Here is a 126,216-nt window from a genome sequence, read left to right on the forward strand (position 1 = left end):
AGCGAAGGAACCAAAACATCAAGGGATACACAGAGGGACTGCGACAACTACTAACTCACCTGTATGGCCAGTAAGGAAGCCCAATGGACCATATCAGTTAACAACAGACTAAGACCAATGCCAAGATTGCATTCCATTGTGGTGAGCACTGCAACAATCCTGAATCTCTTGTTTTTTCAGTCCTGGATATCGCCAGTAGATTTTAGGGGCTCCTCTTAGCACCCGAGTCCCAAGACTGATTTGCCTTCATCCTGGGTGGGCAACAGTATATGTGGGCCAGACTCCCCCAGGGATTCCACAATAGCCCAGCCATTTTTCATAAGGTCATGACGCAGACTTTGGAAAAGCTCAGTCTAACGCCTTACCGTTCGACCATCCTACAATATGTAGATAGTCTGCTCATTGCTTCAGAAGATGAATCAGGTCATTTAGGGGTGATAGTCAGTGTTCTAGAGATACTGCGAGATGAAGGGTTTAATATTAGTCCACACAAGGCTCAGGCAGGAAAGCAAACCATACAGTACCTAGGCTACACCCATTCCCAGGGGAGGAAGGACTTGTCAGATGACGGATATTCAGCAATCAGCTTCATCTACCACCCAGTAAATGTAAGGGGAGTGGGGAAGGTAATGGGTCTATTTAATTAATGCCATAGTAATTAGGTTTGGTAACCAGGGTTCTCAGCAATAGTGGCCCCAATACAGGCCTCGATTAAAGAGGGAAGTCCCCTCCGGAGGAAGTAAGGTGGCAGCCAGATGAGGAAAAGGCTTTTATAGGTATTAAGAAAGCCCTGGTCTGTGCGCCCATGCTAGGATTACCAGATACGACTCGCCCCTTTCACTTATACTGCAGCAATGAAGGAGGGTACTACAGCACAGTATAGTGCAGGGCCATGGGGAAACAAGGCTGGTGGCATATTATTCAACCAAACAGACGCTCAGTGCAGTAGGAATTCCCCACTGCCTAGCACCACTTGGGCAGGGCGAGTAAGTGAACCAGTTGTAATGATGAGACAACTCGTTCTACACAAACCCCATACTATTGTACTATTGTGCAGCTCCAGAACACAGGGAGGCTGAGAGCAGTCATCGACAGCAGAAAGGCAGCTTGGGAGTTCTCTGAAAGCCAAGTCAGTGATGATAGTTAGGCATATTGGAATGAATCCCGTGAGCATCAATCTAACAGGGAGCCACACGAGTGTCAAGTGGAAATAGAGGAGGAAGAAGATATCATTGCAAAAGAAACATCGCTGGAAGGGGAAGCTAGAAGATTTTTATAGATGGGTTTTGGATGCCATGGACGGTAGGCTGTGGTGAAAGAAACAGGAAGAATTAGCTTCAGGGGCACCGTGAGGGGGTCGCTCAGCTCAGCTAGCGGAACTAGTGGCCCTGGGAGAAGCACTGCACTATAGCGAGGGTAGACAAGCAAATGTATATAATGACAGTCGGTATGCCTCTGGGGTGGTGTATGATTATCTGATAGCATGGGCATGACAAGGATTTGTAACCTCAACAGAGGCAGTTATTCAGCTCGGGTACCTCATCCAACAGCTGCAGGAAGCAGTGAGTCTGCCAGCAGAGGTGACAGTACTTAAAGTAAAAGCTCACCAGAAAGGGGACATTACAGATCAGAAAGGAAATGAGTGGGCAGGCATCACTGAAGCAGGCAGCAGAGGAACAAGAGGCAACTGAAATTGCAAGTGTGCAGGAAGAAATGTCACAAGTCAGTTCAGTAAAATTACATGAAGAGGTGGAGGCAGAAGAGGAGGAGGAATGGAGGAGAAAGGCAGCAATGGAGGGACTAGATGGGACACACACACACACACACACACACACACACACACACACACACACACACACACACACACACACACACACACACACACACACACACACACACACACACACACACACCCTCCCTCCCTCCCTCCCTCCATCACTTTCCTTGTGAAGTGTACTCCCTAGTTGTGGACTACAGGAGGAATGGACACAGGCTAACCCCATTGACATCAATGTATCTGGGGTTGAGAGGGTGAACAGCTTTAAGTTCCTCGGCATACACATCACCAAAGATCTCATGTGGTCTGTACGTACCGGCTGTGTGATGAAAAAAGCACAACAATGCCTCCTTCACCTCAGACAGTTGAGTAAATTTGACATGGGTCCCCAAATCCTAAGGACTTCCTACAGGGGCACAATTGACAGCATCCTGACTGGCTGCATCACTGCCTGGTATGAGAATTTTCCTCAATCGCAGGACTCTGCAGAGAGTGGTGCAGACAACCCAGCACATCTATAGATGTGATCTTCCCACTATTCAGGGCATTTATAGAGACAGGTGTATAAAAGGGTCTGAAGGATCATTGGGGACCCAAGTCACCCCAACTACCAACTGTTCCAGGTGCTTCCATCAGGGAAACTGTACCACAGCATAAAAGCCAGGAGCAGCAGGCTCCGGGACAGCTTCTTCCACCAGGCCGTCAGACTGATTAATTCATACTGATACAATTGTATTTCTATGTTATATTGACTGGCCTGTTGTACATACTATTTATTACAAATTACTATAAATTGCACATTGCACATTTAGACGGAGTCGTAACGTAAAGACTTTTACTCCTCATGTATGTGAAGGATGTAAGTAATAAAGTCAATTCAATTCAATATGGACCACCCTCTATGTGAAAAAGTTGTCCACTGGGTTTCTATCTGTCTATCTTTCTGTCTGTCCTCTTTTCCTAAACCGGTACCCTCTAGTTCATGATTATATAACCTTAGGATGAATGACTGTGCATTTACCCTATCTATGTCCCTCATGATTTTATAAACCGCTGTAAGATCATCCCTCATTCCCCTACACTCCAGTGAATCAAGTCCCTGTTCAAATACTGAACATACTTTTGAAACAAATTGTCATTGGAGATAAAATCTGATTGAAGGAGCTGTTTCTCTGACAACTTTCTGTGTATCTCATAGAGTCACACAGCATGGAAATAGGCCTTATAGCCTACTATGTCATCTACCCATCTACACTGTATTTTCCATACTTACTCCGTTGTCTCCAATGCCACAGTGGTTCAAGTCTTCGTCTAAATAGTTCTTCAAACTTGCGAGAGCCTCTGCCTCCTTCAGGCAATAGTTTCAGATCTATGAGCAACACACACTAATTGCTGGAGGAACTCAGCAGGTCAGGCAGCATCTACGGAGAGGAATAAACAGTTGAAGTTTCAGGCCAAGACCTTTCAATACATGTACTAAAATGGTTCTTGTAATAAAGATACATAAACAATCATCATTTTTTTCTTTTATCTGAAAAATGTTGAATATATTTCCATTAAATTATTTGGGTACATTGACCCAAAATGGTTTTCAGTGATCATTTAAGATGAATGCACCTGGATAAGTTGATTATTCTTTTTCACCAGAAAGGCCTAGCTTGCCTTTATTTTTTCTGGATTCAAGTTCAAAGTACATTTATTATACATTATATACAACCTTAAGATTCATCTCCTAGCAGGCAGCCATGAAACAAAGAAACCCAGAACAGCCTATTATAAAAACATTCTTGAACACGCAATGTGCAGAGAGGAAAAATTAATCATGCAAACAATAAATGCAAGCAAATAGCATTCAGAACTGAACGCACCCCCAGTCCCTTAGTTCAGCGCAGAGCTGAGTAAACTCTGCAGAGCAGTGAGCCGAACTGACTTGGCCCTCGCCTCGGGTCCTGATACCCTGACCCTTTACATCTGGTTAAGCATTGAGTTCAGTTGCTTCAGTACACTCTGGGGCCTAGACCCCGCTGCCTCAATTTCGCCTGTACCCAACCTTTCTGATCTTGCCTCGCACTTAAATAGTTGTTCAAACATTGGTTCAGTCGCTTTGATATGCTCTGCAGCCTGGATCCTGTCACTTCAAATTGGCCTGTACCCAATCTTTCCAATTCGATCCAGCGCTTAAACCAATGGAACTTCGGGTTTTCCTTGCTCTCAGTGATGGCCCACTGCCTTTCCTTGCCTCAGTTCTGCCTCATCGAATTGTCTCCAAGTCCAACGGGAAGTTACAAACTATTGTTTGTGACGATCATTTACCAGAAAGAATAATTAAGTATTTTGTTGTTTTCCTTGTTGCATTAGCCACAAGCACCATCATGAACCAAAATCAATAACCTGTAAATAAATATATTCGTAGGAGGTGATCTTAGGTTATGATAGTGATGACTTTTCCTTTCTTTTTGGTCCTTCAGTTTCTAGGCTCTGCACTTTTCCACAACATTACTGTTTCAAAATCCACTAGCTTCTAGGACATGCAGTGACTATAATTGTTTCTAGATCATGTTGCAATTTGTTTACTGGCTACAGAGTTGAATATTCATTCTGCAGCTACCCACATATCCATTTCTATATTGACATCTGAGGACGTACTGCCTGTGGCTTGTGAATGTTATCCCAACAGTTCCTGTCTAATTGGGCCGCTGATGTGTGAGAGAGGCCCTGATCCTTAGCTTTACTCTGCTGAAGGGGTCTTGGATCTGCTATGCTCCTAACAAAGAGTCTCCTTCCTCCTGGCTGCAAATCTTCATTAACTAACATCCTAGTTCACTTAGTGTCTCAGAATATACTAGTGCTGTCCTCCCAAGGTAACTTCTTCACCTTTGCATCTGGTTTCCAAGTTTTTGTTTCACTTTACATCAGCTTCCTGAATTAATCTGTTTTTCCACTGGTACCTGAGTGAAAGAAGGCATGCCAGTTTAATCCACAGCCAATTTAAGTTGATCTTTCATACATTTCCAAGATGTCACCAATGATTTTACTGACGTCAACCATGGCTTTCTGGGGAACAGGTAGTTAAGAATGACATTAGCTTCTCAATAATACTTGTATCTACTGGGCACAACGTGATTCAATGTTCGCATGCACCTCTTGGACAATTGGTTTAATGACTTTCCTTAAGGATTTCTTCATTCTAAGTGCATGTAGACTTCACTGGCTTGAAACATTAGCCACTCAATGCATCTGCCTATCTATTGTCTGTCAATTTAATCAGTACTTTTTAGATGTACATTCCTCCCAGCGACATCTAGTGCAATGGTGAGTATCCAGCATCAACATGAATCTGCAGACCAAAGAATAAAAGCTCTCAACTTCCGCTGACACCTATAGACCACAGTTCCTCTAAGAAATACGTATTTTTGGTAAAGGTCAGATGGTGTTTCTACACTACTTTGCTGATGCGTTCACTTGTTGTTCCTACCTACTTTAATTCTGTGCATGAGCAGACAAACATACACATTAGGAACGGTAGACAATTTAGCCCCTTCAAACCTGCCCCACCATCTCATTTGAATAGCTTTCATCTGGAAATGCAGAAATTTAGCAATCCACTTTAGCTATTACAGCAGACAATCACTTTACGTGTTAAAAGCCGAGCAGATGGTCTTTCAAAACATCATTATATATTGTGTAGATCGGGTTGCACAGAAAATGTCAGGCAGCGTGGACTCTAAAGTTAAAAGATAGAAACATAAAAGATAGAAAACCTACTGCACGATACAGGCCCTTCAGCCCACAAAGCTGTGCCGAACATGTCCTTACCTGAGAAGTTACCTAGGGTTACCCATAGCCCTCGATTTTTCTGAGCTCCATGTACCTGTCCAGGAGTCTCTTAAAAGACCCTATCATATCCGCCTCCACCACCGTTGTCAGCAGCCTATTCCACACACTCACCACTCTCTGCATAAAAAACTTACCCCTGACATCTCCTCTGTACCTGCTTCCAAGCACCTTAGAACTGTGCCCTCTTGTGCTAGTCATTCCAGCCCTGGGAAAAAGCCTCTGACTATCCACATGATCAATGCCTCTCATCATCTTATACACCTCTGTCAGGCCGCCTCTCATCCTCCATCGCTCCAAGGAAAATAGGCCGTGTTCACTCAGCCTATTCTCATAAGGCATGCTCCCCAATCCAGGCAACATCCTTGTAAATCTCCTCTGCACCCTTTTTATGGTTTCCAAGTCCTTCCTGTAATGAGGCAACCAAAACTGAGCACAGTACTCCAAGTGGGGTCTGACCAGGGTCCTATATAGCTGCAACATTACCTCTTGACTCCTAAATTCAATTCCACAATTGATGAAGGCCAATACACCATATGCCTTCTTAACCACAGAGTCAACCTGCGTAGCAGCTTTGAGTGTCCTATGGACTCAGACCCCAAGGTCCCTCTGATCCTCTACATTGCCAAGAGTCTTACCATTAATATTATATTCTGCCATCACATTTGACCTAACAGAGTGAGCCACCTCAGACTTATCTGAGTTGAATTCCACTTCTCAGCCCATTTTTTCATCCTATCAATATCCCACTGTAACCTTTGACAGCTCTCCACGTTATCCATAACACCTCCAACCTTTGTGTCATCAGCAAACTTACTAACACATCCCTCCACTTCCTCATCCAGGTCATTTATAAAAAACACAAAGAGTAACGGCCCCAGAACAGATCCCTGAGGTACACCACTGGTGACCGACTTCCATCCACAATATGACCCGTCTAAACTACTCTTTGCCTTCTGTGGGCAAGCCAGTTCTGGATTCACAAAGCAATGTCCCCTTGGATCCCATGCCTCCTTACTTTCTCAGTAAGCCATGCATGGGGCACCTGGTAAGAAACATGGTGTTCAACATCAGAATATTCTTCTCATGATCAGTGAAGACCTGGACATTAAGGACCAGAAACCCTTTCTGAGTGAGAAGTTCTGGGTTATTTAATGGAACACTAGAGTTGGCTGCCTACCCTCATGGGAAGCCAGGTCAGTGTGAAAATACCAGCTTCTCCCCATTGAAACCGAAATAAACGAACTTGTTCTGTGAGTACAGATCTGAGGTAACTTTCCCACTGCTCAGGTGAGCAGCCAAGTGAGAAATTGGGCAGAAGCCAGCACGGATTTCCTGGGGTGACACAGTGGTCAATAAGTGGAGCGTTGTTGTTTATTTATTAACTTAATTGCGATGCAGGGCGGAATAGGCCCAACTGGCCCCTTGAGCCCTGCTACCCAGCAACCATTTATTTGATCCCAGCCTCATCGCAGGACAATTCACAATGTGAGCATCACTTCCACAGTTAAGGCATGGAAATCGAAACAAAATATCACCCACAGTGTCACATTTCTTGTTCATTACATTCGGAAACCTGCGCCTGCATACACAGTGCCCATCTGAATTCCAGGTATGATTTAGTGATCCCTATGCACAAAGCCCTGCTGTCCCTCCAGGTACCTATCCAAGTGCTTCTCAAATGATACTTTTGTACCTGCCTCAACCACTTCCTAATTCATATATTCACCATCATCTGTGTGAAAAAGTCCCTTTTAAATCTTTCCCCTCTCACCCTAAATACCCACTAGTTCTATACTCCCCAGACACAGAGGAAAGGACAGTTGTCATCCATCATGTCTGTACCTCTCATAACTTCGAATGTTTCTATGAGGTCGCCCCCCCCCCCCCCACCACATTTTCCTACATTCCAGAACTGCCAAAATGATCAGGAAAAATCTCTGGATGACGGCAAATTTCACATGAACAGATCATAATGTCCCAGCTCCTATCCTCAATGCCCTGATGCCCTGACTATGTGCTAAAATGTTTTCTGTTCATCACCCTTCTTACCACAGTTTTTAAAGAACTATGTGCATGTATTCTTAGATCACTGTTCCATTACACCCCCTAGTTCTCTACCATCCATTGTGTAAGTCCTGTGGTGGTTTGACTTTCCAAAATGTATCACCTCACACTTACGTATCTGTATTGAAGTGCACTTGCCACCTCTTGGCTCACTCCTAACTGATCAAAATCCCCCTGTAATCTACAATAATCTTCTTCACTATCAACACCATCTCCAGATTTTACTTATCAAGGCTTGTGCACACACACATCCAAACAACAAGGGTCCCGACACCAGTCCTGCAGCACCCACCCACTCACCTACAGCACCCACCCACTCACCTACAGCACCCACCTAGTCACCTGCAGCACCCACCCAATCACCTGCAGCACCACCCACTCACCAGCAGCACCCACTCACTCTGCTGCAGCATCCACCCAGTCACCTACAGCACCCACCCACTCAGCTGCAGCATCCATCCACTCACCTACAGCACCCACCCAGACACCTACAGCACCCACCCACTCACCAGCAGCATCCACCCAGTCACCAGCAGCACCCAGCCAGTCACCTGCAGCATCCACCCAGTCACCTGCAGCACCCACCCACTCACCTACAGCACCCCCCAGTCACCAGCAGCACCCACCCAGTCACCTACAGCATCCACCTAGTCACCTGCAGCACCCAGCCAGTCACCTACAGCACCCACCTAGTCACCTGCAGCACCCAGCCAGTCACCTACAGCATCCACCTAGTCACCTGCAGCAACCACCTAGTCACCAGCAGTACCCACCCATTCACCTGCAGCACCCACCCAGTCACTTACAGCATCCACCCAGTCATCTGCAGCAGCCACCCACTCAGCTGCAGCATCCATCCACTCACCTACAGCATCCACCCAGTCACCAGCAGCACCCACCCAGTCACCTGCAGCACCCATCCAGTCACCTACAGCACCCACCCACTCACCAGCAGCACCCACCCACTCACCTGCAGCACCCACCCAGTCACCTACAGCATCCACCCAGTCGCCTGCAGCACCCACCCACTCACCAGCAGCACCCACCCACTCAGCTGCAGCATCCACCCAGTCACATGCAGCACCCACCCACTCACCAGCAGCACCCACCCAGTCACCTGCAGCATCCACCCACTCACCTGCAGCACCCACCCAGTCACCTACAGCACCCACACACTCAGCTGCAGCACCCACACACTCACCTACAGCACCAACCCAGTCACCAGCTGCACCCACCCAGTCACCTACAGCACCCACACAGTCACCAGCAGCTCCCACCCAGTCACCTGCAGCACCCATCCAGTCACCAACAGCACCCACCCACTCACCAACAGCACCCACCCACTCACCTGCAGCAGCACCCACCCAGTCACCTGCAGCACCCACCCACTCAGCTGCAGCACCCACCCAGTCACCTACAGCACCTTCCCACTCACCAGCAGCACACACCCACTCACCTACAGCACCCACACACTCACCAGCAGCACCCACTCACTCACCTACAGCACCCACCCAGTCACCTACAGCATTCACCTAGTCACCAGCAGCACCCACCCACTCACCTGCAGCATCCACCCAGTCACCAACAGCGCCCACTCACTCACCTACAGCACCCACCCAGTCACCTACAGCATTCACCTAGTCACCAGCAGCACCCACCCACTCACCTGCAGCATCCACCCAGTCACCAACAGCGCCCACCCACTCACCAACAGCACCCACCCACTCACCTGCAGCAGCACCCACCCAGTCACCTGCAGCACCCACCCACTCAGCTGCAGCACCCACCCACTCAGCTGCAGCACCCACCCACTCACCTGCAGCATCCACCCAGTCACCTACAGCATCCACCCAGTCGCCTGCAGCACCCACCCAGTCACCAGCAGCACCCACCCACTCAGCTGCAGCATCCACCCAGTCACCTACAGCATCCACCCAGTCGCCTGCAGCACCCACCCACTCACCAGCAGCACCCACCCACTCAGCTGCAGCATCCACCCAGTCACATGCAGCACCCACCCACTCAGCTGCAGCACCACCCACTCACCTGCAGCACCCACCCACTCACCTACAGCACCCACCCAGTCACCAGCAGCACCCACCCACTCACCAGCAGCACCCACCCACTCAGCTGCAGCATCCACCCAGTCACATGCAGCACCCACCCACTCAGCTGCAGCACCACCCACTCACCTGCAGCACCCACCCACTCACCTACAGCACCCACCCACTCACCAGCAGCATCCACCCAGTCACCAGCAGCACCCACCCAGTCACCAGCAGCACACACCCAGTCACCTACAGCATCCACCCAGTCATCTGCAGCAGCCACCCACTCAGCTGCAGCACCACCCACTCACCTGCAGCACCCACCCACTCACCTACAGCACCCACCCAGTCACCAGCAGCACCCACCCACTCAGCTGCAGCACCCACCCACTCACCTACAGCACCCACCCAGTCACCAGCAGCATGCCACCCAAAGTGGACCATAGGAGGAAGGGTCCCAGGGGAGTTATAGGCAGGTGAGAACAGGTAAAAGGCCAGAGTGAGGAATAGAAGGCGAGGGGAGGGTGAGGGTTTCTTTTTGTTGGAAGGAGAAATTGATATTCATGCTATCACATTGGATCCTACCCAAATGGAGTATGAGGTGTTGCTCCTCCACCCTGAGGGAGGCCTCATCTTGACACAAGAGGAGACCATGGACTGACATGTTGGAAGAGGAATGGGAGCCACAATCAAAATGTTTGGACACCGGAAAGACCCATTGTGGCAAATGGAACTAAGGTGCTTGACGAAGCGATTTACCACATGTCTCACCAGTGTAGAGGAAACAGCATCAGGAGCACTGAACATAGCAGACGACCCCAGCAGATTATAGTTTACTCTCTTACATAGCCCTCCTTTCCCCACAACTGACTGTACAAATGTTAGTCAGAAAATGAAGTGCTTGATCTAATGTGGACATTACATATCACAACACAGGCATTTATGGACACTAGCCAAGGTTATCTAATCTGTAATGATAATTGTGTTCTTCCTCTTACAGATGTCTCCTGACATACTGAGAGATTTCTGTTTCTATTTTACATTTCCAGCAACCACAGTTTTCAGCTTTTATTTCCTATCCTCTAATTCCTGCCATTTATCGTTTGAGAAAGTAGCTCTCATTTGAGAAAGGACCCAAATTCTACCAGATCAGAATTGTTGTTGTTTTATTTGCCAAAACCACAAAATGGAAGAGTTGACATTCATGCCCCACTTGTCTCAAATACATAGCTTGATCGTTCTGATTCGATATAACCCATTTATCAGAATGAAAAGACACAGATATAATCTGCAGGAAAATTAAGTGAGAACCATTCTCTGGATAAAAAAAACAGTAAATCTAAAGTTTGATATCCATCAAAGCACTAGATGTTTAGATAAAACTGAGTTCAAAGATAATAAATGCTACCATCCATGAAACCAGAAAACGTTATCTGAAATAAATGTGACTTTCCATTCAATTTTTTTTGTGTTTAGAATGGCATACTGTACACTCAATGGGCACTTATATTAAGTCCACCCTATACACCCGCTCAGTAATGCAAGTGTTTATAATCTGATAATGATGCGACACCACTAGGTCAAGAGATGTGGTTGTTGTTCAGACCAAACATCAGAAAGTGGAACAAAAGTGATCTATGTGACTTTGACCATGGAATGATTATTAATGCCAGAGGGGGTGATTTGAGTATCTCAGAAACTGTTTCTACAGTTGAGCCTCCATAAACAGTGGCAGCAATGTTGGTCATAGAATAAATCAAAAAATTAAAGGCATTTGTTTCAAGTATGTTAAAAGGGGCACTTTAATCTCCATAAAGGCTTACTACCATGATAGTGGTATATACAATTTTTTTTACATCAGTGTATTAAGAAACCAACAAGTAAACGGGCTATTTTAGATCCAGTACTGTGTAGGGAGAAGGATTGATAACAGTAGTTAAGGGACCTTGAGGAAAGCAAGATCATAAGATGGAATTTAACATCAAGGTTAAAATGATTTTGTTATTCTGAAACCAGAATCTTAAATCTAAATAAATTTTAGAGGCACTTGCAAGCTGTGGCAGACATTACCTGTTTTGACAGTAAATGGACACCAACTTACGTTTAAAGAATTAACATAGTTTACAGCAAATCTATGGGTATATCCGCATGAGGCACAAACATCCAACAGGAGAAATGGTCCAGCCTTGACTAACATGAGAAAGAGCAAGCTGTTGGCCTCCGCTCTCACTGTGACAAGAGCAATACCCCTCTCCCCCTTACCAGTGAGAGAGATGCTGTCTGAGATGTCGGTGTTGCAATGGACAGCAGCTTTTGATGGACTCTAGATCATGGTCTCTGGGGGCTGATGCTTTTGAGGGAGCAAGGAGGAGGGCGGAACATTGTTGCTTTTTGTGCGTGGGAGGGGATAGAGGGGCTTGGGGTTATAACATTCCTTGTTTGGGGATTTTTTTTCTCTCTGTTTCATGGGTGTCTGTGAAGAGTAAAGATTTCCGGTTGTATACTTCTCTGATACCAAACTGAACCATTGAAATTAAAGACAGCAGAAGATAAAGGAAAGGGATTACAGTGTTGCCAAGAGAGCAGCAAGTCTGAGGATTCCTAAAGTTTCAAATTTCACGAAAGGAGAAACAACGAATTGGGAGTATTTTAGCAAGAAACTTAAAAACGTACTGTAAAAATCTTCTAGACATGTTGAACTAAAGAAATAGCAAAATTAACATTTTATGGACAGAATATCAGAAATAAGACCTTAAGATATAGGAGCAGAAGTAGGCCAAGCCTGCTCCACCATTTAATCATGGGCTGATCCAATTCTTTCAGTCATCCCCACTGCCCTGCTCTCTCCCCATACCCCTTGATACCCTGGCTAATCAAGAACCTATCTCTGTCTTAGTACGCCTAACGACTTGGCCTCCACAGCCGCTTGTGGCAACAAATTCCACAGATTTACCATCCTCTGTCTAAAGTAACTTCTCCACATCTCTGTTCTAAATGGACATCCTTCAATCCTGAATTAGTGCCCTCTTGTCCTGGACTCCCCTACCATGGGAAATAAGTTTGTTGTATCTAATCCGTTCAGGCCTTTTAACATTCTGAATGTTTCTATGAGATCCCCTCTCATTCTCCTGAACTCCAGGGAATACAGCCCAAGAGCTGCCAAACGTTCCTCATACGGTAACCCTTTCATTCCTGGAATCATTCTTATGAATCTTCTCTGAACCCTCTCCAATGTCAGTACATTCTTTCCAAAATAAGGAGCCCAAAACTGCACACAATACCTCTGTGTGGTCTCACGAGTGCCCTATACAGCCTCAACGTCACATCCCTGCTCTTATATTCTATACATCTAGAAATGAATGCCAACATTGCATTCGCCTTCTTCATCCCCGATTCAACCTGGAAGTTAACCATTAGGGTATCCTGCACAAGGACTCCCAAGACCCTTTGCATCTCTGCATTTTGAATTCTCTCCCTATCTAAATAATAGCCTGCCCCTTTATTTCTTCCATGACCATACACTTTCCAACATCGTATTTAATTTGCCATTTCTTTGCCCATTCCCCTGAACTATCTAAGTCTCTGTTTCCTCAACACTACCTGCTCCTCCACCTATCTTTGTATTATCGGCAAATTTAGCCACAAATCCATTAATCCCATAGTCTAAATCATTAACATACACCGTAAAAAAGCAGTGGTCCCAATACTGTGGAACTCCACTGGTAACTGGCAGCCAGCCAGAATGGGATTACTTTATTCCCGCTCTCTGTTTTCTGCTGACCAGCCAATGCTCCACCCATGCTAGTAACTTCCCTGTAATTCCATGGGATCTCATCTTGATAAGCAGCCTCATGTGCAGCACCTTGTCAAAGGCCTTCTGAAAATCCAGGTACACCACATCTACTGCATCTCCTTTGTTTACCCTGCTTGCAATTTCCTCCAAAAATTGCAGTAAGTTAGTCAAGCAGGATTTTCCTTTCAGGAAACCCTGCTGGCTTTGGGCTATCTTGTCATGTGCCTCCAGATATTCCAGAATCTCATCCCTAACAATTGATTCCAACAACTTCCCAACCATTGATGTCAGGCTAACAGGTCTATAGTTTCCTTTCTGCTGCTTCCCATCCTTCTTAAATAGCAGAGTAACATTTTCAATTTTCCAGTCATCCGGTACAATGCCAGAATCTATCAATTCTTGAAAGATCATTGTTAATGCCTCCTCATTCACTCCAGCTATTTTCTTCAGAACCCAAGGGTGCATTCCATCAGGTCCAGATTTATCCATCCTCAGACCAATAAGCTTCCTGAGCACTTTCTCAGTCGTAATTTTCACTGCACATATCTCACTTCTGATACTCTTGAATGTTCAGTATACTGCAGATGCAAAATACACATTCAGTTCCTCTGCCATCTCTGTGTCTTTCATTGCAATTATGTCCTGCGTCATTTTCTATTGGTCCTATATCTACCCTTGACTCTCTTTTACCCTTTATATACTTAAAAAAGCTCTTAGCATCTTCATTGATATTAGTCACCAGCTTCCTCTCATAATTCATCTTTTTCTACCTAATGACTTTCACCTTCTATAAGTTTTTAAAAGCTCCCCGATCTTCGATCTTCCCTCTAGCTCTGGCTTCTTTGTACATCCTCTCTTTTGCTTTACTTCGGCATTTATCAGTCATGGTAGTGTTCTCCTTCCATTCAAAAATTTCTTCCTACTTTGAATACATCTGTCTTGCACTTCCCTCATTTTTCACAGAATATCCAGCCATTGCTGCTTTACTAATGTCCCTTTCCAGTCGACTTTGGCCAGTTCCCCTCTCATGCCATTGTAAATTCCTTTGCTCCACTGAAATACAAACACATTCTCCTTCTCAAATTTCAATGTAAACTTGGTCATATTGTGATCACTGTTCCCTAAGGGCATTTTAACTTTAAGCTTTCTTATCATCTCTGGATCATTGCACAACACCCAACCCAGCACAGCCGATCCCCTAGTGGGCTCACCCACAAGCTGTTCCAAGTCCTCCCTTAGACATTCTACGAATTCTCTCTCTTAAGGACAAGTACTGACAAGTGGTTTTCCCAATCTACTTTCATGTTAAAATCTCCATCGATTATATTGGGAATTAAGTGGTAGAGAAACCAAATACTTTGTCCATCTTCAAGGAAAAGACAGATAAACAACAAAAAAATCTTACAAAGTTCCACAGATTCCCAAACAGCAAATGCAATAAATGCAAATATACTATTTAAAAGAGGAAGAAAGGAAAAAAAAGAGAATTACAGACCAGTTAATCTGACATCAGTAGTAGGAAAATAATTAAGGAAGTTGTGACAGGGCACTTAGAGAACAATAAAAGTTTCGGACTGAGTTAACCCAATTAAGTTTTAGAAGATAAGGCTAAATTACATCTTTTTATCTATTTCCTCCTAAAATATATCCAGCGATCTGTCCTCTAGCCCTCTCAGGGCAAATGAATTTGAGAGATTCATGCCTGAAGTTCTGTGCTTCATGTAATTCTTTATTTGCATTCCTCTGTGTAACATCATTGGACAGCTGAAATCCACAGCCTCTGGGATCTTTTGCATAATTAATAATGGTGGTCCCGAGTTATCTGCCTATCCACTTCTCCTTACCTGTCCAGGACAGGAAGAATGGGGTGTATTGTCTCAATCCTTTTAAAAGCAATGTGAGCCCAGTTATTTTTCTGAGAATAAATGCGCAAACACATGTTTGGAGTATTTTAAGACTTGCTTCAGCAACAATCCTGCTGCAATTAATAAGCAATCCTGATACATAAATAGCATCTTAACTTGCAGAAACTTGAAAGTGACAGGACAGATATTTAAATTATATTGAGTTATTCAAATACTGGGAATTATTCTATTAGCAATCAGAATACGTGTAAAAGCCAAATGCAGCAGAAAAATATACTGGGGCTTTTACAAGTATAAAGCATTATTCTTCCCAAAGGCTATTTGTATCTTAGATTTGTGAATTTCCACAGCCCTTCTGCCTACCACCATCACAACCCCACAAGCAAATAATTCCCAAACATAAGAGGCTCTACAGATGCTGAAAATCCAGAGAACACACAGAAAATGCCAGAGGACCTCAGCACCTCAGCATGTCAGTCAGTATCTATAGAATGGAATAAACAGCCTACTTTTTGGGTCAAGAATTCACCAGGACAAAGGGTCCACTGAAAGAGTTTATTCCTGTCCATAGATGCCGTCTGGCCTGCTACACTCTTCCAGCAGTTTGTGTGTGATGCAATGATTTAGTAAGGAAAGGTACGGCACTAGTTACTGATTCACAAAAGTCACCAGCAGAAATGAACGGAAAATTTCTGGAATCTAGGCAACTGCATCCAGTAAGTATATCAGACTACAGCAACTCTTAAGGATTTTGACACATGTTTGATGCAGGCTATTTTTAAACCATCTGAAGTTGCTTGTCTGTGGATAAATTCATAAACCATGGGAAGGTCATAAACCACTGCTGATGACCTTTGTGGAACTGGTTGATTGTATGATCACCTAAACCCAAAGCTATTAAATGATGGCTCTGCTTTAAAATCAAGGAATAATATTTTGAAATGTTTCTGCTCAGATTTGTAATGTGGCTTTAAATTAAAAAGAACTTTTTAACATCCAAATAATTGATGACATTTTAAATGCACACACTTATTTGACCATTACACTCAAGTCAACTTAATACATGGACCAATCATTTATACAGTATCTGCTCCTTTATCCCGAATTCAAATTCCTTTTCAGTAATGTAAGTGCCCATTTTTGACGTGTAGATGTCAGCTGATTTAATGGTAAATTCTATTTTTATTATAGGGATTCAACAATTTGAGCTGAATTTTTGAAGACAGACAGCTTCTGCAATCTCAATTTTCCAATCCTATTTTGGGAAAGTTCCAAGATGGTGGGACTGTTTTCAGATAATATCAACTCTTTATTCCTCCCCATTTTGCTGCTTGACCCGCTGAGTTCCTCCAGCATTTTGTGCGTGTTACTCCAGATTTCCAGCAACAGCAGTACATCTCATGTTTTCAGATACATTAGTTTACTGGAAGGAAATAAATGGATTGCATCTATTTGTTAAAAAAAATTCCTTTGCATTTTTCTTAGTGTTTAGAATATGCACTTTTTCTGTTTGCCTGAGCATTAAAATAGTAACATTGAAAAGATATATTCCATCTTCTCAATTTAAAGGTTCTCCCAAGCCTTTTATTCAAGATACTCCGTTCAGGAACATTTCTACCTTAAGGCTTGTCATTTGAATGCAGCAGTGACCAAATGTCCAGAAATGTAACTCAACTAATTACAAAATTGCACCCACATTGACAAAATAAAACATATGACACCAATTATTTTTTTCTGTATACGTTACTGGGTCAACAAAACATCCAAAAAGTTTTAAAAAGCAAAGGACAGAGCATCCGGTCATAAAATACTAGTTAAAATTAATTCTGCGCACCAAGGCAAAGATGGAAGGAAAAAAAAGGTTATTGCAGAGAACAAACAGAAGAGTAACCACTTGCTCACAAAAGACCTGATTCATTTAAATATATTTAAACGCACATTTAAGAGCAAGGTCCATATGGTTCGGGTCAATGATTTTTTTAAACCACGGTGCTCTTTAAAATACTGTTCTAAATAAATGCTTCCTGCTCATGTCTTTCAGTCTTTACAGCTCATCAGGCCTGTGGGAAGGACGCAATTCCTGCTGTGTTTGCTCATCGCCTGATGATATGTTTCCTCCCTCCTCTTGCTCACTTTCCTCTTCTACTTGCTTTTTCTTCTTTCCCTTTTTCCCTTTCTTTTTGTCCTCTTCCTTCCCATTCGTACCTTTCTTCTTTTTCTTCTTCTTCTTCTTATCCATGTCAATGGCCGCAGGGTCACCCTTCCGGCCTGTCCATTCTTCCTTCAAACAGTCTGAAAGAAAGGAAGTTTGTCATTTGTACATTCACCAAGTGTGCCACAACTTTAATTAACTAATCGTCTTTAACACATACGGCAATTCGTCCTGAACTGCACGCTCTTGAGGAAGTGGACAGAATGGGTTGCTCATTTATGGCGGTGATGCATTTTCAGCAAGACAGCACGAGTCTTCTGATTCAAGATGCAAGATAGCTTATTGTCAGCCTTCAGCACGTGAGCGTAAAGGAGAATAAAATGATTGTTACTCCGGATCCAATGCAGCCAAAAAAAAACACAATTAGCATAAAAACATAATTAAAAAAAGAGCAGTAAATGTAACAGTAATCCTAAAAAACACAATGTACAAGTAAAGGACTGAGTGTGACCAAATAGCTTACATACACTGACTGTACAGAGTACAGGGTGTCTGATGTGTATGTAGTAGTTTTGGGGGGTGGTGGGGTAGGTTAATATATTGAGGTGTTGACTAGTCTGAGGACTTGGGGGGAAGTAACTGCTTTTGTGTCCAATGGTCCCGGCATGGATACTGGTGGGAGTTCGACAAACAGTCCATAATCAGGGTGGGTGGGATCCTTCATGATATTACTGGCCCTTTCTTGGGAACCTTTCTGCCTACGTGCCCTTGGTGGTGGCGCGCTAACGCAGATGTGTTCAGCAGTGGTAGCTTCCCATTGAGAGCACACATCTGTGTGAAGTGCTTCCAGCTGCAGCTCCTTGAAGACCGTGTTAGGGATCTGGACGACCTTCGGCTTGTATGGGAGAGTGAGAAGGTAAATCGATCAGAATTACAGGGAAGTAGTCACCCCGAAGTTGCAGGAGGCGAGTAGCTGGGTGACTGTCAGGAGGAAATGTGAATAGGCAGTTAGCACAGAGCACCCCAATGGCCATTCTCCTCCAAAATAAGTATACCACTTTGGATACTGTTGTGGGAATGCCACAGAGGCTAGGTTACCGGTACTGAGTATAGGTCCATGGTGCAGAAGGGAAAGGGGGAGAAGAGGGCAGTGGTAATGATAGGGGACTCAATAATCAGGGGAACAGAGAGGAGATGCTGTGGACATGAACGGGACACCTGGATGGTATGTTGCCTCTCAGGTGCCAGGGTCAGGGACATCTCAGATTGCATCCACAACAGTTTGGAGAGGGAGGGAGAGCAGCCAGATGTCTTGGTATATGTGTTGGTACCAATGACATGGAAAAGCAAAGAGGTCATGAAAAGAGAATTTAAAGAGCTCGGTAGAAAGCTAAGAAGCAGGGCCTTCCAGGTAGTAATTTCTGGATTGCTGCCTGTGTCACGCACCAGTGAGGGCAGAAACAGGATGACTTGACAAATTAATGCATGGCTGAGAAGCTGGTGCAAGAGGCAGGGCCTCAGGTTGTTGGATAATTGGGATTTCTTCTGGCGGAGGTATGACCTGTTCAAAAGAGACGGGTTGCACTTGAACCCGTGAGTGGGTTTGTCTGCCGGGGAGGGTTTAAACCACTTTGTCAGCGGGGTGGGAACTGGAGTGACAGGATGGATGGTAAAAAAGCAAAGATAGGGAGCAGTCAGACTGTCCGGAAGAGCCAGCAGACGACAGGACATAATTGCAGCCAGCAGGGTGAGTATCAATGCATCAGGGATGCAGAATCAAAAAGGGTAGCATTCAAAGTGTTATACAGATTTTCCCCGCTTTACTATTCTTCGTTTTATGCTACTTCGCTTTTACAAAAAACCTACATTAGTAACCTGTTTTCGCATTACAAAGAGGATTTTTGCTTTTACGAAAAATTTTCCCATATAAATTAATGGTTCTTCACTTTACACCATTTCGGCTTAATAAAGATTTCATAGGAACGCTCTACCTTTGTAAGGGGGGGGGGGGGCACCTGTATCTCAATGAACGGAGCATAAGAAATAAGGTGGATGATTCTGTTGCACTGTTACAGATTGTCAGGTATGATGTTGTGGCCATCACCGAATCGTGGCAGAAGGATGGTTATAGTTGGGAGCTGAATATCCAAGGTTACATGTTGTATTGGAGGGGTACGAAGATAGGCAGAGGGGGTGTTGTGGTTCTGCTGGTAAAGAATGGCATCAAATCAGTAGAAAGTTGTGACATAGGATCAGAAGATGTTACGCCCTTGTCGGTCGAGTTAAGAAACTGCAAGGATAAAAGGACCCTGATGGTAGTTATATACAGGCCTCCCAACAGTGGATGGGAGATGGACCACAGATTACAACAGGAAACAGAAAAGGTGTATCATAAGCGCCTTTGTGATAGTCATGGAAGATTTTAACATGCAGGTCAATTGGGAAAATCAGGTTGGAAATGGATCCCAAGAGAGTGAGTTTGTTAAACGCCTACGAGATGGCTTTTTAGAGCAGTTTGTCATTGAGCCGACTAGGGGATCAGCCATACTGGATTGGGTGTTATGTAATGAACCAGAGGTGATTAGGGAGCTTAAGGTAAAAGAACCCTTAGGAGGAAGTGATCTCAATACGAGTTGAGTTCAAATTGAAATTGGATAGGAAGAAAGTAAAGTCTGACATAGCAGTATTTCAGTGGAGTAAAGGAAATCACAGTGGTACGAGAGAGGAGTTGGCCAAAGTAAATTGGAAGGAGATGCTGGGAGGGATGACAGCAGAGCAGCAATGCTGTGAGTTTCTGGGAAAAATTAGGAAATTACAGGATAGGTGTATTCCAAAAACAAAGAAATACTCAAATGGCAATATAGTACAACTGTGGCTGACAAGGGAAATTAAAGCTAATGTAAAGGCAAAAGACAGAGGATTGGGAAGTTTTTAAAACCCAACTGAGAGCAACTAAAAGAATGATTAGGAGGGAAAGGATGAAAAATGAAAGCAACCTAGCAAACAATATCAAAGTGGACAGTAAAAACTTTTTCATGAACACAAAAAATAAAAGAGAGATGAGAGTGGATATAGGAGAACAAGAAAATGAGACTGGAGGAATAATAATGGGGGACAAGGAGATGGCAGATGGACTAAATGAGTATTTTGCATTAATCTTCACTGTGGAAGACACTAGCAGTGTGCCAGATGTTGAAGGGTGCAAGTGAAGAGGAGTGAGTGCAGTTACTTTTACAGGGCAGAAGGTGATCAAAAAGCTTAAAGACCCAAGGGTACATAAGACAACCGGACCAGAGCAACTGCACCCATTGTTCTGAAAGAGATTGTGGTGCATTAGTAATGATCTTCCAAAAATCATTGTACTCTGGCATGGTGCCAGTGCACTGGAAAATTGCAAATGTTACTTCACTCTTTAAGAAAGGAGGAAGGCAGCAGAAAGGAAATTATAGACCAGTTAGCCTGACGTCAGTGATCGGGAAGATGTTGGATTCAATTGTTAAGGATGAGGTTATAGAGTACTTGGTGACACAGGACAAGATAGGATAAAGTCAGCATGGTTTCCTTAAGGGAAAATCCTGCCTTGACGAACCAGATGGAATTATTTGAGGAGATTGCAAGTAGGATAGATAAAGGGGATGCAGTGGATGTTGTATATTTGGACTTCCAGAAGGCCTCTGACAAGGTGCCACACATGAGGCTGCTTATCAAGTTAAGAGCCCATGGTTTTACAGGAAAGTTGCTGACATGGTTAGAGCATTATCTAATTGGTAGAAGGCAGCAAGTAGGAATAAAAAGATCCTTTTCTGGTTGGCTGCCAGTGACTAGTGGTGTTCCGCAAGGATCAGTGTTGGGATCACTTCTTTTTATGCTGTATATCAATGATTTAGGTGATGGAAAAGGTGGTTTTCTTCCAAGGTTGCAGACGATACAAAGATTGGTGGTGGGGCAGGTAGCGTTGAGGAAACAGGAAGGCTGCAGAAGGACTTAGACAGATTAGGAGAATGGGCAAGACAGTGGCAAATGAAATACATGGTCTTGCACTCTGGTAGTGGAAATAAACGTGCAAACTATTTCCTAAATGGGGAGAAAATCCAAAATGCTGAGATGCAAAAGTCCTTGTGCAGAAGACCCTAAAGTTTAACCTGCAGGTAGAGCAGTGGTGAGGAAGGCAAATGCAATGTTAGCATTCATTTCAAGAGGTCTAGAATACAAGAGCAGGGATGTGATGCTGAGGCTTTGTAAGGCACTGGTGAGGCCTCACCTTGAATATTATGAACAGTTTTAGGCTCATCTACAAAAAGGTGTGCTGGCATTGGAGAGGGTTCAGAGGAGGTTCACAAGGATGAAACAGTTATTATATGAGGAACGTTTGATAGCTCTGGATCTGTACTTGCTGGAATCTAGAAGGACGTGGGGGGGATTTCATTGAAACCTTTCAAATGTTGAAAGACCTGGACAGAGTAGATGTGGAAAGGATGTTTCCCATGGTGGGAGAGTCCAGGACAAGAAGGCACAGTCTCAGGATGGAGGGGTGCCCATTTAAAAAAGAGATGCAGAGAAATCTCTTTAGCCAGAGGATGGTGAATTTGTGGGATTTATTGCCACAGGCAGCTGTGGAGGCCAGCTTGAAAGGTTCTTGATCGGCCTCGGCATCAAAGTTTATGGGGAGAAGGCCAGGGAGTGGGGCTGAGGAGGGAAAAAAGGATCAGCCATGACTGAATGGCAGAGCAGACTCGATGGGTCAAATGGCCTAATTCTGCTCCTCTGGTTAATAAATTTTTGCATACATTTTTATATGAAATATCATTACAAGGTCATTTTAAATGGTGTGCTTAAATAGAGTCTCGATATTTGAAAAATCCCAAAGTATTGGTGAAGTTACTGGACCAGGAGCCAGAGTTCTGGCTCATTGATACAGAGGAATGATTTTGAATCCCAATGTGGTAGCTGATGAATTTACATTCAATAATTAAATTAAAAGGGTTTTCTTTGCACAAGTGTCCTTCAGATAGTAATTGTCAGATTAACAGTTCGGCCTGTACTAGGTGAGCTGAAGGACCAGCTCCTGTGCTACAGCACACTTTAACTCTGTAACTGCTTTGGGTATTCCAAACTGATTGTAAGTCAGAAATGAACAAGAACGGAGAGTGAAGGAAGATAACAGAAACAGTTGTGAGCAGAGGCACGTGGAAATACCGTTCCCACCTGGCAGAAAGTAACTGCGATCTCGCAGCACCAACAAATCGATCCTGTTGGACACTCAAATGCTGACCACATATACAAGCTGTTCATAACCGGAGAAGGATCGGTACTTACAATGCACTAACAGGACAGAGGACCGAGCTTGAACCGTACTTTTCAAAAATGAACTGAATAAATACTGAGAAAAGTTTCAGCTAAATGTCAATCTCCTGCAATACATTTTATTATTTGTTATTGGTGGTAATATTACTTGATGTATTGTTTGTGAGTTATACATACTAATGTTGTGCACCTTGGTCCGAAGGAACACTGTTTTGTTTGGCCGTGCACTGTATATGGTTTAATTGACAATATTCTAGAACTTGAACTTGAAAAGGGGGACTGGAACTGACTGGATTAGTCATAGAATGTTACATCACAGAAACAGGCCCCTCGGCCCATCCAGACCCTGCCGTCTTGATCTTCTGCCTAGTCCTATCTACCTGCACCATAGATAGCCCTCATACCCCGCTCATCCATGTACCTATCCAAACTCTTATATATTGCAACTGAACCTGCATCTACCACTGCCACTGGAAACTCACTCCACACTCGTACCATCCTCTGAGTTCCTCCTCAGATTCACCTTTCACCCTAAACCCATGACCTCTAAATCTAGTCTCATCCAATGAGGGGAGAGAAAGGCCTGCATGCAATCACACTACCTGTACACCTCATAGTTCTCTATACTTCTATAAGATCTCCCTTCATTTTCCTGTGCTCCAGGGAATAAAATACGAACCTACTCAACCTATCTCTGCAAAGAGTCCTGGCAACATCCTTCCAAATTTCCTCTGCACGCTTTCATCCTTATTAATATTGGATTGTTATTTGAATGAGCCAATGGAGACTCAACATAGCATATAGCATACTTTAGTGTTGACTCTTCCGTAATTCTAGTATACCGTTGCATTTACTGTCATCAAAGAGGAGCAGATTTCAAAGCAAAATTTAATCATCAAGCTTTCCATTTCAATATCTACACCCCATATCTATGAAGCATTTTATAGAGATAAAACATTCTGAAGTAACTCAGTGTGTGTGTGTGTGTGTGTGTGTGTGGGCGACAGATACTTTTTTTTTCGTACAGGTCCTTTCCAGCCCAATAATGATTGCTCTCAAGATCAACGTTGAGTTTATCGTCAGATGCAGGAGTACATGCCAGCAGAGGTGCAACAATAACTTATTTGCAAGTGTACCACAGTTGTGAGTAGTGATGTGTTGCAAGGAACAGTGCTTGGCCTGTTGTTGTTTATCATCTATATCAACAATCTGGATGATAATCTGGTGAACTGGGTCAGCTAATCTGCAGATGAGACCAAGACTGGGGGCGTAGTGATAAGTGAGGAAAGCCATCACAGGAACTTGCATCAGCTGCAAAAACCAGCTGAAAAATGCCCGATGGAATTAAATGCAGGCAAGTGTGAGGTTTTGCACTTTGGTAGGACCTACCAGGGTGGGTGTTACGCAGTGAGCAGTAAGGCACTGAGGAGTGTGGTAGAACAAAGGGATCTGGGAATATATGTGTCATACAAAAGGATATTGGCACATTGGCCTTCATAAATCAATGTACTGAGCACAGAGCAGGGTTGCTATGCTGAAGTTGTAGAAGACATAAGGGAGGTCTAATTTGGAGTACTGTGTGTTGTTTTGGTCACCTACCTACAGGAAAGGTGAAACCAAGGTTGAAAGAATACAGAGAAAACTTACAAGGACATTGTCAGATCTGGAGGACCTGAGTTCTAAGGAAAGATCGAACAGGTTAGGACTGTATTCTTTAGAATGTTGAAGCTTGAGAGCAGATTTGATAGAGTTATACAAAATTATGAGGGGTATAGATAGGTAAATGCAAGCAGGCTTTTTCCACTGAGGTTGGATGGGACTACAACCAAAGGTTGTGGCTTAAGGATGAAAGGTGAAAAGCTTAAGGGGAACATGAGGGGAAACTTTGTCACTCAGAGGGTTGTGAGTGCATGGAATTAGCTGCCAGCATAAGTGGTCTATGCCAGCTAGATTTCAACCTGTAAGAGAAGTTTGGATAGGTACGTAGATGGTAGGGGTATGGATGGCTATGGTGCAGTTGTGGGTCGTTGGGAGTAGGCAATTTAAATGGTTTTGGCATGGACTAGATGGGCTGAAGGGCCTGTTTTTGTGTTGAACTTCTCTATGGCTCTGTGATACAGGTACATAGCATCAGGCATAACAGACACAAGAAAAACATAAATTATACAAGGAAGAACTCAACTAAAACAAACAAAAAGTTGATCGATACCAAAGCTCATAGCAACCTAAGTAAGTGCACATCAGCCAGACTTTTGAGTTTTTAAAGTTTTGTACCTGTTTCGTGGGGCTTTAACACGTGTCGTTCACAGAGGAATATTGTGAGGTCTTCCTCCTGGTGATTTTTATACCAGTCCTCAATAGCATCCTCATACATTTCTACCATCACATCACACTGTAATTTAAAGAGAGCACACACATACTGGTTAATCTAGCACCAACACAGTCATAATGCTTAAAGAAAATAATATAATGTTATAAGAGTCTGATAACTTGTAGCGTTGGAAGGGGTGATCTTACAGATCACCATGAGGGGCATAGATAGTCACAGGGTAAGGAGTCCAAAACAAAAGGTCATAGATTCAAGGTGAGAGGGGAAAGATTTAAAGGGGACCTGAAGGCCAGTTTTCCCCACACAGAATATACTGGGTCTAAGGAACGAGCTGCCAGAAGCTGTATCAGATTTGGGTTTATTATCACTGACAGTCATGAAATATGCTGTTTCGGGCAATACAGAAAAAACACTGTAAATTACAGTAAGAATATAAATAAATAGTGCAAGAAGAAAGCAAAACAGTGAGGTAGTGTACAGCACCGATCAGACATCACATGCAGAGGAGAAGCTGTTTCTAAAATGTAGATATGCTGAAGGGTCTTGGCCCGAAACATCGACTATATTCTTCTCCATTGATGCTGCCTGGCCTGCTGAGTTCCTCCAGCATTTTGTGTGTATTGCTCTAAAATGGTGAGTGTGTGTCTTGAGGAAAGTACAATTTTGATGCTTAGACAACAGTCAGGCAGGTTACAAAAAATATAATCCCCAAGTGGCATCCTTGCTCTATATTCTAGTCCTCTTGAAATGAATGCTAACACTGCATTTTCCCTTCCTAACCACGTTTTCATGTGTGTAACTATGACTCTTTAAGTTGGTACTCTGCTTAACACTACCCCACTGATGCGTAATAGCATTCTTGGTTCCACTCCCAGATGCATGCCCCCTCCAGGGTGCAGGCTGCAGGGCTGGGAACCTGGAGTGAGTACCCCCATAGCTTTCTTGGAGGGGCTGGCTATGAGTGGGGGTACTGGGCAGGTTGGCTGTTCAGCACTGAGTTGGGAGGCTCACAAGCTGCAGTGGGCCGGCAATAGTCTCATCACTTCTGTGGTACAATCCCACATTACTCATTACATGTGACTGGCACCAGAAACATCCCAGTGGGGCGAAAAACATCGCAGGGGGCAGCACGGTAGCATAGCAGTTAGCGCAATGCTTTACAGCACCAGACAGCGACCGCCGATCAGGGTTCAATTCCCGCCGTCGGTAAGGAGTTTGTACATTCTCCCTGTGACCGCGTGGGTTTTCCTCTGGGTGCTCGGGTTTCCTCCCACAGTCCAAAGATGCACGATTAGGGTAAGAGATAGTAAGCTGGTGCTGGAAGCATGGTGACTTTAGCGGGACACAATCCTCTGACTGTGTTGACTGTATGCTTACTGAGTTATCAATTCTTTATCAAGATACAGCGTGGAATAGGCCCTTCTAGGCATTAGAGCCACATTACAGCAACCCCGATTTAATCCTAGCCTAAGTACTGGACAATTTACCATAACCAATGAACCTACCAATCGGTACATCCTTGGACTGTGGGAGGAAACCAGAGCACCCGGAGAAAACCCACAGGGAGATCTTAAAGATCTTAAAGGTAGCATCGGGAATTGAACCCCGGATGCCTGTACTGTAAACCATTGCGCTAACCACTACACTACCGTGCCACCCTTTCAGTAAACATAAATAAAGCTAATCTTTAAGATATTTTTATCTTAAGCTTGTCAAAGCTCAGAGCAGCTTCGCTCAAGGAACTCTCCTTACAAAGTTTTACTGAATCCAAGTACACCATTACTAGATCTCCGATTTCTAACCAGTCCATGAACTCACGAACACTACTGCACTATTCCTCTTTTACACTGTTTTCTTATTGCAACTTACAGTAATTTTTATGTTGTGCATGTACTGCTGCCACAATTTAGGTCACAGCATAGGTCAGTGATAATGAACCTGATTGTGATAGTGTAAGGCAATAAAACCACAAAAGCAACATAATCAAAGAAAAAACACTGTTTTATGGTGCAGTATTATAAAATAAAACGTCATAAATCACAATAAAGGAGAATGAACGGCTGCAGCTTTCGATACTCGAACAATTTCACAAAGCTTTTAATCAAACGATCGTTGCATCCCCACATAATTAGCTCTAACTCCGATGTTTAATATAAGTCACCCCGGTGATGGCCCCCATTCACACAGGCTAATCAGGCCTGTCCGTACTTGCTTTGCAGTCTGTCCTGAATCTCCACCCATAGTGATACAGAAAAAATTATTCTTGTCACAAATGATGCAAAACACCTTCTTGGTATTTGCCCTTATAAAACCACAAGCCCACACACAATCAATCACACACAAAATGCTGGAAGAACTCAGCAGGCCAGGTAGCATCTATGGAAAAGTAAAGAGTCAACGTTTTGGGCTGAGATCCTTCATCAGGACACCCTCCCACAATCCGTCAGTAAGAGATCTAAAGTCGTTCTGCAGGAAGGGTCCTAATGAAGCACCTCAGCCTGAAATGTCAACTGTTTATTTCACTCTATAAATGCTGCTGGATCCGAGTTCCTCCAATAGTTTGTCTGACTTGCAGCAGAAGTCAGGCTCTTCAGGCCAAAGCTGGACCAGTTATCAGGAACCCATCTCCACTAATCAAATTTTATTCCTCCACAATCCGGTCCTATTGCTCACCTACATATTAGGGATAACTCACAGTGGCCAGCTAACCTAGCAACCTACACAACCTTGGAGTGTGGTGAGAAACTAGAGCATCCGGAAGAAATGGGTGGCATAGTAGCATAGTGGTTAGCACAACACTTTACCGTACAGGCAACCCGGGTTCAATTGCCATCGCTGTGCTGTAAGGAGCTTTTACATTCTCTCCGTGACCGCGTGGGTTTCCCCCGGGTGTTCCGGTTTCCTCCCACAGTCCAAAAATTTATCATTTGGTAGGATTAATTGGTCATTGTAAAAAAAATTCCCATGATTAGGCTAGGATTAAATTGGGGCATTGCTGGGCGGTGAGACTCGAAGGGTCTATTCCACACTGTAGCTCAATAAATAAATAAAGTAAATCTCCAAGGTCACAGGGAGGACTTGCAAACTCCACACAGACAGCACCCGAGGTCAAAACTGAACTCTTCTCCAGCTTTAACACTGTGCATCAATTTTCACTGAAGGATTCTGGTACATTGTGAACACGTGCTGGTATTAACATATTTATTCACATTTTATTCCACACTTGGACTTCTAACTTCATTTTATATTCTTCTTTATTCTGCATAATTGCTGATGATTGTCAAAAAATGTTTTGCATGTCATGCCAACACACCACAGCAATTTCCCAATGCATGTAAATAACGCTGATGGGGACACGCTTTGAGTTTATCGACACTGGGTTATTCTATTCTATAGACATCTGTAGAGAATCAGACTGCAAAATCTGCATGCAGAAAACAGATGATGTAAATTGTGTCCTTGTTTATGAATGAAAGGAATTTTTCTTCAACACTTTTTTTTTTAAAAAAGTTTCTGTAAACCAGACACCTACAGATCTCACAGCATGTTGGAGAGAATAGTTCAAAGTTCAAAGTAGAATTTACTATCAGAGTACATACATGTCACCACATACAACACTGAGATTCTTTTTCTGCGGGAATACTTAACAAATCTGTAGAACAGTAACTGTAAACATCAGGAACTGTAAACTATAAACAAATGGTGGACATGCAGATATAAATAAATAGGAATACATAACGCATAAAATAACAATATAACAGAGTTCTTAAGTGAGTATAGTTATCCCCTTTTGTTCAAGAGCCTGATGGTTGAGGAGTAGTAACTGTTCTTGAATCCGGTGATGCGAGTCCTGTGGCTCCTGCACCTTCAGCAGTGAGAAAAGAGAATGGCCGAGGTGTTGAGGATCTTTGATGATGGATGCTGTTTGTCTACAGCAACATTACATGGGAATGTGCTCAATGGTTGGGAGGGTTTACTTGTGATGTACCGGGCTGAATCCGCTACTTTTTGTGGGGTTTTCTGCTCAAAGGCATCGGTGTTCCCATACGAGGCTGTAATACAGCCGGTCAGCACACCCTCCAGTGCTGCCACTCCCAGGTAACAAGCCAGTTTTTTCCAGCTTCGTACTATTGCCAAAATCAAGCAGTTTCTCTCTTTCAAAGAGCTCAAGGAAGTCATCCATGCCTTACATCCTCCCGCTTGGACTATTCCAACTCCCTGTATACTGGGATTAGTCAGCTGTCCCTGTCCCGCCTGCAACTGGTCCAGAATGCCGCAGCCAGGCTCCTGACAGGTGCCCAGAAGGGGGACCATTTTACTTCTATTCTGGCCTCTCTCCACTGGCTACCAGTACGGTTCAGAATTGATTTTAAGGTTCTCCTGTTTGTTTATAAAGCCCTAAATGGGCTGGCCCCCTCCTATATCGCAGACCTTCTAACCCCTTATTCTACTTCCAGGTCCCTCAGGTCAGCTGACTTGGGGCTCCTGGCTGTCCCGCGATCTAAATTTAAGTTCAGGGGTGACCGCGCCTTTGCTGTTGCAGCCCCTAGACTGTGGAACAGCATTCCCCTCCCTATCAGATCTGCCACCTCCATTGACTCTTTTAAATCCAGTTTCAAAACTTACCTTTATTCACTAGCATTTGAATCCTCCTGATGTGGCTCATTTTTGGCTTGTGCCTAGTCTCATGTGTTGTTTATTTTGTGTCTATAAGCTGTTTGCCTTGTTGGTTATGTCTGTGTTCCTTGTATTTATGATTTTACTATCTGCTCTGATCTGTACAGCACTTTGGTCAACGTGGGTTGTTTTTAAATGTGCTTTATAAATAAATTTGACTTGACTTTCCCCCACACTTCTATAGAAGTTTGCCAAGGTTTTTGGTAAAATACGTAGTTAACTGGAAGTTAAACATAGACTTATCTGAAGTTACAATCTACATGGGGATAATGGAAGCTGTTGTTTCTCACGTTTTGGCTACACAGCTCTCCTTGTCGCAAGATTTTTCTCTTAGAATAAATTCAAGCAGACTTTTTTCCACTGAGGTTGGGTGAGAATAGAACTAGAGGTTAAGGGTGAAAGGTGAAAAGCGTAAGGAGAACACGAGGGGGAACTTTTCACTCACAGCGTGGTGAGAGGATGGGGTGAGCTGCTAGCGCAAGTGGTGAATGCAGGTTTGACTGCAACATTTAAGAGAAGCTTGGATAAATACCAGGATGGGAGGGGAATGATCCAGATGCAATTCAATGGGACTAGGCAGAGTAATAGTTTGGCACGGACTAGATGGGCCAAAGGGCCTATTTCTGTGCTGTAGTGCTCGATGACGCTTGGATCTGGGCAGCCTGTTGACATTTGGGGTAGGTGCTGCCACTCCCAGGTAACAGTTCACATTCACCACACCAGCCAGGATTCGGCCCTGAGCCCCACTTCTCGATGCTGAGCAACTATAACACTTGCCCTAACCAGCCTGACAAGCTCTGCCACACAGAGCCATGATTCAGGCCTGATGATATAAATAAAGGCTTTTATAAAAATAAAACTCACACAAAGGCAAACAAAATCCAAATACATACATGGGGGTTGTGGGGGGAGAGGGTTACTAAATTTAATGAACTTCCATTTGACACAGTCTCATGTAAAAACAGAATGGACTGACAAGTGCTTCTCACGATTTTTATTAAACAATATTTGTCAAGAATAGAGCCAGAAAAGGAGACGTTGCCCAAAGAAGTCAGTTTTGAAGAGGAAATGGTGGTAAAGAGGTAGAGGGACATAGCCACTTATGGAAGGGAATCCATAGTCAATGAAGATACGGCTGTTGATAAAGCAATCAAAGGAAAAGGGGGAGAGAATTGCAAGAATGGAGATATCGCTCTGAGTTATAGCAATAGTAACAGGAGGAACTTGGAACCAAGAATTAAATATTTAAAAGCAGGACATCAACTCAGACCTAGAGTGCTGCTTGCATGAGCTCCAGAGTTCAAGCTGCAGGCAAGGTAGGGCACAAACAATGACCCAATCAAAGGAAGAGGAAAAAAGATCATCTTATGTTTTGTTACTTTGCCTTATAAAACAGTCTCACACCTATCACCAACTGCAGAACCTCCCTACCCCGGGCGTTCCACACGCACCTGTTTCTTCATATCAGACACCTCAGCAGATGTTTCATTCCACAACTCATAGGGGATGTCCATTACCACCTTCACACCTTTATGAACCAGGCCATGGAGAGTTTGGAATGTCTCACTCATTCCCTGGTTGAGAGAGAGAAAAAAATAATGCTTTAAAGGCTTTCAACAGTGGTGCAGTTTCCCAACACCGAGTTTAACCATAAGACCGCAAGACATGGGAATGGAATTAGGCCATTCGGCCCATTGAGTCTGCTCTATCATGGCTGATTTATTACCTCTCTCCTCCTCTAACCTTTAATAGCCTTACTAATCAAAAACCTATTAACCTCTGTTTTAAATTTACCTTCAGGCTCCACAGATTCACGCCCCTCAGGCTAAAGGAATACAAGTGTCTAACAAAGATATATTCCAGCACTACATCTGCTTTAAGGGATTATTATTATTACATAAAAGATTATTAAGGGATTGGACACACTGGAGGTAGGAAGCATGTTCCCGCTGATGGGCGAGTCCAGAACTAGAGGGCACAGTTTAAGAATAAGGGGTAGGTCATTTAGAACAGAGATGTGGAAAAACTTTTTCACCCAGAGAGTGGTGGATCTGTGGAATGCTCTGCCCCAGAAGGTAGTGGAGGCCAAGTCTCTGGATGCATTCAAGAGAGAGTTAGATAGAGCTCATAGATAGTGGGGTCAAGGGATATGGGGAGAGGGCAGGAACAGGGTACTGACTGTGTATGATCAGCCATGATCACAGTGAATGGTGGTGCTGGCCAGAAGGACCGAATGGCCTAGTCCTGCACCTACTATTGTCTATTATTGGTTTCTTTATGGTATTCCACGTTGATCTCACAAGTATCATCTCCTAATATCATAGAGTGTGTTACTGGGCTTCAGTAATGTCCTTTATATATAAAGTCAGGATTTTACTTTCATCTATAAAGTATGCATCCATTCAGACAAAAGAAGCTGAAATCGAGGCATAAAAATAACCTTCATTCCTGTGATAAAAGGGAAGGAGATAAAACTAAACACATCCAAGAGTGTAGGAAACCAAGTTTCTTATATAATGAACCAATGAACTGCATGGAGATTCAGATTCTCTGTAATAGCAGCACTATTCTTGGCAAAGTTATGAGATGTTGCTATGACCCATAAAGTTGCCATCTGTGAACTTGATCTGTTCACTTGATTGTAAGTTGAGATTTAGATCTGAGATTTACAGCTATTCAAAATAAAGATGTATTTTCTCCAAACACCATCTAGAATTGTTAGGTCCAGGGGTTGCCAACATGGGGTCCACCATCCTCTCTGTTAATGGTAGGAGTCTATGGCATAAAAAAGTTTGGAAATCAATGGTTAAGTCCTATTTCTTGCAGATTTTGATGTTTTAGAATGAAATGATAACAACCCCACTGGGAAAAAAAAAACACCTTGGAAATCTGTAGCTTAAGGAAATGTATTTTGAAAGAATAGTACCATACATTCTATCTGCATAATGTATTACAGCCATCTGATGCAATTTCTTCAATAAAACTTCCTAGCCTTGTACATCACTGAGACACACACTGTCCGGACTTGGATATATCCATCTTTCATTGCTGCTAAGTCTAAATCCCTATCGAGAGCACCATATTCATACCCAGAGGAAGTTCACGAGAATGAAAGGGGTTAACATAAGAAGTTTTGATGGCTCTGGGCATGTACTCTCTGGAATATAGAAGAATGAGGGGGAAATCTCTTTGAAATCTAGTGAATATTGAAAAGTCTGGACCAGGGATGGCCAACCTGTGGCGCATTGCACCCCAGTGACAAGAATAAAAATGTAAGCCTACTCATGCAAAAAGTATTAACCAAAAACCGATTTGTAGAAAAAAACTATAACAGGAATTCAAGTAGCTTAGAGCTAGAAATGGGTTTTACTGAGAATAAATCTAAAACTTAGCAATTATTTTTAGCGATTTTATTATTTCATGCACATCTTTTGGCGTATCTTCTTTCACATTAATCTGTTTTCAATTTTAAAAAATGTCCAATAAGTCAAACTAGGAAAAAAGGAGTTTTGTTCTGCAGTCGTTCCATAACTCTTCAATATACGTTTGATACTTGTTTGATCCTGAGGTGCCAGATGTCTGCACCAGCTGTGCGTCACAGGTTTTTGCCAGTCAGTTTACAATTGATACTCGTGCGCTACGAAGTTGTGATTTGTTCGTCCTTTGTGAATATTTTCAGTTTTGTACTTGTTCAAAAATTAAGCCTTGTTTTTACATTCAGTTACCCATCACTGTGCAAAAGAAAATCAGAAAGTGATAGTAAGCGTGAATTCAATGAACAGTGGGAAAATGCGTTCTTATTTATAGCGGGTCCTTCAGGAAAACTGCTGTGCATTGTTTGTGAAAACACTTTCCTCACATAATAGAAGACATGATCTTAATAGACACTATAAAACACAACATCAGACTGAAATAGAAGGAAAACTGAAGCTCGTGCTTGGGTTTGAGTTACGGAAAGAATATGTGGTTAAGAAAAAGGAAGAAATCAAAAGAAGACAAAACATATTTGTTAAAAGTCTCATTAAGTAATGTTTATCTTGTTTTTATATTAAATCAATATGTAAAAATGCTAAATATGTCTATATTTACAAATTTTTACAAGAATTGAATGGGGGTACAAAAATTGTATGGCGCATCTGAATTCGTGCGTGAAAAAATTGACGCATGGAATGTAAAAGGTTGGCCACCCCTGGTCTAGACGCAGTGAATATCGAGATGATGTTTCCTATCACGGGAGGGTCCAGGATCAGAGGGCACTGCCTCAGAGCAGAGCAACAATCCTATAGAACAGAGATGACGAGGAATTTCATGAGCCAGAGGGTGGTAAATCTGTGTATTTCATTACCACAAACAGTTGTGGAGCCCAAGTCATTGGGTTTATTTTAAGCGGAGGTTGATAGGTTCTTAATTAGTAAGGGTGTCAAAGGTTATGGGAGAAGGCAGGAGATTGGGTTGAAGGGATAATAAATCAGCCACAATGGAATGGCAGAGCAGACTCAATGGGCTGAATGACCTACGTCTTATACATTAATCACTCCATCTAAGAATAAAAGTGGTGATATGCGAGCTATTCCCTTCGCACAACCAACCAAGGTTCTTTCTGTGCGGATACAAACCTCCATGCCCAGCAAGTGCTCTGCGTCTCTCCCCTTCAAGAAGAGGCAGCTCATCAGTCCTTACCTTCGCAAAGCGGTTACTCCCACTCCGCTCCTTATGCAGGTTGTATTCCAGCAGCCGATTACAAATATTTTCTGTGACTTCGATCAGCCTAATATCCCTTGTAAGAAGGGGGGAGAAAATGCAGGCCATCAGTTGATATTCAAGTTTGGAACATGCCTTTCATTTCGGAAATCTGGCTTGGTGATAGTTCAAGCAAAAATACCCCATTCGTTAGCCTAATGTTAACACGATCAAGATGCTCTGTCCCTTTAAAGCCAATAACCCAAGTTGACATAACTTATGAGGTTAAGAGGATGGTCCACTTAATCCACACCAATCAAGATGCCCACTTACAGTCCCACTTGCCTGCTCTTGGTCCATACTTCTCCAAACCAGGGGTACCCAACCTTGTTTTATGCCACGGACCCCTAACATTAACTGAGGGGTCTGTGGACCCCAGGCTGGGAAACCCTACACTAAACCATTTTTATCCATGTACCTATCCAATGGGAGGTACGAAAGGAAACTTATGTTCTCAGGAAGAGAACATGCAAACTCCACACCAACAGTAGAAGAGGTCATGACTGAACCAGTATCAGCAAAAAAAAATCACTCAGTTGGTGTCACCATGTGAATTTTCAGGGGCAGGTGCAACAAGCAACTTAAAGGGCAACAGGTATGTTAGCATTTACTACAGGGGGATTAAAGTGCATGTATAGAAACGTCTTGTCAATTAAAAATGAGATTAGCAATGTTGTTTTCTTTACTACACTGGAGATTTACAAGGATGTTACCTGGATTGGAGAACGTGCCTTATGAAAATAGCTTGAGTGAACTTGGCCTTTTCTCCTGGGAATGATGGAGGATGAGAAGTGACCTGATAGAGGTGATGAAGAGGGTTGATGGTGTGGGTAGCCAGAGGCTGATTTCCAGGGCTGAAATGGCTAACACAAGTGGGCATAGATTTAATGTGCTTGAAAGTAGGTACAGAGGGGATGTAAGGGATAAGTTTTTCACATAGAGGGTGGTGGGTGCGTGGAATGTACTGCCAGCGAAGGTGGTGGAGCTGGACACAGCAGGGTCTTTTATGAGATTCTTAGATAGGTACATGGAGCTTAGGAAAATAGAGGGCTATGCGATAGGGAAATTCTAGACAATTTCTAGAATAGGTTACATGGCTGACACTACATTGCGGGCCGAAGGGCCTATAATACACTGTAGATTTCTATGTTGTACGTACATGGTCACTTGAAACTCTTCACTTTCCAACTTTATTTACATGTTATTCTGACAATCGTCATGAATCAGAATCAGCTTCATTATCACTGACATATGTCATCAATTTTCTTCTTTTGTGCAGTGTTAGAGTGAAAGGCATAAGTTACTATAAGTTACAATAAAGGTATAAAATAAATAGAATGGTGCAAAAGAGGGATAACAAGGTTGTGTTCATGGCTTCATAGAACATTAAGAAATTTGATGGAGGACAGGAGGAAGCTGCTCCTAAAACACTGAGTGTACGACATGCACAAGATACAAAAAACCCAGTTCAATATCCTCCTCTGATCAGCTGCTGCTCCAAAACTGCTTGACTTGCTATTCATCATCAAGGCCTTAACTTTGTGAGGTGAATTTTCTGCTTATAAATGCAAAGAATGTAGGTCAAAGCTTCGGAATGTTTTTGCCCTGATTAGTTTCTACAAAGCTCAGGTACATCAACCAAATACAAAATAAATTCCCCTCATATGTCAGTCCATCCTCAAAAATCATGCCTCCTGCATCTTTCCTCAAACTTCAGACCTAAGCTTGGGATCAATCCCCTAGTGCTTGCCTGCGCAGCTCCTGGTGCATAGTCTAACTTTATATCAATGGGTTTAAGTCCAAAATGAATTCTGCCACTCTGTTGCAGAAATGAAGTGTGGTATGGAATATATTCATTGTGGGCTAAAGGGCCTGTCATATTCTATGCTACTATATCGTTAATGTTGAGCTGAGAACTAAATTTTGAGGTTAATTTAAATACCTCTTCCTTGGTCTGCTTTGGGCACGTTGGACCGAATAACCTACAACAGTGCGGTAATTTAAAAAGACAGAACACTTTGCTAAACCCAACAAGTTCACCGTGCAATTTCAGAACATAACTTTTTTCATTTGCATGATGGCAATTCCACTTTTAAAACACTGGTGCGCAATGTACTTTTCTGTCCGGGTTTGAACGTTTGGTGAAGAGAGACATTGATGCATGCTATGGATGGATTTCTTTCTGGACTAAGTTGAAGCTGTACCATTCTTACTTATGAAAGGACTCTTCAACAAGCAAACAAAAGAGTTCAAAGTAAATTTATTATCAAAGTACACACGTCACCATATACTACCCTGAGGTTCATTTTCTCGCGGCCATTCACAATGAATGCAAATCAACACAGTACAATCAATGAAAAACTAGACACAAACAAAGACAAACAACCAATGTATAAATTGTGCAAGTAAAAAAAGAAAAATAACAATAATCAATAAATAATATTGAGAAGTGGGGATGTACAGTCTTTGAAAGTGAGTCCATAGGTTGTGGAATTTGTTGGGGTGAGTGAAGCTGCCCACTCTGATTCAGGAGCCTGGTGGTTGAGGGTTATTAACTGTTCTTGATCCTGGTAGTGTGGACCTTTCCACCTCTTTCTCTGAGCTTCAAATACGATTTCAACCAAAAACAAAGGACAGCGCCTCATTGTTTACGTCAACCAGTTACCTCCAGTTTGTGGATAATTTACCAACTTGGATTCAGAATGTCTTTTCAAGAGAATGACAGACAGACTACCCCATCATTTTTTTTTACTATGCCACGTAAAGACAAAAACAAAAAAGTATAAATGTAAGCACCCTATCAAAGTTCAGTGAATTTTCAAGAGTTTGCTTACGAGTGCCTGTATTTAATCCTCGAACCCTTTCCTTCCATAAAGCTGTATTTGGTATCAATCACCTCATTGGTCTTTCCGGTTTCAGCAAAGGCTGACTTCAATTCCACAGCAAGATACTTGCAAACTAAAGGACAATACAAAAGAAAGTATAAGAGAAAGGCAATACATAGGCAGAATAAGTAAAAATACTAACTTTGTTATTAAAAGATAAAGCACTTTATATCTTTATCTCAATAGTCTGAGTTTCAGTATGCTGCCATTTACCCCAAGTTATATGTTAAGTACTTTGCAGAGCAGACTCAACAGACAAATGCCAAAATTCTACTCCCATCTCCTGTGGTCTCACTTTGCACATCAGATTATATTATCGTAATAGCAAAAACACGAATGCCGAAGGTTGAAATCAAACTGAAAATATGTTCTAAATGTACTAAATTAGCAATGTATTCCTGAAAACTATTAAGCTCAGATTGAAGGTTTTAATGCGATACGTGCAACTCCATCCTTTTTCAGTACCCAGTTAACGTTTTGGTTAAGAAATCAAAAGCAGAATTCTGCCCCTCGATTCCAGCTTTATCTACACACCAGTTTAAAATTCTAAACGTATTACATTGACCACATTGGTAAGACAAATAATGTAGAATATAAAATAAAAGTACCATTAATTAGAGCAAGCACTAACAATATAGCAGGAAATGCCGGAAATGGGAGGTCAGCTGTGGAACATTCTAAGTTCTATACTTGGCTGATAACCTTTCAGAAACGGAGAAAGTTTACAATAAGTTTTAAGATATGGAGAAAGGGAAGAAATGATCTAAAGTTGAAATATACAAAGGATAGAATTCAATAAAGAATAATTTTGACAAAAAAACAAGCAGAAACTATCAATAAAATTGGTTCTGACTTCTAGAAATAGAAAGGAATAACTGCACTGACTCTCACTTCTATAGTTCTATAGAAAGGGGAACAGATCACTGATTTTCAAACAGTTTGTAAGCAAATTAGAAAAAGTGCAGGCAGCTGCAATCTAACCTACCAGTAACTTTAATGCTGAAGAAGTGTGTAAATGAACAGCTGAAAGGACTGTATCCATTTCAGAAGACAATGCGATGCTACTTACAACACAGGATGGCTATCTCACTGGAATCAATCAAGCCAATAGCTACAGTGATATTCTCAAAAAATGCTGATTTTTATACTAGTCACAAATATTGAGAGTAAAGTTTCTATGTTTTTAATACAAACATGAAAAGTGGAAAGTTGATAGAGTTGTTAAGAAGGCACATGATGTGTTGGCCTTCAATAGTCTGGGGGGGGGGGGGGGGGAATTGAGCCACAAGGTAATGTTGCAGCTCTGTAAAACCCAAGTTAGTCCACACTGGGAATACAGTAATGCGTTCCGTTCTGGTCACCTTATTACAGGAAGGATGTGGGAGTTTTAGTGAGGGTGCAGAGTAAATTTACCAGGATGCTGCCTGGATTAGAGGGCACGTCTTACGAAGATAGATTGCGCGAGCTCGGGCTCTTCTCTTTGGAGAGGAGGAAGATGAGAGGTGACGTGATAGAAGTGTACATGATGATCAAAGGCATAGATCGAGTGGACAGCCAGACACTTCTCCACAGGGTGGAAATAGCTAATATAAGGGGGCATAATTTTCAGGTGACTGGATGACGTATAGTGAGTATGTCCGAGGTAGGTATTTTTATAGTGAGTGCATGGAACCCCCTGCCCAACGGTGGTGGCAGAACTAGATACATTAAGGGTATTTAAAACTCTGTTAGATAGACAGATGGATGATAGAAAATGGAGGGTTATGTAGGAGGGAATGAGTAGATTTTTCTTAGAGAAGGCAGACTGAAGGACCTACACTGGGCAGTAAATTTCTATGTTCTACAAATAAAGCTGCATTAGAGCACGGCTAGCCTTACCCAATTTTAGGTTTTACTATTGGGCTGCCAATATAAGGAATACTACTTTTTGGTCCTATTATATTTATTGTAAAGATTGCCCATCATGGGTCTCCTTATAAGTTAATTCTGTAAAAAATGCCTCTATTGTCTCTCTTCTTGGATCATACTCTTCTTTTTCAGCAAATAAAACAACAGATACTGGACGATCTTTTAAATTTAAAACCTTTTGCTAATGGCTCTATTACCGCTATCTATGACTTGTTGATTGATTCTAGACAAGACTTTTTAGATAAAATAAAAAAAGCTTGGGAGGATGACCTAAATTGTCAGATTTCTGATGAACGATGGAATAAAATTCTTAAACGGATTAATAAATCATCTTTCTGAGCTCGTCATTCTCTTCTACAATTTAAAGTGGTTCACAGAGCTTACATTTCTGAACAGAAGCTGTCCAGCTTTTATCCAAACATTTCCCCAATTTGTAATAAATGCAACTCTGCTGATGCCTCTTAATTCATATAACCATATAACAATCACAGCACGGAAACAGGCCATCTCGGCCCTCCTAGTCCGTGCTGAACTCTTAATCTCACCTAGTCCCACCTACCCGCACTCAGCCCATAACCCTCCACTCCTTTCCTGTCCATATACCTACCCAATTTTACCTTAAATGACACAACTGAACTGGCCTCTACTACTTCTACAGGAAGCTCATTCCACACAGCTATCACTCTCTGAGTAAAGAAATACCCTCTCGTGTTTCCCTTAAACTTTTGCCCCCTAACTCTCAAATCATGTCCTCTCGTTTGAATCTCCCCTACTCTCAATGGAAACAGCCTATTCACGTCAACTCTATCTATCCCTCTCAAAATTTTAAATACCTCGATCAAATCCCCCCTCAACCTTCTACGCTCCAATGAATAGAGACCTAACTTGTTCAACCTTTCTCTGTAACTTAAGTGCTGAAACCCAGGTAATATCCTAGTAAATCTTCTCTGCACTCTCTCTAATTTATTGATATCTTTCCTATAATTCGGTGACCAGAACTGTACACAATATTCCAAATTTGGCCTTACCAATGCCTTGTACAATTTTAACATTACATCCCAACTTCTGTACTCAATGCTCTGATTTATAAAGGCCAGCGTTCCAAAAGCCTTCTTCACCACCGTATCTACATGAGACTCCACCTTCAGGGAACTATGCACTGTTACTCCTAGATCTCTCTGTCCCACTGCATTCCTCAATGCCCTACCATTTACCCTGTATGTTCTATTTGGATTATTCCTGCCAAAATGTAGAACCTCACACTTCTCAGCATTAAACTCCATCTGCCAACGTTCAGCCCACTCTTCTAACTGGCATAAATCTCCCTGCAAGCTTTGAAAACCCACCTCATTATCCACAACACCACCTACCTTAGTATCATCGGCATACTTACTAATCCAATTTACCACCCCATCATCCAGATCATTTATGTATATTACAAACAACATTGGGCCCAAAACAGATCCCTGAGGCACCCCGCTAGTCACCGGCCTCCATCCCGATAAACAATTATCCACCACTACTCTCTGGCATCTCCCATTTAGCCACTGTTGAATCCATTTTATTACTCCAGCGTTAATACCTAACGACTGAACCTTCTTAACTAACCTTCCATGTGGAACTTTGTCAAAGGCCTTGCTGAAGTCCATATAGACTACATCCACTGCCTTACCCTCGTCAACATTCCTCGTAACTTCTTCAAAAAATTCAATAAGTTTTGTCAAACATGACCTTCCGCGCACAAATCCATGCTGGCTACTCCTAATCAGATCCTGTCTATCCAGATAATTATTAATACTATCTCTAAGAATACATTCCATTAATTTACCCACCACTGATGTCAAACTGACAGGTCTATAATTGCTAGGCTTACTTCTAGAACCCTTTTTAAACAATGGAACCACATGAGCAATATGCCAATCCTCCGGCACAATCCCCGTTTCTAATGACATCTGAAAGATCTCCGTCAGAGCTCCTGCTATCTCTACACAAACTTCCCTCAAGGTCCTGGGGAATATCCTGTCAGGACCCGGAGATTTATCCCCTTTTAAATTTCTTAAAAGCGCCAGTACTTCCACCTCTTTAATTGTCATAGGTTCCATAACTTCTTTACTTGTTTCCCACACCTTACACAATTCAATATCCTTTTCCTTAGTGAATACCGAAGAGAAGAAATCATTCAAAATCTCTCCCATCTCCCTCGGCTCCACACATAGCTGACCACCCTGATTCTCTAAGGGACCAATTTTATCCCTCACTATCCTCTTGCTTTTAATATAACTGTAGAAACCTTTCGGATTTCCTTTCACCTTATTTGCCAAACTAACCTCGTATCTTCTTTTAGCTTTTCTAATCTCTTTCTTAAGATTCCTTTTACATTCTTTATATTCCTCGAGCAATTCCTTTACTCCATGCTGCCTATATCTATTGTAGACATCCCTCTTTTTCAGAACCAAGTTTCTAATATCCCTAGAAAACCATGGTGCTTTCAAACCTTTAACCATTCCTTTCAACCTAACAGGAACATAAAGATTCTGTACCCTCATAATTTCACCCTTAAATGACCTACATTTCTCTATTACATCCTTCCCATAAAACAACTTGACTCAATCCACTCTCTCTAAATCCCTTCGCATCTCCTCAAAGTTAGCCTTTCTCCAATCAAAAATCTCAACTCTAGGTCCAGTCCTGTCCTTCTCCATAATTATATTGAAGCTAATGCTATTGTGATCACTGGACCCGAAATGCTCCCCAACACATACATCTGTCAGCTGACCTATCGCATTCCCTAACAGGAGATCCAACACTGCCCCATCTCTAGTCGGTACTTCTATGTATTGTTGCAAAAAATTATCCTGCACACACTTCACAAACTCTAAACCATCCAGCCCTTTTACAGAATGAGCTTCCCAATCTATGTGTGGAAAATTAAAATCTCCCACAATCACCACCTTGTGTTTACTACAAATATCTGCTATCTCCTTACACATTTGCTCTTCCAACTCACGCTCCCCATTAGGTGGCCTATCATACACTCCTATCAGTGTTACTACACCTTTCCCATTCCTCAATTCCACCCAAATAGCTTTTAAACCCAAATAGAAAAACCCAAATGTTTTGGTTTTGTCCTACAATTGAAAAGTTTTGGCGGGAAGTATTCCATACCTTCTCTCAACTTTTTAGGGTCCAATTTGACCCAAATCCCCTTACTGCCTCGCTTGGTATTATTGCAAATGAAGATATAACTTTAAATACTCCTAACCTACAGGTTTTAGTTTTTATCTCTCTTTTAGCAAGGAGAGCAATCTTGCTTAAATGGAAGGAATCTACCCCTCCTACACATCTTCAATGGTTACATGATATTATGTCTTATTTAAATTTAGAGAAGATCCGCTGCTCAGTCTTAAATTCGAAACAATCTTTTTATGATATCCTAAATTATTTTTCCAATTTATAAAGTTTAACAGTGCACAGACTTTTATGTATATTTCTATCTTCTCTTCTTAAGCGAATATGTTTTTTTCTAATTATCCATTATCATCCATCCGCTTTTTTCTTTGGTAGTTGGTAGGGGGTTGACTTTTTTATATAAAAAAATTATTTTATGATGTATGACCTATCTTTAAATTTTTGATTATGGAGTGGTAAACCTTTATGTGATATCCTATAACATTTTGATCAATTTTATTACAGTATATGAATGTGCACACTTTATGTTGAAATGTATCTATGTGTTTCACTCTGTAAATCTTGTTTTTTCTTCTGAATAAAAATACTGGAAAAGAGCAGGGCTATCAGTTCCACAGTTTCCCAGTGCCCCTTGTCACAAACAATTTCCATTACAGAGCACCCAAATGACTGAACGACATCCCAAGATGCTTCCTTCAAAGACACAGGTTAAAACAAAAAACTATTTCAAAGAAGATATTAGGAAGAGCTGGACGTCAGAAGCTAAATGATATGGTTGAGATCAATAAAGGAATGCAGGCAGGGAGGGAGGGATAAGTCTGCAGAACGGTGTGAATATCTAACCCTTCTGGATCAGATTTAACACAGGACCAATAGTTCTTTAAATGCACATATTTTCAACATACAAGTCCATTGAGATCATTGGAAGCATTCGTCCTCTGAAATCATCGTGTATTTAGGCAATAAAAAGCTTTACTTTGAAGCTGGCTGCCAAGGAGCAATATTTTTGGGCATCAGCATTCAAAAATGCTCCAGTGGATCAAATCAAAAATGAATACCAAGGCCAATAATGACAATGATTCCTTCTGATCAATATCCTTCTAATTTTAAAATTACCTCAAAAAGCTGCAGGCAAATGGAGCAGGTTCTTAAAGATATATATGAGAAATAAATTTGGATGTCGGCAAAATAAGTGGAAAATGAAATTTAAATTGAAGCAATGTTAAACCAGCATTCAAGTATTTTAAAGAGCAAACACGAGGAAATCTGCAGATGCTGGAAATTCAAACAACACACACAAAATGCTGGTGGAACACTGCAGATCAGTTATTATCTTTCCTTTCAGTTAGTCCTGATGAAGGGTCTCGGCCCGAAACATCGACAGCGCTTCTCCCTCTAGATGCTGCCGGGCCTGCTGTGTTCCACCAGCATTTTGTGTGTGTTGTTCAAGTATCTTACTTATAATTAAATATGTACCATTTAAATGTTTATATTAAAATAGAGACTTTTAAATTTCAGAATGTAGTAACATTTTCACATCTTGGGACAACCCAATTATCATTGAATTTCTGGTTTGAAATTTCACCATATCCTCTTATCATCACCTACTCAAACAATCAGTAAAATTGCAGACAGTATCTTGCAATTCAGATGGTTTGGTACAACTTTGGACTAAGTACATTCCAAACTTTATTCCTATGGACTAAATTATTTAACTCAGTAAAATTCCCAAAAGCGATGTCATAAGGTGAATTAGGCATCAAACTATTCAACCCATTTACAGTGATTCTTCCCTTTTTCAGCGAAAGGACACTGTGCCATCCAGAGTATTTGGAATAAAATCTTAAACTAGAATCTGAGCAGATTACATGAAAAGATGTTATCACAGGAATCCCAAGTAGGCCGATTAAGCATTAGGCACATTAACCACAAAAACTTCTAATTCATAAAACAGAAAATAATGTAAGTAATAAAGAGGTGGCTCTAAGTGACAATTGAAGAATCAATTCTTCTTTGTGTATTTCTTGAAAACATCAAGAAATAAGCAATAATCAACTATTTATTTCTGTATTAACAACAATAATTCCCATCAATGAGATTTATGCACCCTCTGGTATCAGTTAAAATGGGAAAACGAGCAGAAAAATAATTAACAGGTGGCATTTTATTTCTGTGTGTAGCAGGTGGAGCTGTCAACGATTCAAGCGCGATACAAACCTTCACATTTATTGGGGAGTTTCACCCAGTCGGTATCATCATCCCCCCAAATGAGCCCAGAGAGCAAGAGGAGGGCTGAAATCAGCGCGGTCACGGTCAGCATAGCACCGAGATCTTTAATGTGTAAAAAAATATAACAATAAAAGTTATAATTATACCCAATGTTATTTTACAATGTCTTTTTTCAATAAAATACAATCGCGCTCAATAAGAAATCGATACCCACCCGAAGCTTTGTCACATTGTATCCACTTCCTCCTCACTCTGACCAATCCCCTGATCAGCCGTGTCCGGGTCTGACCAATCCTAGTAGACCTTCAATGGAGCACGCGCCAAACGTTCCGGAATGTTGGGAGTGTTTAGTGAAGCAGCCAATGACAGCCGACTGTGATATTTTACGCAAATTCTGGTTAGATTCTGCTTTTAATCTTTTGATTCCACGGTCGTTTGTTTTCCTGTATCCCACGATGCGATTGATCATTATATTTAAGCGGAGGAAGTGCCAGCTCCCGGATACGTTTATCGCCGACTTTTCACCCCTCTCTAGTAACACAAGCACTTTTAAAGTTTTCAGGAACACGCACGGTACACGGACATACGAAACTCATGAAATCTTACAAAATTGTAATCCTGAAGAAAGCCATCGTACAGGATTAGAGGACGCCTGCGGTTAGTCCAATAGTTCTTTCCACCTCGCAGTATGAGCGCAGGTAACCTAGTACTTCTTCAGTTCCCTCCGAGATGCCAGAAATGTACAGATTAGCTTACAAACTTGCTTACGAACCTATATCAGACAGCATGGCAGTGTAGCAGTTAGCGTAAAACTTTACAGCACCAGCGACTGCCATCAGGGTTCATTCCTGACACTCTCTGTATGGAGTTTGTACGTTCTACCCCCCCCCCCCCATGCCTCCTGGTGCCCTGGTTTCCTCCTCCCACCTTCCAAGGACATGCGGCCTAGGGGTAGTAAATCGGTGCCGGAAGTGGTGACATCTGAGGGCTGCCCCAAGCACGTTCTTGGTCTACTTTGATTATTGATGTAAGCAACACATCTCACTGCTTGTTTCGATGTTTGACAAATAAAGATGATCTTTTTTTCTATCCTGTCGAAGAATCACGATGTCCTCATCATAACGCGCTCTTCCATATCATCCACAAACTTGGGAACCTTGCACTTAATTCTCTCTTCCAGGTCAACAGTAAGCACTAGTGAGTCAAGAACGGATCCCTGGGGTACATTTACATCTCACCAGCCTAAAAAGGACCCAGTTGCAATTCTTTCTTTGCTATGTTACAGCTGTTTTACAATCTGTGATAACACACCTTATCCAAATATTTTGAGATCTAAATTTGAGATGTTGTCAATATTGGTCCTGTGAAGTATAGTTGAGGATATTTTCTAAACAGTGAAACCTTTAAAAAAAGTGCCAGTCTAAGTATATATAAAAGATCATTAAAATGTCACGGTTACTCAGAAAATAATCAAATCAGCCAATAGAATACAAGGAAAGCACAGCAGCACCTCGACTTCCTTTGGAGTTTACAGAGATTCAGCATGACATCTAAAACACTGACAAACTTCTATAGACGTGCAGTGGAGAGTTTGCAGTATTCACTGGCTGCATCACAGCCTGGTAAGGAAACACCAGTGCCCTCGAACGGAAAATCTTACAAAAAGTAGTGGTTTTGGCATAGTGTATCATGGGTAACCCATCTCTGAGCATCATCAAGGACCCCCACCACTCAGGACATGTTCTCGCTACTGCCATCAGGAAAAAGGTACAAGAGCCTCAGAACTCATGACACCAGGTTCAGGAATAGCTACTACCCCTCAGCCATCAGGCTCTTGAACCAAAAGGTACAACTTCTCTTAACCCCATCTTTGAAATGACTCCACTAACAATGGACTCACTTTCAGGGACTCTTCATCTCAATACCTATTGCTTATTTATTTATTATTATTATTTCTTTTTGGATAAGAGGAGATTTTGTATATGAGGAGATTTACTAGAATGTTACCTGAGTTTCAGCACCTAAGTTACAGAGAAAGGTTGAACAAGTTAGGTCTTTATTCTTTGAAGCGTAGAAGGTTGAGGGGGGACTTGATAGAGGTATTTAAAATTATGAGGAGGATAGATAGAGTTGACGTGGATAGGCTTTTTCCATTGAGAGTAGGGGGGATTCAAACAAGAGGACATGAGTTGAGAGTTAGGGGGCAAAAGTTTAAGGGTAACACAAGGGGGAACCTCTTTACTCAGAGAGTGGTAGCTGTGTGGAATGAGCTTCCAGTAGAAGTGGTAGAGACAGGTTTGGTATTGTCATTTAAAGTAAAAATTGGATAGGTATATGGACAGGAAAGGACTGGAGGGTTATAGGCTGAGTGCAGGTCAGTGAGACTAGGTGAGTAAGCATTTGGCACGGACTAGAAGGGCCGAGATGGCCTGTTTCCGTGCTGTAATTGTTATATGGTTATATGTACAGTTGTCTTTTGAACTCTGGTTGAACGTCCAAGTTGATGCAGTCGTTCATTGATTCTATTATACCATAGAACATTACGCACAGAAACAGGCCTTTTGGCCCTTCTTGGCTGTGCCAAACCATTTTTCTGCCTAGTCCCACTGACCTGCACTTGGACCATATCCCTCCATACACCTCTCATCCATGTACCTGTCCAAGTTTTTCTTAAATGTTAAAAGAGATCCTGCATTTACCACTTCAACTGGCAGCACATTCCACACTCCCACCCACAGTGTGAAGAAGCCCCCCCCCCCCAATGTTCCATTTAAACTTTTCCCCTTCACCCTTAACCCTTGTCCTCTGGGTTTTTATTTCTCTCCCAGCTTCAGTGGAAAAAGCCTGTTTGCATTCACTCATATCTATACCCATCATAATTTTATATACCTCTGTCAAATCTCCCCTCATTCTTCTACGCTCCAGGGAATAAAGTCCTAATCTATTCAACCTTTCTCTGTAGCTCAGTTTCTCAAGTCCCGGCAACATCCTTGTAAACCTTCTCTGCACTCTTTCAACCTTATTAATATCCTTCCTGTAATTTGGTGACCAAAACCGCACACAGTTTTGTGCATATAATATAATTTAATATAGTTATTATTCTATAGATTTGCTGAGAATGCCCACAAGGAAATGAATCTCAAGGCTGTAATTGGGGACATATATGTACTTTGATAGTAAATTTACTTTGAACTTTGATATACACGATTCGGGTTTGATTATAGTCATTCTTCAGTATACCGAGTGTAAAGGGGGACTAAATAATTGCTACTCTGGATCCGATGCATCATAAAAAATTGCAATAAGCATGGAGAACACAATAAAAAATACAAGAGCCAGAAGTTACTTTCCTGCTTATCACAAAGGAAGAGCACAGTGATAAGCTCTGAGCACCATGTCTTGGGAAGGCCTTGGAGGGCTTGCTGTGCTGAGTTACCAGAATGGAGCACAATGGTAAAATGATGAGGGGAGATTTGCACCATCTCCAGTGGTATTCAGCATTGAAGTTCGACATGGGGACACAAGGCACAATCTAAGCAACAGGTTCCAAACTCATTTTCTTATTTCTTTAGGCAGAGCAAGGTGAATTTGTGGGATCCATTGCCATGGACAGCAGTGGAAGTCAAGGGAGGTCAAGTCTTTGGGTATAGTAAAAGTGGATGTTGATAGGTTCTCAATTAGTCAGGACATCAAAGGTTACAGGGATGAGGATGGGGTTGAGGGATAATAAATCAGCCATGATGGAATGGCCAAGCAGATTCAATGGGCTGATTGGCCTAAGTCTGTCCAATGTCTTATGGCCTCATGGTCTTAATGCTCACACATTGAAATGTTTCAATTTTATCAATATTTTAATATGACACTACATATATTGCTACAAACACTGTTCCTTATGATCAAAACAAGCTACAAAGACTTTTATGGAAATATACAAATCAGAACACATTCCTTAAAAAGATATGAAAGAAGATACTGACCCAAACAGAGTCACACAACATGGAAACAGATCCTGTAACCTTCACGTCTGTACCAGTCATTGAACATTAGTGATACACTAATCCAATTTTATTTGTTCCATATTTCCATCAACTCTCCAGGTTTTATCACTTTCTTGCCTTCTTGAGCCCTTAGTTCCCAGTGGAGCATTGGCCATCGATGACCTCCTGTCTCCATCATCCTCTTACGTCGGTGCTATGGCTGGGATCCATCAGCACTTCTGCAATCCATTGCATCTACTCTACAGGGGATTGGCCGATATACAGCTTCAGCAGAGCCCCATTGGCCAGCCTTAAGCGTTTCACCTCTGAAGATGGGGACTTTGAGAGGCCAGGTTTTGCCACATTAGGGGCACTTTGTAGTGGCTGATGAACCAACCTATCCACACGTCTGTGAGATGGGAAGGGATCCAGAGCACCCAGGGGAACCAACACCCTCTTTGGGAGGCCAGGCAAAATCCATGCAGAAAGCACCAGAGGCCACAACCAAATCCTGGTCTCTGAAATGATCAGACAGCTGCTCTATCAGCTGTACCACTGCACAGCTCCTTCAAACGTGACAGGAGAGGCACAGTTTTCCCACTCCCGGCTTGTTTCATAGAAGTTCCAGTTGAAGCTAGAAGTTCTCACTTTCTGCCTTTTGCAGTTTGATACGTGTAGTTAGAATACATTTCAATATCCAGACACTTTCATTGACACTAATAAATGGGGGTGTGAGAAGAGGCAAGGAAAATTGCTGAAAGTGAAAGTGAGGTTCCTTCATCCACTTTAATTTCACCCAACCAATTCTGCAAGGTTCAAAGCTTCATTTAATATCAAATCATGTTTCCACATGCAACATTGAAATTTGTATTCTCCAGATAGGTGCGAAACAGAGAAAGAACATGAAAATCACTCCGAGAGAAACATCAAACCCACCCCCTCCCGGACAAAAAGAATGACAACCCCCCCCCAAAAAGACAAAAAAAACTAACAGAACATCAACCCCTCAATCACCCTCCCCTCACACAACAAAATGGGGGCAAAAACGGGCGACTAGAAAAAAAATCACAGAATATAAAAACCATAAGTCTGAAGAAGTTCACAGTCCATAAACACAGACACGCTATGCTCTGGTTCCAGGGGGTTACGAGCATATTGCTGTCAGATAGTACTGATCCATAAATGTATAAAATGATGAGGCATCAATAGAGTGAATAGCTGGTGTCTTTCTCCCAGGGCAGAAATGGCTAAAACGAAAGGGCAGAATTTTGAGGTGATTAAGGGAAAGCATAGGAAAGGGGTGTTAGTGGTAGTTTTTTTTTACACAGAAACTGGTGGGTCCATGGAACGTACTGCTAAGAGTTGTGGTAGAGGCAAGTGCTTTAGAGGCTTTTAAAAGACTCTGATAAGAAACACAGAGGGCTATGTGGGTGGGGAGCGTTGGACTGATCTTGGAGGAGGTTCAAAGGTCGGCACAACATCATGGCCAAAGGACCAGTACTGTGCTATACTGTTGCATGTTCTATAACCACATGAACTAACTAACTGTAATATTACTCCTTAAAGGGGTTACTCCTCAACGGGCTTAGGCAGAAGCAGGCAAGGCAAGGTAGGCTTAGGTTTCAGTTTTTCCTGTCATTTGAGGAAAGGGGGAATTATGAGTGTGAGGGCAGCTTGTTGTTCTTGGTGTCAGATGTGGGAGCTCCTGGAGTCTCCTAGCCTTGAGAGTACCCCAGTGGCTGTACCCCTTGACAATAAGTATACTCCTGTTTGAGTACTGTTGGGTGGGGGGGGGGGAACAGCTTACCTGGGGGAAGCAACAGTGGCCGTGCCTCTGGCACAGTCCGGCCCTGTAGCTTAGAAGGGTATGGAAAGGAAGAGGAAGGCAGTAGTAATACAGGACTTGATAGTTAGGGGTCAGATAGGCGATTCTGTGGATGCAATCAAGAGACCTGGATGGTAGTTTGCCTCCCTGTGCCAGGGTCCGGGATGTTTCTGCTCGCGTCCAAGATATCCTGAAGTGGGAGGGTGAGGGGCCAGAGGTCGTGGTACATGTAGGTACCAATGACATAGGTAGGAAAAGGGAAGAGGTCCTGAAAGGAGAATATGGAGAGTTAGGAAGGAAGTTGAGAAGAAGGACCGCAAAGGTAGTAATCTTGGGATTACTGCCTGTGCCACGTGACAGTGAGAGTAGGAATGGAATGAGGTGGAGGATAAATGTGTGGCTGAGGGATTGGAGCAGGGGCAGGGATTCAAGTTTCTTGATCATCGGGACCTCTTTAGGGGCAGGTGTGACCTGTACAAAAATGATGGGTTACACTTGAGTCCCAGGGGGACCAATATCCCAGCGGAGAGATTTGCTAAGGCTACTGGGGAGTCTTTAAAGTAAAATGGTTGGGGAGTGGGAATCAATTTGAAGAGACTAGGGGAGAGGAGGTTACTTCACAAATAGAGAAAGCGAGTAGACAGTGTGTGAGGGAAGATGATAGAGGAGGGGAGCGCTCAGGCTGAAGATGTAGGGGAGAAGGAAGAAAAAGATAATAAAGTTGTTTGCACCATTAGGGATAAACAGAGAGGAAGAGGTGGAGAGTTTCTTAAATGCATCTTTTTTAACGCTAGGAGCATTGTAAGAAAGGTGGATGAGCTTAGAGCATGGATTGATACCTGGAAACATGATATTGTAGCTATTAGTGAAACATGGTTGCGGGGGGGTGCAATTGGCCACTAAATATTCCTGGATTTCATTGCCTCAGGTGTGATAGAATCGGAGGGGCAAGAGGGGGAAGTATTGCATTGCTTGTCCGAGAAAATATTACAGCGATGCTTTGGCAAGATAGATTAGAGGGCTCGTCTAGGGAGACTATTTGGGTGGAAATGAGGAATGGCAAAGGTGTAGTAACACTTATAGGGGTGTATTATAGAGCACCTAATGGGGAGCAAGAATTGGAGGAGCAAATTTGTAAGGAGATAGCAGATATTTGTAGTAAGCACAGGGTTGTGATTGTGGGAGATTTTAATTTTCCACACATAGACTGGGAAGTCCATTCTGTAAAAGGGCTGGATGGTTTGGAGTTTGTAAAGTGTGTGCAGGATAGTTTTTTGCAGCGATACATAAATGTACCAACTAGAGAAGGGGCAGTGTTGGATCTCCTGTTAGGGAATGAGATAGGTCAGGTGACAGAGGTATGTGTTGGGGAGCAATTCGGGACCAGTGATCACAATGACATTAGTTTCAATATAATTATGGAGAAGGATAGGACTGGACTCAGGGTTGAGATTTTTGTCTGGAGAAAGGCTAACTTGGAGGAGATGCGAAAGGAATTAGAAGGAGTGGATTGGGAAAATTTGTTTTATGGGAAGGATGTAATAGAGAATTGCAGGTCATTTAAGGGTGAAATTATGAGGGTACAGAATCTTTATGTTCCTGTTAGGTTGAAAGGAAAGGTTAAAAGTTTGAGAGAGCCATGGTTTTCAACGGACATTGTAAACTTGGTTCGGAAAAAGAGAGAGATCTACAATAAATATAGGCAGCATGGAATAAGTGAGGTGCTCGAGGAATATAAAGAATGTAAAAAAGAATCTTAAGAAAGAAATTAGAAAAGCTAAAAGAAGATATGAGGTTGCTTTGGCAAGTAAGGTGAAAATAAATCCAAAGGGTTTCTACAGTTATATTAATAGCAAAAAGATAGTGAGGGATAAAATTGGTCCCTTAGAGAATCAGTGGACAGCTATGTGTGGAGCCAAAAGAAATGGTGGAGATTTTGAACAATTTCTTTTCTTTGGTATTCACTAAGGAGAAGGATATTGAATTGTGTAAGGTAAGGGAAACAAGTAGGGTAGTTATGGAAACTATGATGATTAAAGAAGAGGAAGTACTGGAGCTTTAAAAGAATATAAAAGTGGATAAGTCTCTAGCCTTGACAGGATATTCCCTAGGACCTTGAGGGAAGTTAGTGTAGAAATAGCAGGGGCTCTGACAGAAATATTTCAAATGTCATTAGAAACAGGGTGGTGCCGGAGGATTGGCATATTACTTATGCGGTTCTAAGAGTAAACCTAGCAATTATCGGCCTGTAAGATTGATGTCAGTGGTGGGTAAATTAATGGAAATTATTCTTAGAGATGGTATATATAATTGTCTGGATAGACAGGGTCTTATTAGGAACAGTCAGCATGGATTTGTGCGTGGAAGGTCATGTTTGACAAAACATTGAATTTTTTGAAGAGGTTACCAGGAAAGTTGACAAGGGTAAAGCAGTAGATGTTGCCTATATGGACTTCAGTAAGGCCTTTGACAAGGTTCCACATGGAATGTTAGTTAGGAAGGTTCAATCATTAGGTATTAATATGGAAGTAGTGGAATGGATTCAACAGTGGTTGGATAGGATATGCCAGAGAGTAGTGGTGGATAACTGTTTGTCAGGTTGGAAGCCGGTGACTAGTGATGTGCCTCAGGGATCTGTACTGGGTCCAATGTTGTTTGTCATATACATTAATAATCTGGATGATGGGGTGGTAAATTGGATTAGTAAGTATGCAGATGATACTAAGGTAGGTGGCGTTGTGGATAATGAAGTAGGTTTTCAAAGCTTGCAGAGAGATTTATGTCGGTTAGAAGAATGGGCTGAACGTTGGCAGATGGAGTTTAATGCTGAGAAGTGTGAGGTTCTACATTTTGGCAGGAATAATCCAAATAGAACATACAGGGTAAATGGTAGGGCATTGTGGAATGCAGTGGGACAGAGAGATCTACGAATAATGGTGCATAGTTCCCTGAAGGTGGAATCTTATGTGGATAGGGTGGTGAAGAAAACTTTTGGTATGCTGGCCTTTATAAATCAGAGCATTGAGTATAAGAGTCGGGATGTAATGTTAAAATTGTACAAGGCATTGGTGAGGCCAAATTTGGAGTATTGTGTACAGTTCTGGTCACTGAGTTATAAAAAAGGATGTCAACAAAGTAGAGAGAGTACAGAGGAGATTTACTAGAATGTTACCTGGGTTTCAGCACCTAAATTACAGAGAAAGGTTGAACAAGTTAGGTCTTTATTCTTTGGAGCTTAGAAGGTTGAGGGGGGATAGATAGAGTTGATGTGGATAGGACAGAATCAACAAACTCATTTGTAAGGCCAGTGATGTTGTGGGGGTGGAACTGGACTCTCCGACGGTGGTGTCTGAAAAGAGGATGCTGTCCAAGTTGCATACCATCTTGGACAATGTCTCCCATCCACTCCATAATGTTCTGGTTAGGCACAGGAGTACATTCAGCCAGAGACTCATTCCACTGAGATGCAACACTGAACGTCATAGGAAGTCATTCCTACCTGTGGCCATCAAACTTTACCACTCCTCCCTCGGAGTGTCAGACACCCTGAGCCAATAAGTCCTGGACTTATTTCCACTTAGCATAATTCACCTATTATTATTTAATTATTTATGTTTTTATATTGCTATATTTCTACATTATTATTGGTTGGTGCATCTGTAACAAAACTCAATTTCCCTTGGGATCAATAAAGTATGTCTGTCTGTCTTTCTCCATTGAGAGTAGGGGAGATTCAAACAAGAGGACATGAGTTGAGAGGTAAGGGGCAAAAGTTTAGGAGTAACATGAGAGGGCACTTCTTTACTCAGAGAGTGGTAGCTGTGTGGAACAAGCTTCCAGTAGAAGTGGTAGAGCCCGGTTCGATTTTGTTATTTAAAAAAAAAATTGGATAGGTATACGGACAGGAAAGGAATGGAGGGTTATGGGCTGAGTGCAGGTCGGTGGGACTAGGTGAGAGTAAGCGTTCGGCACGGACCGAGATGGCCTGTTTTCATACTGTAATTGTGATATGGTGATAATTTGTTCCATCACTGAAATATTCTCACAAACCTACGGACACACCCTCAAGGACTCTTCATCTCATGTTCTCGATATTTATTGTTTGTTTATTTACCTTAATTATCTTTCCCCCTCTCTTTTTGTATTTGTACAGTTTGTTATTGTTCTTTTTTAATTGGTTGTTTGTCTGTCCTGTTGTGTACAGTCTTTCGTTGATTCTATTGTGTTTCTTGTATTTACTGCGATTGCCCACAAGAAAATGAACTTTAGGGTTGTGTATGAAATATATGTACTTTGGTAATAAGTCTGTTTTGAACTTTTGAAGTTTAAAGAATTAGTCTGAGCAAGATGGCCCAAATGGCTTCCTGCTCTACTGCAGGTCCCCACTAATAGAAAATACTTGTTCATGTTTGTAAAAGTTTACAAGTTCTCACCTAGATCCTGTTCTCTTTCTCCAACTCGCAATCTTGGGGATAAATTGGGAGAAGAGAAAAGAAGCAGAGATAACGATCATTGTTCAGATTTTTATATTTACGTATGCATCACACCGCAAAACTACCTGGAAACATCTTGCATGAAATGGCGTATTTTCGGCGCCTACAGCAAGACACAGGAAACATTACATCTCAAATAAGGAAAAGGAAACCGTTCAGCCCTTGACCTATATCAGAAGTCTGTTATCAGACCACAGAACAGAACGGATGAATGCAGCTCTGCCTTAGAATGGAATTAAAAATGTGCGTTATTTGAGAATCCACCAAAATTTTGTGGCAGTCACAAAATGGCTAGTCAATATCCATTGAAAGAATGGGCACTACCAAAGCTGGGTTCCTTCATCTGGTTAATTGTTTTATTTAATATGACAAACAACGTTCTGTCAATTGGTGAGTCTTTTGCTCTTTTTGTATATTTTACTTTAAGCTATCAAGAAGGAAGCAATTTGAATGATGTTTTTACTGCCTCTGAATTTAAACCTTGTTCTTTTGATTCAGTACATAAACTATAACAAAATGTGGACTTTCGTCACTGGTGTTTTTAACTTGTATTAAAGTATCCATGTTACATGTTAGATTTTTCACTTAGCAATGACAGAATCAAAGGTGCTGTATTTATCAGGAAGGGCAATATTTAAATCTTGTTTAATGAAAGCAGAATTAAAGGAAATACATAGAAGCACATTGTCCCCTTGCAAATAGTCCCAAAATCATAAAATGTGATTGGCTTATGATTAATTTGAGTGATTTTAGAGGATCTTTTAAAAATAAAAATGAATCTCAGGTAAGAAATTATGTTTTTAGTAAGTATAGAGCAAGGAGAATAATTTAATGCCCCAGAGCTGAAAGTAAGTTTCATCAATTTATTTGAAAACTTGATGTTAGTTGATATACAATGAGTATAAATAAACTGAATGAGAAAGTACTAAATTGTGTTCTGTTGAGTGCATCATTCATATTACTTGCCCCTTTGATATGTTTATATATTTTATTTGTACACAATATGAACTACAGACGTGGTTATGGTGCTTGTTTAATGGACAATCTTTGTGCAGCAGCATTTACTAACCATCGCCGTTTGCCCTGAGAATATTGTCTAGAGTGGGGCAGGTTTTCCTTCCAGTAATAGACCAGTTAAGTTTATGCAGTTATTTGACAATTTTATGCTTGGTTTTTCTTACATATTGGCAGCTAACAGAAATCTTAATAAAGTCCCATTCACAATTTGCACTTACCAAACCAGGTTATCTTCCATCAATAATTACTGTGTTTAGTGAATTATAGAACAGAATTCTATAGGGCTAATATTTCATTGTCATAATGTATTGGGTTAGCAAATTGTTCCCTAAAATGAATGTAGAATAATTGTTTTAGAAACTGCGTATTGCGTTCATTGCTATTAGCTAAGGCATTGTTACTCCAATGACTTGTGTTATTCTCTCGATCTTCTGAATGGTCAGAATGGGTTGAGAACGATGCCTACAAAGAGTTGAATATCCTATCAGCAATATTGAGATACTGAAGCATACGGCAGTGTTGTACGACTTCCCGCATATAAAACATGTGGTTAAAATTTGTAAGAATAATTCAGGTGTCTTTAAACTACCAAGGAGACGCAAGCAGGATGGTTGGTTAGGTGGGGGAGGGGGAAGATGGGTGGCTGGAGGAGGGGTGGGGGGTGACAGGATGTTAGGTTGGGGACGGCGAAATATTATTCATAAGCAAGCCCTGAAAAAAGCATAAAGCAATTCTTAAAAAGAGAAAATCTGCAGAAGGGTCTCGGACTGAAATGTCGACTGCTTACACTTCCGTAGATGCTGCCTGACCTGCTAAGTTCCTCCATCATTTTGTGTGTCTTACTGAAAACAATTTTTGATGTTGAGGTTCTCCTTGTGCTTCAAGTCCATTTAGGATTAACTTAAAATTTAGGATTAACTTAAAATTGCTTCAGTACCTTATGAAAGTACATTATCTATGGATAAATACCAGAGTTAGGCATAGCAGCATAGATTGCTACAGAATAGACACTTCGGCCCCTCTAGCCTATGCCGAACTATTATTCTCCTGAGTCCCATCAACTTGTACCTGGACCATAACCCTCCATATCTCTCCCATCCATGTACTTATCCAAATTTATATGAGTCACGAGATTATTTTCTTTTGAACAGAGGGGACTGAAAGAAGACATAAACTGTTCTTACAAAATTATGAGACATACAGAACAAGGAAGAGATTGGTAGACACTATTAATTGGGGTTGTAAAAAGTAGCAAGGAAAATTGCTTGTTGTGTGTTCATTGACTGGAGGTCGTAGATCCATGTAATTAAAAGGAAGGTTAGAGATCGGGAGGTGGGGGTGGGTGCAGTAGTAAAGAAAACATCTAACACCCAAGTAGTGGAGAGGGTCTAAAAATTTATTGATATAGAATCCCTCATCTTATTTGAGAAATTCTTGGATGACTGCCTGATAAGATGTAATCTGCAAAGCGAAAGGCTGAGAAATGGAAAGCAGAACTAACCTCAGTATTTTCCCCGTGGCTGTAATGAATATGATGAGCTAAGTAGCCCTCTCATATGAAGTAAATTTCCATAACTCTACGCTGGGGTTTAAGAGGTGGCAATGCATCTACACACAGGAAGCATGCTTCACTCAAGCCATTAGATTCAAGATTCAAAAACTTTATTGTCATTCTAACCGTACATCAGCTCTGCAGGGCAGAATGGGACAGTGTTTCCCAGGGGCAAGTGCAATCATAACATAACAAACGCTACAATAAATAGTAAACACAACAATAAATAGTAAAACACAACAGCCACACGTCAGTTAAAAACAAGTTATAAGTGTCCAGTGCAAGTTAAAAGTGTCCAAAGCAGAGTCAGGTCGAGCAGCTATTTAGCAGTCTGACTGCCTGTGGGAGGAAGCTGTTTAGTAGCCTTGTGGTTTTTGTTTTGATGCCTCTGTGATGTTTACCTGATGGCAGAAGAACAAACAGTTCATGGAGAGGGTGTGAGGGGTCTTTAATGATGTACCGTGTCTTCTGGAGGCATCGACTCTGAAAGAGGTCTTGGACAGAAGGTAGGGAGACCCCAATAACCTTCTCTGCTCCCCTAACCACCCTCTGCAAGGCTTTTTTGTCAACAGCACTGCAACTGGAGTACTAGGTTGTGATGCAAAAGGTCAGCACACTCTCAACCATGCCTCTGTAGAATGTAGAATTAGAATACAAAGTATTGGATGTGATATGACAAATGATAAAGCTGCTCCTAATATTTTATTGATATATAGATGAACAAAGTAGAAGCCAATCAGTAGGTCATTGCTCAGAACTCTAGCTAAGTACTTGTTTTTGTTGAGTTATTGGGGGATTTTATCAAGGTAACCACGACCTTGCAGAAGCCAGTTGGCATCTTCCAGACCCATGTACCAGGACCCCACCAATGATACCCAGGCACTGTGGCACGTATCATCACATACCTTATCACTCCCGTGAATCTCCCCACCACAGTTTCCAACCTTACTGTTCCCCAAACGTTCACTTCCTGTGTCTACTTGCTGCAACCACAAAAAGGTGTGACACTGGCCATACATGTCCCCTTTCACCACCATACAGCACCTCAACCAGGCCTTCCAGATGTGGCCGGAACTAACAAATACACCAATGGGTTTTGAAAGACCTAGATAGAGAGGGCTTTGAGAAGATGTTTCCAATAGTGACAGAGTCTAGGACCAGAGAGCACAGCCTCAGAATGCAAAGATGTCCTTTTAGAACAGAGATGTGAAGGAATTTCTTTAGCCAGAGGGTGAGGAATCTGTGGAATTCATGGCCACAGATGGCTGTGGAAGCCAAGTGTATATTTAAAGCGGAGGTTGATACGTTCCTAATTAATTAGGGTGTGAAATGTTATAGGGAGAAGTTAGGAGAACAGGGTTGAGAGGGAAAATAAATTGGCTATGATGTAACGGCAGAGCAGACTTAATGACCTGAATGGCCTTATGGTCGTTAAGAGCTCCTCCTGTGCTTTGTGGTTTGCTCCAGATTCCAGCATCTAAGGTCTCTTGTGCCTCCTCTTGTTTCTTCTCTTTGTTGAGTCAGTGGGGTAACTTCCCCAGTATTGACTGGGACTGCCTTAGCACAAGAGCAACATACACAAAATGCTGGGGGAGCTCAGCAGGTCAACATCAATGGAGGGAAAGGGGGAGGTGGAATTTATAAACTGTACTAAAGAGAGGTGTGAAAGCTGTAGGTTTACAGTTCTACCAGTGACAGGGATTTACTGGATCTTGCTCCAGGGAAGGAGAATGGACAAGTGGTGGCAATGTCTGTGACGGAACCCTTCCCTTTGGAAAACATCAATTAGAGTTCAGCAAGTTAAGGTATCCTGGAAAAAGGTAAAGTGAGTCCGGCATTGTGGGGGAGGGAGGGGTTGATATTAACAGTAGATGATAGGATCTGGCAGCAATAAATTAGGGCCAGTGCTAAAGGGAAAGAAGAACATCTGATAACTGGGTGTAGACAAGATTGTAAGAACTCAAAGGCAGCACGTCCCTGTAAGATGCAAAGATGATAAGATTAGGGAACTTTGATTAACAAGGGAAATTGAAGGCTCGACTAGCATAAGGAAGTCGACTGTCGACTATCAGCTACAAGCATTTTGTATGGAGCAAATCTTTTGACGTTTTTTGGGGATGCAGGAGAGAACATGAGAAATTAGGAGGACATAAATAGGATATGAAATGGCTCCAGAAACCATGATTAAAGAGAATTCAAAGCAAGGAGATAGCCAGGGAAGGTGTAGACCAAAAGGAAAATCTGTGAACTGAGCCAGAAGATAACCATATAACCATATAACAATCACAGCACAGAAACAGGCCATCTCGGCCCTCCTAGTCCGTGCCGAACTCTTAATCTCACCTAGTCCCACCTACCCGCACTCAGCCCATAACTCTCCACTCCTTTCCTGTCCATATACCTATCCAATTTTACCTTAAATGACACAACTGAACTGGCCTCTACTACTTCTACAGGAAGCTCATTCCACACAGCTATCACTCTCTGAGTAAAGAAATACCCCCTCGTGTTTCCCTTAAACTTCTGCCCCCTAACTCTCAAATCATGTCCTCTCGTTTGAATCTCCCCTACTCTCAATGGAAACAGCCTATTCACGTCAACTCTATCTATCCCTCTCAAAATTTTAAATACCTCGATCAAATCCCCCCTCAACCTTCTACGCTCCAATGAATAGAGACCTAACTTGTTCAACCTTTCTCTGCAACTTAAGTGCTGAAACCCAGGTAACATCCTAGTAAATCGTCTCTGCACTCTCTCTAATTTATTGATATCTTTCCTATAATTCGGTGACCAGAACTGTACACAATATTCAGTGACCAGAACTGTACACAAGATATGAATGGGATTTTAAAGGAATGCTTCTAATCACCATTCACCAGGCAGAAAGATGTGGTGGGTGAAGAAGGAATGCTGATACTTTGAAGTTTATCTCCATCAGGAAGCATGAAGCATTGGAGATATTGATCCAGATAGAACCTAACAGGATCGATTGCAGAAAGCTATGGAAAGCAAGGGAGAAGGCTGTTGACACCCTTAACAGAGAATTTTTTCCACTTCATTGACCATTGGTATGGTACCAGAATACTAGAGGATAGCTAATGTCATTCTCTTATTCAAAAAGGGCAATGGAGGTTAGCCAGGAAACTACAGGCCGGTGAGTCCTTACATTAATATCAGGGAAATTGTTGGGGTAAAAGATGTCTGGGACAGGATTTATGTTCACTTGGAAAGGCAGGGACTGAATAAGAGGAGCCAACCTGAGGCTTTAATAAGCAGCAGAAGGATTGAACTGCCACACAAAACTGCCCACTAGCTACCCCAGCAAGTATCATTTGCCCCATATGTGTTGGAGCTTGCGGTTTCTGTGTTGGACCTCAGAACCCACAAAACCAGAGCGAAAGTATGTCAGCCTCAGACCTGAGTGCCTCCCCAGGAAGAAGAACAAAGGAAATTTCTTTAATGACTTCTTTGAATCTCGACCACCATTGTGATAGACAAAATGGAAAGCTTTCACCACTTCATAGGTTGGAAGTCACAACAAATGGGATAAAATGTGTCTTATGAAAGAACAACCATAGGATTAGGTCCAGCTTAGAATACTTGTGAAAATGATTATCCTCTCTAATGGCTGCTCTCATCACGACAGTGAAATATTTGCAGAGTCAGAATCAGAACCACGCTCAGTATCACCAGCATGCGTTGTGAAATCTGTTGTCTTTGCAACAGTAGTACAATACAATGCATAATGATAGAAAGCAAGTATAGATATTAAATAGTTAATTAAATAAGTAGTGCAAAAATAGAAATAAATAAAGTAGTGAGGTAGTGTTTGTGGGTTCAATGTCCATTTAGGAATTGGATGGTGGAGGGGAAGAAGCTGTTCCTGAATCACTGAGAGCGTGCTTTCAGGCTTCTGTACCTCCGTCCTAATGGTAACAGTGAGAACAAGTTGTATCCTCGGTGGTGGGGGGTCCTTAATGATGGATGCCACCTTTTTGAGGCATCACTCTTTGAAGATGTCCTGGATATTACTGATAACACTAAAAAGGTTTAATTTCTGTCTGATGCAAAACTACAGATAAGAGAGAACACCGAGCACCGCAGTACACCCCATAATGTTGTGCTGATCCTATTACTTCCTCTAAGGTCAATCTAACCCTTTCCTCCTAGATAACCCTCCATTCTTCTATTATCCATGTGCCTATCTAAGAGTTTCTTAAATGTCCCTAATGTACTTGCCTCTACCATCTCCCCTGGCACAGTGTTCCACTCACTCAGCGTTCTCTGTGTGGAGAAGTTACATCCGACATCCACCCCTATACTTTCCTCCAATCACCTTAACATTACGTCTCTTCATAAGGGCCGCACCCACCCTGAGAAAATGTCTCTCGTTATCCACTTGATCTGAGCCTCATCATCTTGAACACCACACCATCAAGTCACCTCTCATCCTCCTTCACTCCAAAGAGAAATTTGGAGATGCTACAGATAAACTGAATGCATCTTTTCTAATGACAAGCAAGGCTGCCTGTGAAACAAACCTTTTCCTCACAGTTTACGCCTGTATTGGAATAGAACCTAATATCAAATAACTAGGATTTAGAACGTTAGTATCAAAATTAGCTTGACTTTTCTCTAAATAAGTAAATTGATTTCATACTCAAAGTATCACTTCATTTCAGCCTAATGAGAAACTCTGAGCAGATCTGATTTAAATAATAATAACAAATTAACTTTTATCTTTTTGTATTAATAGGCAAATTCACTGTCGCTTCATAGAGCATGCAGACTGCAAGGTCTGATTTGATAGAAAGGCTATGCTGACTTAACTGATTTTAACAGAAAGGATTTAAAAATTGACAACAGATCTGAAGCTAGCACTGATTCTTGAGTAACTTTGCATTGGTTTAGAAGGTTTCATGTTTTATTAAGTGAGAGCTATTTTTCAATGGTCAATTGTTAATTGTTCCTGATTAAACTGAAGTTAAGCATGTTGCAGTCACTCACTCACAACATCATGGCTCAAACGGTTGGTACTGTGTTATAATGCTCTATGTTCTTTGTTCATTATTCAGTTACAATATCATTAAACTTCAGCCAAGTGTTTAACACATCAGTGTCCAAGACTGAAACTACTGAGAGTCTATTTTAGCAAAACTGTCTGTCAGAGTCAAAGGATGGGGAACTTGCTTAACGGAAACTTGGAAACTTGGTGCTGCTATTTTTTTCATTGCTGAAGACATTCAAACATACCCACGTAGCAAGTGCAGCATAATTTATTTTAATATTGATGGCAAGTGCCTTTCATGGCCTGAACAAAACAGGCTTGAATCGGAAAAGGGACACGTTGCCTAGTTGAGATACAAGCTCTTAATGACATGGGAGAAAATGGGACAGAAGGGAAAAGAGGAGGAAGTTCATATTGGGTTGTACACCCTCTGAAGAGACAAGCATGTTAGACAGCCCAAGGGACACCTGAAAGCCAATGTGAAGATTTAAAAATACAGAATAATGTACAAAATGGAAAGGAGACAGAAGGCCTGCACAGAGATCTGGAATTAAATTAGAAAATGCTAGATGGTCCCTGTTAAAGAAAAAAAGAAAAACAATTACCATTGAAGAACAAAAGCCCAGGTGGAAATGTGCCTTGGTGATAGATCCACATCGATCAGCTTACCTTGCTGCTCTGCCATGACAACAGACCTCTTCCCTGTCTCCTGAACTTCCTGGGGAAAGCAAACACTACATTTACATCAGAAGGCAGATGAAAAGCTAAACAATGTCAGTAATCATGCAATTTCCTCGCAATACATGCCCACTTCTCCTGCATTCCTTTTCATCCTTTTCCTTTTGACAAACCAAACAGCATTTTAAGTATTATGTGTTCTTTGTACATCCAGAAATGTTTTATTGAGAAGGTGCATGAGAAAGTTCATGCCTCTCTGTCTTCCAGTCTTCAGATCATGTACCCCATTCATTCCCTTTGGTGATAGGGGCATCTAACAATTTTCTTTTTGTTTTCCTGATGTATTTGTTTCCTTTTCATTTTTTTTCTGATTGGAACATGGATCAAGCTAATGGGATATTAACCTCTATACAGTTACTAAATGGCCTGCTGTGTATTAGTTTCTCTCCATGCTTTTATATTCAATTCTCAGTGATTTCAGTTTCTCAGGATTTACTTTTTGTAGAATCTACTGTTCTTTTGAATGGTTATATTATTAATTGGAGCCACTTTTTCTGATTCTCTGCAAATTGTTAATGTTTTTCATGGGTTTAGAAATATTTCCATGATTGGCATAATAAGTGGTTCGTAAAAGAGTCTGTATTTATTATCAGAAATAATAATAAAACCACCAAGGCTAACTTCAATTGAAGAACTAAGTGTTTAAGGACACCATCTTAAGGATTGATGGAATGTGGCTTTGGATAGAGGATGGAGAGTCCCTGCCTTTATTATATGGAGAAAGTCTTTTGTTTAAAAGAAAGGAAATGGGAATGGGGATTACTTTGCATTCCTCTTCCTGACAAGGATCTATAATTGTTTTTATAATGTTTATCTCAACTAGAATGAGGAAAGAAGCAATACAGAAAAATAATGGAACATTTATGAGAAACTTTAAGTAATTCTTTTGACAACGTCCTGCTAAGATAGGAGCTTCTAACACCTTCAAATATTGATAATACGTTAAAAGGCTGACACAACATTGCGTGCTGAAGGGCTTGTGTTATAATGTCCTATGTTCTAAAATAAATCCAACCTCAGAGGGAATATATGAAAATATGGAGGAAAAAGTGAAATGTAATCTCATTATGTTTGCAGTGAGCTCCGATAATGCTTGAACATATTTTAGTTCATGATGTTTTTCCAAATATACGTATTTAGATAAGAATAATCAAAATCATAAGCAGTAATCTGTTATGATGTTAAGAGTGTGGTGGCTGCAGTGCACCAGGTTTGATTCCTTTATGACATGAGTACTGCAAAAAATGTACTTTTTTAATGTCAACTTCTTGTGGTAATTATATTTAAAAACATTTCAAACTTTTTTATAAAACCACAGAAGAATTACTTACTGACTGGGACTATACACTCTTAAAAAGTGGGTAAAAATATCCCCTGATGTTGCTAAATGTGTAATGGGAATTTCCATTGATTATCAAAGGAAAGATTACAATCTTATGACAGATATGCTGGTGAACGATCAGATGAATAACACTGAGGAAATATATACATATTGAGAGTTGGACTGCAAAGATAAGCTGTTTGCTAATCTGAATGTTTTGTCAGTTCTGAAGGAAGCTCGTCAACTTGAAAAGTTATCTCTCTCTCCCTCTCTCTCTCTCTCCCTCCCTCCCCTCTTCCCCTCTCCATCTCTCACTATCCCTCTCCCCCTCTCTCTCCCTCTCTCTTGCTCCTTCCCATTCCTCCTCTTGTCTCCCTTCCTCCCTCAATCTCTCCCTATGTCTCTTTCACTCCTTCCCTCTCCCTCCCACCCACCTCCTCCCTCTCTTTTTACTCTCTTTCTCTTCCTCTCTCTTCCCCCGTCTCTCTTTCTCCCTTCCTTTATCTCTCTCTTCCTTCCTCTGTCCCTCCCCACACCCCCACCCCCGTCTCTCTAACTGCAGACGCTGGCTGACTTCGTGAACATTTTCAGCACATTCAGCTTTAGATACATTCAGCTTTATAAAAAACAAATAGTGCAAAAAGAGAGCCAAATAATGAGGTAGGGTTCATAGGTTCATGAGTCATCCAGAAATCTGAGGCAGAAGAAAAGATATTCCTAAAACTGTGAATATGTGTCTTCGGGTTCCTGTATCTCCTCCCTGATGGTAATAAGGAGAAAAAGCCATGTCCTGGATGGTGAGGGTCCTTAGTGATGGATACTGCCTTTCTGAGGCACCATCTTTTGGTGATGTCCTCAGTGGTGGGGAAGCTAGAGCTCATGATGGACTGGCTGAGTTTACAACCTTCTGTGGCTTTTTTCCAATCCTGTGCATTGGTGCCTCGCCTTCATACTAGACATGATACCACCAGCCCGAATGCTCTCTGGAAACTTGCAAGAATCTTTGGTGACATACCAAATCTCCACAAACTCCTAATGAAACATGGCCGCTGGCATGTCTTTCCATAATTGCGTCAGTATGTTGGGCCTGAGATGGATCTTGAGGGATGTTAACACCCAGAAACTTAAAACTGCTCACCCTTTCCACTGCTGACCCCTTGATGAGGAATGGTATGTGTTCCTCCTTACTTCCCCTTCCTGAAGTCCACAATCAATTCTTTCATCTTGCTGACATTGAATGCAAGGCTGCTGTTGTGACACCACTCAACCAGCTGATCTGTCTCTTTCCTGTGTGGCACCTCGTCACCATCCACATTCTGCCAACACCAGCTGTGTCACTGGTGAATTTACAGATGGTGTTTGAGCTATGCCTAGTCACACAGTCATGAGCGTAGAGAGAGAGAGAGAGTAGAGCAGTCGGCGAAGCATACAAATCTGAGCTGCGGCCATGTTGATTGTCAGCGAGGAGGAGATGTCATTTCCACTCTGTCCTAACTGTTGTCTTCTGATGAGGAAGTCAAGGATTGAGTTGCAGATGGGAGTTTTGAAGCTTGTTGATAAATGCTGAGGGGATGATGCTGCTGAATGCTGAGCTGTAGTCAATAAACTACAGCTTTTGACCAGGTGGTCCATGGCTGAGTGGACAAAGAGACAAATTGGGGCCAGAATGCACATTGCTAGGAATTGATCAGATTCCCTATGTAATAACTGTAACTTCTTAAAGCTTAACTCAGGAAAACAGATAGAGAATGAATAGCTTTATGTGTCACTTGTACATTGAAATGTACAATGGAATAGTGTTTGCATCAACGACTAACACAGACTGAGAATGAGCAGGGGATGGGCAGCCCATGATGCTTCTGGCACCAACATAGCATGTCCACAACATACTAATCCTATTCCATTTGTCTTCAGGATGTAGGAGTTTTCTGGATCACCTGAAGAAAACCCATACGGTCACAGGGAGAACTTGTAAACTCCTTACAGACTCTGACGGAATTGAACCCAGTTTGCTATGCTCTCATGCCACACTACATGAACTCTAGCCCCTTGAACTCTTTCCTTCAGTGAGTTCCTGACTTCTTCTGGTTTTCCATTGATGACCCCGTCATTAATTACCTAGTCAGTTTTTTTAGTTTATTGCCGAGTCACGTACAAGAGCACCAATCCCGCTGAATTTTGGAGATCCGCAAACTCTCAGCATTTGAATAGAAGATACAACATAGAAGAGTGCAGCAGAAGAATAGGTTTTTCAGCCCACAATGTTGTGCCAAACCAATAAAACTAGCAGTTAAATGCCTAACGGTGAAATCTTCCTGCCTACACAATGTCCCTCCATTCCGTGTGCCTTTCTAAGAGCTTCCTAACTGCCTCTTTGATGTATGTCACCAACACCATCAATGTATTCCAGGCATCCAAAACACTCTGTGTTAAAAAATCCTGTCTCACACATCTCCTTTGAATTTAAATGTATGTGTTCTAGTGTTAGACAGTTTGACCCTGGGATAGTGATATTGGCTATCTACACTATCTACGTGTCTCATAATCTTATGAACCTTTATCAGGTCTCTCAGCCTCCACTGTTCCAGGGACATCAACCCCAGCTTGTCCAACCTCTCCTTAGAGCATGCACCCTCTAATCCAGACAGCAAACATCTACTGCACCCTCTCTGAAGCCTCCTATAATGGAGCAACCAGAATGGAATGCAATACTGCAGATGTGGCCAATCTAGGGTTTTATAAAGCTGCAACAAAACACCTTTTCCCATTGCTTTTTCTGTCACCTCCCATAATCAAAGATGGAATGGGACTAGAAGAGATGTGGTCCAGCATGTCTTTCAAAAGAGGTCTACACAGAGAGAACTGAGGAACAAAGAAATAGATTGCAATAAATAAATGCAGCAGTCACATTAGGCTTCTGAATTATATATGGCATAGATTTTTGAAACAGTTGTCTGGAAATCTTTAGTTTCACATTTTAGTGGTAAATGGTTAATGATTTGACGACGTTTCCTATTGAAAAAATGTAGGCGTTATTCTGTTGATTGCAGGTCTGCTAATTTCCCCTTAATCAAGGAGAAATTAATATGGTGCTGAGTCTTTGCCTCATACTCCATCGATAGGCAGGAAAGTGAGTCAGAATGTTATTACCAGGAGATATTTATACTCACCCCTCCTTAAAATGAAAGACAACAGACACTATTTATTCCATGTGGCAAATGGAACCTAAAGAGGGTGTGTTCAGGAATGGAGTTCAGTGTTGAGAAAAGGGGCACTTCATATTCTGAAACCAAAGGCACTATTCTAACTCAACATTCTAAGTCATTCAACAGAATTCCTGATTATAAATCTTGACCTGGACTCGGACTGTGATCCAACTAGGGAAAGGTCAGCATCTCATTCATTCCAGCACCCAGATCCTCTTCTGCTTTGCTAAGTGGCCAAGGGCGAAGTCTGAGACACGTCACTTGACTGCCTTCTGAGTGACAGAATGTTCTTGGACAAGGGAGGAGTAAGAACCATATTTGCGACCATCATAATTTCAACTAGGCTCTTCCTACTTGGAGGGAAGGAGTCCATCAGAAGGAAATGGGGGCTTTATTAATATTAAATCCAAGGGCTTCTGCAGATGCTGGAAACCTTGAGCAACACACATAAAATGCTGGAGGAACTCGGTAAGTCAAGCAGCATCTCTGGAGGGGAATAAACAGTTGATGTTTTGGGTCAAGTCCCTTCATCAGGACTCTGCCAGGATGGTCTACTGTTTATCCCCCTCCATAAATGCTGCTTGACTTGCTGAGCTTATTAGTATTAAATCTAATGATCCAATTATTTAATTTGGAGGTGATGATAACACAGGTTTCTGTCAGTATTAATCCTATTAGTGAATTCTGGTAGCGGATGGTATTGTGGTCTGAAGAGATCATGTTATCAATATCTAGCTTTACTTACAGTAAGTCTCTCACCAAGCCTGAAGGCAGAGTTGTTCCTTGGAGGTCACATGCTAAACCTGGGAACCTGGGCTTCTCTCTTTGTCAGTTTCCTGTTAACTCATGAAAATCCTTACTCAGGTGCATTTCTGTGTTTCTGGGTGATCTCTTGCACCTGGTCATTCCTGCAGAGTTTGGTCAAAGATGACCTTACAACAAGGATTACAAATTACAAATTAAACTGGCCGGCCCACTTGCCAACACTGTCAAGGGTGTCCCCCTCTCTCCTCAACTCGTACACACTCAACTCACCCTCTAGTGGCGGTCCTAGCTCTAATTTCCAGTTGAGTTGTAGCATAACCTAGTGCGCTATATTCTTCATCCCATTCTCTCCAAGTACTATACCTCAGATCTAATATAAGAAGGTGAATATAAGAATAGTGTGTGACATTTCTGAAATCCTGTTCTGTTGTGTTATCATTATTGCATGAAGCATTGCCAAATAAGAGACCATTTACTGTATCACCATACCTCCATTCAGATTGATGTCCCTCAGTCTGATTTCATTTGGGACCTTTAAACCAATGAAGATTCTGATCTTTCTTTCCTTGGCTTGCGTTCGTTCCATGGTCCTACTCATGAAAATTTACTATCCAGAAGTTACTATCAAGACTTTGCAGGGTCCTGTTGAAGGGTTTTGATTTGAACCATCGACATTTCCTTATCCCCCAATAGAAGCCGCTTGACTATATGAGTTCCTCTAGCTTCCAGCATCAACAGTTTTCTTGCCTTTTGCTTCAGATTCCAGCATCTGCAATCCCCCATGTGTCTGAATCCTTTTCAGGGGTTTTCTTTGGAAAGTATCCAGGGTGCAACAGTGAGAATAGGTTGATTGTTTACCTTCCTGGTGAATGAATGGATTCAGGAAAGAATTATTAACAAATGGAGTAATAAAACAAATTAAAAATTCAGAAGAAACTTCATATCCTTGAAAGGTTAAGAGATAAAACTTACTACTTCAAAGAGTAATTATGGTGGATACCATAAATCTCTTGAAGGCAAAATTAAAGGAAAAAGCATCAGAACCCTATTCTTTTGGGGTCAGATTAAATAAGTTGTGAGAAGGCTTGAGTGGAGCATAGTCACCATTTTTGATCAAATTGGCTGATAGACATACTTGTGGTCTGTAAATTCTAAGCTGACGTAAAGACTCTATTGGAAAAAATGTCTGATTATTTGATAATAGGAAAAGATAGTTTCACAAATAATTAGCTAAAAAAGACTGAAACTCAAGTACCACCTTGTATTTTTATTGAAATAGCTATATTACTTGGCTAGATAAACTGTACATCTGTGTTACAAAGCAGTTTATCATTTAAGATAACCTTCAACATATTCTTTCTTTTAATTATGTGTGGAAGATACGGTAAAAGCAAGGTGGGGTTTCCCCTTAATAATCTTTTTACTGTAATGGAAAATAACCAGTTATATTGCTAATCAAAGGAGTAGTTGTTTTTAATATGTAAGCTATTAAAGCTATAGCAAGACAGAACAAATGTCTTTCTGCCAACATCCCAACTCTATGTTAAGTGGATTTTCCATGTTACAGTCACATGGCTGTTTTCCTGCAATGTGTATTCACACCTATATGAAACACTGTTGCAGGAAAGCATCATCCATCATCAAGGACCCTCACCATGCTCACTTCTTGCTGCTGCCATCAGGAAGGAGGTACAGGAGGATTAGGTCTACATCACCAGGTTCTGAAACAGTTATTACCCCTCCACCATCAAAGCCAGAGTGGATAACTTCACTCCATCCACAACTGAACAATTGATTCCACAACCTATGGACTCATTTTCAAGCACTCTACAGCTCAACTTCTCAATATTTATCATTTACTTACTTATTTATTTTTCTTTTTGTATTTTCACAATTTGTTGTCTTTTGAGATTGATTGTTTGTCCTGCTTTCTTGGTGTGCAGTTTTGTGGGAATATAAGCAGTAAGTATGGACAGTGGATGCACCCATGAGAAATGCGATGTTACATTTCCAGATTAATCTTAAAATCATCCGTTATTAACTGCAGGCCACATTCTCCTATTCTGGACAAACTTGTTCTGATCCCTTTACAAACTTTGTGTATCCATCATGTTGTTTTTCACCCTCTTTATTTCCAGTGTTGCTGACTTCAAAATTAGGCTGGTTGGAAATTCAAGGATCTGTAGAGAATCTGGTTTATCAGCTCTGAAATTAAAAAAAATAGTTACATTTTGCTTAAGTTTGGATAGTTTGAGCACAATGAGTAAGTCCCTCTTCTACCTCCATTCTAGATGTGAATTGTATTGTCTACAATGAAGAATATATGACGTGTACATGGAACCTCATTGAAGGGAACATAAAATACACCATGTACCACTGGTGAGTATGCCAACCACCTGAAGTCATCTGGGGACTTCCATGAATTCATTCTGGGAGTATTTAATGTAAAGTACTTTGGTAATCTTAGGACATTAAGGATCACAGAATTAAAGATTAAAGAATGGAAGGAAGCTGGCCCATTAAATCTATACTCCCCCTTTAAGTAAGAACAATCTACCTTATCTCACTCCCTGCCTCCAAGCCATCCCATTTTACCCCAACAGCCTTACAAATTCTATTTTTTTTTTAAAGAAGTATTTATCCAGTTTCCTTTTGAAAACTACAAATGAATCTGCTTCCAGTATCACCTCTGGCAATGCATGTCAGAACCTACCATGTCACTTTTGGATTCCTGGCCAGTCGCCTTCAATGAAAGCAAGCTCTCCCCATCCACGCTCTTTATTCTTTTTATTGCTTTAAACACCTCTATCAAATCTCCTTGCAAACTTTCCTGTTCCAGGAAGAACAACACCAACTTCTTTTGCCTATTCACAGAACTGAAGTTCCTCATTGCAAGAGTCTAGATAGAATGTTCCACAACTTTTCCAAGGCCTTTATATCTTTGTTAAAATCCCAATATCCCTTACTTTTTTCTTTTTAACTACTTCTTTGACCTTCCTTGCCTCTTACAAAATATAATGCACCTCCTTCCAGATCACACTGTTCCTGCACCCATTTTAGAATAGTGCCCTCTAGATTCCAAAGCGTCACTTCATTCCTCCTACCAAATGTGTCATATTTGTCAGCATTATAAGAGAATCAAGCAAGGTGGACATGATGACGGATTGTTCACGATCTGCTCAATACCAGGGGCTATCATCTTTATTTCAAAAAGATGTCCATCTATGTGTGAGATAGCGAGAAAGGTGTCTTCTTCTAGTTACACCGACCATGGTAAGATCACATCTAGACCATGTGTAAAGATATGCTCTCCCTGACTAAGGAAGAAGATGCCTGTGATTAAGGAGGCACACTCTTCACCTGACTGCTTCCTGAGAAGGCATGTTTGTCATAATAAGTAGAGATTTAATGGACATGGCCTTACTCTCTGGAGTAAGAAGAATGAGATGAGATTTTGGGGCTTGTTAGCATGCATACAAGGTTGATATTTCCTTTGGCTAAGATGTTTAGAACTAATGGATACATGTCAGAACAAAAATTCGGCCAACCAGGACAGAGGTGAAAAGGAATTCCTTCACCCAGGTATAGAGAATCCTTAGAATCCTCAAGCCAAAGTGGGGTGAGCAACAATGATTAGGTATTCTTAGATAGTGGCATTGGAGAGGGATCAGAGAAGGATTCCAGTAATGAAAGGGTTATCATACAAGGAACGTTTGATGGCTCTGGGTCTGTACTCATTGGAATTTAGAAGGATGGGTGGGTATCTCATTGAAACCTTTTGAATACTGAAAGACCTAGACAGAGTAGATGTGGAAAGGATGTTTCCTGTGGTGGGGGAGTCTAAGACAAGAGGTCACAGCCTGTGGATAGAAATTTGTGCATTTAAAACAAAGATGCGGAGAAATTTCTTGAGCCAGAGGGTGGTGAATCTGTGGCATTTGTTAGCACATGCAGCTGTGGAGGCCAAGTCATTGGGTGTATTTGAGGTAGAGGTGGATAGGTTCTTCATTGGACATGGCATCAAAGGTTATGGGGAGAAGGCTGGGGAGTTGGACTGAGCAGGGAAAAAAAGGATCAACCGTGATTGAATGGCGGAGCAGACTTGATGGGCCAAATGGCCTAATTCTGCTCCATTGTCTTATGGGTGTGGTGCAGCCACAGTCCTACTGAATGTTAGAGCAGAGATAATAGACTGTATGGTCTAATACTCTGCTTCTGTTTCTGATGTCCTCATGCCCTCCGAAATGACTGAGCAAGTCACTCAGTTACAGGATTTGCAAAGGAAACGCTGATATTGCCAGTATTTTGAACATGAACATGTTCTTAAACCCTCAACTTCATGAGTCAGAGGTAGAGTGCAACTATTTAAACCACTTAATGCATGGCTGACACAAAATGAAATATGGTGGGAGGAAATTAATTAAAGGCATGGAACATGTGGGGCAAGGTATCTATTTTAATGCTGTAATAATTCTCTATAACTGTTTTGATGCAATGTTGTGAGAAATATTTGGTTTAATAAAAATATCTTCATTTTTGACAAGTATTAGGTATCCTTAGATAAGGTATAGTGCAATATAGAGCTCCTTTCACGACAGAACACAGAAGATTTAGACAACAACTAAAGAATAGATTTGATATGGAATAAGTCTTCCTTAATACCAACTAAAGGTGATTTCCATGCAGTTTAAGAAGCAATCTTTCATGATAGAGTGATTTCTCTTGCTCAGTATTAATCATGTTTGATCAACTGGAACTGTCCCGCCTCCTACACAAGTATATTTTTGTAATTAGCCCAGTTTTGCTCTCCACAATGATTTAGAATTCCATATATTAATCTTGTTAAAATGATTCATTCATAGAATGTGGACAACACCAAGAGAAACAGCATTTATTACCCATTCCTTAGAGTTCAGAGGATAGACAAGAATCAACCATATTGCAAAGCTGGAATCACAAGGCCTGTGGTGAACGAGGTGGAAGGGTGGAGATTCGTCTCCTCCAAGGGAGGTGTAAGGTGCTCCTTCCCTCCACTGGCCTGCAGGTTACCTTTGGCCAAGGTGTAGCACCTGCTTAGCTTCCCCCCCCACCCCCCCCCCCGATCAGGGTCACGTGAAGCCATGGTAGCAAGTGATGGATGGTTGTATGAGCAGCTGGTGCATATCACAAGTCATGGTTATGCCTCCACTGATGCCAGGCAGTCAATCTCTAAAGTACATTCATACTGACTGGGGGTCACCCATCTTGTAAAGACACTGCCCAGAGGAAGGCAGTGGCAAACGACTCCTGTAGAAAAATTTGCCAAGATCAATCACGGTCATTGGCCATGTCATGTCACATGGCACATAATCATGATGGCGATTGTGAACTAATTCTATGGTTACTATAACTGACAAATATTTTTATTTATTTATTTACTTGGAGATGGTTGAATTTAATTTCCTCAACTTTTTAAGTTATAGTTATTCCTCTCCTGGTGCACTGGGCAACAACCTTGCCATTTCTTTAGCATTTGTCTGATTTTTATGAGGCCGAGTTGCTAGCTTGATGCTCAACCCAGCACGGATGGAAAGTGTGCAAGGAACCGGCCAGATTTAAACCCGGGATGACTCGTCTCGAAGTCCAGTGCCAATGGCACTACACCACCAGCCGTCACAGCAGGCTTAAAGATTAGCTTTAATATCTTCATTTCTCACATGTACAGTACGTTGGAATATACAATGAAATACATCAATGACCAACACAGTATGAGGACCTTACTGCAACATCGCCACGCTTCCAGTGCCAACACAGCAACCTACAAACTGGTCCATCTTTGCAATGTAGGTGGAAACCAGAGCACCCAGTGGAGACTGTCACAGTCATGGGGAAAGCATTCAAGCTCCTTACAAACAGCAGAGAGAATAGATCTCATTCTCTGGCAGTATAAAGCTGCATGCGAACCACTACATTACTGTGCCGTCCTGAGTTGAAGTTCAAGTTTATCGTCACCTGATTGTATTTTATATATATACACAACCAAACAAAACAACGTTCCTCCAGAGCATGGTGCACCCACAAAGCATATCGCACACAAGCACATAAAACAAAATATCACCACAAATAAATTAATAAAATATCATTAAAAATGCACGTGAAGTCCACAGCACAGCTAAACAGTAAACAGCCCACCGTCCTATTGATCGGACTTCAGTGGTGGCTGGCTATTCGTTAGTCTCACAGCCTGAAGGACTAAGTTGTTACCCAGTCTGGCAGTCCTAAGCTCGATGCTTCTGTAGTTTCTGCCTGATGTAGGGGGTCGAGGAGATTGGGTGATAAGGGGTAAGAATCCTCAACAACACAAAACTCGGGTAAATGGTACAAATAGCAGGGAGCACACACCCTGATAATCCGCTTAGCAGTTTGTACTAACCTCTCTAGCATCTTGTGTTCCAATGCCTTGCAGATTCTGTACCACACAGTGATGCCGCCAGACAGGACACTCTCGGGGTGCTCCTGTAGAAAGTTGTTAGAATGGGGCGAGGAGCTTTGCACTCTTCAGTCGCCTCAGAAAATTGTACCTTCTTGACTAATGAGGATGTGTTATGGGTCCAGGTATGATCATCTGTTATGTGCACATGAAAGAACTTTGTACACTTCACTCTCTCCACGGTAGAGCCATTGATTACAATGGCGAGTGTCAACCTGAGCCTTGCTGAAGTCTATGATCATCACTTTTGTCTTGTCTACTTTGAATAGGGGAGAGCCAGTGGATGTGGTATACTTAAATTATCAAAAGGGTTTTTACAAGGTCCCACACAGGAGATTAGTGTGGAAACTTAAAGCACACGGTATTGGGGGTATGGTATTGATGTGGATAGAGAATTGGTTGGCAGACAGGAAGCAAAGAGTGGGAGTAAACAGGGCCTTTTCAGAATGGCAGGCAGTGACTAGTGGGGTACCGCAAGGCTCAGGGCTGGGACCCCAGTTGTTTACAATATATATTAATGATTTAGATGAGGGAATTAAATGCAGCATCTCCAAGTTTGCATATGACACGAAGCTGGGCGGTGGTGTTAGCTGTGAGGAGGATGCTAAGAGGATGCAGGGTGACTTGGATAGGTTAGGTGAGTGGGCAAATTCATGGGAGATGCAATTTAATGTGGATAAATGTGAGGTTATCCACTTTGGTTGCAAGAACAGGAGAACAGAGAACATCTGGAGAACAGAGTGGAGGAGTTTAATGGGGTATATGATTCAGGCAAAGTGGATTCCAGTTACTTGGGCCATTGGTTAATTGGGGCAGCCATTTATTTTGGTCAACTCTTAAAGAACAAAAAGAAATCTAAAAAATAGTCGGGATTCCCTTCATTTATTTGGAACAGTATGCCACTTAATTGGGATAGGATACTGTTGCTGAACAGTTTGGAGGTTAGACTGGAGGTTAGGTGAGTGGGCAAATTCATGGCAGATGCAATTTAATGTGGATAAATGTGAGGTTATCCACTTTGGTTGCAAGAACAGGAGAACAGAGAACATCTGAATGGTGGCCGATTAGGAAAAGGGGAGATGCAACGAGACCTGGGTGTCATTGTACACCAGTCATTGAAGGTGGGCATGCAGGTACAGCAGGTGGTGAAAAAGGCAAAATGGTACGTTGGCATTCATAGCAAAAGGATTTGAGTACAGGAGCAGGGAGGTTCTATTGCAGTTGTACAAGGCCTTGGTGAGACCGCACCTAGAATATTGTGTGCAGTTTTGGTCCCCTAATCTGAGGAAAGACATTCTTGCCATAGAGGGAGTACAGAGAAGGTTCACCAGATTGATTCCTGGGATGGCAGGACTTTCATATGAAGAAAGACTGGATCAACTAGGCTTATACTCACTGGAATTTAGAAGATTGAGGGGGGATCTTATTGAAACATATAAAATTCTAAAGGGATTGGACAGGCTAGATGCAGGAAGATTGTTTCCAATGTTGGGGAAGTCCAGAACGAGGGGTCACAGTTTAAGGATAAAGGGGAAGCCTTTTAGGACCGAGATGAGGAGAAACTTCTTCACACAAAGAGTGGTGAATCTGTGGAATTCTCTGCCACAGGAAACAGTTGAGGCCAGTTCATTGGCTATATTTAAGAGGAAGTTAGATATGGCCCTTGTGGCTAAAGGGATCAGGGGGTATGGAGAGAAAGCAGGTACAGGGTTCTGAGTTGGATGATCAGCCATGATCATACTGAATGGCGGTGCAGGCTCAATGGCCTACTCCTGCACCTATTTTCTATGTTTCTATGTTTTTTCTATGAAACTCAGGTCATTTTTCCCACACCATTTGACAAGCTTCTCTACCTCCTTTCTGTATGCTGACCCATCATTGTTACCGATGAAGCCAACCACTGTTATATTATCCGCAAACTTGATGATACAGTTTGAGCTGGATTTGGCAATGCAGACATGAGTAAACAATGGGCTGAGCACCAGCCCTGGGGTCACCAGTGCTCAATGTGATGGAGCTTGAGATGTTGCTGCCAGCTCGGACTTACTGGAATCTATCCATCAAGAAGTCCAAGATCCAGTTACAGAGAGCCCAATGAGGACAGTTTACCTACCAGTGTCTGAGGGATGATCATGCTAAATGCCAATCTGCAGTCAATGAACAACATGTTGCGTTGTTTTCTAGCAGGATGGAGTGGAGGGCCGAGGAAATGGCTTCGTCAGTGAGCAAGTTTGAGTGGTAGGTGTACTGGAAAGGGTCCAGTGTAGCTGGAAGTTGGGATTTTAAATGATCTATTACCAGCCGCTCAAAGCTCTTCATGATTGTTGAGTCAGTGCCATTGGGCAGTAATCATTTAAGACAGTTGCCGTCGCCCTTGGGCACTGTAATAATGGTGGCTGCCTTGAAGCCTGCAGGGACAATTGACTATTGCAAAGAGAAGAACCTCTCCTTCAACATTTGGCCTATGGGTAATAGTCTAGTGACTATGACACCATGCCCTGCACCCTGTTGGTGCTTTGGGTTAACATATTGGACTGTCTGGATGAACCACCAAACAATGCGACCAATGGTGACTACCCTGCAGACAGTTCATGAAACTGCTTCTTTTATTTCTTCCTTCAAATATGATTCTACTCCTACAGTAAGTGATTGTAATTTACATTTTGATGGCGTGTTGTTGGTCCGATTGAGTAATCTGGTGATTTGCTGTCTCATGAGGATTTCGAGTGGAGCGTACGGTCTGGAGGCACGAAAGCCTGGAGACCATGATCTACTCCATTGCCTTTTTCTGATTGCAGTGTTGAGGGAACGAGCCCAAAGTCTACTCCATTGTTTTTCTCAGGTTGAGGCATTGAGCAAGGCTGAAATCAACAAGAGTGAAAGCAGAGGAGGGGCATGTGTTCAACGCCATCTGCCTAAATTCGATCGGTCTTCCTCTTGCTCTTGCTAGCTGCTGCTGAACGAAAGTGCAGGAATCTTAGGATCCACATTGCAAGGGTCAATCGGAGAGGCTGTGGGTTCACTTAGGGGGACTTTGAGGTTGATGTTGCAGATGTTCCCGGATTTTGGTTACTCTTCTTTTTACTGTTTTTGGACAGTTTGATCAGGGCAATCAATGCAGCCTGGAGCACTTTAGAAAAGAATGCTTTACCCTGTGGCCTGAGTGGGCTAGCAGCGTAATGCAGAACTGAACTAAACTGAATATTACTTTGCTCCTGGCTTGATGTTCAATATTTTACGTTGTCCATTTGCTTTTTGCCATTTGTGCAATTTATTCTTTTCACGCACGTTGGGTGTTTGATGTTTTCTTGAACAGGTTCCATGGTGTTCCTTTGTTTCAGTTTGCAGGGAGACAAATCTGTATTCTATGTACATGCTTTGATAATAAAAATGCTTTGAATCTTTGGAAAAGTTGAACATTCTGGCTGGCCATCCGCTCATACATTTGGCAGTCAATTCTTTTCTATGTCGAAACTACAAAATGGGTCCTATGCTATTTCAGTTGAGGATTTGAACACTTACCTACAATATGTTCCAGCAAAAGTGTCTATTCTTCATTGTATTTCTGTTGCAATCCAGTAAACCAATGGTTGGATCTTCCATTTTTGCAAGTCCAAATGGGAAAAGGGCCACACAGACAGCAGTTCAAAATTTGTTCCCACTGCTGTATAAAACAGATGGAATTTTCTGAAGACTGTGCAAACACATTAAAATGTGGCAATGCAAAGCTGCTTTCAGTAATATCCTGCAATCAGTACAAACTCAAAGCAAGAGTACTGAATTGAAATGAACTTGAACTTTCACCGCGGTTCATTTAGGATGAAATAACCAATAATAATGTTACATCTAATTAAGACATTAATGCTACAGTCCAGAATTGTTTCCGTTCAACCTTCTCTCTTGCCCCGAGAAACTGCGGCACAGAGTCATAGATTCATATATCATGGGAACTCAATATTTGATACATCAAGTCAAACATCCATTGACATTACACCTACACAGATCGCACTTTATTCTCCCCATTTTCCCATCAACTCTCCCCCAAATTCTAGTGTTCACCTCCTCCCTGGCTGAACCTTAAGAAAAGTTAACTAAGGTGCCAGTCTGCACATCTTTGGGGCTGATGGAGAAAATGGGAGCATCGAGAGGAAACCCAAAAGGAGACTATACAAACTCCACACACACAGCTCCTGGATCATTGTAACTCTAGCTCTGCAGCTCTACCAGCTGTGTGCTTGGCTACCTACTACTTACCAGAAGACCATAAGACATAGCAGCAGAACTAGGCCGTTTGGCCCACCGAGACTGCTCTGCCATTTCACCTTGGCTGATCCATTTCCTTCTCAACCCCATTCTCCAGCCTTCTCCTCATAACTGACTAACCAAGAACCTATCAACCTCCACCTTAAATGCACCCAATGACTTGGCCTCCACAGACACCTGTGGCAATGAATTTCACAGATTCACTACTGTCTGGCTAAAGAAATTCCTCCTCATCTCCATTCTAAATGGACATCCCTCTATCTGAGGCTGTGCCTTCTGGTCTTTGACTCCCATAAGAACATAAGCAGATAAGAATGTAAAAAATAGGAGCAGGAGTAGGCTATCTGGCCCATTGAGCCTGCTCTGCCATTCAATAAGATCACGGCTGATCTGGCCATGGACTCTCCTCCACCTACCTGCCTTTTCCCCATAACCCTTAATTCCCCCTACTATGCAAAAATCTATCCAACCTTGTCTTAAATATATTTCCTGAGGTAGCCTCCACTGCTTCATTGGGCAGAGAATTCCACAGATTCACCACTCTCTGGGAAAAGCAGTTCCTCCTCATCTCCATCCTAAATCTAGCCCCCAAAACTTGAGGCTATGCCCTCTAGTTGTAGTCTCACCTATCAGTGTAAACAACTTTCCTGCCTCTATCTTATCTATCTCTTTCATAATTGTATATGTTTGTATAAGACTCCTCTCATTCTTCTGAATTCCAGCGAGTACCGTCTCTCCTCATAGTCTAACCCCCTCATCTCAGGAACCATCTCCCCAGCATAGGAAACATCCTCTCCACATCTACTCTACTAAGGCCCTTCAACGTTCAATATATTTTAGTGAGGTCCCCCTCATTCTTCTGAATTCCAGTGAATACAGGCCCAGAGACACTAGAATCTCTCCATATGACAATTCTTCCAATCCTGGAATCATTTTTATGAACCTTCTTTGAATATTCTCCAATGTCAGCACATCCTTTCTTAGATAAGGGGCCCAAAACTGCTCACAATACTCCAAGACAGGCTTCACCAGTGCTTAATTGAGCCTCAGCATTACATCCTCGCTTTTGTATTCTAGTCCTCTTGAAATTAATGCTTACGTTGTATTTGCCTTCCTCACCACCAATTCAAACCTGCAAATTAACCCTTAAGAAATCCAGCCCGAGCATGAGTATTCAATCCACAATGATCCATATATCTGCTATTTTCATATTTCATAGTTCTTCCAGATGTAGAAGGAGACCATTCTTCCTATCAAGTCCATGGAAATTATCAGACCAATCCCGTTAATCCCACAAGGCCATCTAATTCTCTATAAACTATTCTGTTCACAAATAAAATAGACACAATAAGAATTCCTGATGTAACCACTTCAAACATCACAAAGGACCCATTATTTTGAATTGAACACTGAGTAGTATTTTGTGTAAGGTTAGGATTACTTTTCCATAGACCTTGACTAGTATTTATGCCAAGAACCAAATCACAAATAAAAATTGCATGTGAGTATTAGTTTCATAGAGGTTGGAAATAGGCTGCTGAACTCAACAGGTCAATGCTGACCAATGATCACCCATCTGTATTAATCCCACCTTTCAGCACTTAACCCAGGGCTTTTAATGTCCAGGCAATTCAAATACTCATCTAGACACCTCCTTAATGCTCTTAGTGGCTCTGCTTCCACCACTCTGCCCCGTAGTGCATCCTAGGTGTTCATCACTCTCGGAGAAAAAGCTTCTCCTCAAATCCCTTCTAAATCTCTTACACAAATCTATGTCTTATCCACCTCCAAAAGGGGAAAACTTTCCAGCAGTCTGTCCTTTCTATACTGTTCATAATGTTAATTACAGTGGATTCCAGTTTATTGGGATCAGTCATTTTGGCCCAATAAAGTGGCTGCCCCAATTAGCGGAAGTTTCATGGAAATAATTTAAAAGGCATAAAAAAGACAAACTGCCATTTACCTGAGTAAAAATTTATGTATTTGAATGAAATACAGAGCAAGTTAGAAGACTATCAATACCTCTACAGTACTATAAACTGTGCATTAGTTTCTAATAGTTTTCATGGGAGGAATTCATCTAGTGTATGTTGTGGTGTTCTTATGGTTTTTTGTAAATGAAGTTAGCTCCAGTGGACAGAGCAGGTGAGATCTACAATGTGATCCAATGGCCAAGAAGGCAGTTCTGCAATGCTCCATGGAGAGCAAAGGGCATGACGTGACACAGAGGAAGTTATGGTCAACTCTGCAACCAAGGAAGATCCCAGTTGTGAATAATACCACTGGATCAGGACTTCTAAAGTCGAGAGAGTGGAACTGCTGCAGTGAAACAGCTTTTTCACTTTAAAAACTCTCCTGCACAGCTTTCCCTGTCACCATTGGATATGTACAACCACTACCAAATGAACAAAATCAGCGTAGCCACCTAGGACAGCCTTCATAGAATGCTACTGATGATTGTATTCTGAAAATCTTCATTCTCGTTGTCACATTCCAGATATTTGTCAAAACCTTCAAATTCTTCATAATTCCTAAATTATTGAAGTGGTGAAATCCTGTTATTTTCACTCCCAGCTGTTTCTACATCTCAAAACCTGAATGCTTCCAAATTATATTACTGTCTATATCTCACCAACTATCAGCTACAAAAATCATTGCTTTTTTAACACAAACAAATGCAACTGATGACAGATAGAAACTGTTCAGCAACAGTATCCTATCCCAATTAAGTGGCATACTGTTCCAAATAAATGAAGGGAATCCCGACTATTTTTTAGATTTCTTTTTGTTCTTTAAGAGTTGACCAAAATAAATGGCTGCCCCAATTAACCAATGGCTCAAGTAACTGGAATCCACTTTGCCTGAATCATATACCCCATTAAACTCCTCCGCTCCAGTGAAAACAAGCCTAGTTTCTTTAGACTCTCCTCATAACTAAATTCATCCATCCCAGGCAAAATCCTGGTTAATCTCCTCTGTCCCACCTCCAGCATGGTCACATCCTTCCAATGTGGGGTGACCGAAAATATATCTGGCACTCCACCTGAGGTCAGAGCAAGGTTTTATAAGTTTGGAACATAACCTCCCTAATCTTGTATTAATGAAGGCCAGCAGACCATATGCTTTCCTCACAACTTTATCTTCCTGTGTAGCCACTTTCAAAAATCTATGGACATCCACATCAATGTCCCTTTGTTCATCAGTATACTCTCGGAGCTTAAGTTTTTTTTTAAATCACGTTCTCCCACCTTCTTGCATGGGAGACACTGATGACTTGGATGTGAATGCAGGAAATATGATTGGTAAGTCTGCCTTTGACACAAAGTTGATGATGTTGTGGACGGCAAGGAAGGCTACGGCAGGATTCAGACCAGAGGGAGAGCTGGATGTGGAGTTGGCAGATTGACTTTAAACCCAATGCATTTTGAGAAGTGAAGTGGGTTAGGACACATACAGCAAACGGCAACACTGAACAATGCTGATGAACTGAAAGACCTTGAGGTTCAATCTATTATCTTCTGGAAGTGTCAATATGGACAACAGAGTGGTAAAAAGGCATAGGGCATGTGTGCTCTTGTAGATCAGGGCATTGAATATAAAGATTTGGGACATTATGTTGAATATTTACAGTACTCTGGTTTATCTGGTTGGTGCTGAATTCCAAGAGAGAGAATTTGTTGAAAGTCTTTGACTTGGAATTTTAGAGTAGCACCTGGTTGAGCCCACTAGAGGAAAGGCAATTCTGGACTGGGTGTTGTGTAATGAACCAGATTTGATTAGGGAGCTTAAGGCAAAGGAACCCTTAGGAGTCAGTGATCATAATGTGATAGAATTTACCTTGTAGTTTGAGAGGGAGAAGATAAAGTTAGATGTATTAGTATTACAGTGGAATAAGGGGAATTACACACTCATGAGAGAGGAACTGGCCAAACTTGGATGGATGAAGACAGGACAGCAATAGCTGGAGTTTGTGGGGCCAATGCTGAAGGGGCAGGATGAATACATCTCAAAGACGTAGAAGTATTGTAAAGGGAGGATGAGGCCCCCATAGCTGACAAGGGAAGTCAAAGATAGAATAAAAGTAAATGAGAGGGCATATCATGGAGCAAATATTAGTGGGAAGTTAGAGGATTGGGACACTTTAAAAAATCAACAGAAGGCAACTAAAAATACATAAGGAAGAAAAAGATGAAATATGAAGGTAAGTTAGCCAAAAATACAAAAGAGGATACCAAAAGTTCTTTCATATATATATAAAGAGTAAAAGAGAGATGAGAGTGGAAATTAAACTGCTGAAAAATGATGCTGGAGAAATAGTAATGGGGGACAAAGAAATAGTGGATGAACTTAATAAATATTTTGTGTCAGTCTTCACTGTGGTAGATAGGTCCCCAAGACCAGATGGACAACACTCCAGGGTTTTGAAAGAGATAGCTGAAGAGATTGTGGAGGCATTAGCAATGATTATGGAATGGTTCTGGAGAACTGGAAATTGAAAATGTCGGTGTACTCTGTAAGAAGTGAGGGAGGCAGAAGAAAAGAAATTATAGGCAAGTTAGCCTGACTTCAGTGTTTGGGACGATGTTGGTGTTTATTATTAAGGATGAGGTTTCAGGGTACTTGGGAGTGATATGATAAAACAGGTCAAAGTCAGCACTGTTTCCATAAGGGTAAATCTTGTCTGACTAATCTGTTGGAATTATTTGAGAAAATAACAAGTAGATTAGCAAAAGAGAGTCAGTGGATGTTGTTTACTTGGAAGTGAGTTTGCTTAATAAGAGCCATGGTATTACAGTAAAGCTACTACCATAGATAGAAGAGTTGCTGACTGGCAGGAGGCAAAGAAGCAGCAGATGGAATATCGTGTCAGGAATTGTATGGTCATGCACTCTGGTAAAAGGAAAAAAGGCACACACTATTTTTGAAGTAGATTTAAAATTAAAAAGCTGCAAAGGGAAATGAAAGTGCATATACAGGATTACCTTGAGGTTAACTTGGCTCTGAATCGATGGCAAAGAAGGCAAATGCAATGTTAAGATTCATTAGAAGCAGACTAGAAGCAGACAAACAGCAAGGATTTGATGCTGAAGCTTTATAAGGCATTGGCCAGACTGCACATGGAATATTGTCAGCAGTTTTGGACCCTCTCATCTAAAAATGATGTGCTGGCATTGGAGAGGACTAGAGCAGGCTAATGAGAATGATCCCAGGATGGAAAGGGTTAACATATAGGAGCATTTGATTGCTCTGGGCCTGTACTCACTGGAGTTTAGCAGAATGAGTGGGATCTCATTGCAACCTAGCATATGCTGAAAGGCCTAGTTAGAGAGGATATTCCCTATCGTGGGTGAGTCTAGGACCAAAGGGCACAATCATAGGGTTATCCATTTAGAACAGAAATTAGGAGGAATTTATTCAACCAGAGGGTGACGTATCTGTGGAATTCATTGCCACGGTTGACTATGGAGGCTGGGTCATTGAATATATTTAAAGCGGAGATTGACAGGTTCTTGATTTGTCAGGGTGTCAAAGGTTAGGGGGAGAATGCAAGAGAAAGAGGTCAAGAGGGATAATAAATTAACAAGGATGGAAAGGCGGAGCAGGCTCAATGGGCTGAGTGGCCCAACTCTGCTGCTATGTCGTATGGTCTCATTGTCTTATTGACTGGACTTGGAGTATTGTGTACAGTCTGGTTGCCACCCTACAGGAATGGCATGGACACAGTGGAGATTCACCAAGATGTTGCCTGGACTGGAGGACTATAGATATAGGGAGAGGTTGGACTGGAGGCTGAGAGGTAACTTTTCTACAAGTTCAAAGTAAATTTATTTTGAAAGTACAAATATGTCAATGTACATTCCGAATCAGAATCAGAATCAGGTTTATTATCACCAGCATGTGTCATGAATTTGTTCACTGAGCAGCAGCAGTTCAATGCAATACATAATCTAGAAGAAGAATAAATTAATCAATCAACTATAGTATACGTAATAAGCTCCTTGGCCTTGTCGTACTGTATGAGATTATGTTGTTGGGGCACCATTCAGCCAGGTATTCAATCTCCCTCCTACACGCTGATATTTCACCGACTTTGATTAAATCAATGAGAATGATGATATCAGCAAACTAAAGTATGGAATTGGAGCTGTAATTAGCCTCGCAGTCATAAGTATAAAGCAAATAGAGCAGGGGGCTATGCACACACCCTTGTGATGTACCCAAACTGTTGAAGATAGTGGAGGGGATTTTGTTGTCAATCTGAACTGATTGAAGTCTGCAAGCGAAGAAATCGAGAATCCAGCTGCTCAAAGGGGTATAGAGGCCAAGGTCTTGGAGCATATTGATTAGTTTGGAGGGGATGATGGTGTAGAATGCTGATCTGTAGTCAATGAACAGCATCCTGATGTATGCATCTCCACTGTCCATGTGTTCCATGGTTGAGTGAAGAGCCAATGAAATGGCTCCTCCTGTTGCCTTGTGATGGTAGGAAAATTGGAGCAGGTCAAAGTCACTTCTCGGGCAGGAGATGACATATTTCATCATCAACCTCTCAAAGCACTTCAGCACCGTGGATGTAAGTGCTACAGACACTTGAGGCAAGTTGCCACATTCTTCTTAGACACCGGTATAATTAAAGCCTTCTTGAAGCAGGTGGGTACTCCGACAGCCAAAGCGAGAAGTTAAAGATATTGGAGAACACTCCGGCCAGTTGATCAGATCAGGTCTTCAGTACTCAGCCAAGTACTCTGTCTGGGCCAGATGCTTCCCGTGGATCAACCTGCTGAAGGATACTTTCACGTCAGCCTCAAAGACTGAAATAACAGGGTCATTGGGGCCAATGGGAGTTAGTTTGTGAAGTTTCTTCCATGTTTTGATGGCCAAAGGGAGCATAAAAAGGCCTGTTTTTTGGGAGCAAGGCCTGTTGTCAGCAATGTCACTTGGTTTCACTTTGTGTGAGGTGGCTGTTTTTATAAAATCCGTGACAACTGTGGTGTATTAATTCAGATCCTCTGATGAATCCTTAAACACAGCCCAATCCACCAATTCGAAGCAATTCCACAGCTGCTCCTCTGTCTCCTGTAACCGCATCTTTGTTGCTCTGATGTCTGGTGCCTTGCTCTTTAGCCTCTGCCTGTATATAGCTAGGAAGAGGACAGCCAAGTGATCAGATTTCCTGAAATACACCCTGAGCATGGAACGGTAGGCATTCCTAATCATGGTATAGTAGTGGTCAAGCATGTTCGGACCCCTGGTGTTGTAGGTGATATGTTGTCCAGATTGATAAAGTACTTAGTAAGTGAGTGCTCCAGCATTGACCTCCTTGATCAACCATAGGTCACAGGCTTTAATTGCAAAGACAACCCCTTATCCCCTATTACCCAACTAATTTTAAATCCAATGCACTAAATTGCCCTGGATTAGATAGGTTCCTCCCATGCAGGACCCTACTAAAGCCCACATAGAAAATGTCAGCTGCAATATCCTCTTCAACATACTAAATTATCTCTTCCAAAAATTCAAATTAGGAATGCCAATTTGACTAAGCCACTTTAACTGTCCTTGAAAAATCTCCAAATCTCCAAGTTCAGATTAATCTTGATACAAAAATCCAGGAAGATGATGATGTACTTGGACACATTGGCCAAACCAGGCCCAATCAAAGGTGCACTTGTTCGTCCCTTACGTCTTTCTCACAATTCCAAGTTAGTGCTGGATGGTACTAATGCAAGTACTGCAGTACTATCCCATCAGTGAGTTGCTCAATAGTGATGGAGCTGGATTTATTGCGTACAGTTGTTGTGTTTTCACCACATTGCCGAGAAGATGCGCGATCCAATACTGGTATCACAAACCTGATGGACATTGGTAATTCACAATGCCGCATGTCCGGTTCACTGGGTCATTGGCGAAAGCGTTGGCAGGGAGTTGCGTTGCCAAGTTATCACCTGTTGTAGCTGACTAGGAGACAAGATGCCAAGGTGGTCTGCGAGAGTCTCTGCAGTACACACTAGAATCCTTGCAGGGTAGGGAGCTGGCCACTCCTGTTGGTCCTGCCCTCCACTGTTCACCCAGAGGATGAACTAGCTGGACCAGGACAATCTACAATCATGCCACTCAGGGACTTGGTCTGTATCTGATTTTCTTTGTGACTGTATGCTTTTTTCTGAAATCATAACCATATTTGCTATTTATGCTTTGTGCTGTTGGTAATGTGTTTGGTACTTTGGTCCTGAAGGAATGCTGTTTCATTTGGCTATATTCATGTACTGTTGAATGATAATTAAACGTGAACCTGAATTTAAAGAGACTGAAGGCACTGGAATCTGGAGCAATGATAGTGTGCCACAGAAACCCAGTGAGCCGAGCAGCATCTGTGAAGAACAAAGAATAATCAACATTTCAGGTTGAAACCTTGCATCACAACTGAGATTAACCTACAGTAACACATGCAAAATCCTGGAGAAACTCAGCAGGTCAGGTTGCATCTATGGAGCAGCATAAAGAGCTAATGTTTCAGGAAGGAACCTTGCATCAGGACGGTGAAAGAAGTCAGAATAAGCAGGTGGAGGCAGGGCAAGGAGTACAAGCCAGAAGGTGATAGGTGAAAGCAGGTGAGGGGGGACGTAGATGGGTGGGGAAGAGGAGATGAAATGAGAGCTGGGAGGTGATAAGTGGAAAAAGTGAATGGCTGAAGAAGAAGCATCTGCAGGAACTCCTGTGTTTCAGATTAATCAGTTTCCTCAGAATGTTACCAGACAATCAGATGCTGAAGTCTCATTATCAATGTGGAATAGATCATGATCAGATACTTCCAGTTAATGCTTCAAAGTGGAGATGATTCAGCAGGGAATTTATCTCATCAAGTTCCATTCTGAAAATACTTGTTTTTCAAAGAAGTAGCACCGATAAGTAAACAGTACTATGCGTATGAATTTTTAGACTATCTTTCTTTCTTCTTATCGTTTCGTAAGTATAACTTTTACAATGTTTAATTTCCCACTCATAACAGAAAATATGGCTATTTGCTTTTCTTTGCAGGTATGTCGCACAACCAGCAGTGGAATGTAGGAACTACATTCAGCAGGGTGGCTATAACGTTGGATGTAATTTCTCAGCCAGTGACATTATACAATTCAAAGACTTCCACGTTTTCATAAATGGATCCAGTGATTCAGGAAACGTTACAACAAAAAACGGAAAGTTTCAGCTTCAAGACCAGGGTAAGAGTATTTGTTAACGAAACTCTGGCTGAGATTGGTAAAGCCAAAATCACAATCTTTAGGGAAGATTATTCCATTTATTTTTATTAATGTCCAGTGACTGAAGAAGTGTCAAAAAAAATTCCAGCTCAGGTCAATGCTGAGAGAACTCAGAACTAGTAAAGCACTGGGAGCCAGTGATGTCAGTGTAGGTTAACAGATGGGTTTCCATAAATTACTTAGGTCCTGGCAGTTGGGAATGGTGCAGTTAAAGATATTGTAGATTGAGTTAGTTGGGCTTATTACTCATAAATCTTCAAAGGTGATCACAGATGTTGTTGACTTGCATATCATCACATTAATTTCTGCTGATAGCATTCAATTATGTAATGGTTTGCTTTGAATTTTAAGGCAATCTATCCTCAAAAGATCAATGGTGAGCTCAGTTGCAAAGCTAGATTTTTTGCTCATTTGGATTTCAATATTTGGCTGATTTGCCAGTTAACTTGATTCTACTCAATTATCTTAATTTTAATCAATAGTTTCTGATTTGTTATTGTGACTCTGAATTGCTGCACTGGGTCCGACCCCAGCAATGACCTTAGCGTTATAATCATTAACTTACAATCAAAAAGTAAGTCCGTAATTTATTTAGTAAGAAAATAAACTTCAATATAAATGATAAACAAATAGTTACACATACTTTAATAATCAGGTGAAGAAATTAATCTTTGAGCAAATTCTTCAAGAACTGTTTTATGCAAGTTAATTTTGGGTTTTAAATTTCTGATCAAAGAGAGACCAACATTTAGTTTGAAAGTTTCAGATGGGATGGTAGCGTAGTGCTCAACATAAGACTTTAGAGGGCTAACAACCCACATATAATTTCCTCCACTGGCTGGAAGAGTCTGTATATTTATTCTGTGACTGTTTGGATTTCCTCCAGGTGCTCTGCTTTCCTCCCACTTTCCAAAGACATATGGTTAGGGTTAGTGAGTTGTGGGCATGCTACCTTGGCACCAGAATCATGGAGAGACTTGGAGGCTGCCCAGCACACTCCTCGCTGATTTGATCCGGTGTGCAGCACACATTTCACTTTGTGTTTTGCACTTACAGGTGACAAATAAAGCTAATCTTTTATCTTTTGAAAGTTTCATGATCACGATTGTTGACTCCAGCTTTTTATTTCAGATTAATTCATATCATCTGGACAGTATGCAATCAAACACGTGTACAGATCTGTAGCCAATGTGTCTGGATAGTTAATGATGTGGGAAGTTTTCTTTCATATCCTACAGATGAGGAAATTGCAATATCCAATCTTTGGATTGAATTTGAACTGATGCCAAAATTCTTCTGATGAAGCTCCACTCTGAAAAGCTTGGATTAAGCTCCTTTTCTAACAGGACTAAAATTCTTTGCTACATTTCAGTGCAACCCTTTCCACCTGGAAACCTGAGTGTCAATACTACAGAAAACAATGGTCTCCTCCTGAAATGGGCCGCTCCAATGCGCACAGAGAGATGTTTGGAATATGAAATCAGGCACCGGAATAATAAAGACAAGGAGTGGCAGGTACAGAGTGGCAGTGACTATGCCATGAACATGAGTTTCCTGTCAAGGCTAATAACTAACTCTGGAGAGTGGGTTAGAGCAGCAGAAGTGGTGTAACACCTGCCACTGTCAATTAAGATGAAGGGTTCCTCCCTCGGGCAACTGGATTGGATCTCTGTTGCTCTTTCCTCACACTGAAGGCCATCTGCTTTACAGCTGGTAAAATAGACATAGAGCTTTAGGACAATGCACATAAATCAGCCATGATGGAATGGTACAGCAGGTTCAATGGGTGAATGTCCTAGCTCTGTTCCCATATCTTAAAGTCTTATGGCTCAGCTTGTACATGGCAACCGAGATATCTTCCTAAGCTGGTTCCATATGCCTGCATTTCGGCCATATCCCTTTACAACTTTCCTATACACGTATAAACCTATCCAAATGTCTTTCAACTGTTGTAATTGTTCCTGCCTCCCCCACTTTCTGTGGAAGCTCATTCCATATATCCACCACCCTCTGTGTGAAAATCTTGCCCCTGTTCCAACTGAAATGATATCAGTTTAAAGATGTTTCATAGAAACAAAACGACTTGGGGAAAGATCTTGATATCCTGGTCTCTCTGCCTGGAATCACCACTACTCCATGAAACTAGAAGGATCGTCTGCATCTATATATGTCTGAACTGGTTGTCCCATTTTAGCATTTCACCTGTTCATGATTTTTTTTTCAAATTTCCTTGTGCTATTTCCAGTAGCGTTTTCTATTTTCTTATACACCGCATACGGATTGATTGAGTTTTCAGTAGTTCTCAAAGGTATTTTATCACTTCCTTAAGTCCCATTTATCCTCAAAAACAATGCATTTCCACAATGTCATTATCTGCTCAGTCATAAGGGTTTAGAAAATGAAGTCTTTTCCGATTATTTTCAAAATGCAAGTACGTAGGAATACTCCCAAAGTTGAGTTTGAGTGAAGGGAGATTTATTCTACATCCAGCTTCCCAATTTGACTTGGAGCACTTGATTATTAACTTTCAACAGCTTGTCATTGCAGAATGGCATTAAAATATATAACATAAATGTTATCAAACAAAATTTGACCGATTTAATGAAGATTTAAAAAAAAACTGTATGAGCTGGCAATCAAAATAAAAGAAAATGCTGGAAGTTCTTAGAAGGACAGGCTGTCACTGTGGGACCGTTTCACATAGAAGCCCTTGCCTTAGACCTGGGAAGGAGAAAAATTACATTTGTTAAGCTGCAGGGAAGAGAGGGGAGGGAAGATGTCTCCAATAGGGTAAAACTAGGGTGGCCATGGAGTTACGCTGTAAACAGGGTATCTAGTTAATGAGCGAGTATTTCTCGATCTGAAACATCAGTTGTCCATTTCCATCCATAGATGTTGCCTGACTTGATGAGTCCCTCCAGCATTTTATGTGTTGTGTCCATCCATCTTAATTTTCTACTTTCTTTTTTCACCTTTCCTAATCCCCTCAATCACCTGATCCCACCTGCCCATCATCCAATCCCCACCTGGTTCAACCAGCATCTATCCCTTGGACTAATGAACCACTTCTCCATTCCATCCCCTTATGGTTATACACTGGCAGTCTTTCCTCTTCCATCCCAGAGCTGATGTAGGATCTTGATCATAAACATCAGTTTTTACCTTTTGCCTCCACAGATGCTACCTGACCGGCTGAGTTCTTCCAGCATTCTGTGCTTTGTTCTAGGTTTCGGCTGTCTCATTTGTCTTCAGACAATAACTGATAACATCAGAGTCAGGTTTATTATCACCGGCATGTGACATGAAATTTGTTAACTTAGCAGCAGCACTTCAATGCAATACATAATACAGAAGAGAAAAAATAAAATAAAATTAATAATAATTGATAAATATGTAAATGAATTACAGTATACTTATATTGAATAGATTAGAAATGTGCAAAAAAAAGAAATACTGTATGCTAAATAAAGTGAGATGGTGAATCGTTGATTGTGTACCTTCAGGCTTCTGTACCTCCTACCTGATGGTAACAGTGCGAAAAGACATGCCCTGGGTGCTGGAGGTCCTTAATAATGGATGCTGCCTTTCTGAGACACCGCTCCTTGAAGCTATCCTGGGTACTTTGTAGGCAAAATACCCAAGATTGAGCTGACTAGATTTACGACCCTCTGCAGCTTTTTTGGCCCTGTGCAGTAGTCTCCCCCTTATACCAGACAGTGATGCAGTCTGTCAGAATGCTCTCCGCAGTACATTTATGGAAGTTTTTGAGTGCATTTGTTGACATGCCAAATCTCTTCAAACTCCTAATGAAGTATAGCCGCTGTCTTGCCTTCTTTATATCTACTTCGATATGTTGGGATCAGATTAGATCCTCAGAGATCTTGACACCCAGGAACCTGAAACTGCTCACTCTCTCCAATTCTGATCCCTCTATGAGGATTGGTATGTGTTCCTTCATCTTACCCTTCCTGAAGTCCACAATCAGCTCTTTCTTCTTACTGATGTTATGCCAGCTTGTTGCTGTGGCATCACTCCACTAGTTTGCATATATCCTCCTGTATGCACTCTCATCACCACCTGAGATTCTATCAACAATCATATCGTCAGCAAATTTATATATGGTATTTGAGCTATGCCTAGCCACACAGTCATGAGTATATAGAGAGTAGAGCAGTGGGCTAAGCACACACCCCTGAGGTGCGGCAGTGTTGATTGTCAGCAAGGAGGATATGCTATCACCAGTCCACACAGACTGTTATCTTCCGGTTAGGAAGTTGAGGATCCAGTTGCAGAGGGAGGTACAGAAGCCCAGGTTCTGCAACTTCTCAATCAGGATTGTGGGAATGATGATATTAAATGCTGAGCTACAGACGATGAACGACATCCTGATGTAGGTGTTTGTGTTGTCGTGGTCTAAAGCCCTGTGGAGAGCCACTGATATTGCATCATTGAGATTGAGGACACATTGTTAAGTTCTGTATTTTGATCTTAAACTCATCATCACATTTGACTACATTCCACTTTTTCATGATTTCTCCATGTAGAAAGTATCAATCACGGTGCAGACAAAGTTTAATTTGGCGAGTGTGGATCCAGAGAAGCTCTACACCTTTCAAGTGAGAAGCAAGATTAACATATATTGTGGCACAACTGAGCTGTGGAGTGAGTGGAGCCTCCCTGTGTCCTGGGGTAAAAATGATACCCAAGCAGGTAAATCAGACATGCAAACAAAGCCATTGACAAGGTCTTGATAAAACATGTCATTGGGATGCTCTATTCTAAAGTTGCTGCTGATGACACGGGCTTTCCACCTGCTGGCAACCAATAGCAAGTGTTATTTGGAGTTAGAATGCTCGCGAGGAAAGGTACTCACCTTTTAGAGCCAAAGAGCACTGCAGCACATAGACAGAACTTTCAGCCCATCTAGTCAGTGCCATCCTGATCTTTTGCCTAGTCCAACTGCCTGCACACAGACCTCCACACCACTCTTATCCATGTACCTATTGAAACTTCTCTTAAATGTTACAATTGAACCCACCATCTCCTGGTTAAATGAATGGTACTAAATGAGATAAAAGAAACCCTTCCTCCAAACAAAAATCATTCCCGGTGCTCCTCTCCTTTTCATTATAGTGTGAACCAACTTACCAAAATCTAAGACTCCTAGACAGTTCATTATGGTGATTCTCAATGACTGAATCTGGCAAGGCCTATAATTCTCACAAAAAGTGATGGGGCTTTGTTGTGAGTAGGTAGAGTTCTATTGGCCCTGTTCTAAAAATCCCTTCATTAACAATAGTGCTCAGATCTCCCAGTATCTCCCAAAGCCTGTCCAATTGGATAAACCAGCAGGTGGCATTAGTGATGCCAATTAAGAACTCTCAGTTAGTACTGTACACCTTCTAAAGTTTCTTAATTTCACTGACAGAAGTTCGCATGGCGTGGCAGTAAGAATTGTTAGCATACAGAACAGAGGCAGACAGGGAGAAAACATAATTGTTTCCTGGTGAGATGTACTGTCAATCAAATAGTGATCAACAAATGGGGTGAAATATTGATTTAGGGATGGAGCTAAAGCACTGTAACTGGTGGGAAATTATAAAGATAATAACAGAATTATCAAAAATATCTGAAATAATGAAAAAAATGTGTTGTTTTATCTTGCAGAAAATTCAAAAGAGTCATTCAACACCTACGTCACCGTGGTTTCCATTGTGGTATTAATTTTACTTGTAATCTGTCTAATACGGATAGAAAGGTAAGGTCCCAAAGCTTAGCACGCATATAAAATGCTTCTTCATGCTGTGCTGCATTTCTCTGCTACTCGTACATTAACAGGGGCATGCTGCCCCACAATTGGCCAAAGAACGCCCACAATATTATAGCCAACTTATGTGGCACAGGGTCCATTTCTATAAAGGACTGCTCTTAGAAACACAGTCACTGAAGCTCAATAGATAGGCATGACTCTACAGCTCCTTTCATTTGGATCAAAACTATGTAATTTCCTGATGTGGTCGAGGGGAGGTCAAGTTGTGGGATGATGTTACACCAGGCTAGCAGCCTATGTAGTAATACCCTACTGGTCACGCCAAAATCTAAAGCAACATGAACTTTCAAAATAAAGATTCAAAGATTACTTTATTTGTCACATGTCCATTGGTTAGGAAGATGGAGTTATGTCTCTACCAGAGGAGGTGTAAGGTGTTCCCTCCCTCCGTTGCCTGCAAGTCATTCTTGGTCAAGGTGTAGCACCAGCTTAGCCCCCCGATCAGGGTCAGATGAAGTCATGGGAGCAGCTGGTGTACATCACAAGTCCTGGTTATGTGACCACTGACACCAGGCAGACCATTTCTGAAGAGTACTGATAATGGCTAGGGTCATTCATCTTGTAAAGACACTGCCCAGAGTAGAAAGCCATTCTGTAGCAAAATTTGACAAGAACGCTCACAGTCACGGAAAGCTCATTTTCCACTACATTATACAACATGACACATATTGAACGAATGAACGTACACTGGAACATTGAAACATAGAGTAAAATGCATAGTTTTTGTGTTAACTCTCAACACAGTCCAAGGGTGTGCTGGAGGAGGTCCGTAAGTGTTGCTGTTATTACAGAACTAACATCCTGCCAACCTTTACCCATATATCCTTAGGATGTGGGAGGAAGCAAGAGCTCTTGGAGGAAACCGATGTGGTCACCAGGGAGATTAGACAAACCCTTTGCTGCCAGTGGCAGAAATTGAGTGTGAGTCACTGGGGTTGTAACAACGTTAGGCTAATGACAATGCTACCACACCACCCTAATGCTGAGAAGACTCCTAGGGGAAAGAAATAAGCAATGTTCAGATTCAGATTTATTTGTCCCATGTACATCGAAAAATACAGTTAGTGTTAACATCCAATAGACCCAAGGAAGTGCTGGAGGCAGCCCGCAAGTATTGTCGCATATTCTGGCACCAACATAGCATGCTCAGCTCTTGGTTTATCTCCATCGACTCTCGTCTGTTTGAACTTTGCTCTTTTCCCTCTCACTTTATATGTTCTTTCTCGCCTCATTCTTCTTTTTCTGTCAGTTGGATTTGGGAACTGATGTTGCTGTCTTCCTTCTGTCACAACTATGTGAATGAAGCAAAGGGATTGCTCGGTCCAGTACTTCTCATTTAAAACAGCTGCGGGACACCCAAGTGTAGCCACGGATATCTGATGAAGGGTCTCGCCCCGAAACGTCAACTGTTTATTCCTTTCCATGATTGGTGTCTGACCTGTTGAGATCCTCCAGACTTTTGTATGTGTTACTTTAAATTTCCAGCAACTGCAGCATCCCTTGTGTCACAGATATCTGTCCTTGCATTTACAGTATATACTTATCTTGAGTAATAGAATGTTTATTCAGTTGTGTGACTCCTTCTATGGGATATTCAGGCAAATTTTTGGCAGAAGGTCTTGCACTAGCAAAGCCAGGTAAGATACTGGGCACAATTGTATATGCATTTATGTAAATTCCATCACAAAAAAGGGCACAACGGAGCCTCTACTTTATTAAAAATCTGCATAGATTTGGCATGCCATTTGAAACTTTCACAAACTTCTCTTGATGTACAGTGGAGAGTATCCTGACTGGTTGCATCATGACCTCGTATGGAAACAGCAGTGGTCAGGAACAGAAAAAGCTGCAGAAAGTGAAGGATACATCCCAGTTCAAGACGGGCAAAGCCCTCGCCACCATTAATCACATTTACAAAGAACACTGCACAAGGAAACTGCATCTATCATCAAGGATTCCCTGTATCCAGGGCGTGCTCCTGACTCACTGCTCCTATCAGACAGGAAGGACAGGAACCTTAGGTCGCACACCACTAGGTTCAGTAACAATTATTACACTCGAACTTCAGGCTCTTGTAACAGTGCGGATAACTTCATTCACCTCAAATCTGAACTGATTCCACAACCTGCAGGCTTCCTTTCAAGTACTCTACAAATCATGATCTCAATATTATTTATTTTTTTTTATTTGCACAATTTGTCTTCTTTCGCACTTTCATAATAAATTGACTTGGATTTTGCTTAATACAACCCATCTGGTATTCCATCAGGGTGGATTCTGGCTGAGGTCTTTCTTCAATGTCCAATATTCTATTTGAAGTTCCCTGCACACACTGTTTCGCAGAGAATTTATTTTTATCTTTTATGCTCTAAGCATATCCCATTAGTACTTTATACACAATGAAGTCCTTCAAATTGCAATCATTAATGTAGAAAATTGCCTTCCATTGTTTTGTTTTTGCAGGGTATTTGAAGAAATGTCTTCTTTTTCAATACTGCATATTCAATTTTAAGAATAATTATATATAGTATGTTCCAATTTACAGAAAGAGAGACCAATATTTAGTACCATGCCCAAATGCTGTTATGTAAGTTCAAAGTTCAAAGTACATTTATTGTCGAAGTATGTATACTATATACAATCTCGAGATTTGTTTCCTTACAGGCAGCCGCAAAACTACGAAACCCAATAGAACTCATTAAAAAAGAAGACTGCCAAACATCCGATGTGCGAAAAACAAATCGTTGCAAACAATAAAAATTAAGAGAAAGCATTCCATACTAAAGTTCAGGAAAGTGATTTCATAGCCATGAATCCGGTCATCACAGTAGCCGGTCCAGGAGCCTGTTAGTTGCAGGCCACAGACCCAATTCAGAGTGCAGACGAGTAAATCTTGCTGAGCTCCGAGTTGTACACTAGCCCATCCATCTCCTCCAGCTCTGACACACTGACCTTTACAATCTGGCTTGGTGCTTAAATCGGCCAAACACCAGCTCATTCCTTGCTCTCAGACCTGGGCCTGCCTCTTCAATGAGCCTGGGCCACATCACCTCATTTTGGCCCTTACCCACCTTTTCTAATCTGGCCTGGCAGTTCAGTTGGTCAAACATCACTCATTCCTCACTCTTGAGCCTAGGCCCTGCCACCTCAACTCTGCCTTGCCTCGGCTCAATTCACCTTGAGTCTACCGTTTCGAATCGGCTCCAAATCTGCTCCAGCAATGGTCAAACACTGGCTTATTCCTTGCTGTCGGGCCCAGGCCCCACCACCTCGATGGCCATGCTGCACCGTAACGGCCCTGCACCTTTGAGACTTCAGTTCACTCTACAAAGATGCCAGGCAGTAAAGGCTCAACTCCAAGAGGGAAGTTACCAGCTATTGATTGCAGTGATCATTGTCCAGAAAAAAGTGTGACTATTCAGTTAGTAGTTTTGTTTGCTGCCAGTAGGTCATCGCTGTGTTTCACCAGCATCATCCTACATCCTTCAGAATGTAACTTCCAAAGAATTTTTCTCAACTCCAGTGAAGCAAACCTAATTGAACTAGACAAAATTCAAAATTCAAAGAAAGATTTGAATTTCTGTTGTATGCCTTTTCTAAAATCACAAGAATATTCCAAATTTCATTGTGGCCTAGGACACTGTGTTTGGAAGTACAATCTTTGCTGTCATCTAAAGGATGTCCAAAGTAAATTTATTATCAAAGTGTGTATATATATATTGCCAAACGCCTCCTTGGGATTTACTTTCTTGCTGGCACTTACAGTAGAACAAAGAAGTACAATAGAATCAGTGAAAAACTGCGCACACCAAAGACTGACAAGGAACATGTGCAAAAGACAAACTTTGCAAATACACAAAAGAAACAAACAAATAAATAAGTAATAGAGGTTTGTTTGTATAATAGTTGAACAACCTATTATAGTGACATGGATTATTTATTAATATTACGCTTTAGTTTGTGGTTCCCATATTGGCCTCACCAGTTACATCAGAATGGAAATGTCCGCCCTGATTCCATGAGACTGTTTAAGAAGAATAATAATCTCATACGTAGGTAGGTGGGCACAACTCAATCCATCACAGGAAAAGCTTTCCCCACTGTTGACCACATCTACAAGGAGCAAGAAAAGTAGCATTCAGCATCAAGAACTCACACCATCGAGAGGCATGCTCCCTTCTCACTGCTGCCATCAGGAAGGAGGTACAGGAGTCGTAAGCCCCACACCACTGAGTTCAGGAACAGTTATTACCCTTCAACCATCAGGCTCCTGAATCAATGTGGATAACCTCACTCTCCACAACACAGAACTGATTCCATCACCCATGGACTCACTTCAAAAGATTCACATTCTCAGTACTTATCTATGTTCTTTTGCATATTGGTTGTTTGCCAGTCTTTGAGTGCAGCTTTTCATTGATTCTATTGTATTTTTTGTTCTACTGTCAATGCCTGCAAGAAAGATTGCACATGGTGCATACTGTATAAGAACTTTGTTAATAAATTTGCTTCGAACTTTGGGATACTCTAAACTGGCGCGGGTCTCCAGGCACACAGCAAGGGGATATTATGCAGGCTATCCAGTGATTCAATGAGTACATAATGAGGGAGCTTCCCCCAACAGAATGACCTTCTTGATCTGCCATCCCTATTTAAAGCTATTGGGAATTGTCACTGCTACTCAATTACACTAGAATAGCTACACAGTTCTTCAAAAGAAGTTCAAAAACAGGTTATAGCTGGCACTGTCACAGTTTATCATCTAGGTCAAAGCATGTGACCTAGTCAGGAAATGAAAATGTGTAGCTTTGCATTTACTTTAATTGTTCCACTCCCTTGCAATATCAAATATTCTATTACTGGGTTCATTTAGTAAGCCCAACTGAAAAATCGTGGATAGCTGCATTTTGACCATCAGTTTGGTATCACAATTATCAATGGCATTGCCTATTCGGCGTCTAATTGTTTGCTCTGGGCAATGTATGATAATGTCCATTTTTATTTTTTATTTGCAGGTTGAAGGTGATTATCATCCCAAAAATTCCAAATCCAGGCAGAAACTTTGACCCTCTTTTCAACAATCACAATGGAAATTTCCAGGTAAGCAAGTAAAGGGATTGTTTTCCATTCATGGAAGCAAAACCATTTTCAATCTCTTGGCATTTTGGCCGGTAGTGATTGGATGCATAGCTGACAGTGATGAAGAAAGAAACAGCGGAGCATTCATCCTAATCGTCTCCCCGGCTCTCCACTGACAATCAGGGTAGATTCTGTTCACTCCCTAAGGTACAAAATAGTGAATAGATTAGATGAGTACTGGGTGGAAATGTAGGGGCAGGTTAGGAGCCGCGCCTGAACAGGTAGAAGCAATGGTAACAAGAAACAATGGTAAACTGTTTATTAGTCATGTAAAAGTCTGCAACACACATAAAATGCTGGAGGAACTCAACAAGCCAGGCAGCATCAATGGAAGGAAATTAACAGTTAGTATCTCAGGCTAAGACCCTCAACTGTTGTTTCCCTCCATAAATCATACCTGACTTGCTGAGTTTGTGTGTGTGTGTGTGTGTGTGTGTGTGTTTGTGTGTGTGCGCGCGCACGCGCATGCACAGAATCCCTTGTGTCTCAGGTTTGATTTCATAATTTGAAGCATGATACCGGTGTTATTGTGATCTGGTGTAGAGTTGGTTAAGTTAAGGCTGCAGTGTTAATTGCCTGAAAGCTCTTCAGGTCAGTAGGAGGCTGATTAGTCTTAGGCTGATAGATTAGACTGTGACCTAGAAAGCCACGGACCTAATGTAGGTAGCTGTGATTAGTACTGCTAGGTAAAATGGTCATAGTAGGCCAAAGAGACAGTTTCCACATGATACAACTCTATGACTCTGTGACTGTAGCTCTCTTAATGTATGCTGAGCTAGGAATGTGACACAGGAGTTTTGTTGTGGATATAACTTTAAAGCCCTTAGTCCTTTCTAACTTTTGAAGGTGGTGATTTATCCTGAGGAGAGATTCCTTAAGTTAATCATAATTCCTCTCAGATGAGTGGAGGACAGCTTGTGCCATATACAATTCTGACCTCAACATCTTCTACTGAGAAAAATTATAGTGACTGTAGCAGAAATTATCATTACTATTCAGGGATTTTAAGGCCAATAGTAATCAATCTGTCATCACCAGTCTTTTTCGCAGTGAGTATCAGAGTTCAAAGCTGGGGTGGTGAGTATGTATGGTTCTGTACCAAGATGGGAAGAATAGTTGTCAAATAGTCTTTGAAAAGTTTATAAACTGAACCAGCAAATAACAGTTTCAATTAGTAGAAGTCTGAGTAGCAGAGAAAAATTGGACAAAAGGAAAAAGGAAATAGTTGATAGTAGTTTAACACGGGGTTTGGTAAGCTGGGAGAAGTGCTCGAGGAAGCATGGGAGGCAGGTGATAGGAAAGTAAGCAGGCTTACTCTCCAAGGATCCAATTCCCTCACTAGTCTGGCATTCTGACAGATGTTCTCCATCCCAAACATCATCTCAGCACCTCGATTCCTAAAAGCAAGCCCATTCTTTATTGTAAGTTCTATCCTGCTTAGAAAGTAAATCATCATTAAGATTGAAAGTTATGAAGATTAACATCAGGGCAAGAATCACAAATTGCTTGGGATTCATTGGAAAGTCGCCAAAGGCTGGACTGGAGGTAGAAAAAGTATCTCTAGTGTTACGTATTCAGGCAACAATAAATATATGAGTTCGGCAAGGGTTTTTATAACAAACAACACGTTTATTAAACACTGAAAACAAACCCCCCCAAAAGTAAACAAACACTAACGTAACCGGAATCAGCTGTTGCGCGGCAGCTTAAACAGTTCTTAAAGCGATGTTGCAAAAACAGTTCTTTTAAGTAGTATTGCCAAAAGTTCAGATATGCTCACAGTCCATTTAAGAGGAGAGACTTTATAAGACGATTTAAATTCTCTTTCACGTCGTTTTGCTTCTGTCCCCGACATCGAACTTTTCCCACGAAGAATTTACAAAACGAAACAAAACGGCTTAAAGGCACTGACCTTTCCTTTATCACACTGTCCTCAATCTTCTGCTATCCTGCAGAGATTAACACGAGAACAGTCAATGAATTCCTTTCCGAATAAGGATTAAACAAGGTCGAACCCGTTTCACCGTCGTAAATCGATTCTCCTTGATCTTTAACTCCCGAACTCCGATCTTCACTCTCCACTGTTTCTCAAACTAGCAGTATTGTAAAGAAACTGCTGGCAATGACCTTTTAAACTTCAGACATTAGATAAAACTTCATCTTTCAACTAAACTGCGTCATCACATTAAATCACGCAGTGGCATGAAGTCAACATGGCAAATCTTGCCACGAACTGCTCCTCCTCACAGGGTGGGGTCTTCCTTTTATAACCTGTAAAAAAATCTAGTCACATGATCTCTACTGGCGGGAAAATGACATCACTCCACTATCAGAAGACCATTACCTCAAGTCCAGTATAGCTTCAACCCCAGTCACGTGACAAGGGTACCACTGTCATGTGTCACGAGTACGTAACTCTAGATCACAGTCTTGAAAGCAGGCCCTTTGGCACACCAGTCTGTGCTGAGCAACAGCTACCCATTTACATGAATCCTACGATAGTCCCTTTATTATTCCTATCAACTCACTTACAAACTAAGCATAATTTACAATGAGCAATTAGCCTACAATGATGGATGGTGGTGTAGTGGTATCAGCACCAGACTTCGAGGCGAATGGTCCCAGGTTTGAATCCGGCCGGCTCCTTACAGGCTTTCCCTTCCTAGCAACTCAGTCTCGTAAAAAACAGATAACTGCTAAGGGAACGGCAGAAAAAGGCCCCCAATGCACCACAAGGCTAAAAAGGAACAACAACAACAATTAGACTACAAAGCTGCAGGAACATGGGAGAGAGCCAGACACCCAGGAGTAACCCATGTAGTCACAGGGAGAATGTATAAACTCCACAATGTCAACACTAGAGATCAGGTTTAAACCCAAGTCACTGAAGCTTTAACACAGCAGCTCTGTTAGCTGTGCCGTTATGTCGCAGGAGGTAAGTGACACAAATCATAGTGTGGCCTGTGGGTGTGACAGAGGTGTCAATAAACCAGCAGTCAATTTTCCCAAGAGCGCACAGTGACAAAAAAAATATGTTTAGTCTGACGAAAAGTGAAATTCTGCTTGGAATTTCCTTCACTTATAGCAAGTACATCCTGCCCAACCCTCAACTGAATGCAACCGTTGTATGTGGTTTTGGTACGAGACAATACGAATGTCAGATGCTTTTTCTGTGGATGTGATAGAGACACCCAGAGAGTATGTTGCCTCCCAGGTGCCAGGGTCAGGAACATCTCGGCTCAGGTCTATGGAATTCTAAAGGGAGAAGGTGAGCAGCCAGTAGCCTTGGTACATATTGCCACCAATTACATAGGTAGGAGAAGGGAGGAGGTCCTGAAAAGAGAAAGCTGAAAAGCAGGACCTCCAGGGTAGTAATATCCAGACTGCTGCCTGTGCCATGCGCCAGTGAGAGGTGATTTGGCGGGTGAATGTGTGGCTGAGGGACTGGTGCAATGGGTAGGGTTTCAGATTTCGGTGTTGTTGGGATCTCTTCGAGGGAAGGACTGACCTGTACAAAAGGGACAGGTTACACTAGAATCTGAGGGGTCCAGTACCTCATAGGAAGGTTTGTAAGGGCTGCTAGGCAGGGTTTAAACTAAGTTGCCAGGGGATGAGAATGCATGTGATGGGGCTGAGTATGAGGCGCTTTCCATACAAGTACAGGCAGTGTGTTGCGGAACCGTCAGGAAGGACAGGCAGATGATGAGGCAAAACTGCAGTCAGTGGGATGAATTGCAAAGTAACATGGGGACAAAATCAAATAGGGTGATGAATACCAGCTGAAGGTGTTATATTCAAATGCATGCAGTATACAGAATAAAGTAGATGATCTTGCAGCACAGTTAGTGATTGGCAGGTATGATGTTGTGGGCATCACTAAGTCGTGGCTGAAAGAAGATCATAGCCGGGAGCTTAACATCCAAGGATACAGATTGTATCAAAAGGACAGGAGGGTAGCTAGAGGAGGGGTGGTGACTCTGTTGGTAAAAAAACAATTGAAGTAAAATCCTTGGAAAGAAATGAATAGGATTGGAAGATGTAGACTCCTTGTGGGTATAATTAAGGAACTGCAATGGCATAAAGACTTTGATGGGAGTTACTGTATATACAGGCCTTTGAACAGTAGCACGGATGTGGGCTACAAATTACAGCGGAAGATAGAAAGTGCATGCCAAATAGGCAATGTTACAATAGTCATGGGGGAGTTTCAATATGCAGGTGCATTAGGAAAATTAATTTGATGCTGGATCCCAAGAGAGAGAAATTGTAGAATGACTGCGAGATGGCTTTTTAGACTAGCCCACTTAGAGTTCAGCTATTCTGGACTGGGTGTTGTGTAATCAATTGGATTTGATTAGGGAGCTTAAGGTAAAGGAACCCTTAGGAGACAGTAATCATAAAATGATAAAATTCACCATGAAAATTGAGAGGGAGAAGCTAAGGTCAAGTATATCTGTATTGCAGCAGAATAAAGGGAATTACAGAGGTATGAGAGAGGAGTTGGCCAAAATTAACTGGGAAAAAAAGCACTGGAAGGGATGATGGCAGAAGAGCAATGGGTGGAGTTTCTGGAACCAATTTGGAAGGCACCAGATATATACATCCCAAAGACGGAGTATTCTAAAGGCAAGATGACATAACTGTGGCTAACAAGAGGAGTCAATGCCAACATAAAAAGCCAAAGAAAGGAAATATAATAGAGCAGAAATATGTGGGAAGTTTGAGGATTGGGAAGTTGTTAAAAACCAACTAAAGGCAACTATAAAAGCTATAAGGAAGGAAGATTTGAAGGTAAGCTAGCCAATAATATCAAAGAGGATACAAAAGGTTTTTTGTCAGATATACAAAGAGTAAAAGGGAGGCAAGAGTAGATAATGGACTGCTGGAAAATGATACTGCAGGGATAGTAATTGGGGACAAGAAAATGGCGGATGAACTGTATTAGTACTTTGCATTAGTCTTCACTGTGGCAAACACTAGCAGTAAGCCAGAAACTTGAGAGAGTCAGGGGGCAGAAGTGATGGCAGTTGCTATTACTAGAGAGAAGGTGCTTGGGAAGTTCAAAGCTCTGAAGGTAGATAAGTCACGTGGTCCAGATGGACTACTCCTGAGGCAGCTGAAAAGAATGTGGAGGCATTAGTAATGATCTTTCAAAATCATTAGGTTCTGTCTTTGTTCCAGAGGACTGAAAAATTGTAAGTGTCACTCCACTCTTCAAGAAGGGACAGAAGCAGAAGAAAGGAAACTATAAACCAGTTAGTCTGACCTCAATGGTTGGGAAGATGTTACAGTTGATTATTAAGGATGACGCCTCAGGGTACTTGGAGGCACATGATAAAATAGGTCATAGTCAGCATGGTTTCTTTAAGGGAAAATCTTGCCTGACCAATCTCTTGGAATTCTTTGAGGAAATAACAAGCAAGATAGACAAAGGTGAATCAGTGTTTGTTGTGTACTTGGATTTTCAGAAGGCTTTTGATGAGGTGTAATGTTGAGGCTTTATAAGGCACTGGTGAGACCTCACTTGGAGTGTTATGAGCAGTTTTGGGCCCCTTATCAGAGGAAGTTCACAAAAATTATTCCAGGATTGAAAGGCTTATCATATGAGGAGTGCTTGATGACTCTTGGCCTATACTCACTGGAGTTTCAAGAAATGATACGGATCTCATTGAAACCTATCAAATGTTGAAAGGCCAAGACAAAGTGTGGATGTGGAGAGGATGTTTCCTACAGTGGGGGAATTCAGGACCAGAGGGTACAACCTCAAAATAGAAGGATGTCCATTTTGAAAGGAGATGAGCAGGAATTTCTTTAACCAGAGAGTGGTGAACCTGTGGAACTCATTGCCACAGTTGACTGTGGAGGCCAGGTCATTGGGTGTATTTAAGGTGGAGGTTGATATCTTCCTGTTAGGACAGGGTGTGAGAGGTTATGGTGAGAAGGCAGGACAATGGAGTTGAAAGGATCAGTTGTGATGAAGTGGTGGAGCAGACTCAATGGACCAAGTGGCCTAATTCTGTTCCTATGTCTTGTGGTCTTATGATCTAAAACAAATAACTCAAAGTGATGTACAATCCTTTCCCTTTTCCCTCTCTGCCACTAACTCAGGATTTCTATTTTGCATTGAATTGGTGCAATACTTGCAAATGCCTGTGGAGTTAGTAGAAAGCTCTTTGTCTTTATTTGATTGGGCATCCTTGACACTCTGGACATCAGGTCTCAATTGGGGTATTTCGAAGGGACAATAATTGCCTTTAAAAGTACAGATGATGGTCAAAAGGTTATGCGTTGGTCTTTCTAAATGGTCTTAAGGGATTTTGGAGGAGATAATAGCTCCCTTCCTCCAGATAAAGATGGGGTCAAAATGGGGGATTACTATTTAGTTTATCACTTCTGATCCCTGTTTTTGCAGTGGCTCTCTGTTGGTAGCCTAGATTTCTGCCTGAATCAGTCCAATTCTTGACAGACTCAATAATAAAACTAAAATAGGACCTAAAAGGTAAACTCAAAACCCTGTCATAATCTTAATTGTCCATGGAGCAGATGAACATTATACTTTGAAAGACCCTAGATTAGGGCCAATGGATTAAATTATATTATTAATTGCCGAACTCTGGATTTACAAACAGAAATGTCTTGAGCCTAAAACTCCATTGGTCCGGTCAATCTATTTCCAGCTGGAATGGGCTTCAGTCTTCCTGCTGTTAATTTAGCCTGAAGCCAATGCTTTGGGATGCCCATTTATTTGGGTTGACAACATCCACAAGTTAGGTTTCTTCAGGATGTATTTCATTTATTGATTTTTGGGATATTTTTTGGAATGTCACCAACAAGGCAAATAAATATTCTTATCATCATCATGTATGACATCATCATTAAGTGCCAAGTCATATGACTTAAGCGATCATGGTCTATCCATGACCCTGATTGTTCTTGTCAAATTTTTCTAAAGAAGTAGTTTACCATTGCCTTTTTCAGGGCAGTGTCTTTCCAAGATGGTTGACCCTGGCCATTATCAACACTCTTCAGAGATTTTCTGCCTGACATCAGTGGTCACATAAGCAGAACTTGTGATGGGCACCATCTGCTCATATGACCATCCACCACCTGCTCCCATGGCTTCATGGGACCCTGATTAGGAGGCTAAGCAGATGCTACACCTTGCCCAAGGGTGACCTGCAGGCTAGTGGTGGGAAGGAGCACATTACACCTCCTTTTATAGTAGGCATATCTCCACCCCACCACCCAAAAATACATGTTGCCCACCCCAAGATGCCTCAGAGAGTGGTACTGAGCTACCTTCTGGAACCATTGCAGACCACCTGACAAAGATCTTCCTACTGTACTAATGGGCAGGAAGTTACAGGATTTATACTTCATGACAGAAAATGGATAGGATGTGACATGGAGCAGATCCTGCAGATGTTATGGCTCCCAGGGACCTGTGATGCTTTCCTTTCTTGGGTTAGAGGTCACAGATTTGGGAAGTGTGAATGTAATAACTAAGGCAAGTAATTTCAGAGTATTTTGCAGAAGATACACACTGCAGTCAGAATGTATGTACTGGTTCTGGAAGCAATGAAACTTCACAGTGAAACCAGTCAAGCAGCCTCAGCATCTTGCTTTGTGCAAGTACTTTCCAAATCTTGGAGTATCTTCACTTTGATGTCCATTGACTCAAGTTTTTCCAGTGCTCATGGAATATTTTATTTAGAGTTTCAGTCCAATAAGACTGAAAATTAGACATGGGTTGCTAGACAGTGCTTCAGGATACTTAACCATAGATTTGAAAAAAACTCGCAGCAAAGAGAAAATGAACATATTAGAGCAATATACACAAAATTCTGGAGGCCAGGCAGCATCTATGGAGAAGAATAAGCAGTCCATCCTTCAAGCTGAAATCCTTCATTAGGTCTGGAAAGGAAGGGGGAAGAAGTCAAAATAAGAAGGTGGAGAGAGGGGAAGGAATACAAGCTGGCAAAAATATTGCATGAGTATTGTACCAGCTGTTAGGAGCTGTAATCCAAACAGGTGGAGTTTCAATATTCTATGAGCAAGCTAATTGGTTTTTACTGTGCTGTGATCATCTAGTTATCCTAGCACTCCAAAGCAAAGAACGTAAGCACTTTACATGGTCTGCAATCTCTCATTCATTATAGGATTGGCTTGGCGTCTCAAAGGACACACTGGATGGCTTCAAATCAAGCTACTATGAGAATGTGTGCATTGTGAGTGAATCCCCACCTGATTCCACCCCAAGCAGTGTCCATGATGGGTCCTATGAGCATCTTGGAAGGACAGATAACCCGGAAAAGACCTTCAATCCTGACAACAAGGGAGACGCTCATCTGAAATTCACCTCTCCTGCAATGATGTTTTCTGATATTACCGATTTTGTAGAGAATAGTAGGTATGACATTAATGAAAATATTTACGTGAGGGTCTAGTCCTTGTGATGTTACAACATGGGGAAATTCCCAATTATGTCGGAGAAAGGTCCCTTGTTCAGGAATAAAATCAACACGATTGTGAATTTTCCAGCAAACTCCCTAAGAAATTAAAAGGATATATCTTAATAAGTTCAGTTTGTATCTGGAAGAGAAAGCTGCCAATCTTTTATCTTAGAGATCTTATGGTCCTTTTTGTTTTTTCCCAAGATTTTATGCTTCAGATTTCTGACAAAATATGTATTTTCTATCAGTCTCTCAAGTACACATAGTGTTCAGAGAGACGGACAAGATCAAAATTCTTTGTGTGTCAGCTAGACAACCTTTCCCTTACTCAGATATTTTTAGGATTTTTAGGATTTTTTTTGGCTTTATGTTTGCATTTCCAGGCTTAGCAGCATTTTGTTTCTGGACGAATTAAATACCGTTTTACTTTCCATTTTGCGCTTGAAGGATGAGTTCCAAAATGAAGGCTGTTGAGAAGAAAGGAGCAGTGGTCTTGGGATCTGTTGATCCACAATTGCTAGGCCCAAAGCCTCAAAAGCCTTCAACTATTTATTTAGATAGTCTGCTGGCCAGTGACCTATTGCTCACTGTTCTCTGTGACCACCATCAATTGCTAAAAGTTAACTAATGGGAAATCTGCCATCTGCCTTCAAAATATTGAATGAGTATTTTATTGTCTCTTAATAGACTTAAGTATAGACTAAACAACTTAATGGAGAGATTTATACTTCATCTTTCTTATTATAAAAACATGGAAAGTGGGACCATAGTGGATTAAATATAAAGTAGAAAATAGTATGCTTCTAGGTTACATCATATCTCACTAATCGAGCAACCTTCTAAGCAATGTGAAGCTGTTAAATATTTGGTTTGATTCACAACCTCAAAGCATACTGGTACCGTTCTGTCATAGTGTTTGTATGTAACGCTTTTACAAAACTGATCTGAGAGTGTTGTTTTTGCTTTATTTCATTCTTTGTTGAGGCTATAGCAACACCAGGTCTGGCTGAGGAGCAAAAGAGTGAGCAAGAACTGGCCGAAGGGAGAGAGAGAAAGAGAGAGTGAGAGTGAGAAAGACAAAAAGAGTGACCAGCAGCCTGAACATTTATAGCATGAGTCATTTGATTGTTACTGTGTTGTGGTGTCACAAGTGACTTACAATGGGCTGTTGCAGCTTTTAACATATAATTTGATGTTAAATTAAGAAAGCTTTTGTTTTGCATTTTTAATTTCTCTGTATTCATTATATTTTAAAAAAAATGTTTATGTATTTGAATATAATTTAATTTCTGCCTGAGCTGTGATCATAATACGTTAAAAAATTTGCTTTTGAATAAGCCATTAGTTGATGCTTTGTCGCTAATTTCCAATGTGACATAGATGTTAGCTTATAAAATGGGAAACAGTGAGAAATTTTTATTTGCATTGACCAGGAAAGCTTAAAGCTTAAAGCCCAAAGTAAATTTATTATCAAAGTACATATATATCACCATATACTGTACTGCTCTGAGCTTTATTTTCTTGCAGGCATTCACAGTAAATACAAAGAAACACAATGGAATCAATGAAATGCTGCACACAACATACCAAATTAGCAATCTTGATCAATTGTTGGGAGAATTCAGATCAATAAAACTGAATTTGTTAAAATAATGATTGTAAATAGAAGCAATCATTTTAAAAGTTGATTGTCATCATAAATCACTAAAAATTACACTATTTTCTTTACCAATATCACCTTCACTGAATTGGAAAAATTGCTTGAAATTACTGGAGTCCAGATTTTCGAGCTTGTATTTAAATCTCCCAGGCACGCCGTATCACTGAGTAAAGCTGAGTAACTAGGCAGATTTGTTCTATGTTTCCACAATCAGCTTAAGGAAGAGGCCTGGAGATTCATAACACACACCAATCAGGCAAGTAGCCAACAATGTTCCATTATTAAATTACCCATTCCCTTCCAACAGTCGCCTTCCATAGACTTTACCTGGCATATTGCAGAAACAGAAGTTGGTGTGTATTGTCAAGAAAGTGTGAATGACATGCTTAAACTGAAAAAAAAAGCAATAGAAGCTGCTGACTAAGCAAACTTTCAAATGCCTGTAATGACAAAGGAACGGTTGAGAGAATGTGTTGACGTACTATTAATCAAAAGCCCTTGTGAGAAGTTTTACTTTTCCCATGACTGTGTAATTTTCCCTAACACAGAGAACATTACTTTGTTATGATAAGAAGAATAATTCTTTAGATGTCACCTTCCTTTTGCGGTGATTATTTTCTGTGTTTTGGATTTCCCCTGCCCTGTGTCTTTCTAACTGTGATTATGGTAAATGATTAATTCAATATTGTGGTGAACGGGAGGACTTATGGTTATATAATTCTGATGTAGGGTTTCAACCCAAAGCATCAACAATTCCTTCCCTCTCAAAGATGCTGCTTAATCTCAAAGTTAAAAGTTCAAACTTTGATCTCCTTAGTTCTTCCACCAAAATTCTTTTTACATTTATATAGTACCATTTATGTCTTTCAAAGGAACTTCACAACAACACATGTGCAGTTCCAAGAAGTTGTGTGTGAATAGATCACTCTTCCTCTCTACATCACTAACATTCTCCTTTCTAAGCTGCTCAAAGCACTAGGTTCATTTATTGTCACTCCTTGTTTACAAATGTTGAGCTTCAAGCATTCATTCTCTGGGAAATTACGTTTGAGGGGCGCATTCCGTTGAAGCCAAAAGCTGCTGTCTCACCACACCTCTTCTTTTGAACTGCCAGCTGCACCATATGATTTTCCGCCATTTCTTAAATAAATCAATTCAAGCATTGTAGTCTAGTTGTTTTAATCACATAAACTGTATTTGTGTTATGGCATGAGAGAAGATTGTGAATTTTTAAATAGATTCCACATCCAAATCAAGCCCCTGTCAGGGTGTCCAAACCTTCAACTGCTCCAGGTGTCACAGAATCTACTTGCAGACACTGCTCAGTTATTTCAACTAGATTGGGGCAAGAGCTGAGATGAGGAAAGCCAACTTGACTCTTTCAGTCTGAAATATAACCCTGATAGTTCTGTTTTTGCTCCAGGCTATATTTTTGAGCATGTCCTATAGACATTGAAAATTATATTAGTGAATTCAATTGTAAAAAACTATGATTATTTTCTAGTGTTTCTCTCCTTGAGGTAAATCAAGGGTTACATCAATTTGCTGGTCTGCATTGTACATGGATTATACTGTATTCTGTAATGAATAAATAAATAAAAACACACAAAATACCAAAGTCTTGCTTATTGGTTTGCTACTCACCCATAGGGATTACAACTGATCAGGAAGACAGGACCGATTTTTTACCTTATTCAGAAATACAGTGGGGAAACAAGCCATTCTGTCCCAAAGAGCAACACTGCCTGTCCAGCAATTCACCTACTTAACACTAGCCTAGTCACAAGACAACTTACAATGACCAACTAACCTATTAACCAGTGTGTCTTTGGACTGTAGAAGGAAACTAGAACACCCAGAAGATAACCACGTGATTATGGGGAGAATGTACAAATCCTTACAGACAGCACTGGAATTGAATTCTGAATGCCCTGAGCTGGGGTAGCTTCACACTAACCACTACGCTGCCATGGCACTAGAGGAATGGTGCAGACAAGGGTAGATAATAAACTTCCACATAAAAATAACAGAAAGGGAACATGCATGAAAGTTTCATAATTGAAAATGTTAGTTTATAGTTCAGCAGGGCACTAGCTTAACAAAGGCAGCATTGGCAGCACTGGAGATAAAGAGTAGCTGGGATTTGGCTGTGTGGTGTAACATGGAGCTGAATGGTCTGGTATTGTTTATGTCTGATGTGCCTGGGGAATTATAAAGCTTTGTAGCCTTTGTTGGAGGTATCCTCAACAGGCCATTCTGTCCCAAAGAGCACCTATTTAACACTAGCCTAGTCACAAGGCAACTTACAATGACCAATTAACCTATTAACCAGTACGTCTTTGGACTGTAGGAGGAAACTAGAACACCCAGAGGATAACCCTAAGCTTATAAAGCAAGAACTGAAATGATCTGTACGAACTATCTTTTCACTATACCTCAAAACATGTGATGATAAAATTTTTTTTTCCAGTTCCAATTTCTGCAGAACATATTTTCTTAACAAATGTATCCCAAAAAAAAGGAAAACCCTGCATTATAAACACAAGGGATTCTACAAGTGCTGGAAATCCAGAGCAACACATGCAAAATGCTCAGTAGGTCAGGCAGCATCTATGGAGAGGAATAGTCAACCCTGCATTATGGTCTTTTTCATGATTTCCAAAATGTTTTACAACCAATGTTTATAATGAATCCTGATGAAGGGTCTTGGCACAGAATGCTGACTGTTTATTCCCCTCCATAGATGCTGCCTGACTTGTTGAGTTGCTCCAGCATTTTCAAGATTTCCAGCATCTGCAGAATCTTTTGTGCCAATGATTATAACCATTGACGTGATGTAGAAACTGCAGCAATCGAACACAGTACAACAATGCTCCTAGTAATGTTGTAAAGACTAGTTAGCATGATGCTAATACAGCTCAGGGCATTCCAGAGCTTGGAATTCAATTCCAGCGCCATTTTGTAAGGAGTCTCCGTGTATGGGTTTTCTCCAGGTCCTCCGGTTTCCTCCCACAGTCCAAAGACGTACTGTGTAAGTTAAATGGTCATTGTAAATAGTCTCGTGATTAGTTTAGATTTAATTGAGTTTGCTGGGTTAGCATGGTTTGAAAGGCCAGCTCTGTGCTGTATTGCTAAGCGAAATAAATTAAATTAAAACTAGGAACTAAAATAGGCTTGAACTTTGTGAAGTGTTCCTCTACTCTTTGTCCAAATAATGCCATGCGGGATGACAAACAGGTTATTATTACCTTTCATGATGCACCTCTCCCTCACAACAATGCATACGATGGAGATTGCTTCTCTGAGCAAGTCTCTGAGGTGAGATTTGAACTTAGAACTTCAGCTTTGAAGGCAGAGCAGGAAATCCGAATCAGTCAAAAGAAATATTCTCAATTTATAGATTGGGTGACAATATTCGATTCCAATCAATTGAATGGTGGAAAAAATATCTGAGATTAACTTCCCTTTGCCAACGCTTATAATGTGTGAGAAAGTTCAGAAAATAACAGCTTGTTTCAGAAGAACTGGAATGGTTGTTATAGAGTTTAAGTGCAAGCAAGCAACATCACTGATGCCAATGTCAACACAAAATAAGTAGCACAGAGGGTTGCACAACAACACTAATGGGCCCATTACATGTTTTGTTCAAAAGATAAAGTATATCAAATGGAGCAACTGCTGATTTAACTTAATGCTACAGGAAGTTTGAGGGACTTGAGGTCTGTTCTCAGTTGTCAAATCAAAGAAGATCTCACAATCCTGTTGGTTAATACACCTGTTTCGTTCACTTCTTTAAAATGTTCTTTATTCTTGTTAGAGACCTAGCTACCTTCTTAAAGATCAAGGGAACTGGGAATACAGATCAATAATTCCTTTAAAGTGGCATCACAGGTAGATAGGATCTTGTTCAGAGCTTTTGGAACATTTGTGTTCAGGAATCAAAGTACTGAGTACAGGAGATGGGATGTTATGGCAAAGTTGTATTAGACATTGGTGAGGTCTAATTCGGAGTATTGTGTGCAGTTTTGGTGACCTACCTACAGGAAAGATATCAATATGATCAAAAAAATGCAGAGGAAGTTTACAAGGATGTTGCCGGGACTTGAGGAGCTGAGTTTAATAGGTTAATACTTAATTCCCTGGAGCATAGGAGAGTGAGGGGACATTTGAAATTATGATAGGGTAAATGCAAACAGGCTTATTTTCACTGAGGTTGGGTGAGACCAGAACTAGAGGCCATCAGTTAAGGGTGAAAGGTGAAATATTTAAGGGGAACATGAGGGAGATCTTCTTCTCTTGGTGGGGAGGGGGGTTAAGAGTGTGGAAGTGGTGGGTTTTATTTCAACACCTAAAGGAAGTTTGGATTGGTACATGGTGGGGGGGGGGGTGGAGAATGGAGGGCTATGGTAGAGGAGCAGGTCAATGGGACTAGGCAGAATAACAGGCATATACAGGATGGGCTGAAGGGCCTTCTGTGCTGTAGTACTCGATGATGCTTTGGCTCTAGCCATAGAGACCTATTATGTGAAGCTTGTGTAGCAATTTTGGCTGTTTCTCTTGAGAGCTTATGGCAGTGTGAGTAGAATCTGGGGGGAGAGGGGTGGGCAGTTACTCTTTATGGCAGAGATTGGCTCATTATTGGAAAGAGTTACAGCACCAGTTTGCAAGCAAGAGGAATGCCACTGAACAGGGTTTTCAGGGCCAAAGGGGGCAGCATATATACCAACACCATTTCACATGCATTTTCATTCCATGCCAGAGCTCTTCTGTGCCATATCAATTTGGGTTACTTTTATAACTGAAGAGGTGGTTGTCCATCGTGTCTGATGGTGACAGGAAAGCGGTGCAGGCTTTAAAGTGGAAAAGCCACTGCACTGGGGTAGTCCCACTCTCTCGACCTCGACAGTCCGGGTCCAGCGGTACGAACAAACATCGCAAACTGGGGTCTTCTTTAGTTGCAGTGGATGGGCCATGGCACTTTCTGTGCCTTGCACTGCCCTTCGCTCTCCACAGAGCATGGCTGTATCACCTTCCTAGCCACGGGATTTCACTGTAGATCTCAACCACCCAGTCTGCTGGACCGAACTTCATAAGCTAGGACGGGCATGTCCCCACCTCACTGGGGCTGCCGGCTACACTCACCCAGTTGGGCGGGCTAGCCTGTCGAAGCAGGGTAGCGGGGTGTGACCACTGTGGCATGCAGACAGCGACCACAAGTGAGAGCTGAGTGTGTGGCGGGGATGAAAGGTGAGTGAACTGCCCAGGAATGAACATGAAAAGCCCCTTCACCAAAGATGCTACACCTCCTTGAACACCCCATGCATCCCACAACTGAACTACTGTGTTATTAAAATATGATGAAAACTTGCTGCTGTCTTTTGTCCAAACCTCAGAAATGCTGTAAGATAAGGAGAGCATTCCCTTTGCATTTTGCTATCCATTCTGCACTCTATTCAGTTGAACGAAAAGCTGCATTCTAACGTTTGCCTTAACATAATTACAAAAATGTTATTCCAACCCTTAGATAACAGTTTTAAAGCCTCAAGCAGTTTTTCCTCCACAACTAACCGCAAGTCTGCAAAATACAATTAGCTACAGCTTGAGGTTGATAACCATCTTTGAAACAAAACCATTGCATGTTTGTGCTTCCGTGTCGATTTCTCATGGAGGACTTACTTTAATCAACTCCCACTAGCTTCACATCTCAGAGCTCTGACCCGAAAACATCCCAGACCCAAAACATTAACCGTTTCTCTTTCCACAGATCCTCCCTGGCCGGCCAGGTTTTCCCAGCGTTTTTGGCTGTTGTTTCAAAATCAGGTTTATTATTACTGACATATGAAGTTTGCTGCTTTGAGGCAGCAGTACAGTACAATACATCAAAAACACTGTAAGTTTCAATAAACATGAAAAAAACTAAGTAGTACAAAAAGGGAGGTAGTGGTTCAGATTCCCAGCATCTGTGGTTTGTTTGATTTTCTTTCTATGTCTCAATAACTCTTTCCTATGAAGCAGCTTCATACAGCCATTTCATGTACTTGTTTACTCCTGACTGGTGCCCTTTGTCCATCAAATCGTTACCATGGTAACTTCCAATTCCTCATTCTTCTGAGCACCACTGAGTCATAAAATAAGGAAAAATAAGACACAGGAGTGACGTGACTCTTTGCAAGCTGCTGTCTACTTCTATTATAAACATTCTACACTTTAAAATCTGAATTTAAAAGGCCCAACACGTAAGCACAATTACGAAGAAAGCAAGGCAGTGCCTCTACTTCCTTAGGAGTTTGCAAAGATTCACTGTGACTTCTTAAACTTTGACAAACTTTTATAGATGTGTAGTGAGTATATTGACTTGCTGCATCACAGCCTGATATAGAAGCACCAATGCCCTTGAACGGAACATCCCACAAAAAGTAGTGAAATTGGATGACTGGTCCATCTCAGGTAAAGACCTGCCCACCACTGAGCACATCTACATGAAACACTGTTGCAGGAAAGCAGCATCACTCATCAGGGACCCCCACCAGACAGGAGACACTCTCTTCCCACTGCTGCCAGCAGGAATAAGGAACAGGACCCTCAGGACTCACACCACCAGGTTCAGGAACAATCATTACCCCTGAACCCTGAACCAAAGGGGATAGCTTCACTCAACTTCACTTCCTCCATCGTTGAAATGTTGTCACTACTTATAAACTCTCTTTCAAGGATTCTTCATCTCATGTTTTCAATATTTATTGCTTATTTATTTATTAATATTATTTCTTTCTCTTTGCATTTGCACAGTCCAGGTCTTTTGCACACTGGTTGAGTGTACGTTGGAGCTCCTTTCATTGTTCTGGTATAGATTTATTGAGAATGCCCAGAAGAAAATAAATCTCAGGGTTGTATATGGAAAAACATATGGAATTAATTTACTTTGAGCTTGAAATTCTCTGTCTGAAAGGATACACTTTATTCTGCACTGTTACTGCTTTATCTTGTTCTTCCTAAATGCACTGTGTAATGATCTGATCTCTGTTAACAGCATGGAAATCCATCTTTTCACTGTATCTCAGCACATGTAACAATAATAAACTAATTCCGATTCAATTTCCAAATTCACCCATTTAATCACCTCGACTCTAAACACTAATCAGCCATTATTCCTGCTGCGATTACCAATAGGCTAATAGCTCTACTTAAGAAAATGTTCATTCAGTTCCACCATCCTGTGGGCTTCAGTATTTATCCATGACTAGATATTGCTTATTTATCTATTTTTTTATAATTAAGATACAGCGTCATTCTACAATTTAAAGTGGTTCATAAAGCTTACATTTCTAAACAGAAGCTGTCCAGTTTTTACCTGAATGTTTCTCCACTTTGTAATAAATGCAACTCTGCTGATGCCTCTTTAATTCATATGTTTTGGTTTTGCCCTACAATTGAAAAGTTTTGGCGGGAAGTATTTCATACCTTCTCTCAACTTTTTAGGGTCCAATTTGACCCAAATCCCCTTACTGCCTTGTTTAGTATTATTGCAAATGAAGATATAACTTTAAATACTCCTAACCTACAGGTTTAAGTTTTTACCTCTCTTTTAGCAAGAAGAGCAATCTTGCTTAAATAGAAGGAGTCTACTCCTCCTACACATCTTCAATGGCTACGTGATATTATGTCGTATTTAAATTTAGAAAAGATCCGCTGCTCAGTCTTAAATTTGAGACAAACTTTTTATGATATTTGGGGACCTTTTCTAAATTACTTTTCCAATTTATAAAGTTTAACAGTGCACAGACTTTTATGTATATTTTTATCTTCTCTTCTTAAGTGAATATGTTTTTTTTTCTAATTATCCATTGTCATCCATCAGCTTTTTTCTTTGGTAGTTAGTAGGGGGTTGACTTTTTTATATATAAAAAAATTCTTTTATGATGTATGACCTATCTTTAAATTTTTGATTACAGAGTGGTATACCTTTATGTATTGTGCTATAACATTTTGATCAATTTTATTACAGTATATGAATGTACACAAGTTATGTTGAGATGTATCTATGTGTTGCACTCTGTAAATCTTTTTTCTTCTGAATAAAAATATTGTAAAAAGAAAAGATACAGCGTGGAAAACCCTTACCGTTGCAAAAATGCAAGGCTGAGGCTGATTCAGCTGACCAACTCTCTTTCAGGGACTGAACCCAATCACTACAACACCACGCGGTAGACTTTCCTTTGGTTATTGACACAGGGTGGACATGAGGGTCTCAAACACTGACTGTACATTCTGCTGGCTCTGCATTTAATTCCATATTGGTCACTGTCATATGAACACTGTCAATGAAATAAAGGAACATGAAGATGACTGCTCCCTCAAGGACTTTGCCTTGGGAACCAGTGAAGAATTCTCCCAGCACCCAGGTTTGCAGGCAATCATACAGAACTATAATATGCTTATCCATTGCTTTCTAATTTCATGTTGGAAATGCTCAGCAGATTAGGCAGCATCTACGGAGAGAAAACAAACACTTCAAACTCAGAAATACAAGAGAATCTACAGATGCTGGAAATCCAGATGAACAAACACAAAATGCTGGAAGAACTAAGCAGGTCAGGTTGTATCTATGGAAAGGAATAAACAGTTGACATTTCAGGCCGTGACCCTTAATCAGTTCATTGGCACTGACCATTTCCCAGAATTTTCTGTTGTAACTTCAGGTTTGAAACAAATGCAGCATTTTGCTTTGATGTCCAACATCATCACATGTCCTGGGTTGCTGAATATTTATCTGGCAAGACTAGGCTGGCACCATTCTTCAACTGAGCTGGTTTCTCCTGAACATTCCTCAACATTTACTGAGTTAATCAATGGACCACGTACACACAGTGACCCCTGTCGCAATGACTGGTTATTTGAGTTACTGTCGCCTTCCCGTCAGTTTGAACCTAGTCTGGTCATTCTCCTCTGATCTCCGTCATTGACAAGGCATTTTTGCCCACAGAACTGCCACTGACTGGATGCTCCTATTTTTCTCACCGTCCTCTGTAAACTCTTGGGACTGTTGTGCCCAAACATTGCAGGGGATCAGCAGTTTCTGAGATACTCAAACCACCCCATCCAGCACCAACAATTATTCCACAGTCTCCCATTCTGATGTTTGTACTGAACAATAACTGAATTTCTTGACCATGTCTGCATGCTTTTATGCATCGAGTGCTGCCGCATGATTGGCTGGTTAGACATTTCCATTAACAGACAGGTGTACAGGTGTACCTGATAAAGTGGGTAATGAGTGTATGTCACTATATACTATACTGAGATTCATTCTCTTGTGGGCATTCACAGTAGAACAAATAAAATACAATAGAATCAATGATAAACAATGCTTAAACAAAGTGACAAACAGCCAATGTGCAAACTGTCCAAATACAAAAAAAACCGAATAAATAAATAAACAAACAAACAAATAAATAAATAAATAAAGCTGAGAACATGAGTTTGGAGTTCCTGAAAGTGAATTTATAGGTTGTGCAATCAGTTCAGTGTTGAGATGAGTGAAGCTGTCCACATTGATTCAAGAGCCTGATGGTTGAAGGGTAATAACTGTTCCTGAACCTGGTGGTGTGGAACCCAAGGCTTCCGTACTTATTTCCCAATGGCAGCAGCAAGAATAGAGCATGGCCTGGATGGTGGGGGTCCTTGATGATGGACCCCACACTATGGAAATGAAATACTTGCCTAAATTTTGTGTACTGCACTTTAGTCTTTGGAATGGGAGTTTCCTCAGTCATGCTTCTTCTCAAATGCCGCTATTTCATCAGTGCATTGGCACAGTCTCGTTGTGTCTCTACTAACAAGTTAAATGCATCAGCAAATCTATGAAATTGTTTAGTCCTAAGCTGATCTTTCTGCTTTCTTTTAAGACAGGTAAAACTTCACATTTCTCCCATGACTCCGGGAGCAGGATGAACCACAAGAAATTAGTCTTCTGATGATTTGTAGGATGTTGAACAGGTAAATGTAAAAACACTCCATCCTCCAAGAAATAAAATTCCCATTTATCACCTGACACAGAGCACAATTTTTGGAATTAAAGATATTTACTTCACCCAGCTGTCCTTTTACCCTGGTTTTAAAACTAGGGTGAATAGTGGTTAAGGCTCAAAAAAGCTGTAGATAAGAATCCACATCGCAGTCATGTTTTTCCAGTATGGTGTGCTTTGTCAACAAACAGGAAACCTCAGAGGTAATTTGATTACACTTCATCTGCAGCCTTGCAAGCTAAACACCACAGGTTTTGTGCTAGAAACTGCAGCACATGTTATCCTTTCTCCAGCATGCTGCACAGAAATTGGAGTAGGACCTGGCCGTTTGGCCCTTCAGGGTCTGCTCTACCATTCAGCATTTTCTAATTCTCCTTGAACAGGATCATGGTGCTGAATAGAATGATTGGTCGATTAATTCACTACCCTGCTCCTGGCATCTCTTGATATTAGACCTGGAAATATGATGTTGTAGCTATTAGTGCAACATGGTTGCAGGAAGGGTGTGATTGGCAACTAAATATTCCTGGATTTCATTGCTTCAGGTGTGATAGAATTAGAGGGACAAGACGGGGAGGTGTTGTGTTGCTTGTCAGAGAAAATATTACAGCGGTGCTCTGGCAGGATAGATTAGAGGGCTCGTCTAGGGAGACTATTTGGGTGAAAATGAGGAAGGGGAAAGGTGTAGTAACACTTATAGGGGTGTATTATAGACCACCTAATGGGGAGCAAGAATTGGAGGAGCAAATTTGTAAGGAGATAGCAGATATTTGTAGTAAGCACAGGATTGTGATTGTGGTAGATTTTAATTTTCCACACATAGACTGGGAAGCCCATTCTGTAAAAGGGCTGGATGGTTTGGAGTTTGTAAAATGTGTGCAGGATAGTTCTTTGCAGCAATACATAAAGGTACCATCTAGAGAAGGGGCAGTGTTGGATCTCCTGTTAGGGAATGAGATTGGTCAGGTGATGGAGGTATGTGTTGGGGAGCACTTCGCGACCAGTGATCACAATGACATTAGTTTCAATATAATTATGGAGAAGGATAGGACTGGACCTGGGGTTGATATTTTTGATTGGAGAAAGGCTAACTTGGAGGAGATGCAAAAGGATTTAGAAGGAGTGGATTGGGACAATTTGTTTTATGGGAAGGATATAATAGAGAAATGGAGGTCATTTAAAGGTGAAATTTTGATGGTACAGAATCTTTATATTCCTGTTAGGTTGAAAGGAAAAGTTAAAAGTTTGAGAGAGCCATGGTTTTCAAGGGATATTGGAAACTTGGTTAGGAAAAAGAGAGATATCTACAATAAATATAGGCAGCATGGAGTAAATGAGGTGCTCAAGGAATATAAAGAATGTAAGAAGAATCTTAAGAAAGAAATTAGAAAAGCTAAAAGAAGATATGAGGTTGCTTTGGCAAGTAAGGTGAAAATAAATCCAAAGGATTTCTACAGTTATATTAATAGCAAAAGGATAGTGAGGGTTAAAATTGGTCCCTTAGAGAATCAGAGTGAACAGCTATGTGTGAAGCCAAAAGAAATGGGGGAGATTTTGAACAATTTCTTTTCTTCGGTGTTCACAAAGGAGAAGAATATTGAATTGTGTAAGGTAAGGGAAACAAGTAGGGAAGTTATGGAAACTATGACGATTAAAGAGGAGGAAGCACTGGCGCTTTTAAAGAATATTAAAGTGGATAAATTTCCAGATCCTGATAGGATATTCCCTAGGACCTTGAGGGAAGTTAGTGTAGAAATAGCAGGGGCTCTGACAGAAATATTTCAAATGTCATTAGAAACGGGGATGGTGCCAGAGGATTGGCGTATTGCTCATGTGGTTCCATTGTTTAAAAGGGGTTCTAAGAGTAAACCTAGCAAATATAGGCCTGTCAGTTTGACGTCAGTGGTGGGTAAGTTAATGGAAGTTATTCTTAGAGATGGTATATATAATTATCTGGATAGACAGGGTCTGATTAGGAACAGTCAGCATGGATTTGTGCATGGAAGGTCATGTTTGACAAATCTTATTGAATTTTTTGAAAAGGTTACGAGGAAAGTTGATGAGGGTAAAGCAGTGGATGTTGTCTATATGAACTTCAGTAAGGCCTTTGACAAGGTTCTGCACAGAAGGTTAGTTAGGAAAGTTCAGTCGTTAGGTGTTAATATTGAAGTAGTAAAATGGATTCAACAGTGGCTGGATGGGAGATGCCAGAGAGTAGTGGTGGATAACTGTTTGTCAGGTTGGAGGCCGGTAACTAGTGGTGTGCCTCAGGGATCTGTACTGGGTCCAATGTTGGTTTGTCAAATACATTAATGATCTGGTTGATGGGGTGGTGAATTGGATTAGTAAGTATGCAGATGATACTAAGGTAGGTGGCGTTGTGGATAATGAAGTAGGTTTTCAAAGCTTGCAGAGAAATTTAGGCCATTTGGAAGAGTGGGCTGAACGATGGCAGATGGAGTTTAATGCTGATAAGTGTGAGGTGCTACATTTTGGTAGGAATAATCCAAATAGGACATACATGGTAAATGGTAGGGCATTGAAGAATGCAGTAGAACAGAGTGATCTAGGAATAATGGTGCATAGTTCCCTGAAGGTGGAATCTCATGTGGATAGGGTGGTGAAGAAAGCTTTTGGTATGCTGGCCTTTATAAATCAGAACATTGAGTATAGGAGTTGGGATGTAATGTTAAAATTGTACAAGGCATTGGTAAGGCCGAAATTGGAGTATTGTGTACAGTTCTGGTCATCGAATTATAGGAAAGATATCAATAAAATAGAGAGAGTACAGAGAAGATTTACTAGAATGTTACCTGGGTTTCAGCACCTAAGTTACAGGGAAAGATTGAACAAGTTAGATCTTTATTCTTTGGAGTGTAGAAGGTTGAGGGGGGACTTGACAGAGGTATTTAAAATTATGAGAGGGATAGATAGAGTTGACGTGGATAGGGTTTTTCCATTGAGAGTAGAGGAGATTCAAACAAGAGGATATGAGTTGAGAGTTAGGGGGCAAAAGTTTAAGGGTAACTCGAGGGGGAATTTCTTTACTCAAAGAGTGGTAGCTGTGTGGAACGAGCCTCCAGTAGAAGTGGTAGAGGCAGGTCAGGTATTGTCATTTAAAGTAACATTGGATAGGTATATGGACAGGAAAGGAATGGAGGGTTATGGGCTGAGTGCAGGTCAGTGGGACTAGGTGAGAGTTAGCGTTCGGCATGGACTAGAAGGGCCAAGATGGCCTGTTTCCATGCTGTAATTGTTATATGGTTATAATATCCACTAATCCCTTTAGCATTACAAAATATATCTACAGTGTTGCTGAATATAGTGTCTTTAATTACTTGGAATCCATTGCCATCTCAGATAGAGGTTTGTACAGATTCACTATGCCCCGGATGAAGAAATTTCTCCTAAAAGGCACCTTCATTATCTTGAGACCATGACCCATGGTTCGAAACCCTGCAACCTTCTGGAACATCTTCCCAGTATCTTGTCTGAATGGTTCTGACTGAACTTTATAGATTTCTGCATGATGCCATCTCTTTCTGGCAAATTGCACTGACTATAGGCCTAATCAACCCAATCAGTGGAATAAGCCCTCAGAGGTCGAACCAATAGGTGTGCTCAAAACTCCAGTCCTAATGAAGGGTCTTGGCCCGAAATGTCAGCTGTTTCATAGGTACTGCCTGACCTGCTGATTTCTTCCTGCATTTTGTGTGCATTGCTTTGGATTTCAAAGATTTCAAATATTTCAAAAGTACATTTCATGTCAGAGAAATGTATACAATATACATCCTGAAATACTCTTTCTTCGCAAACATCCACGAAAACAGAGGAGTGCCCCAAAGAATGAATGACAGTTAAATGTTAGAACCCCAAAGCTCCCCCATCTCCCCCCTCCCACGCATAAGCAACAGCAAAGCAATGATCCCTCCTCCTCCACCAGCAAAATAAAACATTGCCCCCCCCCACCCACCGAGCACTCAAGCGTGCAGCAAAGCATCAATCACGACACAGACTTACAGTACCCCGAAAACTACTCGTTTGCCGGGTATTCGACATACCACGGGCTCTTTCCTTCCTTAATAAGGGATAAAGAGCTGTCTCCGTTTCACAGCGAGAGGGGAGACATAACAAACAACTCGCTGATTTATGATGTCAAAAGTCCGTTGTGCCACTTTTTTCGAGTTCTGTGCTCAAAGAACTTGGGTCTCTGGGCACACTGCCAGACACCTTCCATCTCCCATGACACACCAATCTCCTGCAGAAGCACCGACATTGAGTCCGCCCACTTCCAGAGCCACAAAACCCTGAAACTCTGAAGGCGCGCTAAAATCTGGCCGAGTCCTTGGCATATTGAATAAAAGCCAGTCGTGAGATCCCTCGAGTGGGTCCTATTCCCGCAAAGAACCACAGTTATTCTGTAACTTCAGGTCAGGGTCTTCAAAGGAACCCTGAAAAGGAAGAATAGAGATATTAAAGATAGAAATAGAGCTGTTTCCGAAGAGGCAAGCAAAGGAATTGCTGTTAGACACCATTATCTCTCCTAAGCTCTGTCAAAGTCGCATCAAAGCCCTGTACAGCTGCAGCCAGGGGCTCAGCTTCTGTACTCAAATCCTCTTGTAGTGAAGGCCAACTTGTATGAACTGTTGCAAGAGCTGCAAATCAAAAAAGCTGCTGATGCAGTTTAAACCAACTTGATTTTCTCTTTCCCATTTCTAACAAAGGGACTGTAAACTAAACCGCTCATCTCCACAGATGTTGCCTGATCAGCTGGGTGTACCCAGCATTTTCTGTTTTTAACTCAGACCATAAGACATAGGAGCAGAATTAGGCCATTCAGTCCATTAAGTCTGCTCTGCCATTCCACCATGGTTGATTTATTATCCCTTTCAAAACCATTCTTCTGCCCTTCTCCCCGTAACCTTGGAGGTCCTTATTAATCAAGAGCATATCAACCTTTGCTTTAAATATACACAGTGATGATCTCCACACCCATCTGTGGCCATGAATTCCACAAATTCATCACCCTCTGGCTAAAGAAATTCCTCCTCATCTCTGTTTTAGACTGGCATCCCTCTTTTCTGAGTCTGTGTCCTCTGGTCCTAGACACACTCAATGCAGAAAACATCTTCGCATCCACTCTATCTAGGCCCTTTAATATTTGATATGATTCAATGAAATCCCCTCCTTCATTCATCTGAAATCCAGTAAGTACAGACCCAGAGCCACCAAACGCTCCTCATATGTTAACCCTTTCGTTCCCAGGATAATTCTCATGAACCTCCTATGAACCTTTTCACATGGTTGCACATCCTTACTTAGATAAGGGAGCCATTTCTGTTGTACTTTTAATCTAGAAACTTGAGTTCCAAAAGGATTAGCCAATGAGTGCCAATAATGTGACAGACAATGGCTAGAGCTCCTGGTCAGCCTTAGATTATGTTGGTTTATACTCTAAAGCTTCAAAACCTGCAAGTGGAAAGTTCTTGTGTTTTCTGTAATGACATCATGATGCTCATTTCGAGAGGACTAGAATTCAAAATCAATGCTGAAACTTTATAATGCACTTGTCAGACGGCTTTTGAATATTGTGAGCAGTTTTGAGCCCCTTAAGGTACGTGCTGGCCTTGGAGAGGGTGCAGATGGGGTTCCCATGAACGATCCCAGAAGTGATAGTGTTAATGCATGAGGAGCGTTTGGTGGCTCTAGGCCGGTACTCAGTGGAGTTTAGAAGAATGGGAGGGGAGTGTATCTCATTGAAACTTATTGTAACTCCCTGGTTAAGACTTTTACCGCTATGCTATAGGTATTTAATATTAGCAGTTCTGTACGAGCGGTCTGTTCTGCTTTCAGCTTGTTTGGCTTTGAGCTGAGATAAGTAGCTTTGTTATTCAATTTAGGAATGCGGCGTCAGCCAGTCAGGATGGTAGATTTGGGAGCAGGTTCTAGAGGATGCGAGAGGCGAAGGTCTCTGTTGGCAGGAGCCGGAAGAGCAGAGAGAGAAAGGGATGGCGGAGGATGCCGACCCCGTTGCACAAGGTGCAGATGAATGGCTTCAAGAAGAAAGAGCCAATACTCCTGTGGGAGACCTGTTTGTTCAAGATGGATTTCAAGCAACGTTCCGAATGCGGTGTGTACTTTCATGCAGACCAAGTCAGCGACAGCCAAGTTCAAGATGAGCTCCAGCTTAAGTGTACATCTGGGCCCTTTTTTTCCTTTCTTTCATTTAATAACGGTTTGCTTAAATTAACATTATTAAATAATACTTCTTTTTAATTGTAGGCAGGGAACAATCTTGCCGAGGGCAGTAAATCACAGAGCATTCACAATATCCGGGGTTTGGGTGGGCAAGGCATCCCAACCCCACGGGTTTAGCAGGACCAAAGTTGTACTCACCCTAGATGTACAAAACCGGAGA

At 41.5% G+C, this 126,216-nt stretch overlaps 2 protein-coding genes across 2 annotated transcripts; one reads left to right on the top strand and one right to left on the bottom strand.

Annotated features, from left to right (window-relative positions):
* Positions 1-11,511: 11,511 nt before the first annotated feature.
* Positions 11,512-45,144, bottom strand: cnpy3 (canopy FGF signaling regulator 3). The gene is made up of 7 exons (XM_059976832.1): positions 45,012-45,144; positions 44,786-44,899; positions 37,421-37,544; positions 34,527-34,623; positions 31,298-31,420; positions 25,115-25,232; positions 11,512-17,676 (listed from the first exon to the last, which is right to left on the bottom strand). The coding sequence occupies exons 2-7, from the start codon at positions 44,886-44,888 to the stop codon at positions 17,429-17,431; spliced, it is 813 nt and encodes a 270-aa protein (XP_059832815.1). The 5' UTR covers positions 44,889-44,899; positions 45,012-45,144; the 3' UTR covers positions 11,512-17,428.
* A 338-nt stretch (positions 45,145-45,482) lies between these two features.
* On the top strand, positions 45,483-111,385 carry LOC132397975 (cytokine receptor common subunit gamma-like). The gene is made up of 9 exons (XM_059976831.1): positions 45,483-45,495; positions 70,991-71,078; positions 88,471-88,652; positions 90,064-90,206; positions 93,236-93,401; positions 94,359-94,449; positions 99,537-99,621; positions 107,820-108,066; positions 109,105-111,385. The coding sequence occupies exons 1-9, from the start codon at positions 45,486-45,488 to the stop codon at positions 109,176-109,178; spliced, it is 1,086 nt and encodes a 361-aa protein (XP_059832814.1). The 5' UTR covers positions 45,483-45,485; the 3' UTR covers positions 109,179-111,385.
* The last annotated feature ends 14,831 nt before the right edge of the window (positions 111,386-126,216 follow it).

This window comes from Hypanus sabinus, chromosome 8 (assembly GCF_030144855.1).
Source record: "Hypanus sabinus isolate sHypSab1 chromosome 8, sHypSab1.hap1, whole genome shotgun sequence".
NCBI lineage: Eukaryota > Metazoa > Chordata > Chondrichthyes > Myliobatiformes > Dasyatidae > Hypanus > Hypanus sabinus.

Coding starts and splice junctions, on each gene's coding strand:
- cnpy3 (XM_059976832.1), bottom strand. CDS start 44,888: ATGCTGACCGTGACCGCGCTGATTTCAGCCCTCCTCTTGCTCTCTGGG. Junction 37,545..44,785: donor ACTCCCCAATAAATGTGAAG/GTTTGTATCGCG, acceptor ATTGTCCTTTAG/TTTGCAAGTATCTTGCTGTG. Junction 31,421..34,526: donor GGAGTAACCGCTTTGCGAAG/GTAAGGACTGAT, acceptor TCTCTCAACCAG/GGAATGAGTGAGACATTCCA.
- LOC132397975 (XM_059976831.1), top strand. Junction 71,079..88,470: donor AAATACACCATGTACCACTG/GTGAGTATGCCA, acceptor TTTTCTTTGCAG/GTATGTCGCACAACCAGCAG. Junction 94,450..99,536: donor TGTCTAATACGGATAGAAAG/GTAAGGTCCCAA, acceptor TTTTATTTGCAG/GTTGAAGGTGATTATCATCC.